This window comes from Cornus florida, unplaced genomic scaffold, assembly GCF_030987335.1.
Source record: "Cornus florida cultivar Cherokee Brave unplaced genomic scaffold, ASM3098733v1 CherokeeBrave_3.0.0_Hap2_Chr06, whole genome shotgun sequence".
In the NCBI taxonomy this organism is placed as follows: domain Eukaryota; kingdom Viridiplantae; phylum Streptophyta; class Magnoliopsida; order Cornales; family Cornaceae; genus Cornus; species Cornus florida.
Window position 1 is genome coordinate 97,503,523 of NW_026775576.1, and position 137,161 is coordinate 97,640,683.

Consider the following 137,161-nt stretch of genomic DNA (forward strand, 5'->3'; position numbering starts at 1 on the left):
ATTTTATGGTAATTTTTTATAAAGAGGTGAATTGGGCTATAAGAAATTGTAATCCTTGTCCACAAAGAAATTTGGTATGTGACTTTATAAATAGACACTTAGGCTATTATTGACAATTATGAATCAAGAGAAATATAGCCTCATGAGAAAGTACGTTGACACTGATGGCGAGAGGGAGGCTTGTGGAGTACACGAAAAACTCGATCTAGAATTTATGTGCATGGTCCGGTGTTGAAATTCTCTACTATTGTAATATCTCTACATATATAGTGAATCTCTTCTTATCCATAGATGTAACCCTGATTTTGGGTGAACCACGTATATATTTTGTGTTGTGATTTGAATTGTTACTATTCTTTCTTTCTTTGGTATCAGAGCCAAATGTGAAGGAGATCTAAAAAACACAAGAAGTCTCAACATGTGCTACAACGGGTTTCAGTTGTAGGTGGAGTCAATCGGCTTGGTTACCTGGCATGGAGCTTGAGTGGTCAAGGTGGAGCCTTGAAGTTTTAACTGATTGAGCAACGTATAGTGGGGATAATCTGAGTTCTGCAATAAGATCGAGAAAATTGAATTTGCAGAGAATTGTCCAGATTCAATTGCCATGAGAAGCAATGATTGATGTAATGGAATTTGAGCCAAGGTGGAGATTGTTAAGAATTATGTCTCAAATTTCCACTATTATTAGTTTCTATTTTAGAGTGTATTTTTATAGTAATTTCTTATAGAGACGTGAATTGAGCTCTAAGAAATTGTAATCCTTGTCCACAAAAGAATTAGGTATGTGACTCTATAAATAGATACTTAGGCTATTGTTGAGAGTTATAAGTTGAGAAAGATGTAATCTCATGAAGGAATACGTTAATGGTAGGAGTGAGTTACGGGTTTGGTAGAGTGAACACTGATGGCGAGAGGAAATCTCGTAAAGTACATCGAAAACTCGGTCAAGAGTTTGTGTGTATTGTGCGGTGTTGAAATTCTCTACTATTGTAATATCTCTACATATGTAGTAAATCTCTTCTCATCCTGGATGTAACTCTGATTTTATTAGTGAATATTTTCACTAATAAAATTATATTTATGGTAGATATTATTTCAATAATTATTTTTATAATTATTATACCTAAATAGTTAATTAAGTATTAATTATGGATGTATTTAGTAACGTTTTCGTTTTCTGTTTTTACAATCTTAAGAAAACAGAAACATGATTTTGCTTTCTTGAGTGAAAATAGAAATCAGAAATGATGTTTATTAACACTTATTGTTGTCACAAATTTGAAAACATAAAACAATAACTGTGTTTAATAATACAACATATATGTTACAAAATGTACATAATATTTTTTAATTTTTAATTTTATTTTTTATTTATTTTATTTTTATTTTATTTTTTTCATGGTAAGAATTTTAAGAGTTAGTGATTATAAGGGAGGGTAGATGACTTGAACAGAACTCTCGAATATAGGGAGCAACCCAACCTCTCAAGCACGACACTTGCTTCTATTAATATCAAAAAGACATAAATTTAGAAAATCTAATTTAAAATTATAAATCTTTAAAATACCCAATATATCATACGTAAAAAATTAGATATATCAAGACAAAAACATTTTCACTAATTATGTATATAAATACATGTATATGCATGATGTACACATTTATTATGTGATATATAATATATTTAGCATATGATAATTTATTAAGAATAAAAAATATTAAATAATATATCTTATATGTAATAAAATATATCTTGTGTTATAATATTGTAAATTAATTATAATTTAATATTTACATATAATATAATATAGATACGATATATAATAATATAAAATATCTAATGCTTAATAATTTAATAACATTATATCCTATATCAAAAATTATTTTGTCACAAAAAATAATTTACATTATTATTTAATACATTAGATATTAAAATATATTTTTATCAAATAAAAAATAATATACAATATTTAATTTATTCTATATTAAAAATATATATTTTTATTAACATTTAATATGCAACTTAGTAGTATATAACACAAATAATATGAATTTTATTTGAAATGAATAGTGCCTATGCAGTAACATTAATGAAAACGTTTATACGCTACAGTGCCAAAAATATAAGAAACATCATTTTAATGTTTTCTCGTTTCTTCACAAAAATTGAAAATGTTTTCTATTATAGAAAAACAAAAATATTTTATTGAAAGCGATTTTTGTTTTTATTTTGCCTTTTTAGAGGTTGATAACAGAAAATAAGAAACGTTTCTCGTTACTAAACGCAGCCAATTTGTCTCATTATTATTGGGTTGTTGTAATTTTGTAAAGAGATGAACATTCTCGGTTTGTAACTCTGAATATGATTCAGAAGAATTAAAAATAAGAAAAATTGTTCAAAAATTCTACTTGTTTCAGTTTTTTAAAAATTGTTTTCAGAAAACCTAGTTATAAAAATGTGTATATGCCTATGAAGCACAGACATCGACACGAGACACAGGTACGATACGACACGGACACGGCGATATGGCAAATTTCAAAAAAATAGGACACAGACACGACAAGGATACGGTAATAAAATAATAATATATATTTTTATTATATATAAAATTTTAATTTCTCTTAATTTTTAATTTACATTAATAGACATGATCCATTAAAATTAAGTCCAATCCAAATTCTATAAAAATTCAAACAATAAATATGTAGTATATCTTTATATCCAATATTAGAATTTGTATCAATACTAGAATAGTTTTAACTTTGTAACCAAGTACAGAAGATAAGATTAACTTTGTAACCAAACACAGGAGATAAGATTCTCCTCTTCCCACGTTTGACTGACTCTCTCTCTCTCTTTCTCTTCAAGATGAAATTCCTCTTTTATTAACCAATAACCACTAATAGAGGAAGAAAAAGGCAATCAAGCCTTTGGTTGAGATCTGTTCGCACCGAGACGAGAGAGACCCTAGCAGAATCAGAATTCTTGGCTAGACGCCATCTCCTCCTTCTCTTAACTTTCTATCTTCCTTCTCCTCCGTCTATTGATTTATTTTTAGAGAATATGTAAACAAATTTTCACTTAAACAATTAAAAGAGATTTCTTCTTTCATTCTGTCTTTGATTGATCCATACCAACCAGAGCATGATCATTAGGTTCTTCATCATCTCTTTGTTGATTTCCCCTCTCCCTTCCAGTTTCTCTCACATCCCTTCCATTTTTTTATTAATCTGAACTGCCGTGTCCTACACCCGTGTCCTCTAGTGTACCAGCCGTGTCCTCCGGCGTGTCTCGACCGTATTTTATGGCATGTCTGACTTGAAAAAATGAATAAAAAAATAAAACACCGATAGAAGGGTGTCGGACACGTGTCTGAGGCTAGGATAAGCGTGTCCGTGCCGGACACGTGTCCGACACTGGTACGTTAGTCTTATCACGCGTGTCCGTGCTTCATAGGTATACGCCTTTTATTGTTATCTAAAAATAGTTTTGTAACGACCCGAACTCAGGAATCGGAATCACTAACCAGATCCTCACCCAAACCCAAGGACATAGAAAGGTACTAAGGTCATTTCATAATAAATTAATACTTTAAGACCCAACAAGGGTAAAATGATTGTTTAACTCAATTATAATGGCTTAAGACTCAAAAAAAAAAAGAAAAAAAAGAAGATCATACAGTCATTTACCAAGGACATCCAATGACTAGGATGAAGTTCGGGGGTAATATAGTCAAACTTGTGGTTAAAACACAATAATTTCATTTTTGCTGGGTCACATAGTAAATACTAGTAATAATAAATGAGTAATAAAAGGGTAAAAGGGGGAAAAATAAATTACAAATAATATATAGTAGAACCCGTGGACGTGTCGACATTACACGTCGACTGGCTTGGGACATTCGATCGACATGTGATTCATGTCTGGGTCATCTACAGTGAAATTGCTCATTGCCCAAAATCGTGACATGTCGACCGAAACTCCCCAATCATATGTATTTATTTATTTGTTTTATTGCCCAATTAATTCCACTAAAACCATCACAATTCACAACCACTAAAACCACCACCAATATAATATAAAATGCCACTGAAACACTATATATATACCCCAAGCAATCCACTGAATCAAAACAATGTTCACCAAGTCAAATTCCCCCACATCTTCCACAAACACATATACCACTTTACCCACCCACATCATGATATGAACAATGTCATGAGAATAAAGTCTAACATGCTTTTCATCATCACCACACAATTACAATTAGAATAATAAACATACTTTTGTAACAATTTATCAAGAGACCCACATTAGCAATCAAGCCACATAACATTGCATTTCAATATAGATGATAGTTTCATATAAGCAATTTATCATGTAATTGTGATACTAAACATAGTTTAGTTCACAATTCACAATTATCCACTTCAAATTAGTCATTTACAACATGGAACCAACAACATAGAATATATAGTTTTTCTCAAATTAGTAATCATGTCCACAAAAACATCATGCTAAATAACAGATAAGTAACATTAACCTCAATTCAAGCAACAATATGTTTAACAAGTAATGATCATAAGCAAAACCCTAGAATCCAATTCAACTAATTCATATAAATTAAGCATGCTTTTAAGGGGAAAACAAAAATCACTAACAAGGACCTATGATTACACAAGTTAGACAACCCCTACCTCAAGGGTGGAAAATCCTAGCTTGCTTCAAGGCTTGAAACTCCACCAAATTGAAAACTTGGACCATCAAAATGAAGAGGATGAGAAGGGGAACAACTTTTCCTCTTGGACCACTTCTCTAACTAGCCCTCACTCCGAATCAAGTCCTAGGAATTTCGAAAATCTCAAAGTGGTCAAATATCTAATTTTCACAAATTACATCACTTAACTCCAAAATTTCATAACTAATTACTTCCTTTCTCCAAACAACTTTCATGATATTACCCAAGGGAAACAATCCACCGAAAAAATAATAATAACACCTTCCAATAACCTTTTACTTAGACCCTCACCATTCTCGTGCACTGCCACCCCGGACTCACATGGGATCCCCCGGTCCAAAACCCGAAAAAGACCGAAAAAGATCACAAAGCATCTCTAAAGTTCTAAACTCAAAGAAATGCCCGAAATGACTCTCGGAACCCACACAGTGCGCCAACCGGTGCATGATATGCAAATCGAGGCGTCAAAAAAAATAAAAATAAAAAATAAGAAAAATACTGAAAAATCCAGGATATCAGAAGTTTTTTGAATTCTTGAGACATGGTTATAAACCAAGCAACCATATACTCTTCCCATGCATGTTTTTTTATTACATCTCTACATTCTTTTTATACTTTACAAGTTTATGAGCAACGAGACACATAAAGATTTGGACTTAATCTTCCTGTGGTTGTGCACATAGAAGAGACGCCTTGTAAACTAATTGGGTTATATCTTAGAGCTATCTAATGTGTCTATATGAAGGGGAGGACTATCCGCTTAAGGACAATGTGTTTAAACATGCCTATCTATTAGGGCTCTTTCTTAAACTATATCTTTACCTACTATTGTTATTTTGATATATGTATTAAATCTCTTATTTTTATTTATTCTTGCTCAATTTTCATTTGTTTAATATTTGAATTATTAGTATCATTCATGTTGTAATAAATCTATATCTATACTATAATAAAATTGTAAGACATTTTCTTAATTTTTAAATATTTTTTATTTTTTGAAAAAAATAAAAACATTTTCATTAAAAAAGTTAACATTAGCTGTATGTGCCGTTTTTTTTTTTTTTTTCATTAATTAAAATTTACATGTACTTTTATTTTTTGAAAATTTTACATCTACTTTTCATTTAAATGAAAGATGCTAAAAAAAAATAAAAATTAATAATCAACTGAAAGACTTGTATTCTAGTGCACTCCTTGAACTTTCTCCTTCATAAACTTCCTCAATATAAGATACTAGACCTGGATCATGAATGCATGGACAAGTAATATTTTAGTCTAAATAATTACATGGTCTAAAAAATGATTTCATCTAGGACTAAAAGCAAATATAGTATGGTTACTGTTATGAGATGTGTACACTTCATGTGATGTAAACACACACCTCACTATCCATCCCGCTTCATCCCATCACAGTATGTCGCGTGTTCATATTACGACACCAATCTCCTGTCTACTACTGTGAGGGTTTATCTACTGTGAGGGTTTATCAATATGGAGTTAGTCTAATATCTAACCCAAACTATCCTCAAGGAGTGTGAACACTCACACAAAGAACCTTTAATAATTATATTTGCATAAACCATATATATCAAGATATTCATAATAATGTTGCATCATATACAACTTTATTTTGGCATATAAATAATTATCACCATAAAACGTAAATTAGAGAAAAATAACTATCACCATAAAATATAAATAAACTTAAAACTGACTGTAATGTAATATGATATAAAAAAAATATCAGACACCATAACATAATGATTCTCAAACACCATTCTCCATCACGTGCTCCTTAAATACTTTATTATCTTTATTGAGAAGATTTGCAATTAATTTTTCCTTATTTATATAGGGACCTCAAAAACACCTTCCTTAACCTTCTCAAACACCAAAAATAAAAATAAAAATAAAAAAATAAAATTTATGTCAATGTGCTTATCATAAATAAATAAAAACTTGGTCAACTTTTCATTTTTCACATACTTGGTCAAAAATTCATTATCATGGAAACATAGCAAAGCCTTATAGATTGAGTCCACACCACAACCTTTAATATGCAATAAAAAAAATTCTTACTTTATAACAACCGACGAACTAGAAGATTCAAAATTCTACATGCCTCGTAAAGGAAGTCGGATCCTCTTGCCTACCAATATCAATCTCTGTAACATATCTAAGATCGACCTCTAGAAAATCTCCTAGATTGGAATCTGAAGGAAGAGGTTACTTAAGAGAAATAACAAAAAGAACGGGAATGGGAGCTCTAACTGAAACCACTGAAGATCACTCCTCTACAAAGAGACACTTTGATGCACAATCCTCAATGATATATCAAATGTCTTCACAATCTCCATAAGCCTAAAGGGACAATAAACAACATTCTGATAGGTGCAGTTTCTCCTTTCTGCAACTTCAATTTGAGGAGAACTAGGAGTGGCATGTCGCGGCATAATGCCCTACTCTTTGAGTCATCAGTAATGTACTGAAAGTTTCAAAAATTAACAACCTCCTTGTCCATTCTCCCATAATGTTCACGATCTCAATCCGAACTAACAATCTTAATCTTTATGTCCAACTGCTTTTAAACTTCAGCCTAACAATGACTCGGATATCAATTGTTGGGTTTAAATTCAATAATTAACTTGTAAAAATTACGAATACTGCAATTAGTTACATAGAGGGATTTAGCAATCATGATAATTAAACCTTTGATTACCTTCAGAATTGTTAAGCTTCTATTCCATTATGCCAAATTTATACTCATGTCATTAGGAATTAAACAATCCATTGTGTTTCATTCTGTATTTGGGATTATTTTGTTGAGATCTTTAATTATATATGATATTTTATCAAGAACATTTGTGTTTCTTTTTTTTATTTTTGTCATTTTCAAGACCTGCTTCAAGTAGAATTTTTAATGTTATGACGATAATGGTGATGATCCTACTACCAAGTACAAAGCATAGTTACATGTTCAATCACTTTAGGACCGCCCTTTTTTTATTATCTCACTCACATTATATAACTCACTCTTCTTTTTTTGAGAAATATTTTATGTTAGACTTTTAGAAGTAATCACCTTCTGTTAAGGTTTAATTACGGTCTTCCTCATGATTGAATTGCCATTTTCCCTTTCTCTTATTGCCGCAAAATGGGCATATTAATGAATGCCAGTTTAAGTGTCAAAATTTTTTATTTAAAGTATTCAAAGTTTGATGCATCTTAGAAGCCTTTTCTTGCATGTTGTCATAAAACGGGCATAATTAATGAATACTCTGTATGTCATATGACATTTTAATTCACAAGAAGTTTCATCTAACTAAACAATTCAGTTAGATTCTTACACGAACTTAATTTAATTAGTCTCATAACTACACTTTCAATGCTGAAAATAAAGATGAAATAATAGAGCACAAAAAGGGAATCGGCTGATGGAGCTAGAAATAAATGGAGAAATTGAATCGATTAATTTTAATATTTAGGAATATGTATTGGGAATAATGTATGTGTGTGTTGTGTGTGTGAAGTCATTGAGGACACCTTGCTTTAATTTGCAGCACAAGAGTTATACTAGAAGCAGATTAGAACATCAATAATATATAGATCATTTTGGTTATTATTTCCTTTTGAAGGCAGTAATTATTATCTCTATGCATAAGAAAGTAGAAAGTTGAGAACAAGAAGAAAAACTCTTTGCTCGATCCAACCAGCAAGCTTAATTTCTACAAAATCAAAAGAACTCTTTGGTACTCACTGTTGAATTCTCATGAGGTTCAGGCCCTAACCGAAGCTCAAGATCCAATTCTGGCCGCGAAGAACCATCACTCGACTGCATGGCCTTATGTACATGTCCACTAGCATCAGTACTGCTGGCCTTTAGATCATCATGGCCTGTCAATGGCTTCTCAACAAAAAATGGCAGTTTCCGCGATCCCCCTGTAGTACCAATATCTTTGACCCTAGAAGAGGCATCATCTTCTATAGCGAAAACCCATGGCCTTTTAGGGGAAGAATCTTTCTCTTGATGATCAGTACTAGACTTCAGTTGGGACAAGTTTTCATCAGTAGAAGCCTGAGGATGATCAGAAGGATTGTTTTTCGCGATGTCCCCAGAAAGCAGGGTTTCGTCTAAAGATTCTTTGAGCTTGGCCCTGTCTTTCCTATGGATGTTCATGTGGCCTCCTAATGCTTGTGCATTTGAGAAGCCTCTTTTGCAAAAGCTGCATGTGTAGGACTTGAAACCTTGGTCATGATCTGAGTTCCATACCATTTCGCCGGACTTCTCTGTGCTCGAAAGATTCTCCATTTTGAAGCTAGGTAGCTAGGGTTGGAGGGAGGAGGGTACCGTTGAGGACAGGCAGAGGTACGTGGTCAAAATGGTTGGTTAAGGATGATGTTTTCACACTGAGACAAACTTCAGCACGCCTGCTGCTTAGATATAACATGGATGTTCAACAAGTATATTAAACAGACAAGCTACTCATCGTATGGCTAAAATGTACTATTAAAAGTTGCCCACTTACAATTACAAAAAACATTAACCTTTCATACGTTATAAATGTTAAAACATTTTATACACATAATATATATTAGCAGCCTCCATATGTAATTTTTTTTTTTTTTTCTATGCTTATGTGGAGTGTTAGGAGGGAAAGATTGGAGACTGCTCTCATATTTGACATTATTTGTAAAAGTGGCTGATCACTATATATATATATATATATATATATGATAATCGGGATGTTCAGGACTTTGTCCCAACTAATTCACGGAATCCGTAGACGTAGTTTCTAAGAAATTATTTGCACCTAAGAAAAATTAATCTTGAAACTTAATACTTTAAGAGGTATTAGGGTCAAAATCTTTTTAAATTAAACCAATTTTAATTTTCAATTTTATATTTTTCGAAATGACAGACGAATATTAAATTGGAGGACATGGTTGTTAGATAATGTTTGCTCAGAGGACTCAAATATTGGCATGGACGGTCTTCATTGTATTAGAATGAATTGCTCAACATAAAGAATTAATTTTGAAATTCATTTAAAACTTTAAAAGTTAGGAGAATGTTAAATTTATATGGTATCTTAAAAGTGTTTGAGCATGTTTAAAATTGTTGTCCGCATGGAGAAGCTACGTACCTAATGTCAACAATTTCTTTAATGTCATTTCATTTTATTTTTTTGCCCTTTTCTTTTTTGCTTTGTCGGGCCTTAGCCATCTCTTTGGGAGACAAAACATGAATAAGGAAATACAGTAATGAATGACAAATATAAAAATAAAAACAAATATTTTCTGCATAGTGACTATGGTCAGTGGTCACTGTACTACAACGAAAATTAAAAACAAATATTTGCCTGCATTGCGACTATGGTGTAGCACAAATATTTTTAAATTTGGTCATTAAATGATAATTTCCCTCTAAACAATAAAATTGCAAGACTCTGACTAATCGAATTTTTTTATAAAAAAAAAAATTAAAAAAAAAAAAACAAGTGAACTAAGAGTAGCTGTACCATGAAAATAAGTACTGTTTGTTTTCAATTATCTAAAACAGTTTGAAACCAAATTTCTAAAACTCTATTTCAGTATAAAACAATATAAAAAAATTACAAGAGACAATTACTGTTTTTTAAGTTGAATTTAAAAACTTACAACTAATTAAATGAATATTTGAACTCTTTTTTTCTCTTTTCTTTAACAACTGAAAAAAAAAAAACAAAAAAAAACAATTGAGCCAAAAATAAGATAAGACTTCAAATATATCCCATCAGTAAATAAGTAGAGATTGTAGGCCGTACGATATTCAAAACTTACCATATTAAATTACTAAAATTAAAGGCTATGAATAAACGTGACATGTTTTGATCTTGTATATGGGACGTCAACTTGTTGTCCGTTAAGAGGTCCAAAGAGTGGAAGGCGTGTAATGTGAATAAGCATGTCGCATGATGCTATGACAACATATCTGATAATGACACTTCTTTGCCATATTGAGTGTATCTCCTACGTCCCAAAAAAGAGTCCTACCATAACATAATTTCACGAATCTTCACATTTGCTCTTACCTTTTCACTTAAAACTCTAATTTTCAATTAAAATAATATAATCATGAAGCAAATAATAATATAATCATGAAAAAAAAAAAAAAAAGGAGAAAAAGGGTAAGATCCAATTTCTCTTAATGCCATCCGATGATTGAAAGCTTGGCACAATTTTTGAATTAATTGTGTATGGAGGAGGAGATGATCCAATCTTGTGTACAGGAAAACAAGTGAAGGGTCCAGATCACGTCCACATCAGGTGTAGTCTTTATAGAAGTATATGAACCCTGTCATGCATGAAGTAATCTTCTCACTAGCACCATGTTTGGTATAAATGTGTTTTCACTGCAGTGACGGATTCAGAAAATTTTGTGAGGAACAGATTTTTAATTTGTGAAGACAAATTTATATAGTGGGTCTATTTTTATAATTTCAATTTAATTTTTTTAGAAATTTTAAAAAATGTAAAGTAAAAAAAAAAATTTGTGGGGGCGAATTGGAATTTTACTGAAAATTTTTCATAAATTCTTAAAAGTTTAAAAAAAAAAAAAAAAACTAATGGTACAAATGATATTTTTAGTGTGGGTATTTTCATAAATTATAATAAAAATTAAGATATAAAATCAAAATATAAAAAATTCAGTAGGGGTGCACGTTGGGTCAATGCCGAGCAGTAAGTATAATTTTGCAACATTATAATTTTTAATAGAATATTAAAAAACTCTATGAATATTGGATAGAGACATGAGAGATCATGAGCCAGGTAAAACTGAGAGAAATGGATATATTTTGTTGTTGTTAATTACAGTGACCGACTATTTCATCATCATATGTATAGAAAAATATATAAAGGAAAATTTGAAAAAATGCCACAAAGGACACGTAGAATCAAACAAGTGGCAGGTCGTCTAACAATAACTTCTATTTTATTATTTTTTATTAATTAATTATGTTTTGCCGTACGAAACTATAACTAGATAAAATACATTACAACCCAAGTGTTCTGTATGACCTCACAAGCATGAGTACTCACGTCTTAGTTTGTCAAGAGTTTGTTCCCTTCGCGCTAAGATTCCTTTTTCTTTTTACTTTTTTCTTTTTATTTTTTTATGAACAATAATAATATGTATTCCTTACCCAATAAAAATATAATATTCATTCAGAATCCTATTTTCTCAGTATTGCTAAAACAACGTTTTAAATACTAAGATGTAATTTATATTTGATTATAAGTTTTCAATTGTATTTTTCTCTATTGTTGTTTTTAATGCCTATTTGCAATGACAATATATATACAATGACAATATATATATTGTCATTGCAAATAGGCATTAAAAACAACATATATATATATTCTTGATAAATTGATAATTGGCGTTGTGAGGGTTTAAGTTTTTGACTAATTAATAAATAAAAAATCATATAAAGATGATACATTTATTTGTGTATCGATTAGTGATTGACCTGAAATTATATAATTTTTTTAAAAATTAGTTGATTTATTTACCCTTTTTTTTATTTTAAATACTAGGTGTAAGATAAAGTCTTCAATTATGAGCATGTTTTGAGCTCGAATGGTGAATAGTGATGCTAGTCGGTCTAAATTGGACCGCAAATAATTTTCTTATAATTTTATTCTCCCAAAAAAGTTAATTGACATTCTTGTTTTCATAATTTACCTTAATAAAAATAATATATATTTCGTGTTTCCAAAATAATTCTAAAACATTGTAAGAATTACGGATTTGACATGATAATGGATTTGTACAAACAAGTAGATGCAAATTCCTCACACTGGATTGAGAAGTTTAATATTTGACCTTGGATAATAATACAAAATTAATAGGATCCTGCTTTCTCATCCACGAATAGTCGTCATCCTTTTAAGACGTGCAAGAAGTGCATTTCAAAGTCACCCATCCTTTTAAGATGTGCATTCGCTCATTTCATTATACTTAATTTATTATTACTGTACCATTTCTTTTTCCAACCCCTTTTCTTTTGACTTCTTTGGTGAGTTGCATTGAATTCATAACTCCATCCTATATAATATTCAGATCCAATCACCACGTACGTGTTTTTATATGTGCAGTGCTAGTTCAGCGGTAGGGCATATATTGTTGGGAGTTTTAGCTCCTTTTTTTTGTAAAATAAAAATAATAAATAAATAAATATTTTAAAATAATATTTTTAATTAATTATTTAAATTTTCAAACTTGTAACACTTTTTACTAAATATACTTTCATGTTTTTGCTTCTAAAAGTCTTATAACAAATTTATGTTACCAAATAAGTTTCTAAATAGGGGTGCAATTTGGGTTAGGTAACACAAACTCAATCCGAGCCTAGCACAATTAGGGTTGGATTTGGGTTGAAAAATCTCAACTCGAATTTAATTAAGGTTGGGTTTGACTAGCAACCCGAACTAATCCGAACCTGAATTCTAATCTTATTTTCATATATATTTTTACTTTTAAATACATTATATATAATATTTAAATTATGATTATTTTTTTTCTTTTCAAATTTTTTTTTGTTAAATCTTAACTTACTGTATGTTAACATTTAGAATAATTAATTTTCTAAAAATTTGTTTGTAATTTATTAAAAATTTACAAAAAGTCTTTAAATATCTTCTTGTTTAAGAATAATTTAATCTAAAACTAATTCAAGATCACATTAAATTTTCGGTATAAAGATTATCCATATGAGTAACCTGAATTAACCCAAAATTTTAACTTGAAATCTAAGCCCAAGTTGCAAGACCGAATTTAAAATTAAAAGGATGGGTTAGGCTCGGATTGAGTAGTTAATGTTAAGGATAGGGTTAGGGTTTGGCTTGGGTTTAACATTTCATATGGTGGGTTGGTGTAACGACTCGAACCCGTGGGTCCGGACCGTTAACCGAGTCCTTGCCTTGACCCAAGGTCAGCTAGATCATACATTTATTTCTAGTGTCCAAAACCGTCATAAGGCTCACTCCGGGTTTCAAAATACCCTATATCACAATCTTACAATGATGGTCAAACATTACCGGTCAAAGAGGATGATCAGCCGGTTGATAGGCTTTCATCGGCCCGCTGTCAAAACAGAGTCAGCTGGTTGACCTACAGGGTCGATCGACTGAAACGATGGGGAAAAATGAATGTTCTCGGGATTTTCACTGTAAGTTTGTCGGTATGCTGGTGGAGGGGGTTCGGTCGACCGAACCTGGGGTTTCGGTCGGCTGATGGTGAGGATCAACTGGCTGAGATAAGGCCTCACACCCCTGAACCCTCTGGAATGGACTCCAACTATGTTAATTGTGAGCCAAATCTCTACTGGACTTGTTTTGCCATCAATTTTCGAATTCACGGCAATAGAACATGATATAATACAGTTGAAAGATATCTATAATTGGTCGGAATACAACTTCATTACCCTTTCATCATGAATAATTATATAGTCTCATTTTACTTCAAATTACCACCAAGTGTTATAATTACAATACATGACTACGGTTCACAAAATGAATACATTTTACTATGGTTTGAGACTTTACAAAAAAATGGCAAATATACAAAAGATGATAGAAAAATGGATTTCTAGTCCTCCTTAGCCTTGTGATGGGTCTGCATCAACTACTTCATTTCCGAGCCCTAAAAAATGTTAAATGTAATGGGGTGAGTAAGTTGCTCAGTAGGTAGTGCCTAAGACACACCTTTTGTGACCCCGTGAATCCAAACAATGAATAGAACAATAAGGAATGGAATCATACTAAGCTGGGGAAAATACAACATCAATTTTTAAGTTCAAAACAAGCAAATGACATGCCATGGATGCAATGTCATGTATGTCACTCCTCATTTTCAAAATCATTCATCACTTTTCAAATTGTTAATATAACCCATCCATTAGTGACTTCGCAGTGACATGAGAGAATGATTGGCTACTGTCACTGACCCTTGGTACCTCCGCGACGTCATTTGGGGCCTAGATAGCTCAACCACGCTAGAGCAATCTCTTTAGCTCCCTCTAAGTTATATTAACACACCGGCCCTTTGGTGACTCCGCGGCGACCGGGTTTTCTCAAAACCAATTAATCAAATTTCTTCCCAAAATCCCTTTCTTTTTTCCAATTCAAATAACTTTGCCCATTTCTTTCATGCCCAATGTCATTAATGCATGTTATATACTTTTCCAATAATGTGAAAATTAAGGAAATTTACACTACACAATTTAGCATGCTTCTTCATAACAATTTCTAGGAAATTAATAAACACTATAGGCATGGAAATTAACATTTAGGCATACTTATCACACAATTCCATCAATACACGTGATCATAAACTTCAAATACAACAATTACATCATTTTAAGGGCAATCAACTCAAATTAAGCATGCTTGACATCAAATTTTGAAAGAAAATTTACAAGGAAACAAGAAATTGGGAATTTGGAACCCCTACCTCAAGACAAGCAAAAACCCCCAATTTGAGTCCTAGATCACGAATTTCCTAAAGTGCTTCAAACAAGAAATTACTTAGATCAAATCGTAGATCTCGGCGAGTTCTTTAATTTGCCGCAAACGGCACTAAAAAATACCAAGTATTGAGGGAAAAATCAAGTTTTATAGCTTTGATAGAAAAGAAAGAAAAAATCAAGGAAAATGGCAAGGAAGAGAGACCAGCGGGAGAGAATGAGGAAGAGAGGTGTGAGATCAAAGGGATCTCGCTTAGCCATAAATTGTGTGGGTGGTGGGACTCACCACCAATTATTTTTTTTTTCTTTTTTTTTTTTCTTTTAATTTCCTTCCACCACAATAATATAAATATACACATATAAAAATTCATAACCACATAAAATATATCAAATAAAAATAAATACGATGCAAATGAACCCAACCAACGCCCCCGTACGCGACATTTCTGGTAGCGGGTCCCACACGGGATCGTCTGGCCCGAAAAACGAAAAAAATACGAAAATAGTTACCCTTACATTTCAAAAAGTCCTGGACTCAATGAAATGCTCCAAACAACCCTCGGACACAACCGGCACACTCCGCAGTGCCCGGTACTCAAAACGATAAAAGACAAAAATGCCCTTGCAACAACAAAATTTCTGAAAAAAAATAGAAAATGATGGAAAATAAAAATATTACAATCTACCCTCCTTAAAAAGATTTCATCCACGAAATCTACCCTCCTTATGAAAAGGCCTACAACCACATACTTTCCGAGAATACCTCACAAAACCCTGAGACTATGAACTCACTAACATTATTGCCTTTGACACCGAACGTCACCAGACAATCACACACCACTGCTACTAAAACCCAATACGGGCACTCATCTCTCACCTTATCATAACATAAGACCAACTAGGCTCTACGCCTGACTCAAAACGAACATCAGTCTACTCCACATAGCCATGAAAGGGTCCAAAGCCCGAAAGGAAAACGGTTACAAGACCCCAGAACGTAACAACATCCAACCTCCACTCATCCTTCAAAGGACACACACAAAACCCTAAATGAAGAACCGTATCCATCACACTCTACACATCTCTGTCAACCAATACTCGTCATCTAACACACAACTACACCATCATATATCGGTACAAAACGACCACTAACCGCAACATACGACAATCATCGTACCAGACAACTTTAAAAAGACAAAACGATAGATCCCCCAATGATTACATAATCATAAGTCACCAAAATAATAAAACATACTGTCTTGTATCCTGGACACAAATCCTCAAAAAACAAGATCTTCATTAATCGATGATCGTACCACAAACCTTTCATCGGACACTTGATCCTACCTAACACACCTCATTACCCATGACAACCACCTGAATCCGCACTGTCACACTGACACAATTCACAATTTCGAGCTGTCACTGTTTCTGACAAACTAAAACAATCGTAGACCTTTGACCCAACATCATGCTAAAGACGGGCTGACTCAGGAGAAATGGTTGGCCATACCATTCTCATCATCGATCCGATCTCAACACAAACGTCGTTCATGTCCTCAGGTTTAAACCTCAAACACAACCCCACATAGTTCTCAAAACAACCATGAGATCCACTCTCTAATCAATCCGTCGCTCTTCATAACCTCAACAACTATACAGTCACATACCAGCTCTAAAAACCCTAATCATGCCTCAATCATAACAAGCTAAAGTAATACAGCGCCAATACCACAATCATCAATCAACCTAAAAGCTTTTCAGTCACCTTATATTACCTACAATAGGTAATCAACATCATAACATCATTCGATTCGATTCTTATTTCTTCAAAATGCACAATACGGCCGTCTCATGTCTGAAACCTCAAAACCAAAGTCAATCATCCCTATTATTCCTCAATGGAATCACAAAATCATTCTCTAGCCACTTAGCACTCAAACAATACCAACATTTGTCCTCAAGACACTACTTAAATCAGACATCAATAAAAGCACTCGAGTACATGACTCGCATCACATCACCTAACCATCCTTAAGCTTATGATTCACAACACACCCTTAGCCATCTCCAATAGCACCTTACACCGGAAACAAAATCCCTATTCGGCAACCTGTGCCTCACATTCCATCAGTCAAAACCATTCTCAGAACAAACACTACAAAACCTAAGACTCCACCTTCTCCCGTGGAAGTGAGTCGACCTATACAATCAAACATTACCGGTGAACTCTAACAACATAACAAACCACACACAGGTGCGTCTACCCACGGAAGCGCACAACTTCTAAACGGAGAACAATACTCACAACAAACGACGTCCTTGCAAGGACTAGAACAACGGAAAGGATAACAAACTCCACTATAACAAAGGACTGACTACTCTTACCGGAATACACCTGATACCCTGTCATACATCACTCACCAATCGTATAACCATAGACATCCAATCTCACATGAGATAAAATGAACTCCTTACACACAAGGAGGAGAACTAACTAGAAACACATATGAGGTTACGACTTCAATTCTAGGCGACCTCGTCACAAACGGACCGTCAAACACTACCACACAGAAACCTCGCATACGATTCACCGCGACACCCATGCTAACCAAAACCAATCAGGCAAGAGCACTAACGCACACAGCACACAAACACAAGAAATAATCACAGTACGTTGGACACCGCGTCCCGTTCTACCTAAAATCAGTCACTTCCAAATGGCAACCTTTACATTATAAAATGATATTTTACCACCTAATACATCTCTACCACCCCAAGTAATACTGCATCGATCACCGTGCACACAAAACCCGTGACCTTTCTGATAACATATAACAAACAACACATAATCCCCAAACCACATTCGGATCATGCCTCAAATTGTTCCGCTCATCAGCACTAATCATCACACTATAACACTTTTATTGCCACTCATTCCAACCACAGTTCTATCCTATCATCCCACCGGACCATCAAGCCACTACTAAAGGATTTTTCCTCGAACATCCTTAAGATAATATCATCGCAACAAAAGAACAAACATAACTCTCGATATTCCCAACAACAACCATTATTTTTCACTAAAAAAGAACCTCCATACGGCAATACCATGCCGACAAAGTCTCGAAATAAAATGGGCACAATATCAGAATGCTCAACACACAACAGTCTCCTCAAAACCACCAACAATGCACTCAATCATTAATACTTAACCAACTACTTAAACCACTCTTTCTAAGGTGATCTACATGCCTAAATGAGAAAACCTCACACTCCAGGTTCACATCACTACCTCTCTTCTTCACTGTTTCTTAGAACACTCTTGGCCCAGACAAAAATCAAATAGGGCTACCAACTAACCTACAAAATCAACCTCGTCCCAATCACTCCAATCATTAGTTTATCTCTTCGAATCCTCAAATAATAAGCACTAACTCCTGATACGCCAAATGCAATCTGAAATACAACCCAAATCCATAACTTTCAAATTCTAGAACACAATTCATTTAAAAACACAATACTTACCGGCTATCACTTCATCCATAAATAACCAAGCACTCCAAGGACCTCGTACTACCTGCCTTATCGTGTAACCATGCACTACACAGCTAAAACTGACCACTATACCTTACCTCGAGACCTTCAAGACAACCGTGCCAACTCAAAACCCCACTCATCGACTGAGCCATGCAACCGACTCACCGAGAGTCGATTATCCGTAACACACTCCTGTAACTATCCTAAATAAGAATCACTTCTCGACAAACTAGCCTCTAAAACAAATTCCTTCAAGACCATGAAATGATCTACATCCGACAACCGATCCTAAATCACCATAGACCTACAGGATTCAACAAGTTCCCATGACAATCAAAACCAACACACTTCCTTAAGCCGTTCTAAAATGCTCGAGATACACTTTTACAATCCATGGACTACACTTGTGACTCAAACAACCCTCGTCATACCTACCACGACTGGTTCGAAAAGAACCTCCACACCAAATCGTGACCTTAGTCGCAAACACCGACCTCCTAAAGTTATACCGAAACCCTCACTCGTTCACTTGACCTCCACGGTCACCAAAACCATACACCAATACATGAAACTCACATACAACAAGGGCACCTTGCCATGAAATATGAATCCGTTCTAAAGTCGTGCTCTAAGCATCGTACAAAATGCAACTAAGAAGATCAGGATGACTATATGCCGAATAGCCCATGCCATTAGTTGAACAAAAATCGACACCCAAACAACCTTAGAACAACCGAGCTCTTCGCCTATTCAAGTCAAAACTTACTCAACCCTCAATATCGTGACAAATACCCCACCGTACTAGCAACCATCCCAATGCTTAACCGTATAACCACATAAGAATAAAGCCATATACATATACAAAATGAATGAAACCCATAATACTATTCGAAACACGTTGGCATATACCATGCTCATTGCTTGTCACATTAGCATTTAAATTAAACTGCACACACCGTGCCTACCACTTCTCGTCACCATACTCCTCATACACAATCAACATGTTTTTCTTGTCTTTCACATTTTATTTACATGGTTATGTAACACAAATTTTAGCATTTAAACACTTAAGCATTTAGCAATTAGGCATGCTCTCAAAACTGTAAACATATAAGCATGTGATCACGTAAGCAAATAAATAGGTAAACAAGTAGGCATGTTTTTCAAATATTTTTAAACTTTAACACGTAGCACATAATCATGCGATTCCACTTCCCTATGTAATCCTAAGTAGGCCTTTACCCGTCGTCCTAATGGTATTCGAACCATTACTTTGATACCAAATTTGTAACGACTCGAACCCGTAGGTCCAGACCGTTAACCAGGTCCTTGCCCTAACCCGAGGTCAGCTAGGTCATACATTCATTTCTAGTGTCCAAAAGCATCATAAGGCTCAATCCGAGTTTCAAAATACCCTATATCACACTCTTACAATGATGGTCAAACATTACAGGTCAAAGGGGATGATCAGCCGACTGATGGGCCTTCGGGTATTTGTCTGAAACGATGGTCGGTCGGCTGAAATAATGGGGAAAAATGAATGCTCTCAGGACTTTCACCATAGGCTTGTCGGTCAGCTAGTGAAGGGGGTTCGGTCGACCGAACCTAGGGTTTCGGTCGGCTGATGGTGAGGATCAACCAGCCGAGACAAGGCCTCATACCCCTGAACCCTCTGGAATGGACTCCAACTATGTTAATTGTGAGCCAAATCTTTACTGGACCTATTTTGCCATCAATTTTCTAATTCACAGTAATAGAACATGATATAATACAGTTGAAAGATATTTATAATTGGTCGGAATACAACTTCATTACCCTTTCATCATGAAATAATTATATAGTCTCATTTTACTTCAAATTACCACCAAGTGTTATAATTACAATACATGACTACGGTTTAAAAAAATAATACACTTTACTATGGTTTGAGACTTTACAAAAAAATGGCAAATATACAAAAGATGACAAAAAAATGGATTTCTAGTCCTCCTTAGCCTTGTGATGGGTCTGCATCAACTACTTCATTTCCAAGTCCTGAAAAATGTTAAATGTAATGGGGTGAACAAGTTACTCAGTAGGTGATGCCTAAGACACACCTCTTGTGACCTCGTGAATCCAAACAATGAATAGAACAGTAGGAAACGGGATCATACTAAGCCGGGAAAAATATAACATCAATTTTCAAGTTCAAAACAAGCAAATGTCGTGCCATGGATGCAATGCCATGTATGTCACTCCCCATTTTCAAAATCATCCCAAACTGTTAATATAACCCGTCCATTGGTGGCTCTGTAGCGACATGAGAGAAGGATTGGCTACTATCCCTGACCCTTAGTACCTCCGCGGCGTCATTTGGGGCCTAGATAACTCAACCATGCTAGGGCAATCTCCCTACTTCCCTCTTAGTTATATTAACACACCGGCCCTTTGGTGACTCCACGGTGACCGGGTTTTCTCAAAACCATTTAATCAAATTTCTTCCCAAAACCCCTTTCTTTTTTCCAATTCAAATAACTTTGCCCATTTCTTTCATGCCCAATGTCATTAGTGCATGTTACGTACTTTTCCAATAATGTGAAAATAAAGGAAATTTACACTACACAATTTAACATGCTTCTTCAGAGCAATTTCTAGGAAATTAATAAACACCATCAGCATGAAAATTAACATTTAGGCATGTTTATCACATAATTCCATCAATACACGTGATCACAAACTTCAAATACAACAATTACATCATTTTAAGGGCAATCAACTCAAATTAAGTATGCTTGACATCAAATTTTGAAAGAAAATTTACAAGGAAACAAGAAATTGAGAATTAGAAACCCCTACCTCAAGACAAGCAAAAACCCCCAATTTGAGCCCTAGATCACGAATTCCCTAAAGTGCTTCAAAAAGAAATTGCTCTGATCAAATCGTAGATCTCGGCGAGCACTTTAATTTGTCGCACACGGCACTCGAAAATACCAAATATTGAAGGAGAAATCAAGTTTTATATCTTTGATAGAAAAGAAAAAGAAAAAAATAAAGAAAAGGGTGGGGAAGAGATACCAGCGGGAGAGAGAGTGTGGGGAAGAGAGATATGAGATCAAAGGGATCTCTCTTGGCCATAAATTGTGTGGGTGGTGGGTCCCACCACCAAAATTTTTATTTTCTTTTTTTCTCTTTTCTTTTAATTTCCTTCCACCACAATAATATAGATGTACACATATAAAAATTCATAACCACATAAAATATATGAAATAAAAATAAATACGATGCAAATGAACCTAGCCAACGCCCCCGTACGTGACATTTCCGGTAGCGGGTCTCATACGGGACCGTCCGGCCCGAAAAACGGAAAAAATACGAAAATGGTTACCATTACATTTCAAAGAGTCCTGGACTCAATGAAATGCTCCAAACAACTCTCGGATATAACCGGCACACTCCGCAGTGCCCAGTACGCAAAACGGTAAAAGACGAAAATACCCTTGCAACAACAAAAATTTTGGAAAAAATTGGAAAATGATAGAAAATGGAAATATTACAATTGGGCTCAAGTTGTACCTCAAACCCACCCAACCTGTCCGAGTTGCGACCCTACAGTTCTAAATAGTGTTAAACATACTCTAAAAATAGAAATATTGTTTTCTGCTTAACAAAATCACAAAACAACTGTGGTTGCTGGAAAAATTTTGAAAAAGCTTTTCCCATTAAGTATGAAAGAGAGAGTTAAGACTAACAAAAGAATCAAGTTACTGTTTATTTTATATTCAAATTCAAAGGGCTTTTGAAGGAGCAGGTACATCACAGCCGACTGTGTTGTGTAACTTGTGTTGGATACATAAGGAGACGTGGATATGAGTATGCCTGATTGCTCTAACTTTCAAAAATAATAAATAAAACTTAGGTTTATGTCCTTGGAATAATAATAATGATAATAATAAATTAAAGAAAAACAAATATAATGAAACAAGGTTTGTCACTTTGTGTCTGTCCTGGGCTGCACTAAGGATAGCCTCCATATGTTCTTGTATAGTTTTCTCTAATTCATTTTAACACTCGTAAAAAGTACCTAAAAAAAAGAAAGTAAAAGAGTAAATAAATTAATAAAAATTCTCATAAAAGGTGCAATGTAGAAGTGTTCATTTGATCTGTGAATCGAATTTGATTTGATTGATTTTTTAGTCCATTAGATTGGTGAGAGATTTATAAATAAATAATTCATAGGAATTGAATAGGATTACGAATTTAGGTTTCAAAAATTGGATCCGTGAATCCAACTCTTTACTCTTTTAACCTTAAACTAACGTTTGGCATTTTAGTGATTAGAGTTTCTTCAGTATTCTAATGTTCTACTATTTTGTACATAATTTTCAACATTTTATCTCTATGGTACTATGTAGTGGATTAATTCTGTTTAATGTGGGGACTTTTACAGCAGCGCTAACAAAATACTTGGAATTGAGTGCTAGCTGTCTGGAACATGATCGAGTTATGTGATTTCTGTTGTGGAGGATTGAAGCATTATTGGTCAGATCAATTCAGAGAATATTGGTCAGATCAAGCCACCAAGGTTCATGATGATTTAATATTATTCTTTATCATAAATTATTTCATCTCAATTTTATATTGGGCTAAAAAAAATTTTAAAATCATTTTTAAAATTCAATCCGTAAAACCAATCCCATGTTTTATCGTATTGGGGTAAGGCTGCCATCAGATTCGATTAAATTTAAATTTTATGAATCAGATTCGATTAAATTTAAATTTTATGAATTCATTAAGATTGAATTGGATTTGATTTTATGTCTAATTCGATCCAATTCGATCTATATGCACCTCTCGTGCAATTTTTTGTCTTTTGACCGGTTTAACTTAGGCAGCTTCTTTATTAATCAAGTTGGAGTTGAATCTTTTCAATCTAACCTCAATTTACCTTAAGCTTAAGCTAAGGTACTGTCGGCAAGCTAAGGTACTGTCGGCAAGACAATGATAGCATTATAATTAAAAAATTAGGTAATGTCCGTCTAACCCAACTAAACTGAACAATTTAGGACTAATTAACCTTAACTTACAAAAGTATGCGGAACATTAGCACAATAGTATAATTACCTCCTTACCCTCAAAGAGAAGGGGAGGGGATCCAGTTCCAGGGTGAAGAAAGTGTGGGTGAACACTTAGCTGATATAAAAAAGAGGTATGCTCATATAGAGTTCATGTTAAGTCTATGAACATCTTTAATGTATCTTTAAGCTTTTTTTAAAAGAGAGTGATTTCATGATTTTGCTAAGCCAATTACCACCCAAAACTGATGAATTTGATTTATGTGTTTGCAAATTGCAGTCATCAGATCTTGTATCAATAGAAAATAGATCAATACTGCTCAGTGCTAGCTACTAGATGTGAGTTGAGATTTTTTGTACTCTATATATGTTGATACAAGAAACATCATTACCCATGGAAAAGGCAATATTAATTCATTTATACTCCAGTACGTTCTTTTCAGTTAGTTCTGGTCCTGGATTTGAGTGAGTTTGTATTTTCTGCCAATATGGTTCTCAAATGTGACCTTGCATTGTAGCTCAACATTTTGGTGATGGCCCCGATATGCATGGACACGAGTGGCGACTCACCAGTGGGCAGACTCTGTGACTCAGATATGTATATTAGGATCAAAATATAGCTCATCTGAGCAGATTCAAGTTTTAAAGTTAGAATCAATATTCGGAAAAAAGTATACAATATCCTCAATTAAGTATCTATTTTTATAGACAAGATTCACATCCAACCTATATATATGTGTATATACATACCTAATCGTAACCTGAATCTATGACAAATCTCATATCAAACTAGCTCGTCCTTAAATTGAATCCAAAATTAAAGTCTAAACCCCATAAAATGTCTTCGAATGGGATAAGATTTCAGATGAAACTCACTCCATTTCAAGCCCTAAGATATACATATGTATATAGTAAAGAGGATATAGCTTCTATGATATATATATATATATATATATATATATATATATATATATATAGAGGCTGCTGAGCTCGTGATATGGAGGGAGCTCTCTCCCATGCAAATATACCCTTAGTTGTCAAAACAATAGTAAACAATTATTTACAACGCATCCAAATAAATAATGTAATGGTATATTTTTCTTGGAATTCATTATTCCTTTATCAATTCTATGGAATTACAGAATTCCTAAACAGAGAAACCCACACTAGCTAGCTGAGAATAACTCCCCATTCCCTTACCAAATTCTATGTGTATATATAATATACACATATATATAAACTCATCGCAGTAGTGTGTGTGTGTGTGTGTGTGTATATATATACAAAGGTCATCTGATGCCCCATGTGCCATCTCTGTCACTTACTCCCTCTAAACTTCATTAACACCTCTCTGCAGCTCATCAGACCACCGTATAGAGATGTTACTAGTTATCAATTAAATCCATACAACTCAACAGCTCTAAACAAGACAAACTCTAACCAATCAACTTCATGACCTCTTACACTGATGTAGAACTTTGTCAAAACCAAAGCAAACAATCTCACTTTCTATTTAATATTAAACACCCAATTCACACTAGTACTCTTTAACTCTTTCTTTCACTTTCACATGCATTGTAGAAGACAAAATACCCACCTCGAAAAAACCCTCGAATTATTAACACAATCTTCAATTCATAGTTCTTTCTTGGAATATTAGGTATGACTTAAATTCACTTCATATATATATATAACAGCCCTTTCTGATCAGTTTCTCTGCAAAATCATTCAAGTCCAAGGCAAGGTTCAATCAACATTCCCTGAAAAGAAAGAATTAATATAAATGAAGCCAGAATGATTGCCTTGTAACCAGCATGATTTCAAGCAATACACTAGGTGGAATAACAAGTGGTCAGCTTTAAGAGTATAACTAGGGTTAGGGTTTTGAAGGGTTTCATTCTTTATTCTTCAATCTTCATTCTTTTTTGCTGCTAGTTGTTGAGAATTTGAATTAACTAATTATAATACAGAAGAACAAACAAAAGAGGTGTAGTTAGCGCCTTTTGGTCATGATGTGATAATATTCTCTTTGTGATTTAAAAAGGGTATTATGTAGAATTATTAAATGGATTGATTCCATGTAGTTGTTGGGTATTTTGGATGGATTGAGTAGTGAAAGAAAAGTGAGTAAAGAGAACATAAGTGCGTGGATTTATGTGGAGACACTCTAACTGCAACAGATCTGATGATGATATATATTACAAGAGAAAAGAGAATCCATGTTGTGATGTATCTGACTTATTTGATTCTTGAAAACCCAACTGTGTGTGTCTGTGTGTTTTGTGGATTAGTTTAGTTATGCTCTGATAGAATGTCAGTAGGGTACTGAATGGGAAAAAGAGCTAACAGCTCATGACTATATTCCATGCAGTTTTTAGCTAGTCAGTTTAATTCTTCAACCCCTGCTACATCTACTAATCTTATCTTACTGCAAAATAAAAAATGCTCTCTCTCTACACACACAAAAAATACATCGATCTATCCTAAATTCCAGACATGCATGCACTCCACCGTTAGTGTGTAACAATATAATGACTGAAGAAGTACTATTAGTTGCATGTTACCAATATCTTTTACCTCAATGAATGATAATTGATAAAAGTTTTAGAGGCACTGTCTTGAACAGTGAGATTTGAGATTGAACTTCAAAATGATCTCTTGTACATTGAGGACTGAACTTCAAATTAAACCATATATATAAGTTACAGGCTTGCAATCTTAAAGATGATTCGAAAAACTGTCTGCAGTATTTCTTTCACAAATTGAACAAATATATCATACCTCCTTATAGGATGGTAGATTATATTCTAAAGGCACATATTATTTCTGTATCATAATCGGGTTCGCCAGTAAACCCTAATTCTAAACGAAGAACACGCACTCCTTTGTTTATTTACGATCACAAAAATTGGGAGTTTACATCCCTAGAAAATGACCTGTTCATGAAAGGCATAGAGATTATCAATCTCAATACGTACATATCTGACTTTTCCATGGGAAACACCTATCTAGTGAATACCTATGTATTCAATTAATTAATATTCATGACAGAATTTAATCAAGCTGAGATCTAGCTATTTACTGGGGAGCATCATCGTTCTCATACATATATAAGCTAAACATTTCAAGATTTTCTGTGATTTTCATATAGTTTACGTACATGCTGCAAACTCAAAAGTACTAAGAGATCAGAAGCAAGTGATCGATCATACTCAAAGTGAAGAGGCCTTGACCTTTAGAGACCAAAAGGAAGAAAAGAAAAAAAAAAGGGGAGGAAAGAAAATGAAAAACAACAGAAATGAACGGAAGAAACAAGTGATATCATATAAGGACATGAGTTTACAATTCTACTTCACCTTTGGAGGATCGCCGAGCCTCAGCTCAAGATCTAAATCCTCTATCTTCTTAGGGCTAAGGTCAAGTACTACGTCTGATTCAAGATGATTTCTATCAACTGAACTTTGTTTCATGAAGAAAGGTAATGGCGTCGTATCAATTCTCCGCCTCTTGCAGCTCATGGCATCCTCCTTGGCACTAGACTCGGTTGGGCAAGCTCGACAAACAACCAAATTCAAGCTCACGGACAAATCAGCTTTGACATAGTCCCTGTTCTCCCCACATCGAAATAGTTCTGAGTTGTTTGCTCCTCCATTTTTTGGATTGGAGCTATGGAAGTATCTGTCTGCAACCGAACTTGACCATGAGGATGGCGAAGATAAGGAGGTCCTCTTGTTGTGTACTTCTTGGACAACAGAAGAAGAGAAAGGAGGGACAAAGGTGGTTTCAAGACATTTCTGTTGTATAGGTGGAACTGAAACCCTAGAAGGTGAGGAAGTTGGCGCAAGAACACCTTGATTATTAGAATCAGGGTTGGGTTTATAAACCAAGGTACAAAGTTGAGACGGATATTGATGAACATCCAAGGATCTACAAGGAATATTTTGAAGATGATTTTCATGGTGAAGATGAAGAATTTCACTATGGGGATTTGGAGATTGTTTAAGTCTAGCTCTATCCCTCCTGTGGACATTCATGTGACCACCTAGAGCCTGAGCTGACCTGAATTCTCTTCTACAAAAACTGCAAGTGTAAGATCTCGGAGGCCATATGCACCCTCCAAGAGGTCCAGCTGCATCTTCTGCGAAGGCTTTTTCTTCCCATGAATCACCACACGAAGGATTGGTTGACGCTTGAACATGAGAAATCAAGCCATGTTTTCGCTTTGTCCACATCCAATGTCGTGCTTGCTCCATTGCAGTACAATCAGAGAGATCCAACACTGCTCAGATGGGGTTGTACTCTAGGAGTTTTTTTAGATGATTACAGCAAATGATTGTAGATTTGTGGCTGGTCTATATCCTAGCTGGAGTGATCATGGAAGCAAACAAAGAACATATGTGAGGAATAGAGATATCCAAGTTGGAGTCATGAAAAAAATTATTTCTATTCTCGCTAAGTTAGGGCTTGGTTGTGGAAGGTGAAGTGGTGGGTACTCTAGTTTGGAAGTCTTGTGGCTACTTTATTAAGTTTTTTTGGTTTTCAGTTGATCACTGTAGTGGGCACCTTTTTTTTCTTCCTTTTTTTTTTTTTTTTTTTTTTTTTTGCCTCCTGCAATTTCTTAATTTGTGAGGGAGAAAACAATGTTTTTTTAGAAAATAATTAGTGTGGGGTCCTAATCAGTCTGTCTTGTGGGGTGACGGTGCTTATATGCAAACTGAAATCACTGATTGAAATGGTACATAGGAGAGGTCCAGGAAAAAGAGGCAACAAAATGGCTTTATATGTGCATTAATTTTGTTTAAATCTTAACTGTGGACATGTAATTTGTTTTCACCCTCACATGTGTACTTTTTGTCATTTTGTGAACTAGGTACATGCCCTGACTCTCAACAGAACCTTTAATAGAAAGCTAAACGTACACCTTGATCTTTGATCTGCATTCAGTCTTTAGCTTAGAGACAAATTAGCTTAAAGAAAATCTTTGGTCCCTATATATATATATTGTTAAAGTGATATTAATTGTCCATACGGGCAATGCATACACATATTTACTCATTGTACTAGGGCCTGCTTGAGTGACAGCTAGTTAAAACCACACAGCTTTATACAACCTCAGATCTTCTAAGAAAGAACATGGCCAAGAAAAACAAATTAATTGTAGGACTCATTTCAAGATCGAATATAATTAGTTGAGATTCCTTTGATTTCCAACTTCCTCTTCCCTAAGAAGACTAGATATCTTAAGATATGCCTCAATTTGATGTCAAATTCCAACTTCACCAACAGTCTATTGGTTTGTTAGTTTGAATGATTTGAGCAAGCTGAGAAGTTTTTGCATTCGCATGAGGACAATTTCCTGCGTTCCAGTCTATGTAACGAAATAATCTCAACGCAGACAATTTCTGATTGATTAAAAATGTGTTCTGACAAATAATTTACTTTACACACTTTTAAGCATATTTATATGTCAAATTTTGATGTAAATCTACTTCAGATATGGCCATTAAAACTTAGCAAGTTCAAAATTTGGGGTTCGAGTCCCGCTCAATATTCTTTGTGACTAACATCCGTTGCCCCTGCAGTGACTTACCCGGCTCAGGTGGGGAAGCGCTCTTCTGGGTTCTCGGGGATTAGTTGGGTTATTGAGGGGTCCTAAGAGTTCGTGTCATCCTGTACATCCTGTGTTAAAAAAATAAATAAATAAATACTGATTGTCCATTTTGAATTGCCTGGCAAACGGGAGGGCTGATAGTTTTTCTAACCCCATTTCGACGAGTTTGTTTTGACATGCAAAAGATCCATATTCGATTGAACACATCCCAACTCAAACAAGATAACAACTTAATTTGTTGTTGACGCAGGTGGCTTTTCGACCAAATTATATAGTCTAGACTCAAAAATTGTGTTTTTCCAATTTTAATTATTATTATTATTTTTTTTTGGAGAAGGTTGAATTTTGAATAGTTTCTTTGTGCTAGTGTCTTTTTGTCCTTAGGATTTGTTTATTATATAAATACATGTAAAAAGGGAAAATTCATTAATTAATAATATATCAGAATTTTTTACAAATTTCTTTACATTTGGGAGAGTGGAAGCTTTAACCATTCACAAATGAACAATAAAAAAATTGTTTATTGTTCATTTGTGAATGGTTATATAAGCAACTATATATATATATATATATATATATATATATAAAAGATCTTATATATGTACGTATAGGAGTAATACACGCATATACTGAAGTTGGGGCAATTTTTATTTTCTTCTACGCGACAAGATAGAGGGAGGACCTTTTTTGGGCCTTAAGAAAAGGAAATTTACTGGTCCCATCCCATCCCTCATCAAACATTTTGAACCAGTTTCATTTAGTGATGTACGTGTTTCATATATGTTGTAAATAACCTTACTATTTATGTCCAACTGAACTCTGCTTAGGTGTTGTGTTTGGTGTGTTTGTCATAAATGCTAGTCCTGCACCTTGAATTTCAATAATTAGAAGCTAGCTACCGCAAAAACACATTAGTTTGTAAGCAATGTAACTATTCATAAAATTTTGCATCCCTATTTTTATCTGGTTATGGCAATTTGTTATACAAATTTTATATTTTTTGAATTCTTATTTCATAAGTTCCGTGCATATATTATTTGTAATTTTTTGATATACAATTTGTGAAATATGAATTTTTAAAATTGGGGTGAATTAAGATTCAAATAATATAATAATGAAAGCATTTTGATCCAAATATTTACTTTTTTACATCTCTCCAATCTAGATTGGAGGAATTTTTTGATAAAAAATTAATGGAGTAGGATTTACTGAAAAATGCTCATAATTGAAGATTATTGTACTTTGCCCTATTTAAAATAACACATGTGCATGGCCCTCTTTGGTAAATGTATTCCGTCTAGAAACATGTTGAAACATAAGACAAAATCATCAAAGGCTTTAATCAAACACGGAATATTAGAATTATCACATACGTATCAAACCGTGTCCTTTGTCATGTCCGCATTTCCATGACCTAGAAGATTATATAAAGCTTGAAGGGAGACTTTCACATATAAAGACCAGATTGCATATATATATATATATATATATATATATATATATATAGGTCAACCAACTTTAACACCCCATTAATTTGGAAAAACATTTTTTTTTAATAAAAAAAAAAAAAAAAATTGAACCCTTTATCGACCGAGATTACCTTAAACAGTAAAAGCTCTTCTTACTTTCCGTCAAATATTCTTGAATTTCGCAAAAAAAGGAAAAAAAAAAAAAAAAAAAAAAGAAAAGAAAAGAAAAAAAAACCTATCAACATCTTCGGTTATCAAACGTTGTTGCATGATACCCGTCACTAGAAAGTATAACATGTCATTTTGCTAACTAGTGATGGGTATGAAACTATAATTAAGTATTAATTAACTTGTAAAATATATTCCAATTGACTGACTAAACACTTCAACAACCATTTTTCTGGCACAATACGATTTGGTATTAAAGACAAAAAAATTAAGGTTGATTTAATTAGATTCGCGTATACAAAACGAAACAGTCAAGTAATGAATGTCCCGTTAATTAGCATGATGGCCAATAAGCATCTATCAACGTACGTAGATGGTTCAATTTGTTTATTAGGAGACTGCAGTTTACACATAAACGTTGATTGTTCAAAGTTTAAAATTGTACTCGTAATAAATTTTTGACCCAATTTTGTCGCTTTAATTTAACGTGTTTGAAATATTTTTGAATCTTTATCTTTTAGATGGTCATATTAGCTACCAATAATCAACAATTTCACTTATTATTATATAATGGTTTCACATCAATTACAACAAGTCTAAATATAAGGGTTTAATCTTCAAGTTGGCATTTTTTTTTTTTTTTGAAAGATTAAGTTTGCATATTTACAACGGTTAAGTCGAGAGTTTTTTTGTTGGATAAATTACATTAACCTCCGTAAGATTTAGACAAATTACAGAGGCAGGTATGGAGTCGGAATTTTATTTGGGAGTAGATGATGTGAGTTGATCTCACTCTAATGGTTAGTTAAATAAAAAAATATAGGGAGGACATTTTCAGTTATTTTCAAAGGGCACCTTGTAATTTGTAAGAAATATACATATAAAAAAACAAAATTTTAGGGGATGTCCTTAGCTCCCTCCGTTCATACACACACAATTAGACGGTTTAAGTTTATTACTTTGACTTCTCCTCATTTAGTTCGCCGACAATCGAAAGTGATTTTAGTGTAAAAGTTAATAACTTTCTTATATTATAATAATCTAGAATATTGCATTTTATACAAGAAAAGAGTAAAATTGTAATTTTATAAAATTTGGTTAACAGGTTTGCCGGAAAGAAAGCAAGAGCGTAATAAGCCATGGATGGCTTACTCGTGTATAATTTGCTGAAACTTCAAAGGTGTTTAATGTAATTTACCTAATTATTTTATATTGGTTTAAAAGAAGAAGAAGAAAAAACGAAAGTATCTAGAGTTGAGTTAGGCAGCCCTGATTGGATCTTAGGATGATTTTATTTTTATTTTTTTATGTGACAAATTAAGGAGAGGGTGAACTGAAACATGAACATACTCAAAAAAAAAAAAAAAAAAACGTTTGTATTTATATATATAAATAATATTATCTTCGTCCCGAATTAAATATAGCATTTGGTATTTGTGATTCACATACATCAAAAGCGATATTTAATTTGGGACGAAAGGAGTAGGAAGGTAAGAAAAATATTATCCACTTGTTTCACTTGGATTGAAGGAGGAATTACTCAAAGAGATGTGTGTTTTCAGAGAGTTTCCTAACTACTACGGATGGGCATGAGACACGAAAGAAAGGACACAAACAGACCTTCCCTTAGAATGTATTAATCTATTATTAACCATAAACTAAATTATGAGCTAAGATATCTCTTTTATTAAAATATACCACTAAATTTGTCCTATTCCAGAGATTCTACTTAACACGCATGTCTTCATTCTCAACTTGTTTGAAATAATAAAAAGGATAAGACCTTCCTTTACTTCTTGTTTCTTCTTTACAGTACGCAAACATATATATATATATATATATATATATATATATATATTATTGATAATGAAGCTTTAATTTAGAAATGTGTAAATACGGGGACACACAAGGGAATTTGGTTGTGACATGACACTGGATGATTAGGAAATAAGATGGATTAACACCCATCTGATCAAAACTGCAGTTATTATAATTATTTTCTATATGCTCTCAAAAAATTTGAATTTTTTTATATATTATTATCCATATTGAAGTTATGATTCGATTTCATAGGAGTCCTCAATCTTTGTTCCGATTTTTGAAATTGTGTATGGTTAATTCTAGCTCGCTAGCCGATAATTGTCATGTACTTCTCTCAATATACAACAATTAAAAAATAATGGATTATAATATATTTTTTAAAAAAATTAATGGATTATAATATTAGTAAAAGTCGTTAGCATCCCTAATAGATTAATTTTGAAATAAATTAGGACAAATTTAGGTGAAACGGATCACTTTCCTTATCTATATATAACAAATCAATGTCTCATGTATATGGATGCAGCATCTTGAATAATTAAGATTGTTGCCACTAGATGTCACCAGTAAAGTATTCACTTGACTACATAAATTGTTAGAATAAAAAAAAGCCAATGTCATTGAAAAATATTTTACTTGTCCATCATGACTCATGAGTCTCATGACCCTTGCGTCTTTTGCTCTTGAATCCAAGAAGGGTAAAAAAAAAAAAAAATTAACTCAAGTTCACTCCGATCTTTAACATTGTGAGTCCAACATAAGTCCAATCCAGCATGTTTTCTGAGGTCGGATTAATTAGGTTACGATAACATTGGTTGGATTACACTTGAGGATGGTTCGGTTATTAATATGTCAATTCAGCGTTGTGTAAGTTAAGGTGTGAGTCCCACCATATGACATTACCTTAATATTATGTTTTAAAACTTACACTTCTACTCGCATATTTCTCATTCGACATTTTCGAATTCAAAAATGTATCATTACTTTAGTTATAATACTAATAATATAGGCTTGATTCAAGTTAAGGTAAATTTTTTTAGTTTTACCTCTCTTTTCAAAAGGTAAATAATACATGTACACCACAATATCTTGTGTGTGGTTCCAACTTCTTATTTCTTATTTAGAAAGAAGATATTATACCATTTGAATAGATGTAAAGTTACTACTACTCTCTCATAAAAACATGGATGAACTCTTTTTTTAAAACTTCTGAATTAAAAGATGTATTAAATAATTCATTTGACTTTCACATATTTCAAAATCTTTTTTAATTTAATGGTTAAATTCGCGGCAATTCATGATTGTTTTCATGATAAGTTCCTCTTAAAAATATTACTCGATAAATTATTTGTGACAAAATGCAACCAGGGATGTTCAAAAAATTCGATAAATCGAAAAATCGGACCAGACCATACTGAATTGGGCGGTTTGGGATAGTTGTATAGCGATTTAGTTCGATCCTAGGCTCAAAATTATGGAACCGTAATTTTTCGGTTCGGTCCTGGTTTAGGGCCGTGTTGAACCGGACCAACCTAGACCGAACCGTTACTATGTTATATGATATATATATATATATATATATATATATATATATATATATATATCATATCCTAAATTTAAATCAAGTAAAATTCTTACGTGCCCTCTTTCTTTCTTTTGTTCTTTAAATTTCTCTTCAAAATTTTCTATCCTTTTTTTCTTCTTAAAATTCTTTTTTTTTTTTGCGTGTTATATCAATGTTGTTGAATTTTTTTTTTATTTAACTTTGCCTCCTCTAAATTAAAATAAAATAAAAAGAAAATCAATTGAAACGGACAAACCGAACCGAACCAGACCGGTTTTTTGCGGTCTTGTTTGGTTTGGTTTCATGGACATTATGGTTCGGTATGGTTTTAAAAATAGTAAAACCGTTATAAATAGTTTGGTCACAAAATACTCCCAATCCGATCCAAACTGGACCGTGTTCACTCCTAAATGCAACGACTTACCCAGCCAGAGGTGGGGAGACGCCCTTCTTGAATTATTAGGGATTAATCGGGACGAAGTCTTGAATACCCCGAATTATCCAACAAAAAAAAAAAAATGGAAGGTCATTTTAGGCTTTTGGTTGATTTACTTGGGATCCAGACTCCCAATTGGGCGTAGTGTATATGAATTGAATATTTTAGTTATTTATTTTATTATAATATTAGGCTCCATGGGGTCAAGAAATGACTAAACAAAGATTTGATCATTAAAATTCAAAAAATTCCTTTTGTTACTTAGCCAAATGTCTTTAGGAGGACTTTGGTTCAACCATTTGACTGGCATTGAAATTTCAGCAAACATTAGATCTAGTCCAAATAATGGACCATTCATCCATAAAATAGCTTAGAAGAAGAATTTGGTTAGACATCCATTTCAATGTTTTAAATTACAATTATATAACTATATGTATATATGTACAATTATATATAAGTACATAACATTATGAGAGAGAGGGAGAGAGAGATGACGACCAGACGTGTGCAGGTTGATTTAATTGAAATTGATTGATGAATTAAATATAGAATTTATGTGAACTAACTAACACGGTAAGGAAGAAGGAATTGCTCATCCTTGATTCAGGGGGGTTGTTCCAGTTGTCAGCTTCTTGGTACTACTGTATTACGTGGTAATTAATTGACACGTGTTTCATATGTGTTCACACTATCTTTATTGTTATCACTTTTAATAGGTTCAATTAATAATAAAATGTTTAATATTTTCAGTAAAATAGGATTTATAATAGTTGAATCAAAATAATTGGGACACACCAATCATAAAAGTTCTATGGTCCCATTAAACAGATATGGATTTTACTTTCGGCATAAATTAATATTTGAAATGAAAAAATGTCTACATTATCAAATGAACAAACTATATTTTATTGCACTCTCCTTAAATCACACACACAAATTCTGCCCCTTTTAAAGGAAAAATTAAATATTTCATTATTTGTATAACTTATCTAATTATAATTGATTCAAACAATCCTAATCACATATATGTCGTCTACTAACAGAAATTAGGATAGCATATATATTATTATTGTTTTCTTTTCATAGTTGAAAATTACATGGAAGGTTGCTATATTGTAGAGAAGGCCAAACAATTTCACTGTTCATCGATTGACATTTATGCATGATTATGTAAATTAAAAAATATAATTTCGAAGAATAATTGAATGGTCGAGATGCTCTGGTTGTATCACTTCATATGTGTGTTGATATATACATATATCACTTGTTTATATATATATTTTAATTCAATTAATAGAGTTGCTTTCTGTTATTCTTGGGAGTCCGACTTCGGATGTTCGAACGAGAATCACAAGTTCAGCGACTGAAAAGTGTTTGTGACGAACTTTACAAAATATGGTGAGAGGAGAAACCTTTTGGACTCTTGCCAACACAGGTGGGCTCTATAGGGATTTATCAGACACACTGCTATAACGGCCCATCAATATTTGGGCCACATATTTGGCGTACAGCCCACAGCGTTAATGGACTGTGCAATCACATAACAAATATTGTACGGAGTATATCTTTTCTTTTTCAAGTTATAAAATTTTACTTATAAAAAGAGAGAAATAAATATGTATGATGTCTAATGGTTAATATTTTATATAAAAATCAATAAATATGTATGAGGTATAAGCTATGATGAGTTGCAAATTTGAGTACATACTTACGGTTTGTAAGAGATATGAGTCAAAAAATAATATCAAAACAGTATTATATCACACACATAGTTCATATATTCTCTTTTTTCTAGTCAAGTTTAACTAAATTAAAAATTTATCTTTGCCTAAATTGTATGATTTTATTTTTGAAGTATTTTAGTATGATTTATTTAAAGACCCTCCTTCTTTTCTTCTTTTTTTCTCTTGAAAGATTAAGCAAAATTTTATATATGTAAAGAAATAATTACAGAAAAAATGATGTTGCTATTCGGCCTACGATGGGCCATAAATCCAGACAAATTGAGACCCAAAAGACCCAACAACAAAACAACAAAGCATTTGGTTGCTTTCCTTCCTTCTGCTAAGTGCAACTTATCATTTTCCAATAAATAAAAGGTTAATATACACCCCCTATTATTAAAATTTTACATAAAATTTTCAGTAGAATTAAATAAAAAATTTGAACTAATAAAATTTATCAAGTTACCCTTAATAGATTGTAAAATGTTAAATTTAATCTTGTTATTTGATATTAAATTAAAAATTATAATTATTATTTTTAAATTACAAAAATAATATTGGAAGTGATAAAGGGTTATTTTTATAATTTTAAAATAATAATTATAATTTTTAATTAAATATTAAATTGTAATGTCAATTTTAATATTTCACAACTTATTTAATGAGCAGGCCTCCAGTTTAGTGTAATTTGATAAATTTTGTTAGTTTAAGGGGTTTTTAGATTGTGTTGAGAAGCTTTGTGCAAGTTTTAAAAAATATGATTTTAGCTTGAGAAAAAAATCGACCACCACGTGGCATCCAACTAGAATACTTTTAGTAATGTTCCAGAAACTTCCGACATCCGAAGTGTCACTAATTTGTAAACTCAAACTGTCTTGGTTTCGACACTTGTCCATATGGACCCACGTGGATCCTACGTGGCATATACTATTGGCTAGCAAATGATACGCTGTCTTTTCCATTGATATCCGGTGGAATTAAATACATAACAAATATTACTATTCTATCGGTTTCTGGAAGCCAAAGGAAACAGAGTGTGTGTAAATCAGATAGAGAGGAAAGGAGAGACTGTGTCGCAGAGAGCTAGATTTTTTGTGATTTTCGGTTTTGTTTTCATTGATTGCGAAAAGCAATGAATGGAAATGGAACAGATGACGAAGTTCTGAAGATGGAAGAATCTAAGAAATTTGCGGTGTTAATGTTTGGATATCTTCCTGGAGCTTCGCCGCAGAGATCACCGCTGCTGTCTCCGGCGAAAGTCCATTTCCCGGCGGCGAATCTTCACGGCGACTCGTGGAAGGAGGTTTGTGGTGGTGGATGTGGATTCGCCATGGTCATTTCAGGTGATTATTCCATCTCAAAATTTCCTTATGTTTTCTCTATCTGTCTTTTGGGATTTCGTTTTAGTAAAGATATCCGGTTTTATTTTTAATTTTTTTGGTTATTTGTTCTTGATTGCCTTTGCTGTTCCATTAGAAAAGAAATTCTGTTGACACTCAAATTGTGAAGTTGTGGCCCGAATGGTTTCCGCCCGGGCAGAGTTGCTATCCGGTTTTGACCCGAATAATGGGTTTTGTGTGATTTCTTGTAGTCCAGTGTATAACGTCTTCGGAGTGCGATATGATAAAATACTGATGTAGAGAGTGAGAGAGGATTCGGGGTCTAAATTTTGTAATTTCACATAGCAAAAATCTTTTTGTCGAATTTTCACAGTGGGTAGGCTTTAAAGGCTGACAATTCATGTTTGCGGGAGTGTCTACCTATGAGTATTATGGGCAGGGCTGTTCAAAAAATCCCGAACCTGACTTAGTTCGGTCTTGGGTCCAAAATTATGAAATCTTAATTTTTTTTATCCTAATTTAGGGTCGTGTTGGACCGGACTAGTCCGGACCAAACTATTACTATGTTATTATATACATAGGGTAAAATATAATAAACCTCCTATCCTAATTTAGGGTCGTGTTGGACCGGACTAGTCCGGACCAAACTATTACTATGTTATTATATACATAGGGTAAAATATAATAAACCCCCTATCCTAATTTAGGGTCGTGTTGGACCGGACTAGTCTGGACCAAACTATTACTATGTTATTATATACATAGGGTAAAATATAATAAACCCCCTTCAATTATACTCAAATGAGCACTAAACCCCCCTGAATTTATAAAGTGGCAGAAAACCCCCAAAACTATTCTGTTTTGTTGCAGATTACCCATTCCAGCAAACTTCCGATCACAATTTACTCACGTGACAAATAATAAATCATAAATCATCTTATGACCATAATGCCCTTATGAAAATGAAAAGACTCTAATGCCCTCTTCTCATGTCCATAATATATATATATATATATAAATCCATTGATCTGCTCCTCTCTCCCTCCGCGCGCGCGCGTGTGTTGATTGTGCGGTTATGTAGTTCTTCAATTACTGGAGGAAGCTTTCGCCGGAGAAGAAACAATTGCAGAAGACGGCATGAGATTCGTTGGATACAGCAACAATTGCAGTGGACCATCTGTTTTGATTTCACTCTCTTGAATTTTAAGAAGCAACAATCTTCTTATTTTGCCAACCCAAATGTCAGGTGTTCTCAACATTCTTCCTCTAAATCGAAATTAGAATCCAAATCAGAACTCAAATTGGAATCGAATCACATAAATATGTTTGAAAGGAAAAGCGAAAAAAAAAAATTTGTTTGAAGGTCCACAACACCGTCGTCGACCAAAAAAAAGAGGTATACTCCATGAGCAGTAAAATCTTCACAAAAAGCCCAACTCCACAATCACAAACTACGAGGTAGAATTTTTGTTAACTTCCAGGAAACCCCCAAGTTGAAAGGAGAGAAGAGAAGGGCTTTTAAGAAGATGAAGATGATGAAGAAGGAAGAGGCACAGAAGGCTCTGTTGCTGGAGGATGAGAAGGTATGAATTAGAGTATGGAGTTGTCGGGGAAAGGCGTAAAATCGGCATGGTGTTGACGCCGAGGAATTGAAGAGAGTGGTGAAGGTGATAATTGCCATATGTTTATATTTATCTCATTGGTTTATTGTGATAAGATTGCTTATGTGTCAAAATTTTAGTGGCCCTTTGGATTACACCTCATTGACGTAATTTTATAACAATTCCTCAATGTTTAACGGCAGTGTATTGTAACTCTGTTTAAGGGGTAAAAAAGTGTTTACAAATTTCCGGTGATGAAAGTGGCCCAGAATAACTTTGTCTGTCCTAAAACTAAACAAAATTCATAGTTGGGGGGTTATTTGTAATTCAAGGGGGTCAGTTGCACTTAGGTAATAGATAAAGGGGGTTTATTGTACTTTACCCTTATATATATATATTTATATATGTATATGATACGGTAAACCTAAATAAAGTAAAGTTCTCGCGTGTCCCTTTTCTTTCTTTTATTCTTTAAATTTCTTAAATTTCTTTTTAAAAAAGTCAAGTTTCTCTTTTCAAATATATCTCAATTTTCTTTCCTTTATTTCTTCTTAAATTTTTTTTTTTTTTTTTTTTTTTGCCTGTTAAATCAATGTTAGTTGATTTTTTTTTTTAAAAAAAACTTTGCCCTTACTAAATTAAAATAAAATAAAAAGGAAATCAACTGAAACCGACAAATCGGACTGAACCAAACCAGTTTTTCACGGTTTGGTTTGGTTTGGTTCCATAAACATTATGGTTCGGTCTGGTTTCAAAAATAGTGGAACCGTTATAAATGGTTTGGTTCCAAAATACTCCCAATCCGATCCAAATCGGACCGTGTGCATCCCTAATTATGGGAAACAAGTCAATCCGAACATGAATAGTGTGTGCCAGGAACTAACACTTATACGACTCCTATTAACAGGTAACACAACACGACACATGTAACTTATCTAATACACAACTTGGTATAATGATCTATTTAACTTAAATGGGTCGTAACCTTAACTTAAGTATAAAATGCAAGTATTATGAAGAAAAAAAAAAAAGTATAATGAAAAAAAATTAGATATTGAATGACTAAATTCATAAAAATGAGAATAATTGGGACAATACAATAGATAAATAAAAAGTCTAATATTGAATTTTTATAAATAATAGAAATGCACATAGTAATTGGGTAAAAACAAGTTGATAAGGTTGATCTAACATGAATTTTTTTTTTTTTCTTAATTACCTAGCAAGAAACACACTCACACACCCACTCTGAAACTTGAACCCTTGACCTTCTACTTTAAAAGGCTAGGTAGTACCACTAGGCAGTCTAGGCTACTTTGGATTCTTTCATTTTAAAATATACAGAGTATAGAAATGAGCTTCATTTGTGATTTTTTGTGTTATTGGTATTATCATTTTTTTCCCCTTTTGCTTTGATCAAATCTAACAAATTTGTTAACATCAAATAATGTACTTATCATTTTCCCTCTTTAAATTAATTGTATATAGAATTTGAGATGAGATAAAAGAAATTTCATTCAATTTTTATCCTAATGCAATATTCTCACGTAGTTGTGATCCTTTTTTTTTCGTTATAACACTAACACGATGTTCAAATTTTATTTTATCCTCTCTATTCCTTTAACACAAGCTAATTGAGGTTTACTTACTTTCCTATCCACCACCACCGCAACAACAACAAACACCAAGCCTTTTCTTAATTACTTGGTGTCAGCTACATAAATCTTACATTTCCATTTGCTCTTTTTAAGGCCATGGCCTCTGTCAATCCACATGTTTTCATATCTTTCTTTATTAACTCTAAACACATTAATTTTGATCCACATGTTATCATATCTTTCTTTATTAATTCTAAACACATTAATTTTGATCCTCCTTCTCCCCTAGTATACTTCTTTCCTATCTGTTCATTTTATTTTCTAGAAAAATCACTTTAACTCTTCATGTGCAAAGAGTTACTTTCAAAGCCTTTTTGAAGAAGCCCGATAATATATCTGAAGCCTTAGTTATTGAATACAATCTCTAGGAACTATTTTTCATTAAAATCAGTTGATCACCTATCAAAGAAAGCTACTTTTCACTGAAACAATTGGAGTTAAAAAGTTTTGTAATTCCTATATCTGGTTTAATTTTAAGATAACCTTCAGTCACGCTGCAAACTCAGCTTAGTCATCTCTTTTCATTTTTAGATTATTAAAAGGGTTTATACCGCTTTACGGATTGAAGGGTTCTTATCAACCTCCCTTTTGTTGTAATCCAAGAAAACTTGACAGAGTTTTGACTAATTATGCTTTGAAGACCATCTTTCCAGTGTATCTCCACACAATTTCTTTATAGCTTTATGTATGGTTATTTAATCAGCTCATTTATTGTAATTTTTATTTCTAAACAGAATTTGGGAAACTCATAACGTGGGGTTCAGCCGATGATCAAGGTCAAAGCTATTTGACTTCAGGGAAGCATGGGGTATTGCAGTAGACCTCTAATTTGTGTCCTTTTTTTTTTTTCTTTTTCTCTTTTTTAAATAGATTTTGCATCTTTTTTCACTACTATGCTTGTCAAGGAAACTCCAGAACCATTTTTGCTTCCAACCAAAGCTCCAATAGTGAAGGCTGCAGCTGGTTGGGCCCATTGTGTTTCCATTACAGGTTCTATTTTTTCCTTTTTAACGTAAACGTATTACTTGTAGGCTGGAGAATGGTTCAGACTTGGACTAGATCATAAAGAAAACTATTGATCCAATCCAATTGGATAACCCAGTGGATCAGTACACTGCCATTCCGAACCTGTAGACGTTAGCAATAATATCATTGTTTAAAAAAAGGGCAAACTTAGAGCACGAGACTCCCACCATTGCGGGGACGGGGGAGATTCAAATGTACGCAGCCCTACCTCCACATGTGCAGAGGTTCCTATCTTGTTTCAAAACCGTGACCTCCAGGACACAATGGAGCAACCTTGTTCTAATGATCCTATTTGAGAAGATTTAATAAACAAGAAGACTGAAAAATAACAAATTTCTGACATCAAAATAATGTTTAAAATAATATGTTCTAGTTTATGGGATTTCATCACCCACTTTAACCCTCAACCTTCCACTTTAGAAGGTAGAGGTGACACCACTGGATTACAATACTAAGTGTAATTCTCAGTAATTTAAGTAAATATAAATACATAAAGAGAGATGACTAGATGAGGAAAACTAACTCATTCTCTTAACCCTTTTTGCATCTTCTCTCTCATTCTCTTCTCTTCTGGCAACACCTAATCCTATCTATTATAAAACTCCAACCTGCTTTGAGTTTAACAACAATAATGTAGAGATGATTGTAACAAAAACAATTGAAGAAAAGATCCGAACAATTTTCATTATTAGATTTTAAGTGTTTAATGCTTCATATTGAATTATCAAAGATCTTAGCAATACATTTTCTATGTAATACTCCATATTTGAAATAAAAATAGGATCCATTAGTTCTTGGGTCAATCTGGTTTGGATCAGCATTGCAAATAATCAACATCTGATCCATTGGCATGCCTAATCTGTTTGGTTTCAAGAAACTAAGGAAAATTTGTAGAAATAAACTTTTCAATCTTATGTTTCATATCATTGCTACTTTCTAAATTAAACTTTGCCTTAGCCCTTGACTAAGCATAGCAGTCTCAACTTGAAGGATCTTGTTTTTCTCACATTGCTAATGATGAAAAATTCAAGAGCTAATTTGTTACTTTCTTCAATTTTCCTCTGTTTTCTCAGCAAGAAAAAAAGAGGAGAAATTTAACTTAGTATTAATTAAATATCCTGCAAATTTCAAAAGAAGATAAAGAAGAGGGAAAAAAAATCAGAAATTCTGTAACTTTTTGGACTATAAACATATTGGAGCTTTCAAACCTCATGTTCTTTAAAATTCTCAATTGCAGATGCAGGTGGAGTGTACACATGGGGTTGGAAGGAGTGTGTTCCCTCTGGAAAAGTTATCCATGATTTGGCTGCTAGGGGAAGCTTCAAAAAGGACACTTTTGAAAAACAAATTTCAACACTGACCGAACAAGGTGATTTAGAGCCATCATATTATCAATGGAAAGTTAATAGAATAGTCTTTTGAATTGTTGGAAACTAATCCATTTACGACTGAATCAATTGTAGTGAGCTCACAGTCTCAAGTCTCAAAATCTATTGGCGGGACAGTGTTTCATCCTGAGAATAGAAAGGCTGGAGAAGAAAGCATGAAGAGAAGAAAAATATTATCGTCTGAACAAGAACCTGAAGATTCAGTATCTGCTGATGAAACTCTTTCAGCACCTCCTTGCCTTGTAGCATTAAATCCAGGAGTGAGGATCACCTCTGTTGCCGCTGGTGGGCGTCACACTTTAGCACTGTCAGGTAAATCCACTACCTCCTGGGTACTGCAGCCCACAAACTACAGTTTTCTGGTATAGTAGCTTTTTCTTTGTCGCTACAGCAAGTAGTTTGTAGGTCATAGGATGTATGAAGCTATGGAAGATCTTTAATGTAAAATGAGACACCTGATGCATCATATTTGTACCCAAGTTTCAGGTGTAGGACAGGTGTGGGGTTGGGGGTATGGAGGTGAAGGGCAACTAGGTTTGGGCTTCCGGATAAAAGTGGTATCTTCTCCTCATCTCATACCTTGCGTTGAGCCATCTTTATATGGAAAAGATAGGTCTTCAGTAGTTCATCGAGGAAGCATTAGTTCGATAACCCGGGCACTTAAAGTTCCAGGAAGCTACATAAAAGGCATTGCTTGTGGTGGCCGGCACAGTGCAGTCATAACAGGTCAGCACTTGGGGACTTCCTCTTAATGATAATATCTTCATGATAGCATCTTTAGTTCCTCCCTAGGTACTTAAAATAAATCGTGCATTAGTTCCTTAAGGTGGTGCAGGTCATACATATTTTAGTTTCTTGATAATGTCTCTCTGTGCTTTATTTAGGATACATTTTTGAGTTCTATTTAACAACTTCTCTAACTACTTTGGCAATTTGCTTGTTGCTTGGTTAAGATTGTCTGCCAGCTGCATAATGCATTATAACATGTTTCTTTTGAAACATTTAATTTAGGGATATTAATGTGAGTTGTACGCAGCGGAATATTTAGAAAGTTTTGATTATTTTGAAAACAGTTCTTGTGTTTTTCTAACTTTCTTTATTTTAGCAATTAAACAATTATCATATGCAGATAAAATAAAACAAAGTAAAAGTTAGAGATGACACCAGGATTTTTAGCGAGGAAACCCTAGTTGATTAAATACGTCAATTGTTTGTGTGGGAAAAACCTCATGGACTGTGCAGTCCAAAGTAAATCGATCCACTATGCTTGAAACAAAGTACACTGAACTTTGACTCTGGCTCACACCCTATATATCATTCTACCAAACACCAATAACTGACACTCTGGCTTTGCGACTCCCCGTCCAACAACAACTTGACCTCAGGCTTATGCTTGATTTCTGTAGAAGAATAGCAAGTAGATCAGACAACACTCCACGAGTGCTCCAACCCTTTCAAAGTGTGATCGCTTTTACTCATGTTCTTCAATCGTCTGAATTCGATATAGAAATAGATCTACTTTTATCTGATCGATGTAGATGCAACTGTATGATCACGATTAGGATTTGAACAGCACAACTCTAAAATCACTATGTGAATATGTGTGTGTTCTAGAAAGACTAACAAAACAATCTCTAAGATTTTCTGAAACTAAAATCTTTCTAAGGCTTTTAAGAATATTAATTTGATAGTGCAAAAGCCATATCTAAACCTAGGTGTATAACACAGTTTATATAGAGTTTAGAATGACCTAGTCCTTAAAAAAAAAAAAAAAAAAAAAAAAAATCGTGCATAAGACTTGGTACAATTCTAGACCAACTTGGAAATAAATCAGGAAAAGGAAACTAGCAGTTGGATTGCTGTCAGGACATCTTGAACCGGTTCAAAGGGACTAAACCGGTTCAAGTTTCGCAGATTGGTTTTCGAATCCAATCTTGAAACCTTGAACCGATTTAGAGGGGCTGAAGCGGTTCAAGTTGGCCAGAACTTGAATTTTGGTTCACTAAGGTTGAAAAATACTGTATGGTAAGTTTTGAAATAAATACCAAGTGTAGAATGTGTCCTAACCTTTTTAGAATCCTTCCTAATGTGTTGTTCTTACCTTATTTCGAATGATGTCAATTATGGTAACTTTGAACAACCTTTCCATTCCGCAGTCGCTATCCCGATATAGTGACTTCGAATTACAACTCAACAAGGACTTGTTTTGTTTCCGATAATTGCCAATTACAAAATAATATCTCACAATTAAGTGATTGTATTTGTCCATATGCTGATCCACATTTTCTCTTCCTCATTAGATGCAGGAGCGGTGCTTACTTTTGGTTGGGGACTTTATGGACAGGTGAGCTTCTTCACAGAATAAAATTTTTCACGCCAAGTGAACCATCTCATTTCAAGTCTCTAATGATACTGATTAAAGTGCCATGTTTTTATCTCCCTTGCTAAAATAGTGTGCTTTTAGTAATTTTAAAATAGACATATAAAGTTATTATGGAGAGAGTTTTTTGCAATGAAGACTAAAAATTGTATATGCTAGTAGATAACCAGGTAAATCTTTCTTTATACTATGATGATGGTAGAGTAAATGACATTAATGTACTCTACTTTCCTTTGAATGATTAATACCATTCTCTAAAGTAAGTATGTTATAAAGGTATTATATTCAAATGAGAAAAATTGTTGCCCATTTCTAAGCTGATTAAGAAAAATTATGCTTAATAAAAAATTTGAGGTGAATAATTTTATTTGAAATATTAAAATCATTTTCTCCTTGGTTGATTATAGAAGTGAAGGTATAGAGACAATTTGACATGCGACCTAATCATCCATAAATTTGTGCTATTCATCTATACTAATTAATTTTCTGACCCTGGATAAGATGCTACATTTGCAATTCTTAAATTGCATGTCTAATTTTCTACCAGATTTTTTGTGGTGTGATTGTTGCAATTTGACCTTGTATCATCATGGAAAGACTGATGGTCAACATGTGACGGTGCTTGGTATATTAGTTGTGTTATTGTTTGTTTGAATGATCCAATCACCAGATCACACCAAATTCACATGATTTCTCATTGTTATGTTCTCGGATACTAAGAAGTATTTATCAAATGGGAAAATATGCATTTCTTTCATTTTCTATTTTTTATTAACTGATTAGGATGAAACGAAAGCTCAATAGGTAATATTTGGCGTTTGTGGTAAAGCATTCACACATATCACTAGATTGGAATTGAATATGAGGCTGCTCATTATAGTTTATTGTAACTCTTCATTATACTTTCTCCATCATCTACTCTTGTTTGCGGCATGTTTATTTACCTCTTCATTGAGATTATCAAAGATAGTTCAATCTCTTATGGTCTCTCTTTTTCTGGATTAGTGTGGGCAAGGTAACACAAATGATGTTTTCAGACCAACTTGTGTCTCTTCTCTATTGAGTAGTCAAATTGAAGGTATTGCGGCCGGACTATGGCATACACTATGCATATCTGTCGAAGGTCGTGTGCATGCCTTTGGTGGGAACCAGTTCGGACAGTTGGGATTGGGATCCAGTGCTCATGAGGCTGAGGTACCTTCTAGGATCCATTACCAGCTATTTGAACTATGCAAGTAATAGATGTGTCAAGTTAATTTGTAGTGGGAGGAACTGGCAGCAAAGTGAGCAACTTTCATAGGTCCTTCCAGTCTTTGGTTGTATTGGCCATTATCAAATGACCCCTACTATCCAATTAAGTGAAGGGGTCCACTAACTGGGATTTTGATGCCTACTAGACTTTTGCTTTAACATTGTTCCAATTCATACACAGCTTTAGGTTGCATTTCTAAGAAAGTACTCTACTAAAGAGGAAAGTTTAGAAACTTACTATAGCCTTTGTGTGTGTGTCACAGACTGTTCCCAGGCTCTTGGACGCTTCAATATCTGGAAGTCTGCGAGCCAAGATTGTATCTTGCGGGGCACGTCATAGTGCTATATTAACAGGTACTACTCAACAAGTATGACGTTTAAGTAGTGGGTAGTGGAACAAAGTAAAAACAAAAAAAGTGAAGGTAAAGGAAAAGATGGGGTGGGAGAAGGATTTTTTAGGGAAGGGGCCATATTGATGGTGAATAAATATGTCTGTAGTATTGCAGCAAAACATCTTATAGACTGTACAGGATGAGGTTAGAGTTGCTTTTTTGAAATTTTTTACCAGAAAAACATCAATCTATTCATTCTGTTTCTACCTTGCATGTTATATCTTTTGTTGCTTTTTGTCCATAAAATGTTTGGATGAAATCGTATTGAGTACACAAGGTCTCTAGTAGTCTTTCGTGACTCAAAACTGGCTTAATAAAGAATATGTCATGGAGCAAATGTGGGATGGGATTAAAGGCATGAAATGAAGTATAACCAAAATGGCACCCATCTAGAATCATGAACATAAATGTAGAGTTTGACATTTACTTGCAAGTACCCTAACATAGCTCCATGCTCGTGGTTCTTGAAGAGGGCGGCAAAGTATATTGCTGGGGATGGAACAAGTATGGCCAGGTATGATGTTAAAACATTTTCATTTTTAGTGGAAAAGGAAGATCATAGATACCTTCCTTGGATCTCACTTTTTCATTGTTTTCGTGCAGCTGGGTTTGGGAGACTCTATTGACCGAAATGTACCTTCTCGAGTTCACGTTGATGATTGTGTGGCTAAGAGCATTGCTTGTGGTTGGTGGCACACACTGCTACTCGTTGAAACAGCCTTGTGATTCGTCACCTTAAGTGAAGAAGCAAAGAGGACATTTTGCTAGGTAAGTTTTCTTGACTACTGTACATCTTACATCTAGTTCATCCCAAACAATGTGATGGAAATGAAAACTGCACCTGAGATCTGTAAATAGGTATGTCAATATGACTAAGTTAACAAATTTTGTAAATAGAAACATGTCAAATGTAATTTTGTTTTACTTTTAGTTAGTTAGATCTGTAAATAATAAATTACTGCACTAGTACTAATTGTGACTGAACATAATGGGAAGAAGGTGCTAGATGAGCAATTTCAGGCTCCAGTCCGAAGTCAAAAACGATGAAACTAAGACAGACATCCTAAACTGTCGCCGAAGATCTTCTATATACACATTTATGGTTGATTATCTATCCTGAATTGCATTCTATAAGTAGTAGTTGGTTTGGATTATTTGCAAGAGTTCATCCTAAAGAAAGTTCATCCTAAAGAAAGAGTCCCTCCTGGGTTAGACGATACAGATGAGATGCTAATAACCTTAGGCAATCTATATGTAATTGCGTCAAATGTTGCTTGCTTGAGATTGGACATTGGTGTTCATGCAGAAGCTGCATGAGTGGCCAAAAGACATTCAAATATGTGGAAGTCATTCGGAGTCTGTTTTCACAGCACTTGGTTTAAGTACCATTTAAAACCATGAATATTGTCAATGCAGGTTTCGAAATAATCTGATTCCCCAATAATGTACTGCACTTATTGTTATAACAGTTTTTTTCTCTCTCTCTCTTTTCTTTTTTCTTTTTTTTTAAACGATATATTGGTGACACTTGTCATTTGTGACCAAAAAAAGGGGTCTTTTTGGGAATGATTCTCTAATATCAACATTCCCAAAAAGTAGATGAACAATCTAGATGAACCACTTGCGCTTGGCTCTGTAAGGCCCATAGGTTCTTCATAAACTTTCCAGGAAAGTGAAGAATTTTTCTAATTTTTGAAGCCTGGCCTTCTATAAATTATTCCTTATTGCAACTATAGCCTTCTTGGTTTTGTAAGGCCCATAGTTTCTTCATAAACTTTCCTGGAAAGTGAAGAATTTTATATTTATTAAATAGCTTTTGGGGGTTGGACCAACAGTTTGGGCCTTTTTTTGTTTTTATTTTTTATTTTTTGAAATAGCGCATTATCATTGGATGAAAACACTAATGACATGGCGTTTTGTATATTTTATATATGATTGAAGACTTTTATAACTATATTTTATATATGATTGAAGACTTTTATAACTCAAATGTTTGTTGAGCATAACTAAATTATAATAATAACAATGATTTAGAAATATTTTGAATGTCCATACGTCACCCATCAAAACAATTTTGTTAATTCATGCCATTCAATCACGACAAACATGAAAGTTGATATGCCTAAGCTGTGATAACGGATAAGAATGATTTATTAGTCCAATACAAATTAGAATATGATTCATCATTTTTTTTTGGAAAATATGATTCATCTTTTACATGCGCACTTGGTGAAAGTAGTTACATTTCAGCTGAGACTTGATGGTGACATTAACCATATGTATTATATGTATACGAGTTGATTGGAAGAGCCGGCCGATCGATGAGTCTCGTCGCTGCTAATCCGTAAGCGTAGGGCGACCATTCTAAGTTGTTAGCGATAGAACCACAACAGGAAGATTCTGCGTCTTTGTGATGTATCCAATTTTACTTGTGTCATTTTGTGCCTGCACAAAAATTTCAAGGGCGAAACTACTATTGACTTGGAATGTGACAGTGAAACACCACCCCTCTCTACTATTTGTGTGTGTGTGTGTGTATATTTACACACACATATGAGCGCGGAGGATTAATTGCACAAACCTCTGATCTATAAATAATAATATAAAAAAAATATATCTATATCATAATAAAATTAATTCCCTAAACTATTAAAAAAAAATACAAAAAAAGGTCATCAGTCATTGTTATGTGGCTGTTAAATGTTTCTTCAAAATTATTAAATTGTTCTGTTATGTGCGCAAAACCTTCTCAAATACATATTATAAAAAAACCTTCTCAAATATAACAATTTGCACTTTACTCCCTATAGTAGGGGTTAATCTGCAATTTTTTTATAATTGAAGGGCTTTATGTGATCAATCCAAAACGATAATTTGGGATTTTCGAAAGGACCCAATACTTTGACCCCCTTTTTTTTATTACCGTAACTTGATGAAACGGAGTCTGGCAATATTTTTAATACTTCAAGGTAGTTATTTGTTAAAAAAAATTTAATATAAGGGGTAATAAATAAAAAAATATAATATTTAAGGCGCACACAGTTTTTTAGCTTTTTGCTTAGGACATAGGATTTGGTTGATCTGATCTTCTTTGAAAAAAAAAAAAAAAAAAACAAAAGGGTCGACCAAAATTGATTTCAAACCGTTTGATGAAGTGATGATGCAGGTAATGACTTCATCAACGATGGAGACGTTAGAGGAGGTGTCCTGATGGAGCAAGCAAAGCATAACTTGAATGTCAACGTTCTTACTGTTAACTACGTATAACAGAATATACATACATATATATACATACATACATACATATACATATATATACATATTAGTATATTAAAACCTTGTAACAGTCAAAAGAATTCAAAATTTTAGGTATAGTGGTTGGGTCTTATAATCTTATGTTATTTGGGAATTCAATGGAAGTGACAACATTCTTTCACTAGCCTCTGGATTTTGACTTGCAACTAAGAGTAATTGTTTACTATTAGAGGTAATTAAAATGGTAAACATTATGTTTTTTTACTTCCCACACCTTTTGCTTTCTCCTGTTTTTTGGTATAAATTTATGACTTCTCAGTACAACAAACTTTAGTGATTAAATTGGAAAAAGTTACGCTCTAAACATCATTATATGAAAAAGTCTCAAGATTTAATTGTTCAACTAATTTATTAAAAATGGGGATTAAAACTATATGACTATACGGGAACTTATAAAAATTTATGGTGCTACTTCTAATCTACTTATATATCATTACTTTGCAAAAAAAATACAAAAATAGGTATTTTTCACCGTGGCAACTTGGGATTAAGCAACCAATGCCACAATTAGGATAAGATATCTATCTATTTACCTACACAAAAGAAAAAGTTATATATGTGTGTGTGTGTATATATATATATGGTTTAATGCATGGGATAGGCATTTGGTGGCACCTCGCTATCCCAACTTCCTCTTCAAGTCATATATAAGAAATATATTTTCAGTTTGAAGTTTCAACTAAGGGCTCTAAATAAACATTTTACCTGTGCAATAGAACGTGTTTGTTTTAGAAGCTGTAGCTAGGTCGTCCCAACCACATTAAACCATGAACATTTGTTTGGTTGGGATTAAGATCGTAGAAGAAATTGAACACGTCATTTGGAATTTTGGGTTTGTATCATGTGTTCCTTATTTAAAAGGACAGAATTAATTTAGATGAAACAACTATATATATATATATATGATCATATAGTAATTAGTTTGGCTTGTAAACATATATTGTTTGTCAAAGAAGATGTAGATCTTGTACCATACATTTGTCTCCATGCTTCATTCACTGCCTAATCTTTTAAAAAGCATAGTTTAACTTCACATTTAAGCAAACTATCAATAAAAAAACAATTGATGAGCTTAGCAAGAAGAAAAGTGTGGCCACTTGCTGGTTTGCAGATGAAATATTTTTTTCGAAAGGTGGACGATATTATTAAAGTAACATAAACCTACCAACCCCATTAAAGAATTGCCAAAATAAGAAGTTAATATTAATAAAGATGATACACCCTCTCTTATCTCAAATATATGGGGGCATCTCTAGCTAGTGAGGAGTACAACAATTTTTGACCATAAATGTAATAATTTTAAATCGTAAACATAACAATTACATTAAATGTATTAAATTCTTAGTTTAATGGTATTATAATATTTCAAGTATTTTTAATTAATATAAGTATGTTGCATAATTTTTTAAAAATTATTGCACGAGTATGTCATTTTGCGATGTAATTGTATTGCATTGTGATGAAAGTGTTGCATAAGTGTACCGAAATTGAGTTCATACATTCATACATACATAATATATATATATATATATATATATATATATATATGAATATGTTTATATATATAGTTATATGGATAAATAATTGCAGTGAGATTTGGTTAGATATGATCTAGAGAAGGTGGGCTGCAGTTTGGATGGAGCTTTCAAAGTCTTCGTGCGGGTTTGCGCTATCGAGTACTCTTCAATTCCCTCGCATGTCTGCGTGGCCTAGCGTAACCAGCTGGACTCCAACCCATTACGCCACGTCATCACCCCCTCTCTCTCCTCTTTTAAATCAATCCCACCTCCTCCTCCAATTAGACATATCTCTCTCTCTGTCTAACTAAAATGGAGGGTCTTATTCCAATTGTGTATAGAGCCATAATGCAGTACAAGAATGGTACTGATGGACAAGGCTTCACAGGTTCATGGCTCAATGAGTCGCCTTCTGCTTCCTACATGAGACTTCCCGGGGACTCGGGACGGTTCCGAGCATCGGATATCCAACTCTTCCGGTCGGAGTGTGGCTTCTCGACGTCTTCATCGCCTTCCTCAACCACCAAAAGGATCATACAGGCCGGTGTTCAATCTCCAGCCTGCCATTTGACCTCACGGAAACAAGTTGTTACGTAATCATGACGATGAAAATTACTACCAAAAACTATGTGCCTATGGAAAATCCTACGGCACCTAATTTGTCAAAGATGGTGGGCTTTGGTAATTTTATGTACTGAGAACTGTACGTGTGAAGAAAGAAAAAAAAAACAGGTTTGTTTTTGTTTTTATTTTTATTTTTATTTTCAATTGGTGATTATATAGTTTGGAGTGATAACTGATAAGGCAGTGGGTAACCTGAGGGACCACTGGCTTTTTGTGTTGGTGTGTGAAATGTGAAGAGGCCAAAAGAAAGGTTTATTTGGAGTGTAAATGTTGATTATGTTTTGTGTGATTTGAAGGAGTCTGTATTTAATGGCAAAGAGGCCATACTGTTAACTGTAAATTTATTTTATATCTTCTTCTTCTACTTCATTATATATATAAATATTTGGGGTGATGAAAATGGATTCGAGGTGGAGTAAGGAATAATGGAACCTTATCTAGGGTCTTCATTCTTGCCGCGGATTTAATGTTTCTAAACCAAAGATTACATCCTATATAAATTAGCTCCGAATCGTGGAGTCTCGTACCTCAAGACTCTGTAGTGACGCCTTTATGCTATGTTAAATTGGGAGGCACAATATATTGCATTAAAGAATTACTTGGTATGAATTACTTGCTCCACAGGCCCCTTTGTGCCTGTGGGCTTCATCCGAGCCTGAACCAAGTTTCATTTTTCTTTACTTATGGTCAATGCTTCAACTCTATTTGTTTTGTTGTAGATAGAATGCTGGAATATTATATTAAAAATATAGTCTTTTATTTGGTCAGTCATTATAATGTATTTAGGCAGATGTCTCAATAGTTCAGTAAATTAATACTTTCAGTAAATTTTTAGAGTGCCAAATTTCGACTCTTTATTTTTACCAATCTAACTTCTAACCCTTCTTATCTTAAAAAAAAATAATAATAAATTGTAATGTATCTAGTCCCAAGAAACCAAAGCCCGCATTACTAATTCTAGGTGTTCGCGGCACAACTCTTCTTAATCATGCATGACAGTTAACGGCATAGAGTTAAAGTTTTGAAATCGTAGTTACGGAATTGTAATTGATGGAATTAAAAAATAATAATTGGTTCAATTTTTTGAATTGTTTTTTTACAATTTCACCAATTTTATTTTCAAAACTTCAATTGTATGCCTACCAAACATAGCCATACAATAATTAAAAGAAAAGGTAATATTAAATAATCAAAATTCTTTCAATTTCATTAACACAGTATCAATACTTTTTTTGTAAATTGCTTTTCCATTTTTTGCGAAAATGGAAAGTGAAGCAGAATGGTAAACATAACCCAAAATTATTGATGCGGATCAGTTAATATTATTATTATTATTATTTTATCGGGCAAATTGCATAAACCTCCACAAATATAATTTGTTAAAGGAATAAATATTAAGTGTGACAGCGCGTCATGTCATTAGTATACTCATTAAATGAAATATAACATATTATCCCGTTATCAACAATTTTTTTGGACCAACATTTTTGAAATGGTGCATTATCATTGGATGGGTACACTAATGACATGGTGCATCTGGTGCATCTTTGTGGAGAGACTTATGCACCTTTAATATTTTGTTATTTATGCATCAACCAACTGTATATATGTCATATAAGTAAAAGTGTTTTATTTTAGGGAATTATTACGTGTCAATATTTAATAAGCTAGTAATACCATGTCATCACTACAAATTGACGCAATTAAACTTTTCTAGTTTTATGAAATTTCTTCACCCTTTTAAATGAGAAATTAGATAAACACCCGAACTTATTAACACACTTCCATGTATTTTATCATAATTGTCAATTTATAGTAGTAAACCCTGTCACAAAGGTAGAAGAAATGATCAAATCTTACATCCCTAATTAGTTTTATTTCTCATAAAAAAACAAACCAAGCGTATCTCTATCTGGTCCATGTTACTCTCATGAATTTTCTACTGTTATTACATATGTCACAGAACGGAAAAAGTTTTGAGACCGTCTCCAAATAGCATGTAAATCAGCGTGAGATCAAACTGTCACTGTCTTAACTTCTTGTATTAAGTTGAGATACAATCCTCCATCTTATTTTGGTACTGATGTGTCATGATTAAAAAAAAAAAAAAAAAAAAAATAGACCGAGTAAGGTAAATATGCAATTCACTTAACAATTCATACCATGTTATGTTGTACCTTGGCAAATGTCCTCCACTGTTGTTAAAATTTCTCTCCCTCTGCCATTGCTACTCTGCACCAGAAGGTTCTCTCTTTCTCGGTAAATCTGGAGACTGAAAGGTAGAGAATGTCTCTCTGTTGTCTCTGCAAAAACCATTAAAAGGTCCTCCCACTGCCAAAGCATAAGCATGACATTGAATGAACCTTACATCGAATCCATAATGGGAAGCGTTAGAAACCATCTCTGTTTCTTCTCACTCGAAGGGCATTGCTTTCCTATAAGATTTTTATGGAAATAATTATGGTTGCTGGTTCTAGATCCGTTGTGGCAACGGACTTGTTAAGCAAGTATTTTGACAAAGTTTCATACCTGTTTATTTCAATATAATAAATAAAAAAAACATCTTTCATGAACCTATTTCTCAGCACATCTGCAGCAGGATTTAAAAATAATTCCAATATAAAAATGCTCTTGCCAAGTCAATGGTGCTGCGTTTTTCAGCCATCCTAATCTATGAACTGTGTTGTGTCTGCACGTATACTACCCTGCATTTGAAATGGCACTTCTTTTTCCCCTAAATTGATCTCTACGCAATCTGCGCGGCGGAATAGCGCATGATCCATTATAAACCAGTCAAGATTGCTTTAATTAAAGCAACCACAACCAGTCTACCAACCATAGGAACACTGACTGCAACACTACGCTACCAAAATGAATGATTTTCTTTGTGGCAATGTCAATTCACAGGAAAACTTAAAACTGACATTACCTGTATTACAAGGCCCACCCTGCTCTGCCCATACAAACTGCATAGTTTAGATAGCAAGCTTTTGTTGCCGAATTAATTCTTTCACAGTTCAATTGCAATTGAAAAGCTACAAAAAAACACGTTCCTATGCTTTTGAGGGGGCGGGCAGAAAGGATAAGAACGTATTAGCTGGAACCAAACCTGTGACTGTAGGAGTGAACCTTAAAAAGTTCATAAAACAATTCATAGCAATTGAAAAGGAGAAACATAACAATGGCCCCAAAAGTAAGTTTATATGGGTAAAACAATCAGATTTACATGTGAAACAAGAGTGACGGTGTTGAATTGTGTTATATCCGTGGGAATAGGGAAGAAAGCATGAATAATTCAAACCGAGGCTAAAATCCAAAACATTACATGAGAAGAAACAGCGATAAGGAACCAGGTGACAAAAGCCAGAGATACAGAGAGCTGGAATCTGTTGCACGGGACATGCATTGTACCCTTGCAAAAATGCAAATCTCTCGCATACAAAACTACAACCCCTGCTGAAGAGCATGCAGCTGCAAGTGAAAGAGTAGCCGTCACCTGCATTAAACCAATTTATTGTCATGACATAAATTCACATTCTAAAGCAGGAATGTAGCCCTTAAAGTTCTGGATACAATAATTCCACATCCAAATTCAACCACTATACTTATGAATGTATGGTCAGATAAATTGCTCGGATAACTTTTTCAAATATATGCAACATAAAAGCAATTTCAAACAAGTAATATAGGGAGAAATGTCTAGGCTAAGTTAATTCAATAAAGGCAAAGTGGATTCAGCTAGAAAAAAAGTCAAAAATCTCAACAAAAACTACATATTTAAATAACCAACAATATGGGCCTTAATTGTTGCAGTCATAGGAAGGACTCAACAAAATAAACACTTGGAATCCCTCCACACACACACACACACAGACTAATGGTGAAGACTCATAGGTCCAAGGATAGAAATGTTTGTAACATTGATTCCCATTAAAGGTTAAACTAGCACCTCTACGTCTAGGGCTTTATAAACCCAAAATCGGGCAGGTCATGAGATTAAACTTAAATTAGAGCTCATGTGCATTAAGATCAATCCATTCTTGCGTACAAACATTTACTAGAAATCACAAAAGATAGGGAAGCAGCTGACTCCTGAATATATTATCACGGCCTACTGAGAAGTTTTTACAATAAGTTATACCACCATATGACAAATCCCATGAGAAAATAATCCTTAGTGACACTGATAAGTCATTCTGTAGACACTGTCTCTTTAATGAAAATGAAACAACACTCTATCCATTTGCCTTTGAAATGGGAAAACAATTCACATTGCAGTTCCTTGCCAAGAGCATAAACATACATATTAAGAAATATGGAAATTTAAACAAGAATTGCTCCATTTCCGTAAACAAAAGACTCCATGCCGATGATCATGCATCTGATCCATATGACAATATTGATGCATTTTCAATGAAGAATATATGAGCAATAACGCAAAGAGTTCAAATTATATACCCAATCACCCACGACAAACAGGCTCACTAGGACAGGATTTTGAAGGTCCCTCTTTATCCTCAAAGCATAGACATCAAGACATGCAAGTCCAAAGCTCCACAACACTTGAAGCCCCATTGATGCAATTAAATAGCTGGATCAAAACAGCATGTAGTGTTATTAAAATATGCAAAAGAATGGATATATTGATGTCTTCATAGACAAAGTGCAAACAAAAAAAGGATGTATCATGTATGAACTGATGGTCTACACCAGAAAAATCAGGAAAATTAATTTGAACAATAATTTTATGTGTAGAACACCTGAAAGTAAACCATGATGCACATGCACATGAATATAAAGAAAATATTAACCATCCAACTGGCCATGAATATTACAACATCTTCACTGCAGCACACCCCCACTTTTTTTTATTGTATTTTTTCTGAGTAAATAACTCTACATATTGATGAAATAGTAACTTTAGCCAACACCAACATTTTGAATGATAGGCAAAGGAGCACAGTCATGAAAATTTAAGAAAATTAAAAATTGTAAACCCATCATGGAATAGAGAAAATATATAATGAGCTCAAAATGAGAATAACCAACAAAAGTTATTTACATTTGGTAACTTCAATTACTATATTAGCAAGAACCTTGGGGTGATACGCGCAATACTAAGAAAAATGAGATATCCATCACCACTTCCCATATCTCCAAAAGGATCATATATAGTTGATTGGCAAAATACATTTTCGTTCACTTGTAATTAATTAAAAAGAAGAAAGAAAAAAAAACACATTGCAACCTTAAGGCTCCGTTTGGTTAGATGAAAATAAGCTAGAAAAGAAAAGAAATAGAAAGTGATCGAAAAGAAAAGAGATTTTCTAGCATGCATTTGGTTAGCATGAAAATTTATCCAAGAAAATTGTAGAAAAATATTAGTTTGTTAGTTTGGATAGCATGAAAGTGAAAGGAAAGTGATTTTGCATACCAAAACTACCCTTATGCACTAAAATGATGGATTATTAAATTCAAATATATAATTGTTTATATTCATTTTTTATATTTATATTTAGAATAAGGCTTCATAATATTTCTTTAGGTAAAACTAATTATTAGTTTAAGATAAACAAATTAAAAAAAAAAATTAGAAATGAAGAGGCACTACTACTTTTTGGAAGAAAAATCAAACATTTCACCATATATATATATATATACCGGATTATGAGTGGCTAGAATTGCAACATAGAACATACTTTTAAAAGAAATAAAAAATTCTATTTAGAAGTAGGATCTATTTTGAGTAATTTTACCAAAATTATCATTGATATTGTGTACATATAATTGTTTTGGAGAGAACTTTGCATGATTAAATTACTGGGTAAAATAGGAACTGCAAATAAGTAAGCGCTTCTTTCACGTGTAAATTTTTGAGGGAAAATACTCAATTAATGGAAACTAATTTTCCATTAGTTTTCTCTTTCTATCTATCCAAACTCTAAAAAAATTAAAAATTTTCTCTTTCCTTTCTTTTCTAGCTGTTTCCACCTAACCAAACAAAGCCTAGGAGAAAACCATCAAACTAACTTCCACACATGAACATGTTGCAGTGTGAGTTCCCTGATTCAGCCAAGCATAAGACTATGCCTTTGGGCTCACAAAATGCGAAGATAATCCTAGATGTTATTTCTTGATAAAAACTAAATTGCAAAAAATTGGAGACTAGAAACCCAACAAAAGAGTGACTGAAACAGGACAACTTATCACAGAAAATTAATTTTTTAAAAAGATCCATTTGCTTCAAGGTTCGAAAAAACCTAAGATTCTGAAATTGGAAACTGAATATGAACTGATTTAACTGGAGAAAGAGTTTCAAATTAATAAACCAATCTTTCCATAAACAGACAACAAAAATAAAAGGAAACAAGCTGATACAATTAGCTCTAGTACTCAATAGAGGATAAGAAGAGATATTGAAATATACCAAAAAGCAGTGTAGTTAGAGAAGCCCAAAGCAGAGATCATCACTCCAATTGAAGCAGCCGCAAATAAACACTGCCCCATCCTCAACAGCAGTCCACTTACCGTTCCTGGGCTCCCTAACAACACCTTCATATCTCCCTCCTCTCTTTCTCTCTCTCTGTAACTTTCTCTGCAATTCCACCTCCTCCCCTCTTACAGGGCCCTTTCTCCAAATCAAAGGGCCCCTAGTAGAACCCTAAATTTCAAAACCCCACATGAATGCAATTCTTCCCAAATCTCTCCCATTTTCTTCCCCAAAATGATTAAATCTCAAAGGTCAATGTATACAAAACAACATATATGTATATCTATCGAGAGAGAGCCTTTGTCCAAATCAAAGGGCCCCTATTAGAACCTTAAATTTCAGAACCCCTCCATGAATGCAACTCTCCCAAAATCCCCACCATTTTCTCCCTGAAAACGATCAAATCTCAAAAGTCAATGCATACAAGTTATATGTATGTGTGTGTGTGTGCGCGTAGAGAGAGAGAGAGAGAGAGGGGGGAGATTGATAAAGGTATTGTGGATGGATTTGGAGGGATTCAAGTGTGTGTAATGAAAAATTTTAGGGCTTGGGTTTGGAATGTAGGATGTGTGAGAGTGAGAGGTGGGAGTGAATTTTCATCTTCAACAATCTTCCAAAACATTCATCCAATAATGAACCGTTGGTTTAAAGAAACCTATTATAAAAAAATCAGTATAATACTCAAACGAAGCTCTGGTAATTGCTTTAGTATTAATTAGTTAATGGTAGTGATGACGATGGAGGATTAGAGTAGTTTTGTTGTTGTCCCATACTGACAATCCTACAGATGTTTTTCTTTTTCTTTTTCTTTTTCACAAATAATAATAACTCAGTGGCTCGCACATCTTACCGACCTGAGTCGAGAGATACTATGCATCTTGGTAGCTAACTGAATTTGAGTCAAGATCCTCAGCAGCGCTAGTGTACCATATTACAGGTGGACTCGTCACAATTAAATATTTTTTTGACGTTAAAAAATAAATTTGATAAGAAAATTTTTTGTTTTATACAATATTGTGAATTGTGACAAAAAATTGAAACATTAATTTATAGTTTTTACATGTTTAAGCATGGTAACAATGAGTAACATAAAAAATATATATATTTGAAAAACTCTTAGGGTTCCATTTGTTTGGACGTAAAATATTATTTTTGAAAAATATATTTTTTTTCAAGTAAAATATTTTTTTATTTTTATTTTGTCGATGTTTGACAAAGGTTTATGTCAAGATTGAAGTTCAGTTTATCGGACGGGACATGTAAAATTTATGAATAAATTATTTTAATTAAATTTTAATATTTTTTTTCTTCGTAAATATTTTACGACAACCAAGCACTAGAAAATAAAAATATATATTTTCTGAAAAAAAATTTACATGAGGTTCAAACCTTAACCTTCTTTTAGAAAGTAGAGATCTTGTACCGTTAGACCACAGATTTTTGAATTAAAAAAATATGACGTAATTAATCATAATAACATCGAATGATGTCATCCCCACTCATTTAAATTGGATTTGTCTATATCATAACTGTTAATTTAGCAAAAGTCAAGGGATAGTCACTATATTTAGCAAAGGCCAAGATATAGCAGCACTAAAAAACTTAAAACTTAAATAGTAATGGGAATGTAGACATCACTTTTTCTTCTTTGTTTTTTTTTTTTTTCAATTCTTTAATTGTCTTCATCATTTTTTATTTTAATTTTAGATGAATGGGGCGTCACATAAATTCTCTTGTTTTACTATTCTTTATTTATACAATATATTTATTCTTATATTTAATTATATAAAATTATTTTTAATTACTTTTATGCAATGTAAATTTTTTTACAAACAACTCTTATTCTTCTAACCAGTCGCATTAAACGTAACTTTTCTTATTTTATCATTAATACTCCCTATATGTTATTCATAACACTTCCTCACACATTCCTTACTAAATTTATCTCTTCATCCGAATCGATTCAACTGTTCAACTCCTCCTAGAAGCAAAATATGCGTGAGTTCTTTTGCAAAGAAAAAATGACAACGAACTGTCTAAGCCCGAGCAAGCCTGTCCAAATCCAGAGGCCCATCTTGAACTCATCCCATATTTGTTATGGGCTATGGGTAGACTGGCCCACAAGGCTTTTTTAAAACAAAAATTAATGTATAATGAAGGTGGAAATATGATGATATTTGGGAGTGAGTGAGTCGGGTGATTAATTGAGTAAAAAAACAAGAGGACTCCTAAAGTTCTAGGATTCTACTTTGAGAGTTTTAAACATTTTCAGGTTCTTTGCCAACTCGAATATCCCATGAGGTTACTATATAGTCTATAATTAGAAAGTAGCAATTTTGTACATGAACTACTTCTCTCTTTAAAGTTCCATATTATGCCATGTTTCATTAATATTTCTCATAAAATCCCAAAAGGACGAGAAATTATTAAATGTCCAATTGTCCATTGCTTTTTGGTGATCTGTCCAATCAAAATTAATATTGAGACTTTCTTGTAATATATCATTACACTTTTGTGGGTGACTTTTTTTAATTGAAAAGCTTGAATCGGAGTGGACCACTAAGTCTTATGATTTAAAAAAATTTAGTAATTATTGTTAAAAGAAAGCATCTTAATCACGTTCTGTGTATAAAGACTAGTTTTTTAAACGTTTATTGTATTTAGATTCAAATCGGACCAAGCCAAATCCGATCCGAATCCGACCCGTTAACAGGTGTAATTCGCAGTATTGAAGCATTAACATAACATATGTTAACGGGTTGATAATTTGTTAACAAAAGTATTACTTTCTCACCTTCCAAAATAAAATTTTGAGGATTCAAACTTGCATTTTGTTGATTATATATTTTATTTATTATTTTTCTTTTCTCTTATATTTTTAGTCAAGTTTTATATTATCTTCCTTTTGACTAAATTTGACTAAATTAAAACTTCAATTTTTACTAATTTGAATTATTTTAATTTAAAATATTTTGACATGATTTCATTTTGGTAGAATCCTCTTATGATGAGGTGCTTGATAATGCGATTTATGCATAATTTTTTATAGTCAAGAAGATATATAGAAAGTAAATACCGAATACGGAATATTATTGGAGGGAAATCTTATTTGTGTGTGTGTGTGTTTGAAAAGTGGAGATAAATGGAAGCATTGGAGAGAAACACAGAGCGACTCACTAATATGTCCAAAACTAGAAACGTAACAGAAGAGTTTGTTCACTAGAAGACCAAAACCTAGAAAAGTAACAAAAAAGCTTGTAATTATTTATTTATTTTATATATATTTTTTATAACTAGTGAATTTCAATTCAATCCTTTTCACTTAAAAATTAAATAATAATATACTATATTTTTTTTATAACTAGGGTATATTACTTTGTTTGTAAAAATCTCAAATTTTAATTTAAAAAAATAATGTTCAAAATTCCATTAACCCAGCAGGTCCCACAGGCCGGCCGTTTCACATAAAATATAAGAAAGTGCATCGGACAGAAAAACGAATGCGACCGGAATGTTTATAAATGGAAGATCCATATTTACAGAAACATCGGCATTCGGTGCGTATATAGTATAGTAGTGTGTGTGTATATATATATATATATTTGTCTGTAAGTGGTTTAGGTCGATGTAGTTACAAATAGAAACGAAAAGTTTCTCCGATCTCCCCACTATTTTTTGTTTATATTTATATTTTTTTCTTTTTATCCCGTTATGCTTAACCCCTTTGTTTGGTTCACTGAATTAGGAAAATAAAAATAACGTATAATTTACAAAAGAAAAGAAAGAAAGAAAATAGGATAGTATTAAATATTTTAATTTTAAAAAAAAACATTATAATAATCATATTTAAAAATATATATATATATATATATATTGATGAATTTATTGTCATACCCTTCTTAATAGATTTTGTCAGAGTATTAATTAAATATAATAAAATTAAACTCACGAATCTTCCCTAATATTTCTCTAAATTATTTAGGTTTTTCTTTTCTTTGCCAAAGTTGTAAATAAAAAAGAAAAAAAAAAACAAAAATTATCTCACATTTCTTTCCAACCAAACTAGCCCACACTAATTTCTCTCTCTATAAAATATATTCGTCGGTTCGTCCTCTGTCCTCTACTATAATATATTCGTCCGAGCACAGAGATCATCTGGTGGAATAAGCTTGAAATGGCGAGAAGCATTCGATTCTTTGAATTAAATACCGGAGCTAAAATTCCTTCAGTAGGTCTGGGCACATGGCAGTCCGATCCCGGTCTCGTCGGTCAAGCTGTTGCCGCTGCCGTCAAGGTTTTCTTGCTCTCTCTCTCTCTCTATATATATATATATATACACACCACATTTTTCTGTGATTTTGTGAAATTTATGGATTTCTTTACTGAGAAAAAAGATGTGAAAATTGCTTGCGAGGATTAAATTTGGATACGACAAACATGAAGATTTTAGTTGATAAGAGATTTAGGTTGTCTTTGAAGATTGTTAGCATCAATGAAAATTTAGAAAAATTTGGGGCAAAAAAAAAAAAAAAAAACAAATATCTTTTGCTACCAAAAGCATTCGAAGTGAGAAATGGAAGTACTATAATTGCTTCCAATCATTACCATTTGACCCTCTTTGAAAAAAATTCATACATGCATTGTGTTAGTCTTTATATCATTAAAACACTGTTATATTTTGATAATTCTCTAATTCGTCCAAAGTGAGAAAACTGGTTTTCAGAATCGATTTCTTCTGTTTATTGTTTCTGATATTTGAGAATAGCGTGTTTATACAGCCATTGTTAATATTACATTGTACAATTGTTGCATTTTATTTTGCGTATGGATTGTAGCATGCGACAATCAAATAGTTGAAAAAATACACTTCTCTTTGATTGTATTATTTTTTTCTCCTTATGTTTTTTTTGTTCAATTGTCAAATTTACATTTGCTTTTCCTTGCTGAGAAGATTTATTAATAGAAACGAAAATTATCAACTCAATTAGTAAGAATCCATTTACTTAGGATCGGCTACATAAATTTATTGCCTCCCTCTCTTTGAATTCACGTCCTTGATTTAGTCTAAAGTGATAATGTCCTTCACTTTGGTCTCTTTTTCGTATTATTCTTTTGACACTTTCTACTTGGATTAAATCACTCATTACTCATTAAGTGGCTAACCCGCCTTAAGATAATCTCTTCTCATTTTATTTTCAATGTGTTCCACTTCTAATTTCCCTCAAATGGATTCAATTTTAATTTTATTGTTTCTTATAATAGTACTCATCCATTTTTACATCCTCATTTTAGCGAACATGATTCACAGATGCCCAATGTGCTGTACCATATAGCATAGATGGTGTTATGAAACAACTCTTTTGTTTTGGCCAGAACTCTATGGTCACACAACGCTTCAAAATTATTTTTTATTTCGTCTATCCTGCTCTAATTTTTTGGGCAACATCCTCTCCATTCCCCCCTTCCTTATTGATAGTGTTGGCCTTCTAGCTATCTCACAAGAAATTCTTCTCCAGCTTGGCATAATTCCATTTTCACACAGCATGCCAGAAGTTTCTCTCTGTTCCATCCATCAATCCTGCTCAAGATATAAAGATGTTCAATCTTAGGGGGAGTAAAAAAGAAAATGAAATTTTAAAAACCAAATGAAGCCTAAATTATTTTGGTTAAGGAAAATAATCTTTTAAGTTCCTTCTATTGGAGGTAAGATGAAATATCAGATAATCTTACATTGTGATTGAAACAACACTTCAAATCTTTGACTTGTTAAAGTAAGTAACTCTTTACATATTTGAACCTAAGAGAAGCTGTAGTTCAAGTTCTTGATCCTTCGTTAATATTGGCAGAATTCTTCATTTGCTATTCTCGTCTATTTGTACTGCATTCACATTCCCCTTACCTCACCCAAAAAAAATTCAGTTTCCTTTTCCATGAATGAAACATGTTTTGGTTGTTGTGAGTGTACACGATTTCTTATTTTATTCTATTCTTTCTTTGTGATCTATTGATTGGTGTTTACATTATCATCAGACATTGTCTTTATTCTTTGGTAATGAAGGTCGAAATATTTTTGCTCAAGTAGACATGATGTAGCAGAATGTTTTGAGGATGAATTTATTGCTGACATTTCCATTGTCCATGTTATCTATATTAGTAATTGTGGTATTTACTAATGTAATGTGATACATTTGTATTATGAGATTTTGATCTCAAACATCTAATACTGTCAATAATAAACCAATCACATGTTCTTGTCACTGCAGATTGGATACCGCCATGTTGATTGCGCTCAAGTTTATGGCAATGAGAAGGAGGTTCTTTAAGTTTATTTAATTTTATTATTGAAACCTATACTTTGCAGATTTGCAACTGATGATCACTGATCTGATTTTCATGATCGTCTTGCCTTATTACTGGAAGATAGATAGTTTGTCGAAAGTAAGGTTTAATTGTGTTGTAAAGATTTTGCGGCACCAATTTAGTTTTTATGCCTTGTAGATCGGTTTGGTTTTGAAGAAGCTCTTTGAAGATGGTGTGGTGAAGCGTGAGGATTTGTGGATTACCTCCAAACTCTGGTTTGGATCTGTCTTTTTTTTTTTTTTTTTTTTTTTTGCTTTTTTTAATTTGATATAGTATGTAAATATTAAGGAAAATGCTGAATATCTATATCCTATATGCTAAGATGTACAGGCTGCTATGCCAGTATGCTCATTCCTTGTTTACAGAGTCTAACTTGTAGTGTAGCAAAATAATCTTAGAAGTTTTCCCTACTCAAAACATGAATGATTGGCAGGTGTGTTGATCATGCGCCAGAAGATGTACCAGTGGCATTAGACAGAACTTTACGAGACTTGCAGCTTGACTATGTTGATTTGTACCTTGTATGTGTTGCCTCATGAAAATTTATATTTTTACTTTTGTTAGTTAAAAAGTTGAGCAGTCAAAAACATGTAATTTAAAACTTGGAAACCAACTGATTTAAATCTGTGCCAAGACCTAGTTCAATCTAATGGCTGCAGGAACAAGGTAAATTTGAGCAATAGGTACCTCCTAGATGCTGGCCTCGATGCCATATTTGAATGTTGAGAAGGGTCATGACCCTGGCTTAAATATTAATTCACCTGGATATCAACCATGCCTCCAGCTTAAAATTCTATTTTGAACTTCAAATCTATTGAATAGTTGGTATCTTCTCTTTTAAATTTAAATTTATTATTATTATTATTATTATTTTATTATTTATGTGGATTTACTTTATTGGGAATAAATGGTGCTGCTCAATTCTTGAAGATCCATTGGCCAGTTCGTATGAAGAAGGGTTCTGTGGGCTTTAATCCTGAAAACTTTACTCCAACGGATATACCCAGTACCTGGAAAGCGATGGAAGCACTTTATGATTCTGGTAAAGCTCGAGCTATAGGTGTTAGCAATTTCTCTACAAAGAAACTGGGAGATTTGTTGGATGTAGCACGTGTTCCCCCTGCTGTCAACCAAGTGGAGTGTCATCCTTCGTGGCAACAGGCCAAGCTCCGCGAATTCTGTAAATCTAAGGGAGTTCACCTATCTGTAAGTTGACAATCAAATGTTATCTTGATATATGTGTTAGCTACAAGTTGAATTTTTTTAGGGGGTTCTCATATATGTGATTGGGTAAAACATAATTAATTTCTTAAATTCAGTTAACTACAAATTTTAAGTTTGATGATTTTGTGGTATTCTTCACATTGATATCTTCATTCTTTCAGGGATATTCACCATTGGGTTCTCCCGGTACAACATGGCTCAAGAGTGATGTCCTTAAGCATCCGGTTCTAATTATGATAGCAGATAAATTGGGCAAGACTCCTGCACAGGTTGCTCTCCGTTGGGCTTTGCAGATGGGCCATGGTGTACTTCCTAAGAGTACACATGAAGAAAGGATCAAGGAGAACTTTGATGTCTTCGACTGGTCTATTCCTGATGATTTGTTCACCAAGTTCTCCGAAATTGAACAGGCAAGTTGTTCTTTCATTTTTTTACCTAATTTATCACTCTAATCATGGTTCTTTTAGCACTTTAAAGTAAAAAGTGTGTTGGGAGATGAAGCTTGTAGAGCGGCATTTATCTTTAGCATTATTTTGTACAAAGTGATTGCTTCCATATTCAAACCCATGATTTCACGCTTATCAGCTCAAACTTTTGTCACTGCGAATTATAAATAATTAAGATGATTAATTGCAATTTTATAAATGTTACTAATAGAAATACCCAAGTACCCTACTATTGTAGGGGGGGGGACTGATATAAGATAATTTATGGCCTATGTTCACAATCTTTTTAGTTGACCAAGGTCCAGTAGCTTCATCTCTCTCTCTCTCTATATATATATATGTGTGTGTGTGTGTGTGTGTGTGTGTGTGTATATATTAAGCGATGGCATAGGAATTCTGGATATCTTTTCTGACAAGTGTCAATAAATGTTATTGTTTCTGACTATGCAGGCAAGGCTACTCAGAGGGAGTTCATTTGCCCATGAGACCCTCAGCCAATACAAGACATTGGAGGAACTCTGGGATGGGGAGCTATGAGCAGACAGGTGAATGAATTATGGCAAGGGAAGGCATGGGGTTCTCTGTCTCCTTCAGCTAAAATTTATATTACCGGATTGGTTCCATAAGTTTGATTGAAACACTGGTTATTTGAACTGGTTCTATTTCAGTTGTTCTTCCTTCCCTTTGTTTTAGCCGCAATGGCAACAATCTTTGAATCGTACTTTACATTAGAAACTTAAAGTAGAAATATCATTCTCTGGGAATATGATGGTTGCTAGTTACATTTATGTTTTTTCAGCATCTTGCTAGCAGAATGATTAAATGATTCGGACCATTTGCTTCTAATTTTACTCAACTTTATGATCTGTTTATGTGTATTTGATACCAAATTGTGTTCTCACACCATGCCATGCCTGCGAATAGATGTCTGTGAGCTTTTGGCAATTTGGACATGATCACATATTATCATATGGTTTATCTCTTCTGAATCTTTCCATTTATTTGGGAAGGTGGTATTTCCATTGACATACATTACATTGCTCCTGAATAATGCATTTCACCCCAATTCTATGCTCCCTAAGGTACTGTTTGTTCCAGTGCCTATTCACTATCAATGTGCCGTCATGTCTGGCATGGGTGAAGAAGCGCACATCATCTTTGTGGTGGTTGGCGATTTATAATGGGGATTCTTTGCAATCGGTTTCTTTCCAGTTTCCAACGTTATTTACTGCTACACTTGCCATGTACGATGCTCCCATTCCGGCATCTGACCATCATCACACACTGCAATGGCTTGCGACCCTAGTACATTGACCACAAGTAGGCTGTTAACGCTTGCCTGCTCATGATGCCCTAGTGCCCCTCTTTGATTGTCCATCTATCATCGTACTTGCTTGTGCTTCAGGTACATCTGCTGACTATTTTCAAAGCCATCTTATGTTGTTGATGAAGATAATGGTCGATTGAAAATGAAACGATCGGCCTGTAAAACATCCTTAACCGAATGTTCAATGTTTAGGCAACTATGGGTACGCCATATATGCTTAGGCACTTAAGAGCAAGCCATGTACCCCCTTTGGCATCCATGGGTAAGTTCAAATGAGTGGATGGAATACTTTCCAACTGTTTCTGTTTTTGTCATTGCGTAGCTTAAAGTTTGAAAACAATCACCGAATGGGAAAGAAAAAGGTTTGGTTGGTCTTCAATCTTCGTTTCCTTCCGTTTGTTTGTGCAACAAATTGTACACTGCTGCAAATTTTTTTTGGTAGTACACATACAATAAAAGTAGTAAACAATGTGCACCAACAACACTGCAAATTTTTTTTTTTGTTGATCGGTTCTTGTTTTCAACTCTTTATTCTACGCTCATAAGTAGATAAATGAAAATCTTATAAACAAAGCATGCTGACTCATTTTTCTTTTAATGTGTAATCCTCATTGCCTCGGTGGGTTTTAATCCATTCCTCAATGACAATGAAGTGGATTAGAAATCTGTCATGTTCGCATTGGAAGTTGGTTTTGATATAATAAGTAAATTTTTTATATAATTTAATATGCCTTTTTCAATCTCTCAATTAAGAGGTAGTTGGTATAGAACTCGATTTTTAATTTAACATAATTGGACATACTTTATGTGAAACTTGTGACTTATATTATAGTATAATTGGAAACACCTTATGATTTTTGCTTTTAAGTTTTAAATTAACTCACTGACTGAGATACAAAGAAAATAACTCATGAAAGAATCGTGGTAACTCATAAAAAGAATCCTGATGAAAGAAGATTTTGATTGACAAATAGGTGTGAGGTGTATGAAATATATACAATAAAATCAAACTTCAAAGTTACACCAAATGCAAATAATGAAAGATAAATGAGCTTACAAAATTTCATATTCCAGTAATTTTCTTGTAAAACCCTTTTGACGCCTAAAACTAAAAGAGACCCTGGATTTTGCTCTGAGGGTTTGTTGTTTTTATAAAGGTTCAAAGCTTGTTTCCAAAAACGGAAATACTATGGCGTTGTATTACATGCTTCGCAGAGCATCCTCATGCGTAGTCCCTCTCGCAATCCGCACCGTTGGATCTGCGAGAACTGTCCGAGGCGCCGCTCTTAGCGTAGATAATGGCAAACTCCGTCACGAGCTCTACCAGAAAAGCTTTGTTCCGTCTCTCCACTTCTCTACGGCCATCGATAAGGAACAGAGTTTCGATGAGAGTCTCATTCGAATCATCGACTCTGAAATCGAGTGTGCCGAGGAAGTGGAACAGCACTATCGCGTGAGTTTCTCTAAGCCATCTCTTTTCTTTATTTATTTATTAGTGATTTGTATGATTTTTTTCCTTTGGTTGGTTGGTGAGAAAGCTGAAGAAAATATTGGGAAAGAACAGAAAATTAAGCTTGAAAATTTTAAGAGCTGAATGTTGACTGTTGAGTATTGAAATTGAATGAGATCATCTCCTGCGATGCTATCGTTTTGTGTCTTTCCTGTGCCTAATGCAACAACTTTAAATCAGTAATAATTATGTAAATATGTTAAATTATCAATATTCGTTGTATCTTCGATATAAATGTGTTGCTTAACTGATACATAGTTGTTGCATTTTGGGATGTAGATGTGTTGCATGAGGATGAGTTTACTGTATCCCCTAAACGGGAGGGGATCCAGTGAAATTATAACTGCAAATTCTAAATTGAGAAAGAAAAATATATATATTTAAAAATAAAATTGGAAGTGTTCAGTTATAATGTGGTCACAGGTCACTTAAAATTTTATTTCATTTTGAGTGGAATAATTAATTGAGCTATCAAATAATAATTTCATATATGGATTGTATTCATATTTAATTTCATCTAATGAATGATTTTCTTGCCTTGAGGAAAAAAAAAAAAAAAAAAAATCAAATAATACCTTAGCCTTAGGCTCCATTTGTTGCTGAAGGAGGACAAATGACAAATGAAATGAAAATTTGCATGAGGAGTATGTTTTATAATTTACTTGATTTATTTTTATTTCCAATATTTAGGAGGTTTTGTGTAATTTCATTTTAATTGCATGAGGATTATGTTTTATTGTTTACCTAATTTATTTTTATTTCCAGCATTTAGGAGGTTTTGCATAATTTTTACTTATATTAGTTGAAATGGAAGCTTCAACTTAGCTGAATAATGTTACAATTTCATTTCTCAGCAACCAAAGAGATAATGCATTTCTTAAAGGATTTTCAGTCCTTTTTTTTTTTTTTTTTTTTTGGGAATGAAAGAAAGAAATGGCTTCATTGGTGTTTTGCTTCTTTAGTAGTTTATTACCTCTTGAGATCTTATGAATTATAACCTATTCTTGAGGAACTCTGCCCTGTCTTTCTGCACCCTGAATTTTGTGTACTTCCTCTTTGAAGTTCAATGCAATGATGTATAATGCAAAGCAGTTATGTGGTTGATTAAGGTCTGACTTATTAGAGTTTGGATTTGTACTGCCAAATTCTATTTAATTGCTAGGATTATTCTTCATGGTGCAGATTTTGGTCTTTGTGAAATACTTAGGTGGATGCTAAATTTCTCAAAACCGTGGATGTTGTATGGTTTAGGAATGGATGATGGATACCATCTCAATCAGAAATTCAAACTTGTTCCCAATTTTGGTAACTTAGCGCCCCCATTGAAAGTTCTTAATTTATTTAGCATGTGTGTAACACAACATTAGAACCTTATTATGAGATAATTAGGTTTGTTTATGTTTTTGGTTCCTATTTTACAGCATGCAGCTTGAGCTTTCCACTTCTGAAAGATCGAATTTTCTATCACAATCCTTTTTTTCTTTTCGAGGAGTTGACCTACTGGTTACATAAAAGACTAGAGTAGATTGAGCTACTGGTTCCTATTTTACAGCATGCAGCTTGAGCTTTCCACTTCTGAAAGATCGAATTTTCTATCACAATCCTTTTTGTCTTTTCGAGGAGTTGACCTACTGGTTACATAAAAGACTAGAGTAGATTTATTTTTTTTATTTTTTTCACGTTAGGAACACTAGAGTATATTCAGATTTTTAATATCAAAATTTATCTTCGTCCCCCAGTCCCTTTTATTCCTCAAACCTTATCGAAGCAAATATCTTATCTTATGTTTATTTAGTTTAGTAATTCTGTATGTTATTCAGGAAAAAATTATGTATGTTTGGGGAACTAGTCTTAAATATTATCTGAGTGAAGAATATTTTTTACCAGCTCTCTTAGCTAGGTTGCAGTTTGGATACTATCTTTGAGGGTGTATTTGGGGACAAGGAAACGAATGTCATGTTTGGATATGGACATGGGGCGTTCAAGCCCTAAAATGACATCATCAAAATTAGAAGATGATGATATGGCTATAGATGTGTCTGTGTATGTACCTTCTTTTGTTTTTGGCAGGGGGGATTCGCTATATTAACCACTTATAAATTATCTATGTTCAAGACTCAAGTGCATGTATGAATTGGATGGAAAATAGATATTTAATGATAAATCAGTAACTGGGTTATACGTTCTTTAATAGAAAGGTGTTGTACTGTTTTATTTCTGTACATTCTTTAGGAAAATAAGGGCCACTTTTTGAAATGATTTTCGTACATGAATAGCCTATGGTGCCTTATCAATGTTTGTCTAGCTCACCAATTGTCAAATTTAAGTGTCTAAAATTAAGTGTGTCACAGCATTGAAACATCAACGTAACATTTGTAAACAAGTTGATAATTTGTTAAGCTACTTATGCTTTTCCTCCTGAAATTTCCCCAAATAGGCAGAAGAAATCCCAGACGGATTTCCTTTCATGATCCATGATAACCCTGGAGAAAGTACCATACTACTTAAAAGAGTGTACAAAAATGAAATCATCAAAGTCGAAGTTCACATGCCTGATTTTGGAAATGTAGAGGATTCTGATGACGATAATGGTTATTATGATGGTAAGACTCAACCTTGCATTCCGTTGGTTGTGAGGGTCTCCAAAGGAAGTAGATTGCAATTGGAGTTTGTAATCACTGCTCTTCCAGATGAGATTTCAATTGACAGCTTGTCCCTCAAGGAGCAAGAACGTTATGAAAGTCATCTTGCAAATGAAGGACCTGACTTCTGGTAAGCCTGTCAAATTAATCTTCTATATACATTCATTGTGATCATTTTGTTCATTTTCTGAAATCTGTCTCTTCTGCCAAGGGATTTGAGTGAAAATTTGCAGGAGTCTTTCCAAAAATATCTTGAATTCAGGGGAATTAAAACCAGTACAATCGACTTTTTGTACGAGTACATGATCAGCAAAAACAGTAAGGAGTACTTGCAGTGGCTGAAGAAACTCAGGAAGTTTGTGGATGACTACTTCTAACAGCCTTTTAGGTTTTATTATAAACTTCTATCCCTTTTTTTTTTCCTTCTCCTGATTAGAAGTTTCTGAAATGCTCTTTTTCTGGACAGGTGATTCAAGGATTTTGTTAGGTAGCTATTCAAGAATTTTGAGGCATTTCGACAATTTGAATCTTGCACGAGGAGCAGAACGAAAACTTGGGTTAATTTGTCCATGATCTGAATGGTTTGCTTTAGATTAACTGATCTGTGTACACTTTCTTCATAAGCCTGATGAAGTGGTTGAGTTGAGACTGTCCAATAAGGTTTCATTTGGGGTTTCTTTGGTTTCATTGGGCAGATATGCTCACTTTGGCAACTGTTTCACTGGACAAATTACACAGCAGTTCTAGCTTTCAGATTTGTACTTGAATTTTTTTCCCAGTCTTGTAGTGATTGCTCAATTTATAAATTGGCCACTTCGATTTCTTGAACTTCCCTTGATTCGATTGTGTAATAACCCAGTTGGCAAATCTTTTATATTTCACCCTATATTCAGAAACTATTTCAATCTAGAATATATATATATATATTTGTGATTCTATCGAGGAGCCACTTTGTATAAAGTAGATTGTGTTAGGACTATGATAATCTTTTTGTCCCAACACCAGGTATAAGCGGGATTAGCATTGTGTAATTGCCTTCTTTTCCCCTGAAAGAGAAAATTCAACTACTGCGCCATTTCTATTGAAGTAAACCAGAAATGGTAACCTATATTTTGGTTCACACTCCATTTGGAGGGATGAGATTTTTGTGGCTTTGACTACAAGATATGACGAGTGTTAAGGATAATCGCGGCATTGATTAGACAGGATCCTAATGGATGAGGTTGGATAGTAGTTGCTATTATCGAGGCATTGCTGCTATGACATTGCATTCTATTCATGCCTACAATTTTCCTAGTTTTTTGGTAAATTTGAATTGTTTTCAGAATTGCCCAGCTTCAGTTTGGAATGGTGGTGTTCATAAGCTCTCTGTTGGTCTTACCAGTTTTGATATGGTTGCAGTTGTCCCCTATAGTGGCTCAATGTTTGGGCGATCAGGACAAAGCATGACTTCTCTCTAGTTTACAGGATGCCCATATTATTAGTTCACACATTTACTTTGGAAGTGATTCACCTTTTATGACCTATGTAACGATCCTAAAACTAATGCCAAGAATTTTTTTTTAAAAAAAAAAAAATTCGGCATAACCTCCCCTAAAAAAATGGACCTACCGTAACCTGTTTAAATGCATATTTAACCTATCATGCAACTAATTTCTGAATTCACGGCAACAAAAGATAATGATACAACCTACTAATCTAGACAATGCTTCAAGCTAGGATTATCCTTCCATTCATCAACAAGTTACATATCATCAAGTTCGCATCCCATATGTCATCAAGTATCATAAGTGTATTACATGATCATGGTTCTTCAAAAGAAATTTACATCATTACACCTTTGGAATTTTACAAAAAATGAGGGATGAACAAAGGAGTAGTCTATTACAAAATAACAAGGAAAATGCTCCTCTAGCAACTTTCAAAGTTGAGGTGGATTGTCGTCCACCGGTTCTTTTCCAAGACCTGAAAAAAAATATATATAGATATAGGAGTGAGCATATAGCTCAGCAGAGATACTTAAGACACAAATCTTGTATCCTTGTGAATTCAAACAAAGCATAGGCCAATGGGAGATAGGGATCATACAACGTAGGGGATAAAATACAACATACAATTCAATTCCAATTATAAATAATGCAATACAATGCAATGAAATGCAATGCATATCAATGACACTCCCCATTTTCATTCTCAAAACCATCACTTTCAAACGTTAATACAGCCCGCCCTTTGGTAACTCCGCCGCGACACGAGAGGAGGATTGGCTAGTGTCCCTGACCCTTGGTAACCCCGCAGTGTCATTATGGGGCCCAGCTAGCTCAATCACATTAGGGCGACTCCCTAGTCCCCTCTAGGCTATATTAACCTCCGGCCCGTTGGTAACCCCGCAGCGACCGGGTTTCGCATAAAATCATTTCATCAAAAACACTTTCCCGAAATTTCCCCCTTTTGAAGTAAATCAATTCTTTCCCTTTTCCTGCCCAATGTTAATGCATGAATACCTCAATGACATACACAAGTTCATCATTCCATACTTTATCCAATTTAAGCAACATGGCATAATTCGCAAGAATAATCAAGAAAGTCATAACATGCTTATACATAACAAGTTCTAGCACAATAAACATATATAATCAAGTCCTAAACATGCTTCACATAGAACAATCAACAAATATAGTCACACAACTAACATATATGCATACAGATCAACAATTCTCTAGATTTTAAACAACTAATCAAATTAAACAACAATTAGAGGCAATTAACTCACTAAGGTACAAGATTTCATGAATTAAGGGCCCCTACCTCAAAATTGCACCAAAACCCTAGAAAATGAGTCCTCAAATTCGAGCTCCAAAGAAGACTCGAAACTGGAAATTGATGGTATGGATGTATAGAGCTTGACACGAGCTTTGTTTTGCCTCAAACGGAACCTAATTCCAACAAGAAATGAGTGAGAAATCTAATCTCAAAGTTGAAACCAAAAAAAATAAGAGAAAAATGAGCTTATGGGTTGAGAGAGAGATGCACCAAGAGAGAGAAAGGGAATCAGGAAAATGAGACCAACTTTATGGTCTTGACCCTTTTCTAAAGTGCCTTGTGAGCCCCACTATTAAATTATTTTTCTTTTATTACACTACACACACACACACAATAAATACATAGACATCACAACCTATGATTGGACTGACATTTTGGATCACCTTGCACGAACCATCGTATGATCAAAACATTGTAACCATCTTATGATGAGTTGATGAACAATTGATTGACTTGAATTTAAGGGTACAATTGTTGGTCAAGACAGAGAGACCATAGTAACCATGTGATTTTGTACTTTGTGATTGATATAGTCCATTACCTTAAATTGAACTTTAAATTAGGACCTTTCAAGACACAACAATTAATATAAGCTGCCAATTCTGTTGTTTTCTAACAAAGCCATTTTAAGATCCAAATTCCTTGGCACAAGTCGCGAGAGTAAGACATAGTATCTGTGTGTGTGTATATTTAGAGGGAGGGAGAGAGAGAGGTCAAGGATGAAAAACTCCCAAAGTCCCAACATTTGGACATAAAACGGTCACAAGTAGCGGGTTCTCATGCTATTAAATCGTGATTGGTGGAATTGGTTCTAATAGGTAAAAACCTCTCTCTTTGTGTGATATTAACATAGATAAGCAGAGAATAGGTTATTCGTATTGATTAGCCCTAAATTAACAGCAATGGTATCTGATTAGATTTTGGTCGTGTAGATGACTATGGAAGAAGCAAGCAAGCATGGACCTCTACATTTTGAACTCAATACCGGAGCCAAAATGCCTTCTGTTGGCCTAGGAACGTGGAGAGCTCCTGCCGGTGAGGTCGGTGCCGCTGTCATTGCCGCCGTCAAGGTTCCAATCTTCCATTTAAATCTTGCTTCCCTTTCTCTCTCTGTCTCTCTCTCTATATATATACACACAGGCACATATTTCCACTAACCTAGGTCTCCAACTAAAAAAAATAAGATAATGTGATGCTTGTTGATTCTATGGTGATTTCGAAAATATGTTCCAAATATTACTCATCTCTATGCTATTATAAATCATAATTTGTGTCGTAAAAACATTGAACAAGATTTGTCACTATAAGATCTTTTTTGTCTAAATGATGTGTCATTTGTGTCAATGTGTAACTAAAATCAAATCAGTGCAACTATATATATATATATAATGCTGGTGTCGGACCTCTTAGAGAATTCCATAATCCACCATCGGACACATACTGTCCCCGTCCCACATGCCAATTCCCTAAAAAATTCTTTAAGAATGGCCCCAAGGGATTTGAACTCCCGACCTCCACGATGTGAGCTGATAATTTTTGTCAGGCTATCCCTTAGGATTCAGTGCAACTATTAGAATCATAGAAATTCTCTGTTTTTTTTGACAATTTGGTCACTCAAGTTTCAACTTGTGCAGGCTGGTTACAGACATATTGATTGTGCTCGAGTATATGATAATGAAAAAGAGGTATACTCTCTCTGTTGTTCAAATTCTTTAGTTTGGGGCATTTTTTCATCGACATATAAAATTACACCAAAATTTTAAGTTGTTAAAGGGGATGTAAGTATAAACAATCAAATAATTGTAGAAAGTACACCATTTGAAAAGGTTAAACTGTAACCAAACACCATTTATCTCAATAGATTTCCTTGATTTGAATGTGTAGATGCATCCTTTTCACACTCATAATGCCTCGTAATTGTTAATACATATAGTTATTTTTCACATTGTTTTGAAATTTCGCAGGTAGGAGAGGCTCTGAAGGAACTATTTTCCACTGGGGTAGTGAAGCGTAGCGAGATTTGGATCACATCTAAACTGTGGTATGTTTAAATTATATCTCGTTAATGTTCTTAACCTTTTTACACAGAATGATTTTAAGATTTTGTTCTTGTACTTAATTCTGAATGACGGAATCTAATGTTCGTTCATTAATTTGATTAAATCTTAGCTTACTAGGAACCGACCCATTTCTGGTCAAAGGCAAGCTTAATTTCTGCAAAAGTTTATGCTGCTACTCTTATAACTTCTAACCATTAGGTTATACATTTACAGGTGCAGTGACCATTTGCCTGAGGATGTCTCAAAAGCATTGAGCAAGAGTTTAGAGGACCTGCAACTTGACTATGTTGATCTCTATCTGGTATATTTCTTCACTTTCATATATTCATAAGAACCAAGACTCTACAGTATGTCTGCAAATAGACTCCGCGTAGCCTCGTATTAAAACCTATACAACACACAATAAAGATCATATTTCTAGTTGCAAGAAGCTTAATAAATCATAATATGACACACTTCTATTATAGGGTAGATGCAACAAAAAGGTATTAGATTGGTAGTGGACAATTGTTTGCCCAATGACATTTTCGTAAATATTGGGTGTTTTGCCGAAAAGAGGTTAGCAGCCCCATGACAGCCTGAGGAGGCTCAGGAGTGCTGTAGTATTCGAAGTCAACCCCCGTGACAACAATGTAGATGGCCATAGACCTGACCATCTATTTCAGAATATCAACTTGAATACTTGCTTTAGACAATTACTATGCAGAGAGCAAACAAGATGTTGAATTTTTTATTGTTATGTATATAAGCTGCAAATGCAAATGCTGCGTGAAGTATTTGAAATGAGAGATTGTGTTACAGATACATTGGCCATTTCGAACAAAACCGGGCTCGACTGGGTGGAACCCCGATGTCTTTGCTCCCCCGTGCCTGCCAGAAACATGGGCTGCAATGGAGGGCTTGTATGCATCTGGTCAGGCACGTGCAATCGGGGTAAGCAACTTCTCAACAAAGAAGCTGCAGGACCTCCTAACCTATGCGAAAGTTCCTCCGGCAGTCAATCAGGTGGAATGCCACCCTGTCTGGCAACAACCTGCCCTTCACAACTTGTGCCAATCCACCAGCGTTCATCTATCAGTAATTTCTCATTCCCTGAACATTTTGATCTCTAGCTAGCTGTAGAGTAAAGACTGGGGGCTTCAATGTGTAAACAAAATGAATATATATATTATATATATATATGTGTGTGTGTGCAGGCATATTCTCCTCTGGGATCTCCAGGGACTTGGGTGAAAGGTGAAATCTTGAAGGAACCAATATTGATTGAGATTGCTGAGAAGCTGAGCAAGTCACCAGCACAAGTAGCTCTGAGATGGGGCATTCAAAGTGGTCACAGTGTCCTCCCAAAGAGTGTGAATGAGTCTAGGATCAAGGAAAATTTAAATTTATTTGACTGGTGCATCCCTCCAGACCTCTTCTCAAAATTCTCTGCTATCCACCAGGTAAATATGTATGCCTGCCTCATCATCTACACAAATACGCACTCAGCTGCATGCATCCATATATACACAAAACACATATATAGGTGCGTGTGTATGTATATATGCTGTCATATTTGCCTACTAAGAATACATATCTTTCTGATGTGTGATGCAGCAAAGGCTCCTTCGAGGAAACTGTGCAATTCATGAAAGCCGTAGCCCCTACAAAAGTCTTGAGGAGCTGTGGGATGGTGAAATTTGAGATGATAAAGCTGCTTCCTACTCCATTCACTTTGATCTAATAACAAACTTAGAAGATTCTCCACCATCAAAGTTTTGCCTCTTTAAGAGAATGTTGTCACACATGTGTGCCTTTTTTGAGAATATATATATATATATATATATATTTTTTTTTTGTTAAGTCATTTGTACTCTTATTTCTTCGTCAACCAAACAAGAGAGTGACTTTTTTTTTCCCCTTTTATTGCCATACTTTCTTTGAAACGTAGAGTGGGCAAATTTAAATATACCCAACAGGGATTCGCAGTGTGTGGCATATTTGGGTAGAATAATTAGGGGAAAGCGGATTGATCTCATTATCAATAATTTAATACCCAACACTTGATTTAGAGAGAATTTTCAATATTACAGTTGACTTTCAATATTACAGCTGACTTTCCCAAGACCATGAAAAACTTCAAAAATAATCATATGTTAGTCCAATATTTTAACTTGAGTCGAACAGATTTCTAGTCCAATGATATAATATTTCCATCCTTAAAAGAGAATTAAAGTGTAAATACTTAACCAAAATTTTCGGAAATGGAGCTCTAGCAACCAAATACTCCATTCTATTTAGCAAGGTCTTTGATTGCAAGAAATTTGGCCATGTCACCAATCTTCTTTATTATTTTCTGGTAAATTAGGACTGAGTAACTTGAAAAAAAGAAAAAAAGAAGGATATTTATATTTGAGATATCATACAAATATAAATTAAATCATTTTGATTGAAAAGGATATTTTCAATCTAACATTTTGATTTCTAAATTTAATCATTTTCACAATTTAATAATTAATAATAACACCCTGATTCCCCTATGAAAAAATAATAATAATAACACCCTGATTCTAACATGTGATCAGTAAAATTTGGATTTTTATATACTACAGAGCACGGTTTAAATTAGTCACCCGGTACGAACATATCAAACATATCAAATTTTCACTCTAAAAATTATTTCTATATTGGTGCAATCCTGAAAGAGGGAGGAACAGGACGTAATTATTATTAATAATATTTTTATTGTGGAATGAGAGTGGTCAAACAGATTAGTTACTATTTTAAAAGCAATTTTAGAAATAAAAATGTTAAAGCATCTCCGCGTATACTTGCACAAAAAATTTGAACTCTAATTTTGGCGTGTATACTTGCACAAAAAATTTGAACTCTAATTTTGGACTATTTATCTTTAACTACAGCCATTATTTTATAAAATGTATCTCTCAGTAACAACCTACGGTTGATTTGTTAATAAAATGAGAAAGAGAGAGGAGAAATAAAATATATTAATGTGACTGTGTAAAAAAGTTATAAACTGCTGGAGATTAAAAATAAAAAAAAAATTATACATTATACATGACACTGAATATTTTACACAAAAATATGTTTTAACATACTACAGGAGATGGTCTTAGGTTGAAAAGTACAAGAATGTATTTTTTTTTTTTTTCTTCAATAACGAAATATCTCACTCATTTTATAAATTGAAGTCTTTTATACTAAAAACATATTATATTCGAATGAGATTTCAAAGTAGAAAATTTTAACGAATTCACCCTTATTTTCCCCTTTTGGCTAGGCTGACCCAACACATATATTCAAATAAAAGGAAAGCAACGTTAAAGCACTATCCAGGTAGACAATAAATGGCAAGGAGTTTGCAATAGAGATAAAATAAGATAAACATTAAATGCAAAGGAAGTCAAAAGAAATTTATGTTCACTAATATCTGTTACAAACAAGATTATAAGCCTCAAAAAGGTAATACAAAAATTGATAGGAAGGGCTGTCCTTAATGTGCTCTCTTTCTACATTATTGTCACTCGAGGCTGAGGTTCTTGTGAGTGTAAATGACCCCTTTATCGCCGTTCACCACTTGCCCAGAACCTCGTAGAACCCTAAATTCATAAATTAAAAAAAAAAAAAAAACACACAGAAGCAACTGCAATGGTCAAACATAACAGAGACAAAAATGATCCAAGAAAAATACTGCTGCTGCACTATAATGCATATCCAAGGATTGATGCCTGATTTATGTCCGATGCAACCTATGGTATTTGGTACTATGCAAAAGGTTAATATGCAATTTAATAAACTGGAAAGAGAACTTAAAGATGCTTGTTGATCAATAAAATTATAATTCTAGCAAGAAGGTGGGTGTTGAGCTGCTAAAATCATGACCACGACACCATGCAACAAGTGAGTAGGCACTGCATATCCATTATTCTTACACCAATTTATTCAAACTGTTGTCACTCTACAAGAGAATTAATATTCTTGAAGTTCAATACAGAAACATTAGCAATAAATTAATTAAATTTGAGCTTCATATCTTGGATGAAATTTGGGCAATGCAGAACTCAAAGCACTTCATGAAAATATCAGATAATAGGAAACAACGATTTGGAGCTCCTCAACATTTAATTATAATCTCATGATGCACTTGGTCTGCTCTTTTAGTAGTAAGTTACCATTATTCTTCTCTGTACATTCACAAACTATTTTTATTACAGCTCAATCATTCATTATAAATTCATGAGTAGCATCAATCCAGTTTATATATTCAGATGTCAAATCTGTCTTTTTTTTGTTAGTTTTTGACTTGTTCATCTTAGCATCTTATTCCAAATCACCTGATAGCATATTTCTTGGTCAGACAACATTATCCTTGACATTACAATGTTGAATTTGTTTCCAGTTTATATATTATTCTCATTAGAACATGTTTGTCCCATAACACAGTCTGTAATTATTTTAATTTTTCTATCAGGTTGCCATCAGCAATTTTTCAAATAGTCATAATTACAATGAGAAGGCAAATACAATTTTCAGTTAGATTTTATCAAGGATATAAAAGAGCAAAGAACTCAAAAGGTGTTTTCTCGTAGTGCATCAGTTAGCAAGAAACCAAGAACTTGTAATAATCAGCTTCTAACATAATTATTAACACATATAACACGATATTGATAGCCTATTAAAAGAAAGGAGTTCTAAGCTCAAGACAAAAGCTAAATTAAATACAGGACTAACCAAGATAATAACGTATGTAATCAGAACATGTTGCAACAACCCGTGTTGCTCATGAAAATGTACAAGAGCACTATTTAAGATTTTAGAGCAAGATGAATAGTCAGGAGAAGACTCTGATGATAAACAATAGCTTATACATGTGATGTTCATGTATATTGATTAAATGAATTAGAAATAAGTTTATGATCCCTTATAAGAATTCACCATTGTAATGCTAGAATAACACACTTTCTGCAAGTGCAGTTGAACTGCTAAAATGCCTTTCATGTGCTATTATTGCCCCAAAAAATTACCAGTAGTATATTCACAATTCAGCTAAATTTTCCACATGTACTTGATATCGTACCATATCACAACTGCCTCAGAAAATTTCCTACAAAACTCCCCTCTTGTCCTCTCACGGGTTATAAACTCAAGAGGGACCAAAATCTTTTTTAAGTTACCTAGTAATCATAATAACTTATCAAAAAGTTATCTAGTAATCATAATAAGCATGTCAGTCATTTCAAGGTTTCACAAAAACATGAAATAAAAATCAAACATGATTGACATACCATCGTGTTGTTAACAGTCCCTCAAGTCCTACTGGACCTCGAGCATGAATCCTGCTCGTACTTATCCCGGCCTTTCAGTCAGCACATAAAATCAACAACAAATGAGAGAATGAAATTAATTGTGCATACTATATCAAACATCAGAACTATTAAGAAAGGTTCCATACCTCTGCCCCAAGCCCAAAACGAACTCCATCACAAAATCGTGTACTTGCATTTTGAAAAACTGCAGCACTGCCAAGGTATATTGCACAATTATAAAATATACAAAATTTGGGAGGAGTTGTAACATATCTGTTACTTAACATTTAAATGAACTAAAATATCTGATAAAAGCACTTGATTGTAGTAAATAGCCCAAAAGAAAAGAAAACCAGAAGATAGATTATAGATTTTTTTAAAAAATACTATTATGTTTCATACCATAAGATCTGCATGCCAGAATAAGCTTACCTGTCAACTTGGTGCAGGAAATGTTCAGCTACTTCACTGTCTTCTGTAACAATGCAATCAGTATGGGAACTGAAAAGGAAAAGTAAAAAATATGATATTAATCATTTTGAAAAAATTATTTACAAAAGAAAGACGATTAAAGGATGCCAACTTGCCTTCCATGCTTATCAATATGATCAATGGCAGCATATACATCGCTGACAATTTCAATTGTGCATGCCCTTGAATTGTACTCATGATGAAGTGAATGCGCCTCTGCGATGTTTAATAAAGAACTCGCTCTTGGTCCGCCATATAGAGTAACACCTGCAACAGATTTAACTTATGATGGTGAAGCTGCCACTCTAATCCCTTCAATGGTTTGCTTTTGCCAATACTATTGAGGGTACACCAAAAAAATATGTTCATCACTCTTGCAGAATGCAACACCCTTAAGCAATCATGCATGCAAGCGAATGGAAATTTGACCATGTGCCCTTGCATTGAATGAACCAAACTGAAAAGAAGATGCAACTCCAAGCTTTATAGTGACTGCTAGAAGCACTCCTCATCTACGTCAATTACCTATTTTTATTTGATTAAGAACAATGCTCTTGTGATACCTCCTGTCAAACAAGAACCTCCCTTTCTTTCAGCTCTCTAGTCACTTCAATTCAAAACATTGTTTTTTTTTTTTTTTTTTTCTGTTGAACAATCTACTTTTATCTTAATATAATGATTCTAATGGCAATTACAATATGTTGCTCAATGATAGAAGACATTTTAGTCCGTTACAGGCTAGAATTACCTCTCTTTAATATTTTAAGCTATATAACAAAAAGGCACTTGATGTTGAATTTCATTGCTTTGCATTACTTCAAAACTACTACTCAGCTCAACTAATTACCAAAGCTTTAGCCTATCCATTTGGGTTAACTATAAAAAGCTGGTTTTCTGATACTGCTTACATAATTTGAAAAATTGGAATAAAAAACTATTTGATCAAAAGATGTTTTAAATGCTGCGAAAGGGCAGTAACCAGATACGAATAAGAAGTTTGAATATGCTGCTAAAGGGATACTACTTTATGCCTTAAGTCACACCTTCATGTTGAAGTTCTTCAACAAGCACCTGGAGCCCACCATTAGTTGATAAATCCTGGTGCACAAGAAGTGTTTCCTGGCAAAAACAAGGTCAAGGATGCTAAGAGAGACTAAGTATGTGATAAAAGACCATTGCAGATAAGTAGTAGAACATGCATAAACAATTATTGTTTATGCAAAAAATTCTAGCCTTGTTTGTAAAATTCTTCATCTATAAAATTATACTTACCGTATAAAGAAAACATGCATAAACAATAAATAAAAAGCAATTCTGTAAAAACAAGAGCTTCAGTTGTGTATTTTATAGACATAAGATACTCAATTACAATTTGTATAAACTGAAATTACCATAGCATTACATGCTGCAGGATAATCTGTCTTTGCATCCAGGATAATTTGCTTAGCCATTTGAATGTTAGCTGACTTATCAACAAAAACATGGCAAATTCCAACTGGACAGAAAAAATTGCAACTTTACTAGAAGCTCTAGCTTTTTGCTATTTTTCATAGAGAACATGCTTGCATATATAAGAAGTTATATTTAAGGGTTGTACAAATTTTATCACCTGCATGACCAAGAACAGGAATTCTTGTCAAATTCCTTACTTGGGAAACAAGTTCATTGTTGCCTCTAGGGATCACAAGATCTATCACATCATCAAGCTGGAGCAGAATAAAATCAGTTAAAAACCAGTAACCTATGAAGAACCACCAACAACAGTATCCAACTTTGGTTCCCACCTTGAGCAAATCAGGGATTTCATCTCTTGAAGTCACAAGCCCAATAAGATTTTTGCCAACAATATCTGGAATCGCCTCAGTAATTACCTAATTTAAACGAAATTTGCATGGAGATAAGGAACCCAAGTTAAGAAATTAGACCAAATAAAAAAATAAAAAATAAAAAACTTCAGGATTATTGAGAAACTAGTGTCATACTCCATGAAATCAAACCTTGTGCAAGATAGTATTTGAGCGTTTAGCTTCTTTCCCTCCTTTCAGCAGCAGGCCATTCCCACACCGAATTGCCAATGAAGCTATCTATCAAGTCAGTATATTGAATTAACGGTCCATTGATTAAGAAAACACCACAAACACAGGGATAAAATAAGAACAATAACAAATATTGCAATGAACCTGAAGCCCAATTGCTTGACTCACAGCAGCATAGTTGGTAAAATAAGGAACAGGAAAAAAAACTGGTACGCAATACGTACGATTTTTTCTTTAAAAAATTGGCAAAATAAAAGAAAGATGTAAACCATAAAAATATGCATATATATATATGTACACTGGTATAATACGACTACTAATAAAAAATCATGGTAAAAAATGCGGCATCATTCATAATTTATTTGTGTGTATATTTATTACAAATATTACTATTTTTATGTTATTTTTCAATCATATCCCAATATTAAATCAATTAAAAGAGTGATGAAATGAATTTATTGTTGTAAAAGTATTACAAAACAATTCTAGAGTTGTAGATTTATTTGTTTAGATATACACAAAAAATAAACTCTTATATTTTTTATATCAATTGTAAATATTGTTCTGGTAGAACCGAACAAAACAACGATGTCCGAGGAGTAAAACACACATTCAAGTAATCACAATGAAAAAAAATCACACACAATCAACACAAGATATACGTGGTTAACCTAAACTCTATGCTACGTCCACTGAGCGCACCGAATAATTTCACTAAGAAAAAGATGAAGGATTATAATAGAGATTTTTCCTCTCTCTCTCTCTCTTGTCTAGCACAATACAATTCTCTCACATGCCTCTAAGATCTGATTAGGGTTGATATCTCAACCCTCTCTCAAAGGAAACCAACTTGCCCCACAAATCTAGGCCTCTTGAAAATTCCAAAACAGAAAAGAAAACTGAATCCCGCACATAACAACAAAGTGCGACAGGTCGCAAAAAGTGCAACTGGACGGACCTCTTCAGACCTTCAAAAATCACCGCTTTGACAAGTGCGACCGGTCGGATTTTTCCAGAACTCCATGGTCTTCACTTTGCATCGCAAAAAGTGCGACCGGTCGGACTTCTCTAGAGCTGTAATCCGATCAGTAATCAAGCTCCACAACCTTTACAAATATATAATTTTAAGGGAAAAAAAACAAATATATAATTATAACAAAATAATTATAATAACGTAGTTAAACTAGTTCATTATAATATTTAACAAAATAACTAGATATATAGTATTATATGATACTAGCTATGGCTCACAATATATAAAACTTTCTTATTGACTGGAAAAACAAAAAGTTTAGGTTAAATACCAGATAATAAATGTTTTTATAACTGCACAGAGTGTTAAAAAAAAAAATTCATTACTAAAATGAATAAAGAGAATGTGAACTTTTTAAAACTTGTATGGAAAAACGAAAAAAGTTTTGAATATACGCCCGTGCATGTATAATACGCATATAATACAGATTTTTGCTAACTAAGCACAGCAGCTGTAAGATCATTAATCAATGTCACAGTCATTTAATCCCAGCTTATCAACAAACAAAGAATAGGAAAATTTCCGCAGCTCACAATTACTGGGATAATTACTAACCCTAGCAGCAGAACTTATTCTTCTTGTAAGTTCAGATGTACAAACTGAAGATTAAGGGTTTGTGTTCTCTTCCAAGTTTTATCCCATTTGGATAAAATTATACAACGCAATAGCTTTCAGATACATAACATATAAAAATCACGCAGTTGCATATATGGGTATGATCATGTTGTAAGACAAAAAATTCAAATTTTCAAATGCATCCTAGGTGACACAAGAAACCAGTATAAGGCAGGTTAGACTAGACACCTTCCTTCTCTTCCCACTCTTTATATCAATCTTTAAAAGTTAGCGTAGGAAGTGACTGTGCAAGTCTTCTGACCCCAAAAACACGATGCAGAATAGAATGGTTATGCCTATTTTCTACCAAGAGAATAGTCAAACAGAAGCAACTTACCATCCTAGAAAAAAAAGAAAAAAAAAAAGAAAAAACAAATATCAAAAAAGCCATTAAGATATCCTTACCAGTGAAATATACAGAAGAATTTGATAAAATAAGATATTTTTCTTACCTGAACCATTGCACCAGGTCGAGACTCACATACAACGAGTAGAACACCCAAAGAATATGATGTCTTCTCTAAAATGAGTTCATCAGCAAGCTGGATGCAAAAGTAATTAATAAATGTGTTAAAGCAATAATTAACAAGAAAAAGGGACACCAAGATGCTACCTATATCATAGTCCACCAAATGATAAAATTCGATACTTAAGAGTATGCAGATAATAAAATTATCCAACAAAGCCGATTTACTTAACTTTTGTAATTTTTCCTGGTGCAAAAACCAGATACTTGCAGTAAAGTCAGGATCCTTGAAATGGGTTTTGTACTACTTAATCTATGTAAGATATTTAAAAATGGTCATCCAAAACCATGTCTTTGCCTTGCCAAGAAAAAACAACACGTTTATATGTAAAGATCCTGACCTCGGTTCTCTTTAAAACTCGACCAATGGGCTCTTCCATGTCTGCAAGTTTACGAATAGATTTTGCTAGAGTGGAGATCTGTAAAATATAATGAGCTATTAAAAATATAAATCACTATTCTGAAGTAGCAACTAGATAGGTGAGCTGAGCAAAAACATGATGATAGAAAAGGAAAAAAAAAAATAACTAACAATAAATTGGTTAGTTACGTAGCACAAATTAACAATACAGTTCCATAATTGACAACCACTTGCCTTCCCAGGCTTCAGCAACAAACGTGAAATTAGTGACGTCTCATATCCATGTTCATGTGCAGCAGCAACATCAGCTTCATTCTCAACAATGATTAAACTTTCATTTACCTCGAGTGCATCAGCTATGTCCAACAAAATTTTCCTCCTATCTTCTGAAGGTAGGTCCTGCAATATACAACAATCGTAAATTTAACTCTTTCCCCCAAAAGCTATGAATGGACAGATATACATGAAAATGAGATATTAAGTAATAAATTCTGCCTCAAAAGAAATTGATATTGGTATGAGCAACTCCAAGCCATGCGACTTCAAGGAAAGTAGAACAGGATGGTATTAACCTGAAGTCGTTTGGAACATTCTCGTGCTGCAACTGCCATCTCACGTGCACCAACTTCAGTAAATGCTATCCATGAATGTGCATCCTTGTGAAAGAGAGTACCAATACGTTCTCCACTTAGCACCTTTTTGATGTTGTTAACAGCAAGGCCACTTCCAAAAAGATAGCAACAAATTTAGAGTTGATCCAGGAAAGATCTATAGCTCAGAAAATAGTATGTCTCCTATGTAGATGAAAATTCTACGTCTCAAGTATACTTCTAAATGTGGGAAGTACCCATGTGGACACATATGGCATCGGTGTGGGCACAGGATATGTGCCACCAGAAATCATGTTGGATAATTCAAATTTACTGTATGATTGCACATCAAACTCTCTTACTGCAATCTTTTGCTACATGGTTGCTTCAAAATGAATGATGTTTCAAGAGATGAATATTTTATGTACATACCATTTTAGCTTCCAAAATTAAAGTAGAATATAAATAAAAATTCAAATTTATCCATACTCCCTTGCCCTTGGATTTGCGGATTAGATAAATCTGGCGCCAACAAACAAGTCCATGTAACATGTTTTCAAGTATTGATTTAACAAAGATGTGATAATTACTGAAAAATCACGGAATTACGTAGAACCGGGGACTTGTCGCAACTGTAGTTGTGACATAATTGCACTGTGTCGAATCTATGGATGCGACATTCCCCACTAACAAAAACAATTAATAATTATGCACATATTATTTTTATTGTCAATATGACAAAGTATGTGAGAAAGATATAAGAGGCAAATCAGGTTTGATGGATTAAGTAGTGACGGACGATATCAAATTCAAAAATGTTCTGCAATTGGATTGGCTTAACTGACATGTTAAGAGAACTTGGTATTAAGTATGCATTCCTTTATATATTAGATGGATTTAAAAGAATAGATAATATAATAATAAATTAGAATGAGATCAGACAGTTAAAGTGCCTGGACTCTAATCCAAGAGCACCTCCCTTTCTCCTGACCCAAAAATTGCCTGATCAAAAGAAAATACAAAATGTAAAAGTATAAAAAATAATGCTAGTGGCAGAAGCATCACATTTCAGACAATACAAATCAGTCATGAGGGCAAAACCCTTCTCTTTGCAGCATGTAATTTTCGTGAAGCTTCTTTAATAAACTAATAGAGTGTATGTTTATGGTTCAAATATCAGCTTCTCTAACCCCAACTATCTTAATTGGTAAATGAATTGAAAAGCTGTGCTAGAGAGCTTGATATACATTGTTGAGCTCATTCTCTTAAGCTTTTGGAACAATTGGTAATCTAACATCGTATCAGATCCTTGGTTCTTGGAGGTCTGTGTTCAAGTCTCCATATTTGGATTTGATCACTGCTTTGTGTGTGCAAGTTTGCACTTATTATAATCTTGGTTTGGTTTGCTTCCCTCACCACATGCAAGACCGGTTGTCCATGAGGGAGGGTGTTGGAGCTTGATATAGATTGCTGAGCCCATTCCCTGATAGCAAACGATTTTGGGCAATTGGTAGTCTAGAATTGTATCAGAGCTTTGGCTATGGGAGGTTTTGGGTTGAACTCCGCATATGTCAACCCCCCCCCCCCCCCCCCCCCCCCTCCTCCCTCCCTCTCTCTCTCTCTCTTCCTATTTCTCTGTATTTGATGTGCAAGGTTGCACTTGTTTTTGTTCGGTCTCTCTCTGTTCTTCGTGTGCAAGTTCACACTTGTTTTGTTCAGTCTCTCCACGCACAAGACAAGGTTGCACATGAAGGAGGGTGTTAGAGAGCCTGATATCCGTTGTTGCCTTGTTGGGCTCATTTCTTGACAACATAAACTTTTGGAGCAATTGGTGATCTAACAAGTTGTACTTTCTCCATTCAAATAAATTATTTGCTGATTAAGTTTCCACTTCATAGAAAAATTCACCTTCATTTTTCCTGATTTCTTCATATTTGCCATTTTGTGAGTTTTGGTGAAGCAGAATGCCAGGAACTTTAGCAGCAAATTTCAAAAAAAAAAAAAAAAAAATGAAGAAGAAAGAAAGAAAGAAAGGAAAATGAAAAACAGAACAGGAATAAGCACCAAGGATAATGAGATATGCTACAGAGAGTGTTTATTTTAATTACATTCATGTGGCTTTCATTCAATTGCCTCTCTACTGTCCAAACATGTTTATTTCTTCTTCTGTAATCATTATGTTCAGGGACATTATTACATAAGCAGGAAACAGAATGAATTTTATTTGATGTTTCCACTTTTTCTCATTGTTTCACATTCAAATCTTACCATTATAAAGTTCCACTGTCCTAAATGATTTAATAAATTATGATGCATCTTTAATTGAAAAAATTAATGTGCCGGATAAAGGTTTTGGTCCATCGTGGCAGGTGGCGAAGTAAATTTTCCTGTTTACTTTCATTCAGTTTAATATTTTCTTTTACAAGTTCTCAAACTTTTTATTTATAATCTCAGCATGATACAGACAGTTTACTTATTATCTCAGCATGACAGTGGTACATTCATACGCTGATCCAAGTAGTTGAATCAGTGCCAATGAATTATCCCTATGATTGTTTAATCAACATTCCTGATCTATAATGATTATATCTCAAACATGAAGATGTGCTTCATTCATCAAGGCTGTGATGGCGCTGTAGTATATTAAAACAATCACATAGTAAAATTATACCTGGCAATGATAACAGGGGTACCGGCATAAGCTGCTTTAACAGCAGCTTTTACTTTACTATTCATACCCCCTCTTCCAATCCTGGACTCATCTCCAAATGTAATCACTCCTTCATGTTTTTCTTTTATGTATGTATGGATTAGCTTTGATTGTGAATCACCTGGAGGACAACTATAAAGGCCCTCTACATCACTGAGTAGCACAAGAAGGTCAGCTTTTAGTTCCATGGCCAGCAGAGCTGCCAAACTGTCATTATCGCAGAAAATACCAGGGAAATCCTGCAAATAGTGCTTAATCAGAAATAATAAATATATAGTAAATAATACAACACATAATCCACTGATGAGAAATCAAAAATGTAATAGAAGTGGTTAAAGCAATTGGCTTTACACTAATCAATTCGGAGACAGCAAATGCTTCGACGATACTAGTGCTACGAAGTGGCTATGTTACGGCCAGCTGGCATTCTTAACAGCCCAGCTATGTGGGCATGTATTAACTCTCCAGCTATTTGGTGCGAGCCTCTAGACAGCATGGTAGTCCGGTTACATAATATACGTAAAAATCTAGTAATTCCTTTATCACGCACACACATACATGTAAATAATAATTATGTATTAAAGCATATTGGTGCATAAACATACCCAACTATGTAATGGATACTAAAGCATTCCATACATACATGTATGTGCCCTTATGACTTTCTACGTTTTTTGAGTACTTAAATTTTCTGCATATGATTTTGCAACTTAAAGTAACTATTTGGTAAAAGTAAATACTAGATAAATGTTGTCCCATGGCAGGTAATACTGGGCCAAAACTATCAAGCCCAAAACTCTGAAGGCCGTCAACTGGCATAAAATTGTCATTCTCTGGATATCAGTCTGGTCTATCCCAGCATTGCCACTGTAATCATGACTGTACAACTATTCATAGTAGATAGGGACGATGTAGTATGTCTGGTCATTCTGGAGAGTTGGGAAGGTGCTTGTAGATATTAAATGAGTAGCACTGTAAAATGAAATTGTTTTTTGCATAACCTGTCTCCATGGCGAGATGTAATGTGAAAAAAAAATAATAATAAACAAATAAGAAATAATATTTAAGAGTGGGGGATGGATAATCATTCCATTGATTGTTTGAGCTATTTCAAGAGATCAACCTGATCTTTCAGAGTTTTAGTTATTCAGATTGGTCATGCCAATAAAAAAGTAAATTTTCATAAACTGCGATGTTAGGTCACTCGGTGTATGAGTTAACAGGCAGACCAGCTTATTCCAAGTGATTTAAGGAAGTTGCTGTGAGAAGCAATTGAATTAATCATATTTAAATGTTTCTATCAATAAAACCACTCCCTTATCCAGTTATTCCCCCTTCCCTGACTCACATACTAAGCAAAATTACAGAAAAAAAAAAAAAAGGAAAAATAAAGAGGAACAAAAGAAACAATAGAACCAATCTGAAAGCAGAGGGAGAGGTAAGCATACAGGAGTTACATACCTCACATGGATCGCTCCCAATACTAATTGCATCATTTTCATTGAAAATTGGAATACTCCTCAATTCTAACAATGATTCCACCGTTTGAGACAGTTGCACCCTGAAATCTGGATCTTTAAGATCCTCATCCGTCACTAGAAGTTGAGAAGAGGTCACATCCAGCTGCATAAAGAATAATGCTACATAAGCACAAAATAAACAGTGACTTAAACAAGACACCAAACAAAAACAGCAAGCTGTGCTATGGGGGAGAAAATGAGAATTAAAATTTAACAAAATGCAAAGAACATAAATGCTCTAATTTCATTCCAAAATGGATGATGAATAGAGTATACTTTCACCTGGCTGAACAAATGGTCATAAAGTGCCATGACACCGTTCTGTCCGACAGCTGGACAAGCCTTTCCGTCAAGTTCAACTTGTGGTTTTTGGAGATCAGAAAAACTGCAAGAGAGTGTGAATTTTCTTCAGGCAATCCAATCTCCTGCTCAAAATTTTTTATTTTAACCCTCTAGTAAAAGAAATGTTACAAGCAGCGACAATGCATACAACAATATTATCCATTTCTCCAAACATGTTCAGAACAAATTAACAAGAAACAAAAAAATTTGCTTATTTCCATTAGTCCTAATGGAGATGCCATAAATTAATATGACCATTACCTTGATCGTTGTTTAGATCATCATTAGTATAAGCTAGACCACAGAGATGGGATATTCTAGTTGAAGAAGTCAAATTTCCTATGGGGCAAGAATAAATAAATAAATAACACACTCCGCCATCATTTATTTCTGTTTTTAGTTGCAATTAGTGGGTGAGGACACCCTGCTACAGATCCCTAATCAGTACACAGTCTTATTCAAACACCATATAAGTTTAATTGTGCACTTTGATTTCTATAGACGAATTTTACTTTGGATCTTGAACCTTCTCACTTTCTGCCAATTGAAAGTAAATGAAGATAAATATTTTACCTTTCTACAGGTTCTGTTGAATTGTGGTAGTACAACACTTAACTTGCTCTAGAAGCATATGGAAATGACATATATTTTTATTTTTGACCTTTTAGCACTACATAGAAATAAGAAAATTGAATACTTCTTCCCTTGTGGACAGAATGATGCAGGTCAACAAGGAATAAGGTCCCCCTCAATTGAGGGTGCTTGGATGGGGTAGCATGGTGGTGCAAGCCTAAACTCTAGCAAAATTTTTGGTATTATTTGGTGATTTTTATTTGTTTTTGTAGTTTTTCAATTTTTAGGATAATTAGAATATTTTCTTATTTATGGTAATTTCTAGGCTTTTGATAATAGAATTTGAACCCTCCTAGGATACTAAATTAGCTAGAGTAATTTTCAGAATATAAGCGGGTCTTTAGCTCAGTGGTAGAGCATTTGACTGCAGATCAAGAGGTCACCGGTCCGAACCCGGTAGGGCCCTCAAGTTGATTTTGTTTTGGCCAACCCCATTCATGTGGGATTAAGGCAAGGATGATGATGAAGATTTTCAGTAGGCAATTATTTGTTTTGCAAATTTTCATGTTCAAATTCTATTATCAATTGACGGAGCTTGGATGGGGTAGCATGGTGGTGCAAGCCTAAACTCTCGCAAAATTTTTGGTATTATTTGGTGATTTTTATTTGTTTTTGTAGTTTTTCAACTTTTAGGATATTTAGAATATTTTCTTATTTATGATAATTTGTAGGCTTTTGATAATAGAATCTGAACCCTCCTAGGATACTAAATTAACTAGAGTGATTTTCAGAATATAAGCGGGTCCTTAGCTCAGTGGTAGAGCATTTGACTGCAGATCAAGAGGTCACTGGTTCGAACCCGGTAGGGCCCTCAAGTTGATTTTGTTTTGGCCAACCCCATTCATGTGGGATTAAGGCAAGGATGATGATGAAGATTTTCAGTAGGCAATTATTCGTTTTGCAAATTTTTATGTGCCTATACAAGCAATATATAGAAAAATGAAATTAGTTGTTTTCATTTTACATCAATAATACTATGAGTTTCCTCTTCCTCTTCTACTAGCCTAGTAATTCAAGGGCTTCTAAAGAAATTAAGTGTTCTTTCTTTTTTATTTCCTTTTCTTTTATGGTAACTAAGTAAAAATTTATTAACAAAAAAAGAAAGGCTAAACAATAAGGTTCAAAATACAATCTTAGCTAAAACAAACTTCAAAGCTGGAGAGATAACACCTAATAACAAAAAAGGGAACTCTCACACCCCAAAAGGCTAGGAATAATCTCCCTGAACACCTTCACTTCTGAATTGTATCTTCAATGAAATCCTTAGAAGAGAGACAAGGAGCTAGAGAAGTCTCCTCTTTATCAACAGCAGTCGTCACTTTTGAATCTATAACCGAGGCCTTCTCAAAGGAAGTAAGAGAGAAAACATGTTTTCTCTTTATATCGCTTCTGCTAAGTCAATTGATATCAAGAAGTCTTGTTGTATCTGCTGTGATGGCAAATGATGGAAACAGTAGCAAATTTCTCAACCGTGACTGCGGTAAGTAACCCATTACTTGAACAAATCTTCAGATGAAGAGAAACTTTGAACTACAAATAAGAGTTCCAGAGAGCGAAAGACCTTGAGTAGGCAGGGATCCAACTCAGAGAGGCAATATTCATTTGGTGGCACACATTATAAGGTAAAAATCATGTTGAGTTAAGGCCAACAATTATGGGTAGATTCTTACCAAGGAATTATCTACAAATTATGGAAGAAAGTATAGACCTACACATAATTTTACCGGTGACTGTGATCTTTGTGAACAGCAGAACAGGTGAATGAAGGCGTGTATACAGATTTCACAAGTGTTGAGCCAAAATCAAATCTGGTGTTGATGTTGATATTAATGGAATGGTACAAGATCAAGTTCAAGATGATCATGAGAAGAAAATACTATAAGTTGTTACAAATGAATTGTTGAATTCCAATGTTGATGTTGATTTTTTTGGAGGTCAACGGTCCATTCTTATTATTGGTTGTTACTTGGTTGACATTTATTTGAATGAAGAAGGAAGAAAAAGTTCGTATTTATCAACTTCAGAGTAAAGAAATTAATGAAATGAATAAATATTTCATCTTTTATTTATCAATCAGGATGGTGAACTAAACCAGATAGTTATATGAGTGAGAGAAAATGACTTATAAAATCCCAGTTAGTACCATAGCATTGACCAACTCACTAAGTATAGCTTAATTTTATTTATTTGTTGTATCTGTATTTGACTTGTGTAATTCTCTTTTTTAGGAATATAAGCTATTTTTAGTAGTTTTTGTACTTTCAACACTCAATCTGAGTGGAAGCATTTTCATAAATGGTCACTTGCATCACATACACAAGTGCTCTCTGAACCGTGCAATAAGGTCACCCACAACACGGCTCTCCCACTTGAGTCAGTAGAATACTAATTTTGATTAAGATGATCATCAGAAGGTAGTTACTTGGGTTTAAGTAATTTAGACACTATAAATTGGCAAAGATCAAAAACCTTGTAGCAACTGTTCGACCTTAATAAAACTTTAAGAGTTTTCTCTCCGTCATGCCTTGTGAATTCAAGACCCCTGGTGCAATGTAGGATTTTTCCAGGTTGAGAGTACAATCTTCTGTCTCTTTCTCGCAACGCCATAAAAAATCACATTCGGACCCCTAACCAGGTCAGTCTTTTCAAATAACATGCCTGCATTTTCACTGCCATGAGACAATGGCTTTAGCAACTAAAACGCTAGTTGATTTGTGTGAGAATCAATATTTGTTCTATTGAATTTCAGTAAAGAAATTTTCCATTTCCTTGGCAACAGAATTCTTATAGAAGGACCAGAATATGTTGCTCTAGCAGAGGGGATATTCTCAAGACAACTTTCCTGAGAACGTAACCGTTTTCTGTAACAAATATGAACAATTAAACAAAGCTTTTGCTTTGTGATAGGATTTGAGTAATTAAAAAGAACTCACTATCTATAATTGTTAACTTCATAAAAAAGCACAAACCAATTGTATTTAATAATAGATAAAAAGAAAAGGTGTTTGTTTCACCTATTGCCAAAACTGCTTGACATTCACTCCATCCACAAACAGGGTAATAACACTTAAAAAACATACAGTATTGCATTACTAACTCAAATTTCGGGTGGATACACATTCAATAGTAACTTTTACTATTTTCCAAAGATATAAGAAAATTAAAGATTTACATTAACTAATTCATTTTACAAACCAAAACTAATAATATATGACCAGAAAAAAAGAGAAAACCATAAGAACCTGCTGTTGATCAATCTCCTATATTTAAGCCTTTGGCGGCCAGCTCCAACAGCACCCGAAGTTACTAAAATGATTTCAAAGCCTTCAGAGTTCATTTCTTTAATCTGTAAGGAGATCATTCAGTTCAGAATACCAGTTACCATAAGATATGCCAAATGGGACACATTAGATCAATAAGAACAGAACGTGCGCAGGACATGGCTGGCATGCCTGTAGTAACTCCTAAAACAATAGTCTAGACAACAAAAGAAAAGGACTTGTTCCAAGATTTCAGTAATGCATTGAACCCATATGTAGTTTTCAAGGATCAAAAGCCCATTTCATGAACAGAGCAAATTGTAACAACGTCCTTTAAGAAAATGATCATCTGGTTCTGGATAAGTGTTCATGGCAAGCTCAACATACCTCCTCAAGAAATGCACCAACTCTGCCAACTGCCAATCTTCCATCATTCTTCATGACCACGTTTGTTCCTACCTTTATTAATTATCCAGATATAAACTTTGATTAACGGAAAGAAAGATGTTCCATTAATGGGATAGAGAAATGATTAAGTAGATAAAGCCAGCAATACTAAAAAAAGTACTCACATAAAGATTCAGCCAAACAAATAAAATTATAGGTATTTGATCGAACTCATTGTCCAAATTTAGCATAAGATTAGTGAGAGTGCATATTGGCAGATGGAAACCCAATGTCCAAGCAAACATTATGCTAATGAATTGATTCTTAATTCTTATACTGAATCAACTTTAGAACTGGTTTAAACTCTTCAACATACAAATAAATATCAATTTTGAGAAAAATAAAAAATAAAAATTGATGCTCGCCTAAAGAAAGTGTATAAATCATCAAAAAGGTTAATATGAATTTTAGTAATATCAGCTCGCCCAAAATCAATTAAGCCCGCCACATAACCTGTGAATTACCCAAATTTTAGGCAATAATAAAGTTCTAATTCAAATTTAAGAACTCCAATCAAACTGTCTACATGTCTAATAATCAGATCCTACATACACCACCCAGTCACATAAAAGCAAAAGATAAAAAAATTAAACAAACCCTAATTTTTTATTATTTTTGGTTAGGTAAGTACTCACACACAATCACAAATTCCACATTGGGGGGCTTGAACCCATCACCTCAAGGGAGGAGAGGTTAGACCATTGGGCTAATGGCCCATTGGTAAAACAAACCCTAATTTGAAATAACTACCATTGTAATCCAGATGTGTAGTCATCCCCATCTGTGTGGTGTAGATTCAAAATGCCACACAAACCATTACATGCACATAAAATTCATAGATATATACAGACATCCATATATGTGTATGCATTTCTTGATTCAGTGGCTAGGACTTAAACATGGCAGATGCTGCATGCACAGCATGCACGGAAACACAAACGCATACATACATATATTTTCACGTAAAGATAGATAGATATACGTGACATATAGAGTCATCTTTCCACAATGTGATCTGTTCATACCGAATTAACGTAAAAATCTTGATTGGGACTATACATGCAAGCATAAATTTTCACACACACATACATAGATATAGAAAATTTTGATGGGAATTAACAAATATCGGTGAAACATACCTTGATTACAACACGCCTGACATTCTTGACAAAAACTCGAGTGGGATCCATTGTTGAGTCAAATCGGAGCAGAACGAGTTTTGACTGGCTCGACTCAGAGCCCCGGAGAAGAACGGTAGATGATAATGGTAAAGACGGTTTAATCAATTGGGAGAAGAAGAGAGCCACTGTGATATTGATACTGTTCGGCCACGTCAGCACACTCGACGACGAAACGGGCCTCCGTTGTTTGGCTAACACGTGGATTCTTGGGTTTCGAGAAATTCAGATAATACTGATTTTTGGTGTCTCGCAACTATGTTGCAGTGACTGATTTGTGTTTGCCTAGGTACTACTCCTATTTTGTCATTGTTTTTTTTCACGAAGCGACTTTTAAATTTTACTTTGATAATGTTATTATGAATTCTTCTTATATCATAAATAGCAACAACGAAGGTCATGCTTATCATTAAAATTTAAAAGACAATTTTTTTCTTCTCTTAAATTTAAAAGACAGTAAAAAGAGTGCATTTATTAAAATTAGTACTGTATTTATTATTTTCTTTATAACTTACATACCTCATGGTGTGGAATTTTTTAATATAATACTATGTTTTATATATTATAAAAAGAACTATTATAAAGAGAGTTTATATACATGAGCTCACCATCGCATTTATTTCGGATCAGTTGAATGAATTTGACCTTTATATTTAATTTTTCAAATGTTAAAATATTCCTTTCCATTTAAAAAGTCAATGCGAAAAGATTTTTATATTGTTCCCAAAAAAAAATAACTATTGAAAACTTTTTCTAATCAACGATATTAGTGGTAAATACTAGACTTATAGTTTTGAAATATTGAAGGCAAACAAAACATTGAATGCATATCTTTTTTAAAGATTAATTTTAAAAAATGAACAAAAGTTTTGAAAGGAAAAATATAATATAATATGAATGATTGCAAACTCATCACTTGCACCATCGGTCATTCTAGAAATTAAAAACCTTACTCTAAAGGCAATATCTTGTTTATGGAATTAAAAGGTATTAAGTCTCCTTAGGAATAAAATAAATGTGTGAGTAATTTTTTGACAAAATAAAAATTAAATAAATAAAATCATTCCCCCACTTGTTCTAGCATATGTCTTAACCTTCTTCTTCTTTTTTTTCTATTTTCTATTTTTGGATAAGATTAATTTTATTTAATTTTTCCCCGTAAGGAGGATCTAATTTATCTTTAGATCTAGATTAAGGTATAGATTTAATGATAAAATACTACAGTATATCTTAAATGTGGTTAAGATGAAAACTCACTGATCAAGAATACGCGTGGCGTCTTGAACATGCCAAACTTGTCAGGGCGAATGATTTTACTAAACGGCCATGATGTGTCTCAGCTGGATCAACGGTTTTGAATTCGACAGTACAAGAATTGACCCATTCATAAATCTCTGGGCCCATTAGGTCAGAGATTTTCCTCCTGGGTTTGACAGAGAGACACAACAATTGGAATGTCTGGCCCCATTAGGCTACCGATCGGATAAATACGGCCCCTATTATTGATATAAGAACTGTCCCAGAAAGGACTTGAACCATATGTAGCACAATTGAAAAAAAGTATTCCATTACTGTTTTTGGGTAAGCCCAACTCCGAACCTATATTGTCTGACATAATCCGATTCTACTAATAGTGTCATCACCATCCATCTGGCCGTCCTTTTCTATTATTGAACCTATATATCAAAATTGGTTATTACAGACACTATGATTGTAAGTTGAGCTCGTCCAATTCAACCTCAACTCAAAATTGAGTTTGGTTGGTTCAGTCGAATTCTACTTAAAATGGTTTATATCTATAACTTAGTCCAAATATTTTGGTCTGGTCAGACGAATTTTACGAGTCAACCTCTTTTTTCTTTTTTCTTTTTTTTTTTTTTAACAAATATCCTATATGTATATTTACTTTAGGATAAAGTACAGTCACATCCTTAAAGTTTGGAAAAAAGACACTCAGAGAAAATTTATTTATTTTTTGGACAAAGACACCCCTGAAGGTTCAAAAATGAACAAAGATACCCCTTTACATGAGAAATTGACTAAATTACCCTTTGACCGTTTAAGAGACTTTTTTAACTTTACAATTTAATAAATTTGACCAATCTACCCTCGTGAACAATTTATGCATAAAAATAAAAAATTAAAAAAAACTTTATACTGTTCACCTTTTTTTTTTATTTACTTTATAAATGTTCCAACTTCTTAAAAATGTAGACTTCTAAAATAATTTTTTGATACAATACATATATTTCAAATAAATTATATTTTATTATTACTTCTTTTTTTTTCTTTTTTTTTTTAAAATTAAGATGCTTAATTATTTCATCTAAAAAAATTAAACCAATCTATTTTCCTTAAAAATAAAAAATATGTTACCAGTATAACTTTATGCATCTTAAATTACATATCAAATATTATGCATTTCCCAACACAAAAGAAAATGGGTACCAATATAACTTTATGCATGCCTTTGTTTTTTTTTTTTTCTCCCCTTTGTTTAATTTTTTTTTTCTCCTTTTATGTTGGGAAATGCATAATATTTGATATATAATTTAAGATGCATAGAGTTATACTGGTACAATATTTTTTATTTTTAAGGAAAAGAGATTAGTTTAATTTTTTTAGATGAAAGAATTAAGCATCTTAATTTAAAAATAAAAAAGAAAAAGAAAAGAAGTAATAACAAAATATAATTTATTTGAAATATATGTATTGGATCAAAAAATTATTTTAAACGTCTACATTTTTAAGAAGTGGAGACATTTATAAAGTAAAAAAAAAAAAAAAAAAAAGTGAACAATATAAAGTTTTTTTTTTTTTACTTTTTTTTATGCATGAATTGTTCATGAGGGTAGATTGGTCCAATTTATTAAATTATAAAGTTAAAAAAGTCTCATAAATGGTCAAATGGTAATTTGGTCAATTTCTCATGTAAAGGGGTGTCGGTGTCTTGTCTAAAAACAAATAAATTTCCTCTAAGTGTCCTTTTGCCAAACCTCAGGCGGTGTGACTATACTTTACCTTTTACTTTACAACCACAATGGGTTTGTTTATACTGGAATACAATTATTGGGGTAGGGGAAAAAAAACAACTAGAATACAATCTAGGCTTGCATATATACCATCCAAATATCATATATATCATTCACAACTGAGAAGGAATAACAAACTAATAACTTTTTTTCTCCATAAGGGGTATGCCCTCTTCATAATTTTTTTTTTATTACAAAATCATCATTGAATCAATTTTTTTTTTTATTGATATTATTATTATTTTTATTTTTGTCTCCCTTCTCTCTCTGGTTTAGCTCTCCCTCCCTCTTTTACCGGTAAGAAGAAAAAAAATGAAGGGAAAAAAGAAAAGAAGAGAGGGGAGAGAGAATGGAGAAATAATAATAATAATTTTTTTTCTTAAGTTTTTTTTTTATTATTTTGGGTTTTGGGTTGGGTTTGAGTTGAGCTCGAGCCCATCCCGAACATATCTAGGTTTTGACAAAATCCAACTCAATTTGAACCTGATTTGTGAATTTAAAAACCTAGATTTCAAAATTTATGGGCTGAGTTTGGATTGGGTTGGGTTAGTCCATCCAAGTTGCACCCCTAATAGATACTATTTGGTCTTGAAGTGTGATTATTATCGACTGTTTTTACTTTATGTTTTTACTTTGATTCGAAGTATAAGTAATATTTCTGTTTTAGACTGTTTTTAACACTATTTCGAAACTTGTTTGATATCGTAAATTTGTTGCAATATTTTTTAAAGCAAAAATATAAAAGTATATTTGGTTAAAAAAGTATTGCACATTTAAAAAGTTGATGGCTAATTAAAAATGTCATTTTAGAGGTTTTTTTTTTTTTTTTTTTTTTTTAACAGTGTTTTTGATGGATTAAGATCCTCTGCTGTAAACGAATCGTGTTGTACCCATGCTGTAGTGAAAAAAGATATTTTTTAAAAATTGGTAACTTTAGAGTCCCACAGAAAATGAACTAACGTTAAAAAAAATAAAATAGAAAGAAAAAAAAAAAGGAAAACAAAATATCATCTTCTGCTTCAGCGCCTCCCTCCCTCATTACCGTCCTGCCGTTTCCCTCTCTTGTACTGGGTTGTTCAGACATCACCTAAAAAATAAAATAGAAAGAAAAAAAAAAAATTCTCTAACACTTTTTTTTTTTTTTTTCCTCAACACCTTTAATATTTTTTCTCAACTTAATTAATTTTGTTCTCAACACATTTTAATCTTTTTATCAACATCTTTTAATCATATTCTCAACACTTTTAATCTCGTTCTCAACACCTTTAATCTTGTCCTCGACAACTTTTAATCTTTTTTCTTCTCAACAATTTTTAGTCATTTTTCTCAACACATTTAATGTTGTTATCAATACATTTAATCTTATTCTCAACATTTTTTAATCTTGTTATCAACACCTATTAATCTTGTTATCAATACCTCTAATCTTGTTTTCAACACTTTTTAATCTTGTTCTCAACACCATTTAATCTTATTTTTAACACCTTTAATCTCTAACTCAACACCTTTTAATCATTACCTCAATACTTTTAATCTCTAACTCAACACTTTTAATCTTTACTTCGATACCTTTTAATTTTTACCTCATTACCTTTCAACATTTTTTAATCTTTTTTCTCAACAACTTTAATCTTGTTCTCAGCACTTTTTATTTTTTTTTCTCAACACCTTTAATCTTATTCTAAACCTCTTTAATCTTATTCTCAACACCATTTAATCTTATTTTCACTACCTTTAATCTCTAACTCAACACCTTTTAATCAATACATCAATACCTTTTAATCTTTATCTCAACACTTTTAATTTCTGCCTCAATACCTTTCAACACTTTTTAATCTTTTTTCTCATCACCTTCAATCTTATTATCAACGCCATTTTTCATTTTTTCTCAACACCTTTAACTTAATCTTAATCTCAACACCTTTAATCTTATTTTCAACACTTTTTAATCTTTTTTCTCAACACCTTTAATCTCGTTTTCAATATTTTTTAACCTTTTTTCGCAACATCTTTAATCTTGTTCTCAATACCATTTAATTTTGTTTTCAACACCTTTAATCTGTAACTCAACACCTTTTAATTATTACATCAATACCTTTTAATCTTTATCTCAACATTTTTAATCTTTACCTCAATACATTTAATGTGGTTCTTAACACCATTTAATTTTATTCTCAACATCATTTAATCTTGCTATCAAACACCTTTAATTTTTTTCTCAACCCCTTCAACACTTTTTTTTTTTATTTTTTTTTTATTTTATCCTTTTTCTCAACACCTTTTAATCTTATTCACATTTAAAGATAACACTTTGTATATTTTTTCTCAACACCTCTAATTTTGTTCTCAACACTTTTTAATCTTTTTTCTCAACATCTTCAATCTTGTTATCAAAACACTTTTTTTATTATTTTTTATTTTACAACACCTTTAATCTTATTCTCAACCTCTTTAATCGTGTTCTCAACAAATTTTTTTTTTTTTTCTTTTTCTCAACTTATTTAATTTTATTCGCAATACTTTTTAATCTTTTAATCAATACATTTTAATCTTATTTTCAACACTTTTAATCTTATTCTCAACACTTTTTAATATTTTTCTCAACACCTTAAATCTTATCCTCAACAATTTTTAATTTTTTTCTCGACACATTTAATGTCGTTATCAATATATTTAATATTATTCTCAACACTTTTTAATCTTGTTATCAACACTTTTTAATTTTGTTCTCAACACCATTTAATCTTATTTTCAACACCTTTAATATCTAACTCAACAAATTTTAATCATTACCTCAATACATTTTAATCTTTATCTTAACACTTTTAATTTTTACTTCAATAACTTTTAATTTTTACCTCAGTATCTTTCAACATTTTTTAATCTTTTTTTCTCAACACCTTTAATCTTGTTCTCAACATAATTTAATCTTATTTTCAACATCTTTAATCTGTAGCTCAACACTATTAATCATTAACTCAATACCTTTTAATCTTTATCTCAACACTTTTAATTTTTAACTCAATACATTTAATTTTGTTTTCAACACCTTTTTGTAAGAAAGGCTGAATGAAGATTATATATGATGCAAAACTTCATAATACAAGGCAATTATTGAAAAATGTACAACTCCTTAGGTACACAAAAGGGTGGTTCTAATAGTGATTTCCTTATTCTTTTTTATTAACAAACCCAATATTATCTCGATTACAACATGAAATAATAATAATTTTTTTCTCAACATCTTTAATCTTGTTCTCAAAACTTTTTAATATTTTTCTCAACACCTTTAATTTTGTTCTCAATACTTTTTAATATTTTTATCAATACCTTAAATTTTATTCTCAACTTTTTTATCTTTTTATCAACACCTTTAATAGTAATCTTTTTCTAAACATCTTAAATCCCGCACTCAACACTTTTTAATCTTTTTTTTCGATACCTTCAATCTTGTTATCAAAACTTATTTTTTTATTTTTTTTTTTCTCAATACCTTTAATCTTTTTTCTCAACTTATTTAATTTTGTTCTTAATATTTTTTAATCTTTTTATCAACACCTTTTAATTTTATTTTCAACACTTTTAATCCTGTTCTCAACACTTTTAATATTTTTCTCAACAATTTTTAATTTTTTTCTCAACACATTTAATGTTGTTATCAATACATTTAATCTTGTTCACAACACTTTTTAATCTTGTTATTAACACATTTAATCTTGTTTTCAACACTTTTTAATCTTATTCCCAACGCCATTTAATATTGTTTTCAACACCTTTAATCTCTAATTCAACACTTTTTAATCATTACCTCAATACTTTTTAATCTTTATCTCAATATTTTTTAAAACAAGATTAAAAAGTGTTAAGAACAAAATTAAATGTATTGATAACAACATTAAATGTGTTGAGAAAAAGATTAAAAATTGTTGAGGATAAGATTTAAGGTGTTTAGAAAAAGATTAAAAAGTATTGATAACAAAATTAAAAGTGTTGAGAATAAGACTAAAATGTATTGATAAAAAGATTAAAAAATGTTGAGAACAAAATTAAATAAGTTGAGAAAAATATTAAATGTGTTGAGAAATAGGAAAAAAAAAAAGTGTTGAGAATATATATATATATATATTTCTTTTCTTTTCTATTTTATTTTTTAGGTAATGCCTGAACAACTTAGTACAGCTATGTTATTTTGAGGTACACTGTGACGAGAGAGGGAGATGGCGTACGAGACGGTGACGAGGGAGGGAGGCCTTTTTTTTTTTTTTTTTTTTTTTCTTATTTTTATTTTATTTTGGTAGGGAGGCGCTGAAGCATAAAAGGATATTTTATTTTCCCTTTTTTTTTTCTTTTTTTTTTTCTTTCTATTTTATTTTTTTTAACGTCAGTTCATTTTTCTGTGGGACTCTAAAGTTACCAATTTTTTAAAAATATCTTTTTTCACTACAACATGGGTACAACACGACTCGTTTACAGCAGAGAATCTTAGTACCTTTTTGATACCGTGGGGAAGCAATCAAAAGCATCAATTTTATGTTTTCGATTTTGGCCTCTTTTCGGAAACGGTATTACATTGGAAAAACCTTTGATTATTGAAGGCAATGACATGCATCCATAGACATTTGTATATTATGCCCCTAAATTTCTAAAATTATCTTACTTTTCCCTTCTTCTTCTTTTTTTTTTCCCTCATTTCCTCTTTAAATTTCTTTAATTTTCTTTTAAAAAATTTCAGATTTTCTTTATTCATTCACAGTCTAATTGGTTTCTTCATTTGTATATTATGCCCCTAAATTTCCAAAATTCTCTTATTTTCCTTTTTTCCCTTCATTTACTCTTTAAATTTCTTTAATTTCCTTTTATAAAATGGTCAAATTTTCCTTATTCATTCATGGTCTAATGGGTTTCTTTCAAAGTCGTGTCATTTATTTTTTTTTCCTTTTTCTTTTTATTTGTGATTTTCCTTCTACTTCTTTAATTTTCTTTTAATATACGCTTTATAATTATTTCCATTGTGTTTCAATAATTTTATTTTTCAAAAATTGTTGCGAGAATGGTGACAACAAGTATTGTGGGTTTCCCTGTATCGTTTTATCTTTTTTGTAAAATGGTTGTGATTAGGTCTGCTTGGTTCACACTTAGTTCTTGAAATTATAGTTTATTACTTTTGGTATCAATAATATGTACAAATTTCAAACGCTTAAAAAGAAATAAATTAAACATGTATTCAGAAGTGAAAATGAATTTAGAAAATTAGTTTAATAAACAAGTTTATATAGATTGTTCCAATTTAGTTCATTTACACGATCAAAAAGAAAGGGAGCAATTTTTTAACATATTATTATTATTGCGTTACTTATTATTATGTGAAAACTACACTTAAGTAGATTTAGGATCCTTAAATAACAAATTAGTCTATTTTCAAAGTTAATTTTTCAATTTGGTCGAATTAGGTAAAATAATTACATATATATTAAAAACTATTATGTAGGTCCAAAATATCCTCTAAATTCTTATTTCAAAATACCAAAATATCTTTTCTAAGTCAAATAATTCTTTCATTCATAAAGTTTAGAAAAACAAGATTTCTGAATTGACTTTCAATTTGACATTTTTGCATATGGTGTATATATTGCCAAAATAAATAAAATAAAAAACAACACATATATATATTATAAATTTTGTGCAAAAAACTTTTAGTGAAAATTCAATTGTATAAAATAATAAAACATATTAACGAATATCGCCTAATTCATATGGTTCAAACCTACAAATATCAATTTAGAAATATACAAATAATTTAGTGAAAATTCATTATGTATAGATATATATATATATTTTTTTTACTAAGTGGAAATTCATCCTATATACATATATATATACACACACACACACACATACAGTACACACATGAGATAGAGAGGTCATGAAAAAACTAAATGGTGAAAGAGGAAAAATGTAACCAGCAATCAATTTTTTGTTTTTGTTTTATAAAACAAGTGTAATTAATTGAGCAAAAAAATTGATAATCGTCTCAAGGCATGCACCATAGCAAAAACGATTTATATATTCTTGAGTTTAATTATATTTTTATTTGTACAAGTTATCGTGTGTTTGTGCCTGTGTGTGAGACTGTTGTAGTAATATAGTTCAATGTTAAAGGAAATAAATTATTTAAAGAAAGTACTTAATTTTAGGGGAATAATTTTTAGTATTTTGGAATAAGTGTTTGGACTTTGGAAATAGTTGTTAATGCATATGTAATTATTTTACTTAATTCAATCAAAGTGAAAAATGAACTTTTTAAATAGACTATTTTGTTATTTAAGGTCCCTAACTCTGTGAGTGTGGTTTTTCCTATTATTATTTTCTGTCCGATCAAATTAGCCTACTCCTAGTGTGAATCCTACCTGTAATTGCCACCAATTACCTAAACTGTTGATATTTTTTTTTGTGCTAAAGATACCAAAAATAAATAAAAATATAAAATATGGAAAAATGTTGAAGACGATTTGACGACCCCTATCTATCTTTCAGTGGTATTTTTTATTTATTTTTCTTTTTTATTTCTGTATATTGTATCAGTTTTGGGGATTTGATAAGAAAAAAAAAAAAAAAAACCTTCAAAAGTTCATTACAAAGTGGATCATATATGGACGACTCTTTTAGCAGATCATATATAAGCAAAAAATAATGTTGAATATAATCACTTGGATGAACACAACTCACATTTATTAGAGGATATAATTGTCAACATTCCTGAATCATGCATTAATTCTATTCAGAGAGAGAAAGAATGAAGGAAGAAGCAAAACGAAGATACCATTGTGGTGAAATTAGAAAGAAGGAGAGGGGTCGTCAAAACCTCTTCAGATTCTTTTCATATTTTATTTATTTTTAGTATCTTTAGCATGCAAAGAAAAATCAACAATTTAGGTAATTAGGTGACAATTACACCTAGGATTCGGATTAGAAATAGGTCAATTTGATTGGAGAGAACATCGTTACTCTTCAAAAAAAATAGTCTCTAGGAGGTATAGCGGAGTTAGCAGGGATTCCAAGGTAAATCTTTGAGGTTTCACTTTCAAACTCCGTGTACTATGGGGTTGATACATGTATTCTAAAAAAAAAAAAAAAAAAATCAAAGAAAAAATATAATTTTACAATTATGTCATGTAAATTTACCCCTACTTAAAAAGATAATTATGTCATTTCTTATATTTATGGTAAATAGTATTTACTCTATGAAATATACGTAATGTTGAGGTGAAGGCGTTCTCTCCATAGCCTCCGTGTGACCCTTCTTCATCCGACCGAATGCTTTCGAGGCCTTTTTCACTTGTACAATTAATTATTAATATTAACATTACCAAACGCAAAATGGCGTTGCGTATGAGTTCTCCCCTCCGATGCCCTTCCGATGCGCCGCTTTTATCGGGACTATATTACCGACAAAACCTTCCCACACTAAATCTTGTTCCCTCAATCAATCTCAATAAGGTAAGTAGTTATTTATTTCAATCGCCTATGTTTCCTTTTAACACCTCTAAAAACCCTAATTCATCTATTTGCTTACAGAAGATTTCATACTCAAGCAGTCGTCGCCGTAGATTTATGTCCGTGAAGTGCCAAACAACGACGGAAAGGACGTCCATCTCTGAAAATAGAATGCTGGTCAGTTCCTGAACCCTTCTTTTGGTTACTAAGAAAATGCATGGAAGTAAGAGGAAAAAAGAGAGTTTTGAATTTTAGTTTTTATGCTTTTTGTGGTTTGGTGTCCAACTGAAAGTTACTCCGTTGTTACTAAGGCTATGTTTGGCATGCATGGAATTGGACCTTTGAAATTGGCAGAGTTGGAGAAAAGCAACTCAGAAAATTGAACCAAAATTTTCTCCAATTCCACCAATTTCAATTACAAGGGTCTAATTCCATGTCACCAAACACAACTTGAAAAAATTGATTTTGGTTTTCCCTTGTTTTGTTTCACTGGTAGGAAGTTCCAGACGTTGATTTAGTTTGTTACTGTTTCTTGCATGTTCTCAGTAACCAAACAGAGATTTAGTTAACTTAGCTGATAGTTTTTTGATTGGACTTGAAGGTTATTGTTCCGCCACATCCGTTGATCAAGCATTGGGTTTCAATTCTTAGAAATGAACAGACTCCTTGTCCAATCTTTAGTAAGTGAAAATTCCAGACACTGGATTGATTTTTCTTCCTTTTTTATTTTTTTGTTAAGTAGTATACAATTGTAATTTTTGCAGCTGATTTGTAATTCTTTTTTGGATTATGTGAAAAAAAGCTGTGCATATAAGTGAATATAGAAGGGAAAAAAAAAAAGAGGAAAAAGAATCAGTAATGAAATAAGTGTATCTCTAAGTCAGCCGTTACCTGTTGATTCAAAAAGCTGTGCTAGTTGGTGTTCCTTGGAAGTGTAACGGTACAAGGAGCATTTCAAATGCTCAATTCCAAACACACTTCTCTAGTCCTTGTGTCAATAAACTACCACTTTTTCAATAATCGGTAAAGAAAATCATATTTCTATTTTACTTGCCGAGGAAAGTATTTTTACTTTATTAATCTATTGAATTTTTGGACACAACTAGCCTTATCTGGGTCTCTTTAAGTAGGGGCAAAGCCAACCTTTTATTAAGATTTGCCTTCAATTGGGAATTACTTTCTAAATTTGTTGTTTTATCTGTTTATCTAAGCCATGGCATTAGGTAATCAAAGTTGTGGATTTTATTTAACAGAACCTGTAGATTACCAAAATTAAATCCTATTGGACTTGAAGCAGGGCAATCCAATAAAGTTCGGTTGGTTCTCATTTTTGAGTTGATTAGGAACAAGTTGCTCCTATACTTGTAACTATTTGGCAAAATTAGAAGTCTTCCACTTCTTCTTTTGGTTTTTGATATGTATACATAGTTTTATCCATTCAACTTATTGAATTTGGATAAACCCACAAAAGAATGATCAGACAACATACCCTTTCATTTAAAAATAACTGCATTTTCGTGTATCACCTAATAGAAAAAGAAAAAAAGTTAATGTATCACGACATAATTGGTGGTGTAATTTTGCTGAGGTTTCTCATATTAGCTTACAAGTTATGAGTTATATATATATATATTCAGTCATTGATATATTTGTTATTATTATTGCTATAGAGAATGCAATGGCTGAGTTGGGTAGGCTGCTTATTTATGAAGCATCAAGAGATTGGTTGGTAAGTTGTTATTTTATGGATGCTATTTTGTTATATTTTATAGAAAGGTTTATTTGGGAGATTTTGTTGAATGTAGTATTTTAAATAGGCAATGATGCTGTTAAAACCAGTGAGTTGGATGGATGATGGATATAACAGATAGATAAAGAAATGTAATGAATATTGACTGGTAGGAAATGTACAAGGCATAAAGGATTGCTTAATTTGCTTTCATTTAAATAAATTGAGTCCTCTATAAAAAGGTGTGCAATGGAATTGTTGGCATTTGATAAAAGATTTGAGGGTAGGCCTTTCAATCAGGGTAGTTTGAGCTGGGGGCCTACATCTATCAAGTCAAGCCAAATAAAAATTCTTCGCCTAATGTCCAAGCTCAGCCCATTTTCTGCTAACTTTTATAGGCTTGAAATCAACATCCTGTCGGACTATCTGCTGACCAAGTGTGGCCTAGCCCATATTAAATGATCCAAAGAGTGTTCACTTTGCCTAATGTGAATTTGAACCCAAATTTTTAATGTGTTCATCTTAAAAGATCAACCAATAGAATAACACTCGTTTCTTCTACTTTTAAGAGAATAGAAATATATAAGGTATGTAATGTGCATTACAATATTGTGAGCCAGGATGAGCTTTCCGCCAAGTCGTAGCTTAAAAAAACCTCTCTCCCCAGAAACACATAATTCACATACATATTTATATATATTCTTTTTTTTTTTTTTTTTTTCCTCTCCCCCATAACCCAGGTAACATACTTCTACGGATAAAATCACAAGTCTTTATATATCTTTTATAGCCAAAGTATTTTGAAGCAACTTGAATTAAAATGTGTAATACCATGTTTGAACTAAATTTTTTCCAATTCCATTTTCGAAGCACTGATTCAGTGCTCTCAAACACAACATGAGTGTAAAGAACGAATTCCTAAATTGAAAATGTGTAGCTCCAAAGTAAAAGGGCAAATTTCTTATTCAAACGTAAGCCAGATAAAGCTATTCAAACGTAAGCCAGATAAAGCTAAATAGACTAAATATTTCTGCACTAAAATTTAATTGTTTTGTGTAGCTCAACCGCTCTAGTGATCTGTTGCAGGATGTTCCATTGAATTTTTTTATAATTAATGTTGTGACTCTCAAACGAAATTCTGTTGCTTTGTGGGGCCACTCCAGTAATTTTTTTGACCCCTATATATTTTTCCTTCCTAACCACTCATAATTTTGTTAACATCCTCCTATAAATTTTCATCACGTTTTCATTAGATGTTATCAACTTATCATATGCTTCCATTTATTGCTTTAGCTAAAATTACCTTTTCTTTATATTTCACTGGGTATATGTCAATACATAATTATAGGAAAAATAGATGCTACGATGGTTATGTTATCTGTGGAGAATCTTATTCCTCACCTAATTGATTCCCTTTTCTATGTGCTTATGGACATTTTGACTTATGTTGATATGGTCCAATTGATGCCAGCCCACTATCACAGGGGAGATTCAGTCACCAATGGGTGTTGCTTCTGTAGAATTTATTGATCCAAGAGAACCTGTAGCGGTTAGTGCACTCTGTCTGTGTTTCTACTTTTAATATGTTGTTGTTGTTTTTGTTTTTAGTTTTTTTTTTTTGGTGTGTGTGGTTTGTGTAACTTATCAAAAAAAAGTGTGTGTGGTTTGTGTATGCTATCTTTTCTGTATCAGTTTTGAAGCTGATGGTTGCATACTTTGTCTAAGGAATCCCTCATGATACTCTTGTTGCAACATATTTTGGGCATGCCTATTAAATTTTATTTTAAAACTAATGTTACCTTGCCGGATTAGAGTCTTTTTGTGTAGCTTTCGATTGAGTTACTACTGGTTTAGTTTTGCAGATCATTCCCATCTTGAGGGCTGGTCTTGCTCTTGCAGAACATGCAGCATCAGTCTTGCCAGCAACAAAAACATACCATCTGGGTAAGGAATAGTTTCTAGTTTCTACATGGATGTTCTTCTCTCTGTCTCTCTCTTCCCAAAAGACGAGTGTCTATATGTAAATCTTTAATCTTTGATATCAATTATGGATTCATGATAAATCTATGATATATGCCAGACAGGGCCAGCTCTAGGGTGACCATCTGACCTAAATTGCATGGGCCTGTCTACCTAAAAATGTGAGAAACAGAAAAGATAAGGAGGTAAAAAAAATTACAGGAAAATACTGCTCCTGCAGTCCTGCACGTGTTAAAGATGTTGCTGTAGATGCCATCCACCAGGACTTTTATCTTCTTCTTCTTCTTCACATATCTTTTCAGTTTTCTTCAACATAAAATCTCAGAACTAAGGTTTTTCGATGGACTTGGAGTGCTAAGGATTCTTCATAGATCAGCAGATGTGTCTGCTCCATTGATTTGGAGGCTTTGAGTCCCTAATTTGCATTTGATTTGAACTTGAAAGGGGGCAACTATGAGCTATAATAACCTTTACAAGCATTCTTCTCTTTTATTTTCTCCTGCAGTTTATCATTTTCCAAAAAGCCTCTCTATTGTGTAGTTTTATGTAATTCCTCATGTAATTTATAACTTGAAATTTTCACAAAGTTGCCCACCAACTATGGAAATATTGTCCACAAATATGCTTATATGTGTGTGTATAATCATGTTCTCGCTTCTTGATTCCAAAGAGTTACTTTTTTGGACTATGTTAGATAGAGACTTAAAAAATGCATGAAGAACCCATGTCGGTTATGCTACTCGGACATGGGTATCGTATAGACATGCACTTAACAAGCATATTTAATAATCCAATTTGTTATATAATTGTACATAAAACTCTTTTATTATGTTCATTTTGCTTTTTAACGAGTGAAAATATTATTCTACTGTAGAAAAAAATTACTGTGTCATATATATATATATATATATAGACTTCTCCCGTGTCATTGGATTTAGGGATTTGATAAGTTTGATCCTTAGACACATACATACACCCGACACACGTACCAAAGTCCATGTAACGTAGTTTTGGGACATGGATTTGACTCCCATATCCATCTTTGCAAATGAAATCATTGTGATAAATAAACGCAAGCATGAAATCTATATCTTATATGAACCTAATAACAGGGGAAAGATTTTATCAACGGTTATTGCATTCTGATACGGTCCTCTTTCATTTCTTGATAAATTTCTTATTGTTTAATATGCTTATCTCAACCATGTTCTGCTATTCTAACTTATATTATGCATATAACTCTATTGTTTTTACAATTTATTGTTAAGTAATGGACCATGTTTGTAGCTTATGTTTATTCTTTTCATTTTACAAAATGAAGGGATTAGCAGAAATGAGGAGACGCTTCTGCCAACTATATATTTGAACAAGTATGAACCTCTGTCCTACAAATTGGGAGTCTTCTTCTTCTTTCTTTCTTTTTCTTTTTCCTTTTTAATAAGATTGGTGCAACCAAATTCCCTTTATTTATTTATTTATTTCCTGTTCTGTCTGTAGGTAATTTTTAGCTTCTTTTCCAGATTTGTTGCCATTCTGACCAGTCTTGTAGTTAATATTTTGACACATTTGGCTCCTGCATCTCAGGTTACCTGACAAGTTTCCTGAAGGATCTCGAGTATTTGTTGTAGATCCTATGCTGGCAACAGGTACTGCTATTCTTCCTATGTTTCAATCTCTTCTTGTTAGGCTCGATATATTTGTTAGGCAGAACCTTTTCTTTGTTATTATTATTTTCATATTCTCATGTATTGGAGACACTTTTGGATATGTGTGATTGTATTAACGTCTCTGATTTTTCTGTAACCCTTGCTTTAGTTTGAAGATGCAAGTTGGTCTAAAATTTGTTTCCATTCTTATTATCTTCTATAATTTGGGATGTGTAGAATAAGATACATTTGATTTTGGCCACTGAGGAACTTAATACTTTCTCAAGGAATTAAGTGAAACAAAATTGAATGAATTCTTATCTTAAATTTTCTTTATAGTTGTTTATTTTTCTTTTTATTTTTTGCTATCATAGTTCTTCCCCTTTGTTGAGGTATTATTTAGGATTTATAAAGGTAAAGAGAGATGGAGCTTCAGAGAATGGAATTATCAGTTAGTTTTTTAATAAATGTAATTGAAACTTCATTTATCTTATAATGCAAATTTTCATCACCAATATTATGCTGATAATTTCAAAACATGTTGAAAATTTAATATGGAGTTTAACTGAAGAAGGTGAGAATGTGAAATAATTAATTGGCAATAGAGAAGATTAAGGACATACTTTGGTCCTCGCTGTACATATGAAACCTTGTCCTACTGGTACTGTATTTAACTCCAGAAGTTATCTCATATAGCCATCATCGCTCATACCATGTGGCAGCAGTTGTAATTTCATCATTTACAATGAATCCCTTGCATGACCATTATAAAGTGAAATGACAACGATCCTCACATTCATGTAATGGCAATATGAGAGAGGACTAGTGGTTGCTTGGACAGTCACCGAGCAACGTTTTCTCTGTTATTTAGACATGTGGCGTCTTCAAAATTTGGACAGACTGTTTAAATGCAAACTCATGTCAATAGAGTATGACCTGAAAACTTGAAAAAAGAAAAGGCAGAAAGGAGGACAAGGCAGGAGGGCTGATACATGATGGCAAGATAATTAAGGATGGGAACCATATGTTACTGTCATGGCAGTGGCCACTGTAGCCATATATACATTCCCCCCTTTGTTTTTGCTGTCTCAGTACACAAGCATCCCTTTATTCACTTTCACATCTCACAACCTCACTTCATCCATTTTTAAAGCTTTTGTTCTCTCACTTCATCTCCTTTGATAACTGATAATTCTTATATATATTATTTATTTATTCTTCTTCTTCTTTTTCTTCTTCTTTTTATTTTAACCTAGCATTCATCTCACCTATACAGAGGAGGAGCAGAAATTTGTTCATATCATTTTTTTTATTTTTTTTTTCATTTTCGTATTTCCTATAAAAGATGATCTCTGTTTCACTTCCCTTTGATTTCAATTAATTAATCACTAGAACAATACCTATTTTCCCATAAAAGCCATGGATGCCTATATAGAGACTAGATTTCCATGCAAACACCTTGCAATTTCTATTGACTAATTTACTTTTGGTTATCACCATATCTATGCGTCCTTTTATTAGAATTTGAAGGCCCAAATTTCATTAGAAAAACCCAGAATTTATAAATGTGATAAATTGATAATCCAATTTATGTTGTAGAACATCACCCTCTCCTGCCTGATGAACTTATATTTTTCTTTCTTGTTGAATAATTGAAAAAAAGAAAGAAAAAAAGGACTGGTAGATTGATGTGGCTGTCTGAGTTGTGCAATATCTTATATGTAGTATAGTGTTCTAGATCCATCTAACTTAATTCAAGTTGTGGATTAGATTATCCATTGTGCACTTTCTGCCATATTGGTAGCACTGGTGGGAGTGGAATGGTGGTCTTCATAGGATTCAGATCTATGTTAATATGAATCCAAGAAATAATATGCTGTGGTATTTGAGGGGAAGTAGCAACTTCTCTATGGTGTAGCAAGATGTTTTGTTTTTTGTTTTTTTCACCCCAACTACTTTTGAGTAAATCTATAACCTTGCAGGACACTCTTGAGTGCTTATTTTATCCATGCATCTTTACCTCAAATTGATTTTTACTTCTCAAGAGAAATGCAAAATTTTCACTTTGATGTACTCACCTGCTAACTAAATTGGACCTATGGATTTTTGGTACATATAAATCCAAATTTTTTGAATTTCATACCGTGCACTTAGCCTTTGGGGCCCAAATCCTGAGATGCTTCATCCAAATCCCTTAATTCAAATACTGGCTAATGCAGGCTGCAAATGGACTAAGCCAGTATTGATTTGTTTGGTCTCGAATTAGTAGGATGAGGGTATGTTTAAACTTGGTTGACTTAGGTGAGCCTGTGTATGCAACTAGACTTTGCTTACACAGTTTTTGGCAAAAGCTTGGCTTGAATTAGTTTTGTTGTTGCTAGACCCATGTATTCCATTTTGGTGAAGAGAAGAGAAGATCGTTGTTAAAATTGGAAAGGCTTTATAATATAAGATCATTGAGAAAATTCTAAAGAAAAAACATCTTCATACCACAACTTAATGAATTTATATGCACTAAACCCTTAATTGTAGTCATTCTAACATTCATTCTCGGGTTATAGTTTCAGAAGTTCAATGATGATGCTGAATATTCTCAGTTCTTTGTTTTTACTCTCTCTCTCTCTCACACACACATGCACATTGTAGAAATTGATAAATGCCCCCCTAAAATTGATAAAATGCCCCCTCTGCCCCTGGGCCCATCTGAGTCCACTATATTTTATGCATATAATTTGTAAATATTTATTAAATGCCCCCTAAAATCCCCCCCACCCAATAAATTTATCTATTTCTAAAAACCTCTTTAATTCTTTAATTCTTTTCTCTAATTTCTTTTTGTTCTCTTCAAAAACTTTTGCATTCTCTTTCTACAATTAAAGCATATTTTTTCCTTCAAAATTCTCTCATCTTTTTTCCTTTTTATTTCTTCTTCTTAAACATTTCTTTTTTCTTGCACTCATGCATAATTTATGTGCAATAACCTTTTTTTTTTATCTTCTTATTAATTTTTTATTAACTTTTTGTAATGCACTGTTGTTACACTATTATATGTTGGTAAAATATTTTTTTGTTAGGCTTAACATGCCCCCCGAACCAAATTCCTTGCTCTGCCCCTGCACACGCACATATGACCTCATCGTTCTTTATGTTTGTACATATTCAACAGCCGGCATTCATGTCTATACAACCATTAGCTTAATTGTTGCATCTATGATGCTGTCCTCTGTTTATGTCTTGAGATCTTAGAGAGATTGTATGCTTGATTTAGTATAACCTTTATATTCAATTCATTTTATATGGTATTATTTTTAGGTGGCACAGTAGTTGCTGCTCTTGACTTGATAAAGGAGCGCGGTGTTGACAACAAGCAAATTAAAGTGGTAAGCGCATATTGCAGTGTTATCTGTTGAACGTTGTCTGCCAGTTCTTCATTGGCCAAGAATATATAGAGCTTGTATAGAATTGTCCAAAATGAACTCTTCACTACAAGAATTACATTATGGGACAGTTAATTTAGACAGGTCCACGCATGCCCTGTACAGGCTATGAATGTTTTCTAAAATCTTTCTTCTTGCCCCTAATAGAGTTTTTTACACCCTCGTGCAAAATGCTACCAATTTGGTAAGCGTCAATGGATATCCAAGAATGCTTTATGTTTCTTCCGATCATTGGTAGTCATTGTCTAGACCAGAGTATAGGGAGGGAATGGGAAATTTATGCTCAAAGAATTGTTGATTAATCTTGAATGTGTGAAATGATCTGCTTCTCCGTCCAAGAGTAAATGCACTTGCACGACTGTTTTTCATGTTTTTGTTTAGTTCTTGCATGCCAATCATGTTTACTGTGTTAATTTGAATTGCCGTGTCACAGGTATCTGCTGTCGCTGCTCCTCCAGCCCTTCAAAAGCTCAGTGAGAAGTTCCCTGGGTAATAATATTGCTAAATTTAATTTTGTATAGAAAAATATTTAGGCACATCTCTCAGGTTTTATGGTGGCTATCACTGTGATTTTACAGGCTTCACGTATTTGCTGGAATGATTGACCCGACTGTTAATGACAAAGGGTAAGTATGTCGACTTGTTACAACAAAAAGGAATTCACTAATTGCAGAGTTGTGTTAATGTTGCTTGACCTACATATTATTTGGGTATTTTCAGGTTTATAATTCCTGGACTTGGAGATGCAGGAGACCGTAGCTTTGGCACATAAAGCCACGAGAATCGATGAGACACTCAGCCTTCTTATTGTGATCTCATTCAATTTTGACATTTTGAGCGTATCATTAATCAAAAAGAGCTACGGGCGTTTCCTCACTGGAGTTTGATCGGCAGTTTTTCTTCTGGGATTGGGTTGGTTCATGAGCAATTTAAATTGGTAATGGATCAAACTATATTAATTTTTTGTTCAAGTATGATTGACTATAAAAGCAGGTGTATTGACTTATTATAATTCTCAATGATAATACCATTCATTTATTTTGGTGTGAGACAAAGTTTACTGTAGATATTGCATGGACAATACGAGAAGGCATACAATACCCTTACATGTGGTATCCCCAATCAACGAACGGTTATAGAAACTCTCAATTTGCATTGATAATGGAGAAACAAGAGGGAGTTTTTGATGAAATATATATATATGATTGTACATTGGAGGTACCACATAATAGATACCGGTGAAAGTCAAATGCGTCGACATAAAATGCTGTGATATTTGCTAATTTACAAGTAAAGCATTGCACAAAAACATTCTTTGCTTGATTAAATATACTTCTAGATTTCCAACAATCTTCAGGCCACAAACCCTTTGACAATGGCTTGTGTATATTACAATAACAGAAAGATAAAATCTAAAATAGCAAATTGAATCAACAACACTTCCCAAGTATAAATTTTGAGGGTTTCTGAATAGACGTGCAGTAAATCATTCACCATTTCCTTCATGTACACGGCTGCCTCCACCGAGAAATTTTTACATGTAATTCTCTCCACCACCCGGCTGACCCTACCATACTCTACACAAATGTCTCCGTCAAAAGACTTTGACACTAACTTATCCGGTGAACACTTTAACACATAGGCACATAAACGATGCAAGTCAACTTTTCACCCTTTCTAGGTAAGCCACTACCCGTCGTCCGAAAGGTATTTGAACCTAAGACTTTGATACCATTCTGTAACGACCCAAATCCTCATGGATCCAGATCATTAAACGGGTCCTGTAACGATCCAAAATCATCCAAGGGTAACATAGTCCTTTCACATTTTATTTGCAAATTCAAGTTCAAGAAGGGCAAGCTGGTACCTTGCCTCAATTCAAATGGTTTGAAACTCAAAGGGCACAATAGTCATTTACTTGGGTCTTATAAAAAATAATAATAATAATGATAATAATAAAGATAATAATAATGATCCTTTTCTAGCGTTAAAGTTTAATTATTGCATTATACTGAGTCATATAATGTGTAACAAGTACACTCCAGTGAGTGAGTGGGGGCAAAATTGGAAAATAAGCCACAATTGATTATTACACAGGAACTGGTTGATGTATACACATTAGATGTCGACTGGTTTGGGTTATGAAAAGTGGAAAGCCCACTGTCGAGATACCGGTTGACGTGTGGGAAGCTACACGTCGATTGGTTTGAGACGTGCACCAAGAGAGATAGCTACTGGCAAGATACTGGCCGACCTGTGGGAAGCTACACGTTGACTGGTTCATGCAACTCGGTCGACGTATGAAATTTTACGTTGACCGGTCACTCATTTTGCCACTGTCCAAAGAAAAATAGAATATACCACTTTTTGGATCAACCACCCACGCCACTACACTCATGTACAATTTTAAATACGTTTCAACATTTCATACAATACCAACCGTCACGTTGTAACGTAATTTACCACACGTCACTAAAATACACTTAAAGGATCAAATGATGGTAAAACTTAATTACATTATCCCATTGGCCATGTATATGCTAAAGTTCAAATATTTTACATGTTGCAAAAGTAATACATCATCATTTACATGCCCAATGAACTTGATACATCTTATTACATGTACTACACAAAACAAGCTCAAGCTCTACAAAGTACAACCAAAATGCTCTCTAAGTTCCTTCAATTCAGTGGTGGATTTTCATCCGCCGTTTCTTTGTCATAACCTGAAACATATTAAGTATGTGGGGCGAGTAATTTGCTCAGCAGGTGGCACTTAAGACACGCCTCTTGTGTCCCCTTGAATCCATACAAGGAATAGAGTAATAGGAAATAGGGATCATACTGAACCGGGATAATACCATATGACAACCAATCTCAACATAATTAGTGATGCAATGGAATGCAATGCAATGCCGATGTCTCTCCCCAATTTCATTTCAAAACCGTCACTTTCAAACTGTTAATATAACCCGCCCTTTGGTGACCCTGCACTGACACGAGAGAAGGATTGGCTAGTGTCCCTGACCCTTGGTACCCCCGCGGCGTCATTATGGGGCCCAGCTAGCTCAACCACGCTAGGGCAGTCTCCCTAGTTCTCTCTAGGCTATATTAACCTTCCGGCCCTTTGGTACCCCTGCGGCAACCGGGTTTTCTCAAAACCATTTCATCAAATCACTTTCCCAAAATTTCCCTATTTTCATTTCAAAAAAATTCGTCACCTTTCATGCCCAATGCCAAATGCATGGATGCATTAATGCCATGTATATGTACATATTTATCATCCTACAACTAGTGCAAACTTTAATCAACCAAGCATGATTTGCAAGGGTTACCAAGAAGTTCATATCATGCTTTTATACAACAAGGTTTTATCATGATAAACATTTAAAACACAACACTTAAGCATGCTCTTCACTTAGGACATTTAATACACATGATCACAATTAGCAATTATACACAACATCTATGGATTTGCTAGATTCTACATAAATTAATCATGCTAGCAGCAATTCAAAAGGAGGTAACTAGCTAAAGCACAAGAATCTCATGTATTAAGAACCCCTACCTCAAAAATGAGAAAAACCCTTGAAATGGGTCAAGAAATTCGAAGGCACCATGGAGCACCAAATTTGGAATTTCTGGTACACACGCGTAGAGCTTGTCGTGCTCTTCGTTTTGCCTCAAACGGCCTCCAAAATCACTAAGTATTGAGAGAGTTACTAAGCTTCAAAGATTGAATGGGAAAAGAAAAAGGAAAAGCAAAGCAAGAGAGTGAGAGAGAGAACCAGCGGGGAGAGAGAGTGAAGATTGGAAATGTGGTCTCTAGACCACTTTTGATATAGTGGTGGGTCCCACCACTTTTGAATTTCTTTTCCCTTTTTCTTTTACTCCAATTTCTATACCATACACATATAAATGCACCACTTACAAATACCACTTAATCCATATAAATGAAATTGGACCCAACCACAATCCCGTACGAAAAATGTGAAAAAGCGAAAATGCCTTTGCGGCGACAAGAATTCGGAAAATTGAAAAATGCTGAAAATCGGAAACGTCACACGAAAATTCAAATGAGCCACTGTATCTCAGCAAACTGTCTTCTCCACTTAGCCCCTAAGGGCAATTTCAATATTTGAGAATACCAACCAAGTTCAAGCAATGCTTGAACTTTAAAGCCGGAATGGACTTTGTCATCATATCTGCCGGATTTTCAACTGTGCCAATTTTCTTCAATGTCCTTCTAATATGATATCCCGAATAAAATGATATCTGATATCAATGTGCGTGGTTCTCTTGTGATACATTTGATTTTTGGTCGAATATATCGCACTTTGACTATCACAATAAATAACAGTTGAGCTCTGCTGCAAACCCAAAACACTAACCAAACCTCTCAACCAAATGGCTTCCTTCACTGCTTCAGTGGCCGCCATATATTCTGCTTCTGTACTAGAGAGAGCAACTGTAGATTGCAAGGTTGTTTCCAACTAACTGCACAACCTGAGAGTGAAAAGACATATCCTGTCAGAGATCTTCTTCTGTCTAAATCACTAGCGTAGTCGGAGTCCACAAAACTAACAACACTGCCAAAATTATCACTGCTTTTCTAATAAACTAAGCCAATATTTGCAATACCTTTCAAATACCGAAGAATCCACTTCACGGCTAGCCAATGCTCTTTTCCTGGATTATCCATATATCTGCTAACTACACTGACTGCATGTGAAATATCAGGGCGAGTGCAAACCATTGCATACATCAAGCTACCAACTGCACTAGCATAAGGAGCACGTGACATATGTTCCTTCTCCTCTTTGGACTGTGGTGGTAAAGCTGCAGAAAGACGAAAATGGGCAGCAAGTGGTGTGTTCACAGGCTTGGAATTCTGCATGTTGAATCGCTCAAGCACTTTCTCAATATAACTCTTCTGTGACAAACTCAATCTGTAAGCTTGACGATCCTTCTGAATTTCCATGCCCAAAATCTTCTTCGCTACACCGACATCTTTCATCTCAAATTCAGTATTCAACTGAGATTTTAACTTGTTAATTTCTGACATGTCTTTTGCAGCAATAAGCATGTCATCAATATATAATAATAAGTACATAAAAGAACCATCTGAGAGCTTTCGGTAGTAGACACAACTGTTATAGCTACTTCTCAAATAGCCATGTCCAACCGTAAAAGTGTCAAACCTCTTGTACCACTACCTTGGAGATTGCTTCAACCCATACAAAGATTTCTTCAACAAATAAACGTGGTCTTCCTTTCCCTGAACAATGAACCCCTCTGGTTGATGCATATAAATTTCTTCTTTAAGCTCACCGTGTAGAAAAGCTGTTTTGACATCAAGTTGCTCAAGCTCCAAGTCAAATTGAGCAACCATAGGAAACAACATGCGGATAAAGGTGTGTTTCACAACTGGTGAGGATACTTCATAGAAATCCATACCTTCTTTTTGACTATAACCCTTTGCCACCAATTGTAATACCCCTAATTTTAAAAGGATAGTCTCGGCATTTTATTTATTATTTTATTGTATTTTTGGGTGATTATTTGGTTTAATTGTTTTATTTATTATTTGATTTAATTGTTTAAGTGTTTTAATTGATTAATTGGGTTATTTAATTAGAATTAATTGTTTAAGTATTTTAATTGATTAATTGGGTTATTTAATTGGAATTAATTGGTTAAGTGTATTTAATTATTTAATTGGATTTAATTTAATTATGTTTTAAGTTACAGTTAACTTTGCGTTGCAATTCACGTATAGGTAAGCCGCACTATGGTAACAGAGATAGTTTCATGGGCCGACTAGGATTAGAATTAGGGCTCTGTCTCTAATTAAACAAGGATTAGGGTTTAGGATTTTTACGCCTATATATACATAGTCATAATCTGTATTAAGGGTTGGAAAAACCTTACTCATGTAATATAGATACAGAGAGTTACAGAGAGAGGCTTTGAGAGAGCAGAGTAAGTTTGTGAGGTTTCCAACCGAGGCTTCAAGATTAGGCTTAGGAGAAGGGAGGAACAGAAGTCATAGGAGGCTAGACAATATTGCAGTGGTCGTCGGAAAGCTTAGAACAACGGCGACAAGATTTTGTTTACAAAACTATACAGGTAAGTTCTTTTCTTTCTCCTTCCCTCTGACTTGTGTTCTGTGCACCTAGACAGCCTCTAGGAGATTTAATTGGCCATTAACTGAACCATGCATGATTTGTATATGTCTATTTGGTCGTCTTTTAATTGTGAAAACTTATCTGCAAAACCTTTCTGTGATGTATGTGGTGTTAGTTTTTGTTTTGGCTTAAAACGTCTCTCTGTTTTAATTTTGTTTTGAATCCTACTGAAACCAATCAAGGTTTGAATGGATAATAAATGTAACTTAAGACTTGTAAGTTTAAATTAGAGGAAGAACAGTAGGGTTCAAATGGCCGAGGACAGAGCAGATAGGCTGAAACGGAGTAAACGGAGGCTGAAAGCTCACAGGAGGAGAGAGAGCCGGCTCTGGAATGCCAAGAGCCGGCTCCCACCTATTAGAGCCGGCTCCAAGGTGTGGTAGAGCCGGCTCTATGTCACATTGAGCCTGCTCCACTTTTCTAGGCAGGCTCTTTCTTTGTTTTGTGCGTATAGTGACTTTTCAGTCACTGTTTGGGCATTTTGGGTTGTTGAACAGTTTTGGAAATTTAATGGGTTTTAAATAATTAGTTTAACATGTAACTAAGGTCTTGAATTGTATAAATTTACCCCTTAGTTTTAATAGAATTAACAGTACGCTGTTTGACAACTTTGCGTGCAGTTAACGGTTGGAAGGAGATTTACGGACTAATTTTAATCTGACGGTTTAGGGTGCTCTAAAATGATTCTAAATTTATTTTAAATGCACGGTGAAGTCTTTTAAATCAATAAATTGGACTTGTGGCATAGTGTGTGGCTCTGTGCTAAAAGATACAACAGAATATAAGTATATGACTTAATACCCTGTTACCGGATGGAAGGAATTAAATCGCTTAAATTAATTTAGCGATTTTTGGACTATAATATGATTATAGAACTTATTTTAAATACAAGATAGAGTCATTGATATACTAAATTTGAACTATGCATGTTGTGGATGTTAATTGTCAGAATATTAAATTATTTGATGCAATTACAAGGATTAATTATGGATTTTAATTGCTAGATTGTTAATCTTCTTTCTGCAATTATTTGGATATTGATTTTGGATAGTAAATTGCTCAACTGTTGTATATATGATGTAATTTACCTGGTTATGGAGGATTGTATGCACTGGTATGGGACGGTGATGACTGGGAATGGTTTAGCTCAAAACGCATAGACCTACCCTAATGGATTAAAGGAATGGATTTAAAAATATTGAATCCTAACTGTGACTAAGTCAGATCAACTGCGAATAAGTTGAATGGCTTCCTGGATTAATGGATAGTAGTTAAGTCATATAAACTGAATAAGTTAAGTGACTAACTAGTTGGTTTATTGTATGTCAGTTTAATAAATAGTTGAACTACATACCCTGGATTTGGACGGACTTTATATATGTTTATGGTACCACAAGTTGAGCTTGAGTCTCAGACTCGTTGGTTAGGGTGCGTATATGCAGTGGATGCGTAGCTGGTTATAATAGGTTGAGGTGTATCATGTTAGGTCTAGGTACTCATGCCCACCTTTGGGTGCGTATTCGCACGTTGCCTTCTATTCAGGTTGAGACCCCTATTATAGACCAGTGAATGTTCCTTAGTGTGGATATATTTATATGTATGGACTAGATAGATATTGTGAGGTGTCTACGGTATATTTGCGTATCGGGTCACTGTATGGATTGCAGTTAGATTAGAACTTGCTCGTGGGTCTGACCCACTCCTTTATTATTCATTTCAGGTACCGGACGATTCTAGCCTTAGAGATTGATCGTGCTTGTTGAGGACAGTCTCACATTCATCTGATTACGTAGGACTTCTCTCGATGTTTCTAGCATTATCTATTTTCAGTTTTCAGTTTCAGTTGAACTTTTGGTTAGGGGTCCACCAGTGGATTCCTAAGTTGTAACCTTGAAGTTTTGGAGGATTGAAGTTTTATTATTCAGTTATACATGGAGGGTTTTATAATTAATATTTCTTTCAGCTTTATTCTATCTTTATTATTTCTTTTTGTCATCTGTGTTCGCTTTAAAATACTTAAATTGTTTGATATTCCCTCGGGTTTGGGCTTGGGCCTGATCAACCCGTGTCTTGGATCCGAGGGGTATCACACCAATCGTGCTTTGTACCTTGCATCTTCAACACCTGGAGTTCCTTCCTTTTTCTTGAAGACCCATTTGCAACCAAAAATCTTTTGGCCTTTAGGAGGTTTCACCAACTCCTATGTCTGATTCTTATGAAGAGATTCAATCTCCTCAGCCATAGCAACAGTCCACTTGGCAGATTTATTTCCTGTAACAGATTCTTGGTAGGTGGAAGGCTCTTTATCTTCAATATTTTCTGCCACAGACAAAGCATAAGCAACTAAATCTGCATAAGCATACCTTTTAGGAGGTTTAATCTGCCTTTTCTGTCTCCCTGTAGCAATACTGTACTGTTGCTCATATGGTATTTGATCATCCTGCATCTCTTCAACATCGGGTTCAACTGGAGTGCTGTCTTATTTCTCTGGAGCTTCAAAGTCATGCTCTACCCGCTGCTTAACACCCTGAGATTCACCTGTAACAAAAGACTCATTTCTCGAGTAAAGTAAAGCAAACTCATCAAAAGTAACATCTCTGCTGGTAATAAACTTAGGTGACTTAGGATCAGGACACCGCAACCTGTATCCCTTCACCCCAGATGCATAGCCAATAAAAATACATTTCTTGGCTCTAGGTTCAAGTTTTCCTTTATTAACATTAGCATAAGCAGGACATCCAAAAACTCTTAAATTAGAATAATCAGCAGAAGTACCAGACCATACCTCTTCAGGTGTTTTGTATTCAATAGCAGTTGATGGTGACCTGTTCACCAGGTAACAAGCTGTGTTGACTGCTTCAACCCAAAATCCTTTAGACAACCCAGCATTGAAAAGCATACAGCGAGCTCTTTCTAAGAGAGTTCTATTCATGCGTTCTGCTACACCATTCTGTTATGGAGTCTTTCGAACTATATGGTGTCTGACAATGCCTTCATTTCTGCAGAAATTGTCAAACTTTCCTGAGCAAAATTCTAAACCGTTATCTGTTCTGAGACGCTTGATTTTCTTTCTGGTCTGCTTTTCAATCATGACCTTCCACTGCTTAAATTTAAGGAACACTTCATATTTTTGCTTCAAGATATAGATCCAAACTTTCTAGGAAAAGTCATCAATGAAAGTCAACATACATCGAGAACCACTAAGAGAGGGAACTCTAGAAGGACCCCAAAGATCTGAATGAATATAATCAACAGTGCCCTTGGTCCTGTGAACAGTTGTACTGAACTTGAGTCTTTTCTGCTTGCTAAAGACACAATGCTCGCAAAAGTCCAGCTTTCTTGTCTTCTGTCCACCTAGCAAACCTCGTTTGCTTAATTATGTCAAACCCCTCTAACTCATATGCCCTAAACCTATATGCCATAGATAGGTAGTTTTTGAATCTTAATCAACTGAAAAAGATACTGAAGCAACGCCTATCACAGTACTGCCCTACAAAAAATAGAGGCCTTTTATCTGTTTTCCCTTAAGCATAGTAAGAGCACCTTTAGAAACTCTCAAAACCCCACCTTCAGCTGAAAACTTATAACCGTTAGAGTCAAGAGTATCTAGAGAAATTAAATTCTTTTTTCAAATCTGGAACATGCCAAACATCAGTTAAAGTTCTAACAATACCATCATGCATCTTAATTTGGATTGTGCCTATGCCAACAGTCTTATAAGGATTGTCGTTCCCCATTAAGACAGTACTACCATCAACAGAACGGTAAGTAGAAAACCAGTCCCTATTGGGACACATATGATAGGAATAACTAGAATCAAGAACCCATTCACTACTGTAGTGACAATCACTGACAGAAATTGAAAGAACATTTTTGACATCCGAGGAACTTTCCTCAGCAACCCCAACAATATCAGAAGAATTACTAGTGGATTTATCCTTAGACTCCTTTTTATCCCTTTTATCTTTTTCTTATTTTTTAATTTTGGACAATTCCACTTAATGTGCCCCTTTTGGTGACAATAATAACATTCAATATCTTTATGAGACCTAAATTTAGATCTCGATTTGCCCCTACTACCATAGCCCTTTTTCTCACTTTTTCCCCTCACAATCAGACCCTTGGCCTATTCATCTCCATTATTTCGAGACACCTTTTTTCTCAACTCTTGAGAGTTTAGTGAGGATTTAACATCCTCCATACTAATGGTGTCTTTTCCATAGAGTAATGTGTTAACAAAATGCTCATAGGAAGGAGGCAAAGAACACAACAAAATAAGGGCTTGATCTTCTTCATCAATTTTAATATCAGTATTTTTCAAATCCATAATAATAGAATTGAAATTATCAACATGATCCTTAAGAGGCATACCTTCCTTCATACGAAGGATGTAGAGTCTCTGTTTCAGGTAAAGTCTGTTGGTGAGAGACTTCGTCATGTACAGACTCTCCAATTTATGCCACAACTTTGCCGCCGTGTCTTCATCAATAACTTCACGCAGCACCTCATTGGCAAGATTCACGAGAATCGCACTGCGCGTTTTTTCATCGACCTCATCCTTGCCTTCATTGGACATAGTTTCTGGCAACTTGTCCTTCCCGAATAGCACATTCTTTAGACCTTGTTGAGTCAGCAGGGCCTGCATCTTGATGTGCCAAAGACTGAAACTAATCTTGCCATCAAATTTTTCAATTTCATATCTGGTCGACATCTAAAAATAAAACTCCTAAAAAAAATTCTCGGTGAATAGTACCGTATTTGTGAACAGTACCCGAATAGTATGTGTGAACAGTACCGTATGTGATAACAATATCTATACACAATACATGAACCGAGCTCTGATACCAATTTGTTATGAAAAAAGAATAGAGTAGGAGTTTATGAGAATAAGAGAAAATTAATGACAAGAAAAATAAAATGGCAATCACAAACGAGACAAGGATTTACGTGGTTCGGCTGTGCCTACATCCATGGGGAGAAGACAGAATAATATTTTACTATGAAAATAGAGAGATACAATTCTTAAGTGGCTCACACCCAAAATCCAATTATACCCAAAACTCTCACTCTTTGCTTTTCTTTACTAAGGAAATTACTCTCAAAATTTTGGATGATACTTGGATGCCATGGGCTAGGCTATTTATGACCAACATATCTACACACGGTTTGTATACTTGGTGACCACGAAATGGCAGGACTTGGTGACTATGAAAAAAGTTTTGCTGATCACAATTCTTGGAGGCCAAGTTGATGATACTATGGATGATGTAAATGGGTGATGTTGATGCTAATGAAATTGAGTCACAAATAAGTCAATACTATGTAACACCCTAACCCCAATCTCCCAAATCTGCTAAATAAAGTGAATAAATTTGCAGTGGTTTTAGGATTGGTTAGCTTTAAATACATAATTTTTATTTATTTTTACCGAACTCTTATTTTTAAGATAAAAATATTTTTTAAAATTATCTAACTTTTTAATCGGTCTATATGGGAAGTGCGAGTATATATACATATAAAATAATTAGAACAAAAAAAAAACAAGTGCCAAGAAAAAAATCAAAAAAGAATAAAAAGAAAGGTAATATGTGCAAGATGGATTCTGAAATCGATTATATATTCCTTCTTACAACTATAAATTCTTCCCTTTTTTTTTTTCTTTCTTTTTTTGTTTTTTCTTATATGTGTGTGTGTGTGTTAGTTTCTGTTTTTATTTTTACAACTATCCATGTATAAATAGATTTTAAAAAGAAAAAGAAAATAATTCATAGTTGTGAAAAGAAATATATACGTGTATATATATACATATAACTAATTTTGTATTTAAAAAAAAAATCTAGAATCTAGTGGATTCTTTTTTTTTTTTTTTTTTTAGAATCCAACTCTTGTGAATGGATTGTCCTATCTAACTTCTTTCTTTCTTTCTTTCTTTCTTTTTTTTTTTTTTTTTTTTCATAATTTATTCACATAACATTAGTTATTATATGTATCACACATTCCGTATGGACACAAGCACAGTTGCTTACTCAACTACAATTAGTACTCCTCATAAATTATTTGGTCAATTCGGAAGAACATATAAATGGAAATAGACCTGGCCCATTGGGCCTAGTTCTGGTTTGGATTCCAAACCATTCCTCTGCCCCAAATAAAGCCCCAAAATAATAATAATAAATAAATAAATAACATATGGTAAATTTTCCACTGAACTCTGGTATGAGATAACTTATATCTAAAAGGAAGTACCGCCGGTAGCTGACTTGGCATGGTTTACAAACGAATTGAAGAAGCACAAGAAAGATATTTATTAAGCAAGGGGAATACTCATCACAAGGTTTGCAGCATCTATGTTCTCACTTTATAGGCACATACTTTTGGAAGCAGTAATGACTTTTTGAAGGCCTGGTGCATAAATACATTCTAACAGACCAGTCGTCCGGTGTGTGATAACTACCAGGATACCATGCCCCTCACACATAAGGCCTGGAACCTCTCAGCAGACACAAATACTCTGTGAATGCCTCACAGATTTATGGGTAACCATTCAAGAGAATAACTACTTGTGATATTGAGATAGTTTATTCCTACCATCTCTTTCAGATTTAACCTTATGCCTCTTATGTCCAAAACCTGGAGCAAATATGAGCTTGGCATGATGGCATCAATTTGATGATCTTGGTGATCAAATTTTAAATACACTGATTCTCCTTGATTCTACCAGCAAATGCACATAATTGCATCTTTGCCAAAATCTTTCAGATATATATATAAATAAAACCAATATATATAAATACTCTGCCAGAAGAATTGCTAAAGAATGGTTCCGAGCGAATGCGTACAGTTGATGATTATGATGAGCTCTGTAGAGATCTCTGCAACTGACGAACAGAGAGCTTTGCGCTCGAGAGAAGATATATATAGGCAAAGAATTAGATTAGGTTGAATCAACTTGGGCTGTCTGTTGTACATCTTAGAGTTGTAACTTAATGGGCCTTTTTTTATTTTAGATCGAATGTTTATGGCCCATGAGGTTCATGAACCCTACCACTTTTTGTAAATCTTTCAGAATTTACTTTTGTAAATCTTTATTTTGTTTTATAAAAAAGTTAATTCTTAAAATAAATAAATAAATAAAAACTCAGAAGCTAGAAGAATTTCCAGTAAAAAAGAAGCCAAACTCAGTGCATAAGGCTCTTTCCATTGGGGAGAGTCTTTCCTTTCATTTTTACCCAATGCTCCGCCATTGCAGAATTTTTAAAGAGTTGAATATACAACCTTACCTCTGATATCTGTAGGCCACAAAAAAAACACCTTACGGCTTCAATACATAATTATTATATTATTTGAGTTTGACCAACAGTCTACTTCTGGATTCGGTTCACAACCTTTGTCGTGGCCCAAATGTTATACATCCTAAATGTGACCCACCCTAGGCATCTTCATTTTAGATTTTAACTTTTTTTTTTTTGACATAAAAAACAAAATTAAAAATAAAAACAGGGAAAAGAAAGTATGTGAGACTAAGTTAGAATGAAACAAGATATCATGTAATTATTTTATTCAATATATATATATATATATTGAATAAATATAAAAGTATAACCAAAGGACTTAAAACTTAAACTCAAATCAAATATTTTCAAAAATTGTCATCCTTTTTATCCAATAAAGCTTAAATAACAAATGTCATATTCAATGTATGTAGAGATACAATGTGATGTTTCCAATTTTTGCCATTTTTCAATTTTTAGAAATTTTTTATTTTTTGAGGGCATTCTCGTCTTTTGTCGTTTTGCGTGCCGGACACTGTGGAGTGTGCTGGTTATGTCCTAGAGTTGTTTGGGACATTTCATTGAGTTCAGAACTCTTTGAATTGTAAGGGTGATCATTCTTGCATTTTTTCATTTTTCGGGCTGGAAGGTTCCGCGTGGAACCCGCTACCGGAATTGTTGTTCACGAAAATTTTAGTTGGGTCCATTTGCATCATATTTATTTTGTTTAGTGTGTTATATGAAGTTGTGAAATTATTTAATATGTATTTATATATGTATGTAGTGTAAAAAAAAAAGAAAAAAGAAAAAAAGAAAAGAAAAGAATGGTAGGACCAACTAATATCAAACTTAAGGCCAACAAAACACTAGTTGGTCTCTATTTTCTTTCTTCTCTCCCGTTGGCTTCTCTCACTCTCTCTCAAGCTTCGGTTTTCTTTTCTTTTTTTTTTCTTTCTTTTTCTTCTTCAAACTTCAGTCCTAGATTTCTCTTTCAACTTTTGATATTTTTAAGAGCCGCTTGCGGCAATTTGAAGAGCACAGCAAGATCTTCACATCCATATAAGCAATTTCAGTTTTAGTACACTCTAGGGATTCTGGTTTTGAGACCCATTTTAGGGGTTTTTGCTTGATTTGAGGTAGGGATCCCTAATTCCTACAATCTTGCACCTTTGTGAATTAATCTTACTTGATTAGTGTTTTAGCATAATAATTTGTGTTAATTGCTCTTTCAATTGACTTGATTGTGTATATGAAGTATGTGAATATGTGTATTTGATTAAATTGAATGAAAGAGCATGCTTAATGTGTTAATTTTTCATGCCTAAAATGCTTATTAAATTGTTAGAGATTTTGTGATGGAGCATGATAAATTTGATTTGATTATCTTATAAATGACCTAATTGTGTATTATGGAGCATGTTGCTACATGTATTTGTTGATTTATATGAGAAGCATGTCTAAATATTGATTTTCTATGTTTATTGTGTTGATAATTTGTTAGAGATAATATATGAAGGCATGAGTAAGTTTTCATAGGATTCTTGTAAAGTTTGTCTTACGGTGTTGAATGGAAATTCCTCATTGCCCTAGTATTGCATACATGAGACATACATGCACATTGTGGGGCATGAATGAAGGGAAATGGTTTTGAACAAATGAAAAAGGGATTTTGGGAAACCTGTTTGAGAAATGGATTTTGTGAAAATCCGGACACCGAGGAGGTACCGAGGGACGAGTTACGTTAATGGTTTGAAAAGTGAAGTTTTTGAAGTGAATTGAAAAATGGGGAGTGACATGCATAGCATTGCATTCATGGCATGGAAATTTGTTAATTTTGAACTTGGAAATTATGTTGTATTTTCCCAGCTTAACATGATCCCATTCCTTATTGTTTAATTCTTTGTTTGGATTCACGGGGTTACAAGAAGTGTGTTTTAGGTGCCACCTACTGAGCTTTATGCTCACCTTATTATTTAATATATTTTTCAGGACATGGAAAAGAGGTGGCGAATGACCATCCACCACAAGTTTAGACGGGATTGGAAATTTATATTTTGCTATTTTTATTTTACAACTTTAATATTTTGTAAATGTAAATTTTGACTATTAAAACTTTAGTATAATTTCGTGGACTATAAACTTTAGTATAATTTCATGGACTATAAATTATTGTTTTCTTTTCATTATGGACTTTTGATTTCAGCTGTATTTCATGGATTATAAATTAATGTAATTAGATTATGTTCCTTGTAAATAAGTATTGGACTAAGTAGTGGACTGTCACTCCCAATTTTTTTTTTTTATTGAAGGAACTGGAGGGAAAGGACTCTAATTATATGTATATAGTTATTTTGGGAATTGGTATATTGTTCGCATTATGCGTTGGGACAGAATAGATTAGTTTATGGCCAAGTGAGGCTATTACAATTTTTTTTATGCATTTCAACAGGTCATGATACGATCCTTTTAGTAAAGTTCATGCCGAATTTTGATATCATTTTAGGATCGTGACATACAAAGAGCTAAACTGTCCTAAATAACCCCATTATCCATCCCCATGACACAAGTCAGTAACCAACATCATACTATCAATCATATAGACCTTTTTTTTTATTCAAAATAAAATAAAATTGGGAGAATCACATTATCCTGGACAATTATGATTTTTCAGTAAAGTAATATTATCACATGTGTAGAAAATCAAAGAACTGTTAAATTCAACCCAATCTAAACCTTTACCCCAAAAACAGAAAATGCATTTGATAAAATGATGTGTATTTTTCATCCTGTAACTCTGAAAAAATCATCTGATTGCATTAGCAAGCACATATCTGACATGAATAATCACAATTTTCGTGCCCATCAAGATTAACAATGACCGAGCTAAAGATTAAAAAAAAAAAAAAATTAAATAAAGCGTCATAAATTTTCAAAAGAGAAATATACAACACCTTGTACTAATTTTTTTGCATTTTTTTCCTCCCCTCATTTCTTTCAGAACTCACTTTCAAAGCAACCATCCACCACATCGGGGAAGAATGAAACTCTAGACTCTTCAAAGTAGTAACGCCTACTCAATCTCAACTAATTAGCCAGATACTTGAATCAGTTAAAGCAAAGCTTCTATCATTACAATTGAAGAGGTACGTTCACAAACTCAACAAACAATTCTTTAGAGGGGTGTGCATAAATATCAATTAAAAAAAATAAAAAAATTCATAACAACAGTTTTGTGATAAAATCTTTGCATTTTTTCACTTTCAATTCATTGTCCTCCCATCATTTGTTTCAAAACTCACCCTCAAAGCAACCATATACAGCATATGGGACGAATGAAACTCCAGACTCTTCAAAAGAGTAACATCTATTCAATCTCACACAATCTCTCGACTCTTTGAATCAGTTAAATCTAATCTTATATCCTTGCAATTGAAAAGGTCCACATGCTCGACAAGGCTTACTCTCATATAGGACCTTTTGGCGTTCATGCGTCCGACCACAGCTTCATTTCAACATAGAATCTAATGTTGAATCAGGAAAAGTCTCATAGAATTCTGATAGCTTTTCGCGAATCCACCTAGATCTCCCAATATTAACATCGTTTGAGAAAGTAAGAGTCATACAGTCAAGTGTTTTTGCGTGTTTGATCAAATATTTATTAGTCCAACTTCAAAACAACATCTTTGAATCTCAATCTTTACTTCCTTCAATTGATGAATAAATGCAACATATTGAGACTCCCAGTACTCTATATCAAAATCTTGTGTCTCTTAAGGCTAACTGGTTGTTTGCCTAAAACATGAAAAGCAATGATATCAAAAACAAAAAATGAGCCAAACAATATTTACCCTGAAGCAGAAGAGTAGCAAAGAAAAAATATTGAATAGTAATCTTACTCTGAGGAAAAAAAGTAATCAATACATCTCATAGTCAAGGTTTTCAGATTAGGCAATCTTCCAAAAAATGAGGCCAAAGCAGGCATTTTATGATCCTCCTGGCAAGTGACTTCCAAACAGAGGCGGAGGGTGGCCCCCCCCAAATTTTTTGCAAAATTTTAGTAGTAGTACTAAATTATATATGTCAATGGTCATTTTCTATATAAAAATTAAATTGCCCCCCGCCCCCCCCCCCCTCAATAGCTCTTAATTTGTCCTATTTTTCTTTTCATATTTATCTATAAACACACCTGTAAAAAATGAACTAAAAAAATTACAAGTATTTTATTTTATTTTTTAAATTTGATTTTATATTAACTAATTCCCCCCCCCCCCCCCCCCCCCGCCAAAATTTTTTTCCATATTTTTCCCTGACTCCGCCCCTGCTTCCAAATTCAAGTGTTGCACATTATCCAACATATACGGTACAAAATCTTGTGTATATAGCTCCTACAACAGGACAGCAACTAAAGTAAGCTTTAATATTATTTTGTGCAAACTGTTTTATCTATGGGATGTCATTAAGCAATTGTGTGTTCACATTGAGAAAAAAAAATAAAAAAATAAAAAATGTAATGAGAATGAGAGTACGTGTACTTAATACTTGTGGGGGTAAAAGGAAGTACCTCAAGAATGACGCCGAGTAGTGTAACAGATTTGGCATGGTTTATAAATTGAAGAAGCACACACATGTTTTTGTTAGCGGAGTACTTGCAGCATCAATGTTCACACTTCATAAGCACATACAACCGCTTTCGGACGAAGTAGTGATCAGCCCACCACCATATTTTTTGAAGGCTGGGTGCATAAATTCTAAATAACGAATTGTCGGGTGTGTGATAACTACTAGGATAGCATGCCCCTATACATAGGGTATGGAGTCTCTCGGCAGGCACAACAACTTTGTGAATGCCACAGGGATTTTTGCTTAACCATTCAAGAGAGGAGCTTGTGATATTGAGATAGTTTATCCCTCTGACCTTTTCCAGGTTTAACTTTTTTTATCGTGGGGAAGAGAGATGTGCGAGCTCAACATGGTATGGTACCAATGAGATAGCATACGCTCGAGAGAAAGCAAATGAAACCCAATCCTCAGATAAGTCGGAGGGTAGTTTGAGAATTGAGTCATCAAGTCTCAATTTAATCTTCTTACGAAGGTGGATAGCGGTAGAGGAAAGCATCCATCTTCTCCAGGCCATCCAATTGACATTCCAAATGATAGATCGAGCTCTTCCGCCTTACAAATCACTGTAGTATTGTGAATCGATCCATTCGCATACACGATCAGTATCATAGTCGTTAAGGGAAGAAATCATCTTCAGAACAACACGTCGCAGTTTCGCCCCGTTATGCGGGGAGAGAAACCGGTCTGTCCGGTTACCTATTTTTTCCATTGTGTATGATTCAAAATCAAGA

At 33.5% G+C, this 137,161-nt stretch overlaps 9 protein-coding genes, 2 long non-coding RNA genes and 2 other non-coding genes across 15 annotated transcripts; 8 read left to right on the plus strand and 5 right to left on the minus strand.

Moving 5' to 3' along the window:
- Positions 1 to 8,472: 8,472 nt before the first annotated feature.
- LOC132314676 (transcriptional regulator TAC1) lies at positions 8,473 to 9,048 on the minus strand. Its single transcript, XM_059813508.1, has one exon. It carries the CDS (start codon positions 9,046 to 9,048, stop codon positions 8,473 to 8,475), a length of 576 nt encoding a protein of 191 aa, XP_059669491.1.
- Positions 9,049 to 26,994: 17,946 nt separating this feature from the next.
- Positions 26,995 to 28,091, minus strand: LOC132315055 (zinc finger protein 10-like). Its single transcript, XM_059813815.1, has one exon. The coding sequence runs from the start codon at positions 28,089 to 28,091 to the stop codon at positions 27,186 to 27,188; it is 906 nt and encodes a 301-aa protein (XP_059669798.1). The 3' UTR covers positions 26,995 to 27,185.
- Positions 28,092 to 37,624: 9,533 nt separating this feature from the next.
- LOC132313189 (ultraviolet-B receptor UVR8-like) lies at positions 37,625 to 49,788 on the plus strand. The gene is made up of 11 exons (XM_059811870.1): positions 37,625 to 37,974; positions 41,965 to 42,038; positions 42,136 to 42,220; positions 43,494 to 43,625; positions 43,720 to 43,956; positions 44,131 to 44,370; positions 45,945 to 45,988; positions 47,030 to 47,218; positions 47,539 to 47,629; positions 48,138 to 48,181; positions 48,271 to 49,788. The coding sequence occupies exons 1-11, from the start codon at positions 37,764 to 37,766 to the stop codon at positions 48,391 to 48,393; spliced, it is 1,470 nt and encodes a 489-aa protein (XP_059667853.1). The 5' UTR covers positions 37,625 to 37,763; the 3' UTR covers positions 48,394 to 49,788.
- Positions 49,789 to 56,235: 6,447 nt separating this feature from the next.
- LOC132313190 (CASP-like protein 5B2) lies at positions 56,236 to 60,451 on the minus strand. The gene is made up of 3 exons (XM_059811871.1): positions 59,551 to 60,451; positions 57,582 to 57,714; positions 56,236 to 56,619 (listed from the first exon to the last, which is right to left on the minus strand). The coding sequence occupies exons 1-3, from the start codon at positions 59,679 to 59,681 to the stop codon at positions 56,419 to 56,421; spliced, it is 465 nt and encodes a 154-aa protein (XP_059667854.1). The 5' UTR covers positions 59,682 to 60,451; the 3' UTR covers positions 56,236 to 56,418.
- Positions 60,452 to 63,652: 3,201 nt separating this feature from the next.
- On the plus strand, positions 63,653 to 68,509 carry LOC132313191 (NADPH-dependent aldo-keto reductase, chloroplastic-like). The gene is made up of 7 exons (XM_059811872.1): positions 63,653 to 63,907; positions 65,877 to 65,927; positions 66,112 to 66,188; positions 66,407 to 66,494; positions 66,904 to 67,179; positions 67,359 to 67,607; positions 68,094 to 68,509. The coding sequence occupies exons 1-7, from the start codon at positions 63,788 to 63,790 to the stop codon at positions 68,178 to 68,180; spliced, it is 948 nt and encodes a 315-aa protein (XP_059667855.1). The 5' UTR covers positions 63,653 to 63,787; the 3' UTR covers positions 68,181 to 68,509.
- A 1,535-nt stretch (positions 68,510 to 70,044) lies between these two features.
- On the plus strand, positions 70,045 to 74,021 carry LOC132313192 (uncharacterized protein At2g39795, mitochondrial-like). Its single transcript, XM_059811873.1, has 4 exons — positions 70,045 to 70,423; positions 72,918 to 73,252; positions 73,334 to 73,510; positions 73,589 to 74,021. Exons 1-3 carry the CDS (start codon positions 70,160 to 70,162, stop codon positions 73,497 to 73,499), a joined length of 765 nt encoding a protein of 254 aa, XP_059667856.1. The 5' UTR covers positions 70,045 to 70,159; the 3' UTR covers positions 73,500 to 73,510; positions 73,589 to 74,021.
- Positions 74,022 to 74,816: 795 nt separating this feature from the next.
- Positions 74,817 to 76,167, minus strand: LOC132315056 (uncharacterized). Its single transcript, XR_009483567.1, has 2 exons — positions 75,931 to 76,167; positions 74,817 to 75,087 (listed from the first exon to the last, which is right to left on the minus strand). It is a non-coding gene; the product is annotated as an uncharacterized LOC132315056 (long non-coding RNA).
- A 415-nt stretch (positions 76,168 to 76,582) lies between these two features.
- On the plus strand, positions 76,583 to 80,015 carry LOC132313194 (NADPH-dependent aldo-keto reductase, chloroplastic-like). 2 transcript variants are annotated; one of them, XM_059811877.1, is made up of 8 exons: positions 76,583 to 76,763; positions 76,863 to 77,015; positions 77,580 to 77,630; positions 77,910 to 77,986; positions 78,219 to 78,306; positions 78,807 to 79,082; positions 79,202 to 79,447; positions 79,602 to 80,015. In XM_059811877.1, exons 2-8 carry the CDS (start codon positions 76,878 to 76,880, stop codon positions 79,686 to 79,688), a joined length of 963 nt encoding a protein of 320 aa, XP_059667860.1. In that variant the 5' UTR covers positions 76,583 to 76,763; positions 76,863 to 76,877; the 3' UTR covers positions 79,689 to 80,015. The 2 variants fall into 2 exon arrangements, with proteins under 2 accessions (XP_059667860.1, XP_059667859.1); XM_059811876.1 differs by having other exon boundaries at positions 76,878 to 77,015; positions 79,602 to 80,014.
- Positions 80,016 to 81,370: 1,355 nt separating this feature from the next.
- On the minus strand, positions 81,371 to 99,229 carry LOC132313193 (delta-1-pyrroline-5-carboxylate synthase-like). 2 transcript variants are annotated; one of them, XM_059811875.1, is made up of 20 exons: positions 98,995 to 99,229; positions 97,796 to 97,867; positions 97,391 to 97,494; positions 93,456 to 93,558; positions 93,115 to 93,276; positions 91,615 to 91,892; positions 88,926 to 89,076; positions 88,588 to 88,752; positions 88,334 to 88,411; positions 87,919 to 88,008; positions 85,780 to 85,866; positions 85,567 to 85,653; positions 85,392 to 85,488; positions 85,174 to 85,277; positions 84,826 to 84,901; positions 83,899 to 84,049; positions 83,744 to 83,812; positions 83,458 to 83,524; positions 83,291 to 83,361; positions 81,371 to 81,604 (listed from the first exon to the last, which is right to left on the minus strand). In XM_059811875.1, the coding sequence occupies exons 1-20, from the start codon at positions 99,043 to 99,045 to the stop codon at positions 81,526 to 81,528; spliced, it is 2,142 nt and encodes a 713-aa protein (XP_059667858.1). In that variant the 5' UTR covers positions 99,046 to 99,229; the 3' UTR covers positions 81,371 to 81,525. The 2 variants fall into 2 exon arrangements, with proteins under 2 accessions (XP_059667858.1, XP_059667857.1); XM_059811874.1 differs by having other exon boundaries at positions 97,796 to 97,863; positions 98,995 to 99,060.
- Positions 94,483 to 94,554, plus strand: TRNAC-GCA (transfer RNA cysteine (anticodon GCA)). The gene has a single exon. It is a non-coding gene; the product is annotated as a tRNA-Cys (tRNA).
- TRNAC-GCA (transfer RNA cysteine (anticodon GCA)) lies at positions 94,889 to 94,960 on the plus strand. Its single transcript has one exon. It is a non-coding gene; the product is annotated as a tRNA-Cys (tRNA).
- A 10,127-nt stretch (positions 99,230 to 109,356) lies between the features above and the next one.
- On the plus strand, positions 109,357 to 119,389 carry LOC132313196 (uracil phosphoribosyltransferase). The gene is made up of 12 exons (XM_059811878.1): positions 109,357 to 109,562; positions 109,641 to 109,736; positions 110,161 to 110,239; positions 111,230 to 111,288; positions 112,760 to 112,837; positions 113,151 to 113,232; positions 114,590 to 114,638; positions 114,853 to 114,914; positions 118,227 to 118,294; positions 118,785 to 118,840; positions 118,930 to 118,977; positions 119,072 to 119,389. The coding sequence occupies exons 1-12, from the start codon at positions 109,380 to 109,382 to the stop codon at positions 119,121 to 119,123; spliced, it is 912 nt and encodes a 303-aa protein (XP_059667861.1). The 5' UTR covers positions 109,357 to 109,379; the 3' UTR covers positions 119,124 to 119,389.
- Positions 119,390 to 132,308: 12,919 nt separating this feature from the next.
- LOC132313197 (uncharacterized) lies at positions 132,309 to 133,989 on the plus strand. The gene is made up of 2 exons (XR_009483397.1): positions 132,309 to 132,946; positions 133,800 to 133,989. It is a non-coding gene; the product is annotated as an uncharacterized LOC132313197 (long non-coding RNA).
- Positions 133,990 to 137,161: the final 3,172 nt, after the last annotated feature.

Bases quoted from the DNA above. Each gene is read 5' to 3' on its own strand.
- LOC132314676 (XM_059813508.1), bottom strand. From the start codon at position 9,048: ATGGAGAATCTTTCGAGCACAGAGAAGTCCGGCGAAATGGTATGGAAC.
- LOC132315055 (XM_059813815.1), bottom strand. From the start codon at position 28,091: ATGGAGCAAGCACGACATTGGATGTGGACAAAGCGAAAACATGGCTTG.
- LOC132313189 (XM_059811870.1), top strand. From the start codon at position 37,764: ATGAATGGAAATGGAACAGATGACGAAGTTCTGAAGATGGAAGAATCT. The intron at 42,039-42,135 runs GTATTGCAGTAG...ATGCTTGTCAAG, and splicing joins TGACTTCAGGGAAGCATGGG to GAAACTCCAGAACCATTTTT. The intron at 45,989-47,029 runs GTGAGCTTCTTC...TTTCTGGATTAG, and splicing joins GTTGGGGACTTTATGGACAG to TGTGGGCAAGGTAACACAAA.
- LOC132313194 (XM_059811877.1), top strand. From the start codon at position 76,878: ATGACTATGGAAGAAGCAAGCAAGCATGGACCTCTACATTTTGAACTC. The intron at 77,016-77,579 runs GTTCCAATCTTC...CAACTTGTGCAG, and splicing joins CTGTCATTGCCGCCGTCAAG to GCTGGTTACAGACATATTGA. The intron at 77,987-78,218 runs GTATGTTTAAAT...ATACATTTACAG, and splicing joins TGGATCACATCTAAACTGTG to GTGCAGTGACCATTTGCCTG.
- LOC132313192 (XM_059811873.1), top strand. From the start codon at position 70,160: ATGGCGTTGTATTACATGCTTCGCAGAGCATCCTCATGCGTAGTCCCT. The intron at 70,424-72,917 runs GTGAGTTTCTCT...TTCCCCAAATAG, and splicing joins AAGTGGAACAGCACTATCGC to GCAGAAGAAATCCCAGACGG. The intron at 73,253-73,333 runs GTAAGCCTGTCA...TCTTCTGCCAAG, and splicing joins AATGAAGGACCTGACTTCTG to GGATTTGAGTGAAAATTTGC.
- LOC132313196 (XM_059811878.1), top strand. From the start codon at position 109,380: ATGCTTTCGAGGCCTTTTTCACTTGTACAATTAATTATTAATATTAAC. The intron at 114,915-118,226 runs GTACTGCTATTC...TATTATTTTTAG, and splicing joins AGATCCTATGCTGGCAACAG to GTGGCACAGTAGTTGCTGCT. The intron at 118,295-118,784 runs GTAAGCGCATAT...GCCGTGTCACAG, and splicing joins ACAACAAGCAAATTAAAGTG to GTATCTGCTGTCGCTGCTCC.
- LOC132313190 (XM_059811871.1), bottom strand. From the start codon at position 59,681: ATGAAGGTGTTGTTAGGGAGCCCAGGAACGGTAAGTGGACTGCTGTTG. The intron at 57,715-59,550 runs GTATATTTCAAT...GTTTTGATCCAG, and splicing joins TCTAACTACACTGCTTTTTG to CTATTTAATTGCATCAATGG. The intron at 56,620-57,581 runs GTATATAATTTG...GGTTTAATGCAG, and splicing joins TGTTTGTCGTGGGTGATTGG to GTGACGGCTACTCTTTCACT.
- LOC132313193 (XM_059811875.1), bottom strand. From the start codon at position 99,045: ATGGATCCCACTCGAGTTTTTGTCAAGAATGTCAGGCGTGTTGTAATC. The intron at 83,813-83,898 runs GCAAGTTGGCAT...TTTCCTTTTCAG, and splicing joins CATATTGATAAGCATGGAAG to TTCCCATACTGATTGCATTG. The intron at 83,362-83,457 runs GTATGGAACCTT...GCTGACTGAAAG, and splicing joins GTTTTGGGCTTGGGGCAGAG to GCCGGGATAAGTACGAGCAG.
- LOC132313191 (XM_059811872.1), top strand. From the start codon at position 63,788: ATGGCGAGAAGCATTCGATTCTTTGAATTAAATACCGGAGCTAAAATT. The intron at 63,908-65,876 runs GTTTTCTTGCTC...TTGTCACTGCAG, and splicing joins CTGTTGCCGCTGCCGTCAAG to ATTGGATACCGCCATGTTGA. The intron at 66,189-66,406 runs GTTTGGATCTGT...AATGATTGGCAG, and splicing joins TGGATTACCTCCAAACTCTG to GTGTGTTGATCATGCGCCAG.